At 37.4% G+C, this 144,179-nt stretch overlaps 1 long non-coding RNA gene and 1 other non-coding gene across 2 annotated transcripts; one reads left to right on the top strand and one right to left on the bottom strand.

The window, feature by feature from the left end:
• Positions 1-71,064: 71,064 nt before the first annotated feature.
• On the top strand, positions 71,065-131,947 carry LOC128198260 (uncharacterized). The gene is made up of 5 exons (XR_008250987.1): positions 71,065-71,293; positions 102,144-102,250; positions 114,822-114,907; positions 129,220-129,318; positions 129,564-131,947. It is a non-coding gene; the product is annotated as an uncharacterized LOC128198260 (long non-coding RNA).
• Positions 77,649-77,720, bottom strand: Trnam-cau (transfer RNA methionine (anticodon CAU)). Its single transcript has one exon. It is a non-coding gene; the product is annotated as a tRNA-Met (tRNA).
• Positions 131,948-144,179: the final 12,232 nt, after the last annotated feature.

The following is a 144,179-nucleotide window of genomic DNA, read 5'->3' as shown; positions in this document are numbered from 1 at the left end:
CCTAAAAATTTAAAGGAGCATAAATTTCCGAACAAAATAATAGAAACAAAACGGCGGTTTGTAAGAGAGGAGGGAACAGAAAAAACTCTTCCCCACAGTTCCTGACTCACGTAAAATGTAATGGGAAATTACTCTAAAATAAAAAACCCTCCCTGCGCACCCCACGGTTACGGCAATTTGGCCAACTCTCCCTCGGCACGTATCTACAAAAATTCCACTTAGAAACAAGTCTCAATGTGCATGCATATTCCCTTTCACTACAACGTCATAAAACTTGAACGACTTTAATCGAAGATTACCTCGGCAGCTTACAAACATATACGTATACAATAGGTATGGATAGCCGCTGTATCAGCTGGGCTGCTTTATTTCATTTACAGTTAAACAAGGATTAATTTTAATATTGTTATCACTTCGTAATAACTTTGTAGAAATACCACAAAGACTTACATGATGACAGAGAAGCATAAAAATAATCATCATCATCATTGACAATCCAACCTCACTGTTGAGCACGAGTCTCCTTTCAGAATGAGAGGGGTTAGGCCAATAGTCGCTGGCGCATTGCGGATTGTTAGACTTCACTTACGTAAAGAAATTAGAAAATTCTCAGGTGTACAGGTTTCCTCATGATGTTTTTCCTTCACCGTTTGAGACACATGATAAAATGTACATAACTTAAAGTTGGAGGTGCATGCATTACGGACATAACTTGCCATTAATACTTCAAAGAAATTTTGAATTGGACCCCAATGGCTTACATTTTTCAATGATGAAAAATATCTATTATTCTAATAGTAGTCAATTTTTAATTAAGAACATTGACGTCATAATTATGTATTAAACTTTGTTTTTACTATGACATATAGGATTAACTTAGAACCAGCATCAGAATAGTCATAAGATAAATCTTCGTCTCAAATCCGCTTTACCGTTTCCCGTCGAACAGCAGGCGCGTTTTATGGCGCTCCGTAGCTCTGCTAATCCAGCACCAAAAAATACAATAAGCCATTGCGAACCGGCACGGAATTATATCCAAGTCATTCCGACCCCACGTGATCTGTGCAAAGCGTTTGATAAAGTGGATCACAAAACGCGCGCCAAAATAACGCAACATAAATAAAAACGGGCCCATAAGTGAGTGTCATCCCACGTATATAGTCGGGTTCCGCGTATGATAAAAATATTCTTTATTATATCATCCTTCTACAGTTAGGTACTTAGAGAAGAAAATAATAATGGATCATGTTCTAAGTTTTACTTGTGGATTACTTACAGGGAAATGTGTTAGAATTAGGCCTCACGATACTATAGTTTTTTAAATGAATAACCATGTACGACCTTCTGATCGATATAATGTCTGCTAAGTACTGAACAAATTAATTTAATGTTTACAAACATCCTCGAATTTAACCTAAAAGCCGTAAATGGATACTAAAAACTAATAAATCTCGAATTATAATTAAAACGAGCTTGTAAACTAGTTGGCAATTAATAATCGTGATTGTGTGTCATAAAACTAATACTTATTAAAAATGCGAAAGTATTTCCAATATCCGCTTTAAACTTGTATTGCGTGAAAAAAGTTACACTTGTAGACTTTGGTTCCAGAAATTAAACAGTTTCGATCATCAACAAGTACACTGAAGGTACTATTTAGGATTATTAGTGCAATATTAATGTTTCAAATTCTGTGTGATTCATTAAGTAAACTTTTATTAGTTCCCATTGTTTAATCAATGTCCTTATAAATGTTATACAATGAAGCCAATCGGTCGCTTACATTAAGCACAGATTATTAACTGAAGATCACGGATTCCTTATAATAGAATAATAGATAGTGTTCCGATATCTCAGCACTCTGTACGGAACCCTACAGACGGGCCTATGAGTGGTCCTCGCGGTAAGTTGCCCCACCGCGATTTGCGAGAGTGGTTTCATCTTCCATAAACCGTGCGAAACGCCTTCCCAGTTGTTATTGTAAAACGTGAATTATGAAAATAATAAAAAGCGAGCGGGGGCTAACCCGCGCCACGCGCCCGCACGTGTTCTAACCAAAATATTGAAAACTTTAACCGCACTTTTGTAGAACGCTTTTAACGCGCCACGCGACTATCTTCATTTTAGCGCCTGAATGGTGCGGTCGCGGCGGTGGCGGCGGGAGTCACTCAATTACTTCATTAGGACGGACTGCTGCTGTATAACGCCCTTCATTTTAATTAAATATCTTACAAAAGTAACTTCTAATTGAAATGTAATTGTCTTTGGATGCAAAAAGGTTCATTTTTCTAAAATAAAAATAATGTAAGCTTCAGTGGGTTTATTATATTTCGAGTTCAATAATTTTAAAGGAAAACTATTTCTAACGTAATGATAAATTTTGTTGCACTTTACCGGTCCCAATGACTGACCAAAAAATGTCGGAACAGAGGAAGAAATTTTCAATTTAGTCTAATACTTCTGAAAACAAATGAATCATTTAATTTGGAATAGAGACAATATGTAGTATAAATTTACTTCTAAAGTGATCGAGTGATCCTCTGTGCTAGTATGTATGTGAGCAGTGTTAATAACATATTAAAGTCCTGTGACGTCACACGCTCTCCCGGATTATCTCCGCGCGTCGCATTCATCCAATATTTATTCGCCGGCGAGCGATTGTATTAACTACAAAAATTTAATACTGTTAGCGCGAGGCTGGCGGCGGATTATTGAGGGTAGTTTTTTTTAAATAGGGTTAGGAGGCATTTTTTCCTCCCGCTCTAACGGAGGGTCGTGATAAATGACACATGCACATTTCGAAATACCCAATTTCGGATTTAAGTCACCCCAAAGTGGCCTGGTGGTGGACAATGGAGGAAGCGCGGAGGCGATCTCGCGCGTAATTTACACCGGCTTTGTGCGGGCTCAAAAAGGCTCAAAAAGGGTAAGTTCGCGCACCTCCGTATAACGACATCGGGAAACGGTTATGGGGCTTAATAATGCATTTTTTTTTATATCGGATCAACAATATCTTGTTATAAATCGCGCGTGAAATGAAGCTTGTGTGACGTTTGTTGGACGTTTTATTGCTACTTTATTTAGGTTGAGAAGGTATATATTCGACTTCTTAAGCGATGTAATTATCAAATGAATACTGGTATGTAGTAAATGAATACTGGTTACGGTAGAGCAGTTCAAGTGAATGCGTTGGCTAAAGCTTTGTCGACAGTGTGATGTCCAGATTATAACGTGGCGTGTGCGGAAGCTTTCCCCTACTTTTAACTTCTTTAATATATTACGAAAATATGCGTAAATACGTGATCCAGTGCGAGATCGTGGCGCATATATAATTATTTTCTTTGATAATATTTATAGCATGAACTTACCTATAGCTGAGCGATAGCAACTTTGCTTTTGATGTTTACACAACATGTCGGTAACTGATGTTCTGTGAACACTTAAACATGATTGGGATCATATAGCTACTGCCCTAACCGACCATTGATAAGAAATCGATCAAGTATGTAATAGGTGACGTGTAGAAAACCTACGAAAAGTAAATTCCCATTATATTTTTCTTTGTGCAATTTATCATTAAAATAAACAAACAAACTTCCAGAAACCTTGACATTACACTCAGTAGGTGTTATTTCACAAAACCTACATTTGACAACAGCAGTTTAATATGATAATATTGCTAATTACCAAACAATAACATAATTTACATAAAAATAACGTTATTTGTTAAAAAATCGTAAACACCTATTTATGCAGCGTATTTCAAATTAGCAATACAATAAAATTTAATGTGTAAGCCATCACTAACTGTAGGCTGCGAGACAAATTGCGGCATAATTACAAACTACATGATATTTGATCTTTTACCAAATTAAAACTGTTTTTATTACTATAAAAAAAATTGAACGCGCGCATTGCATAGACAACATGACATGACACAATGTGGATAACATTCATTTTACTTAACCATCGACTAAAGGTCAAAAAAGTAGATGATCATGTTTCGTTTACACCTAGACTTTCTAACGAATAGCTTTTACCTGCAGCTTTTACTGCGGCCTGCCTGGAATTGTTATGATTTTTGTTAAACGCAAGTTTACAGAACAATAATATTAATCAAGCAAGCTATAAAAGTACAAAAAGATTGGGCGATGTTTTTTTCTTGTTTTATCGTGTGAACTTAGTTGTCGTTTCAATTTTGAGTGATTTTTAGTGTTTTTTTTTAGTTTAACATAAAAAATAATAAAACAAAATGTTTTATTTTTTATGTTTAATAAATAAAATGGCGTATTAAAAATAAAAATAATTAAGACGCAGCCACCAAATAAATAATCTCAGATGCCAAGAACATCGTGTGTGCTACAGCCTAACATAATTAAAACAAGTTGACATTTTAATCGTATTATCCGAGAAATATGCAAACAACAATCTAGCGATAAGAGTCGATAGAGTCGGATTACAACCGGCACAAGGAAAGCCAGTTGTCGCAACTTGTCTCACCGGCTGTTCCACTCGTGTTTACGAAGTTTTGATCTGTTTATATCACCATGTAAACAAACAAACCAACCAACCTTAAGTTGAACATTTTTAAATTACTTTAAATTGTGAAACCCACCCTTTACCTAAGGTTTTTTTAAAACTACATGGGTAAGGTGACAGTCGCCTGTATGATCCTCCATCCTACCACCACCTACATGAAACGAAATGTACACTGTAAATTGTTCTGTGCGGTGATAGACGCGGACGAAATTTTCCATCCTACCTTAGTTTCATTTTAAGTTAGCGATTGTACCCACGATTATATTTTCTTATGAGGCATTATGACTAGTCGCCAAGCAGTATTGCCGCGTCTCAGTTTAAAATACCTTTACTTCAGGTTAAGAGTCCTGCAGGTGTAGAGTCTGAGTTTTTAGAGATTGTCAATTTTAGATTACCAATTTCACGCACTGTAGAAATGAAAAAAATCAACAATCCTTTTATTAGAATACATTGATGCTCCGCTACAGGTCTTTTTTCCACAGGAAATGGTGTTTTGCGAGTTGAAAGGTAGAGAGATAATGTTTGTATCTGATAATGACTGCGGCTGACGTACTCTCTGAGGCATAGGGTTGGCACTCCACTCTTCCCAAACCTGACTCGTTGTTTGGATATCATTGGAAGAATTCTTTCACCGCCACTTTTTATAACGTGAGCCAGGAGTCAAACCCGGGACCGCATGATCAAGTTTACCACTTCACCTACGAGGCCGTTAGTACTAGATAAATATAAAATTATTTTTAATTTAAAGAAAAACTTTATCCTCACGACGTATGCTACTCCAACAATAACAGCAATAGTTAGTGCAGTAATAGGTATCAGTGTAGGTAGGTATCATCATAAATCGATCAACGTCAGACGCTTGCTCGCAAACAAAACAGGAATTCGTTTCGTTCTTTCCTTCCTGACCACGGGCGGAAGTTTTAAAAGAACATTCCTTATAAAAGTCTCCTACCCTCTCTGTAATGGACTATTTATTGGGGTGCATTCACACATATTCGGTGACTACAATGTTTTTTATATTACTACCACAGAATACATAATAGTACAAGTATACAGTATTTGTTGTTTTTTTGCGTTGAATTAAACAAAATTAAAGTTCGAGACAAATGGATAACTTCCGCCTTATTTTAGTCAGTTAAATTTAGTTAAATGTGGATGGTTAAACATTTTGGGTTGCTACAGCTTTATATCTATTTTAAAATCTTTTAATATCGTTATATATCAACAATACTGAAACATTAATAAGTCTTATTTCTTATGTATTAAGTACTAGTACTTGAAGACATTTTGAAAGTTCTGTCTACTGTGGGTAGAAGTATTTTACTAATTGCCGTGAAAAGTCAGGGTTCATCTAGATGTAAATGATTTTGAATGATTTTGTTTCATTAAAATTGGACTCTATCAACAGTTGCTAGAGTTCGCTAGTTTCTCTAAAAAGAAGACCAATAAGAGCAATCAGATGTCCCAACAGTTGAAAGACCATCGTTTATAAACGGAGTAACACTTCGCAGCGCATGCAAGGAACACGTCCTCGGAATCTTGCGCTGACATCAATCTGAGGCGTAAGCTTCGTGTGCGTGAATTACACCTGCAACCATGTCATGTACCAATGCTGCATTGTGACATACATAAGCATGGCGATAGGACTTCCCCGGACAAGCTCTGTCACAAAAAATAAATTACGCTGACTATGCTGATTTTGTGTGAAGACACTCCGTTGGAGAACTGGGATATCGGAATAGTGACGTGTCGTGTCAATAACACGGCAAAAACACCCTCGGCGAAGACTCCGCGCAATGCTGCGGACATTCCGGAACCCTTTGGCCGTTAATAAATGTCAGCACAGGCGTTGACATTTGCGGGGTCGAGCTCCGTCGGGCGCGCGGCTAACGGAGGACGACGCGATAAAAACGTTTGACACCGCACCTAACCGCGCGTTGGTCAACTAATTGTTTTTACTGTAATACTGCTAACATTAGTTACATAACTTTTAACCATTTAAACATTAATAAAAAATACACTCATGAAAAAGAAGACGATAAAACGCGACTCTACACCAAACCGCGTATGGCTCGAATAATAATTATTTACTATTGTTACAATTTTCTTAATGTTTACACAGAAAGTAATATGGAAAGGTATAATATACCTCTGCCAGTATTCGACATGTATTTATGTATCAGCTAAATACTAAATGGGCGCACTAATCTTGTACCAATTATCCCGTCGATTACGTCAACTTGTTTGTAGATCGAACCGAACCACTTGCTCGAGACTATTTTACTGCAAATAACGTGTTCATTCGAATATCATAAGGCTTGTCTACAACTTCACCAGTTTCGAAACAAATTTTAAAATAATTAATAGCAATAATTAATAGCAAAAATTATAAATTCACTTTGGAAACATTCAGTTTGGCTATATGTGTGCGACTGAACCTACTACACATTCGGAAGGCAGATAGATAAATTGGTCTAAGATTCGGCATTAAAATATATATCCTCATTTGTTATTTATTAGTGATAAGAAATAAATGACGGATAATATTCACTGCGGCACATTGCATATAGGTTGCCAAGTTAAATTGCGGCCACACACATTTTTCATACAAGATCTAGGAAACCATGAACTAGATCAAAAGCAACTTAAAACAGTTAAATTTTTCATAAAATAAGCTTTCATAAATGCTTTCCCAAAGTGCTGGAATGCCGACCCACCAGGGGGACTGACAACATCAAGCTAGTCGCAGGGATTCGCTGGATGCAGGTGGCTCAGTATCGTGATGTTTGGAAGTCCCTACAAAAGGCCTATGTCCATCGGCTAACATGATGATGATGATGATGAAGCTTTCATTAGACATATTAGACTACTAAGTAAATGAGTTTATCAATAACATTACTCGACCGTTTATATCTGGCAGCGCCACAGTTGCAGTGTGAAAGAAGGCAAACTTTACGTTTAATAAAAAAATAATCATTTAATACTATCCGGCCGCAATTTCTATCATTTATTTCTTAAATAAATAACAGATGAGGGTATATATTTCTTACATTGAAGGTGGAAGATATTGAAGCACTCAATTTTGATAACTACGAGTATTAAGTACTAATGTTGTAAAGAACATTACTACTCGTAATATACTAATCTGACGCAAACACTATCTACCTGAGTAAAATAAAATGAAAGTCCTTAAAGTGATACCTAACTACAACTAGTAACCTTATCCAGTGTGCACATCTTGGTATATGTACTAAAATTCATCAATATCGATGCATAGTTTTAAGCACAACCATGTCTCAAATGGACTTTAGAACATGAATAAGTTATATTAGTGTTTATATTTATGTGTTCTGCTCGTAACGACGTGTTTATCGCAAATGTAACGCGATGTAGCGCACGCACCGATATCGCTACATTTGTACGCGATTTTTGGAGTATTTCGGTAATTAGATTTCATGGGCCGTGCAAATGGCGACGAATCATGCAATTACGAACCACTTCTACAATTGTACGTATTAATTGTAGACAAATAACTGTGGAACGGTTCTAAATTTGATTTATATTTTACACTACAGATTTTTGATTAAATTTTGGTTGTATTTTTTACAATCTCGTGTAAAATATAATTACAAATGTACCTAAGAATGGAAGAAAATTAACATAAATTTTCACTTCATACACGAATTTAGATTTTTATTATAACGGCTTTTTCGTAATAAAGCCAGGTTTGAGCCCGTCGTCGATCGCAATATCTGACTGTCTGTCCGTGCTTTAGCTAGACTGCTAGTGCTAGAAAGCTGTAATTTAGTCTATGTATGAACAATAAGAACGCCATCAAAGTCGTAAAATAAAATTTCTAAAAATGTTTTTTTAGAGTAACTCATTTATCCTATAGTGTGGAATATTGTTTAATAGATTATCAATTACTAGTAGAATTCCCGTAGGAATATAAAATATAGCCTATAGCCTTCCACAATAAATAAGCTATCTAATACTGAAAGATTTTTTTCAATCGGATCACTGCAGTTCCTGACATAAGCGCGTTCAAACAAACAAACAAACTCTTCAGATATAATATTAGAAGAATAATATTAGAAACTCTTTTCGAAGAAATTTTGGATAATTCATTGATCTTTTCCCGGCTTCATATCCGTGAAATAAATGGAATGAAAGCCAGCTTAGGTTTCAAGTTGAACCCTGGCCTAGCGAACAGTAAACCTTATAAATATGCAGTGCGTATAGTGTTTTGCCTACTGTGAAAATAAGGGAATAGAGTGCACCTGTTATCGCGCACACATGTATACTATTTTGCGCGTTTTTTATAATCAATCATATCGGATACCTTTACTGAAATTTATAATATTATTATCAACTAAACGGCTTCGATGAAACGACAATATCAAGCGGCATCCAGGGAGCCGCTAGAAGCAGGCCGGTCAACATCGTGGTGTTTCGAAGTTTTTACAAGATATATATAAGTTGGTTATGATGCCTAACTAAGATCTAAATGTTAAAACAAGCTTTTAATTGAATGCACACACGAGCATAGATATGAGGAGGTCAAACAACATATGCAATTATCACGGGAGAGAGATATATTTTGCCGTTAGAAATGAAACACAATTCTACTTTATCTAACTTATCATAATGTTTAGTTTGGGAATTCCTTGTATTGCTGTCTTTTGTGTTAATCAGAAGATTTTGTTTATATAAATTAAAATGATCTATTTTAACGACAAGTTAGAACTTGAGTGTAATCTCACCTAATGTTAAGTGAAGATGCAGTCTAAGATGCTCAGTAATCGGAAGTACGGTTTGTTTAGTTCACCGGGACGCTAAATCGCTTCGACTGTACTTGTTTGTCTAACCTGCTAGCTTACAATCAGGCCTCAACCAAGGCGCCATTTCCACGGATTAAAACTTATGAATATTATGTTATATTATATAAATATTATGATCTATTATCGGTTTTCCTAAACCTAAACGACCACGATCACAAATTAAATGGTTTGCCATAAAACAAGAAGAGTATTAAGTACTTCAAAAGTTTGTTTACTAATAATTACAGTTAATTACTAATTGATCTCCCATCAGTCGACGCCGATAGAGTCGTTAACACGCTCGACTCTATCACGACAATAGCCATCAGCCGTCAATTATCTCCTCAATAGAAAGCCACCAGCGTGACGAGCACAAAGCCTCGCTCGGACGGACAATCATTATCGCTATTGTATAATTATTATCAAATAAGATCTCAACGGCTCCCGGACGAGCGTCCAAATTGGGCGAAACCGAACCGACTAATTCCGTAAGACAACCGTGTACGCTAATATACTGGAAAAAATAAAATCTACAGGTAGGGTGGTAACATCTTTCCGCTACGATCATATGTACATTCAAAAAGTGACTCTATTTTGAAAGGTGTAAGGTTTTGTTTCGTTTTTGGCGAGGCGGTAACTTAGGGTGTTCGTGGTGGTTATAATTGATATCTTGGTGTATCAGAGCGCACGACGTTACACGCAAGGTGGACGCAAGGTGCGCGCCGACCGTTGCCGCCAGCCGCGACCGGCGTGACAGCGCCGTGTAACAACTGATTAGTGGAACGACATCTTGCGATCATGGAGATAGCGATGATGGACTGTCTCTGCACTTTCACTTTTTACCAATTTTGACATTACATTCTGAATTCCTTTTTTAAGCAAATTGTTTTGTAATTAAAAACTTTTGTAGTTTACTTAAAAACACACAAAATGTATTAAAGCTTCTATCTGATAAAATGTGTTTATTTTCTATTTAATTTATTTTAGTAAGTTAAAGTAATTTCCTAGTGTTTTAATAGTAGGGATGCGATAGTACCTAATGCAGTATGTCCAATATGTCCGTGTGACATGCTCTCTTTAGGGTAAGGTACCTACTGTAACTTTTAAATCTGGATAAATTTTTTTTTTCTTTCTTTCAATATTAACGATGCGGATATGTAGCCTATGTTTGACAGAGCGGCAGTTACATTTCCTTGTTTTTTTTGGCAATATAACTGCCGCTCTGTCTTAGTTTCAAAAAGTCTTAGATGAAAAGTACCAAAAGTAATGCTATGGTTAACAAGATCTCATGATCTTAAGCATGTTAAGTTCTTAAGGTGTGGCGGAATTTATAGAAAATCAATACATCTTGTGTAAAAAATCTGAAAAGATAAGAACTATGCGATTAGAAAGATGTAGCGAACACTATCCATCACGCACTTCGCTCGTGTACGTACTACATGGACGATAACCAGCACAGTTTAACTTGCAAATCGTTATCAAATTAGCCGTGTCATTAGTGTGAGTAACGACGCGCGCGCACGCGGGTATACGCGTTTCAATTATTGCGTAACTGTTGCATATCAGCGCTGTATAGTACAAGAGCTTGTGGACAATGCACTTGTGGACATTTAAACACAAGTAATACAGCGTCTTTGCCAGCTAACGATTATAACGAGCTAACGTTTCATCCGTGTTAGGTCAAATTTCTTCTACCCATACCTCTGACGGTTTTTACAGGGCATCGTACCAGAATGATAAATCGCTCGTCGTTAAGTCGATACTCTTAGGATGGATAGGATATAACTAGCCACCAGACCAGACGTGAGCCAAATTAGAAATTATAAATCCAAAACTGACCCGACCTTGAAGTCGGCCTTCTTTGTTGAACTACAGCACTACCAATTATGCCACAAATGCTCGGTCATCACTGCTCTTCAAAGCTTATCAGATCAGCGATGTTGGCAAACTTGTACGGCAGCATGCATCACCTCGGAGTGCGAAGGTACTCGTACCTACTGCCTTCCTGTCCTCGCCGTTGGCGCGGTCGATGACGAGCGCCGTCCCGATGTACTTGGTGGACAGTTAAACCTAAAATTGAATGATTGTAAATTCCAATTTTAAAAACAATTTACGATTTACCAATTAAACAACATAATATCACCGGGTCAAGGTTATCATAAATATGTTTTATTTGTCTGCTTTAACGTTTGTCTAGGCTCTTGAAGCTTAAAATATTTAATATTGATAATACATGACTCCCAACCACCCACTCCCACTGATTGTTTGCTATGTTTTACATATCCCACTATCTCTTCGACTATTAATATTGTACGATATTTAAGACGTCGGTTTTTTCACATTCTACTACATAATGTACTCGCACTCGTACTATCATTAGCATTGTTAAGTCACTCACGTAAGTACCTAAGTACATGTTTTCTTTTTGTCAGCTTATAATAATACTCGTAATGTCATAAAGTAATTTTAGAGAAATGTGTATGTTGAATACGTGATGAAGATGTCGTTATACTAATAAGGCATCATTTTTATTAAATTATACTTGTGGTGATTAATTAATGATGTGTTTAAGCGAGAGAATTTTTTGAAAAGTTAATTTAATAAAAAATGTGATAAATACCTATTATAAACACTACAACCGCATTTAACTGATCTCAATATCGTCATCAATATAAGCCGATAATACGACCCACGTCTTACCTCCTTATACGGGAGAGAATATAAGGCAGACTGAAGAACAGACACCACGCTGCTCCTATGCGGATTGGCGGGCTTACTCGTAAGGTGATATTTTTTACTACAATTAATATTATTAATAATGACCGGGACTGGCGGCTTGTCCGAGCCATGGAGGTTTAACACCACTGACATTCCAACACCGAATTGAGAAGCTTTACTGAAAATATCTTGGTTAAAAAATAGCCTCTATATTTCATATAAAAAATTCAAAATTTTCACCCGATTCAAAATTTTGACTCGTGAATCGAAGCCACATAAACTTACCACATAGGGTTGTTGATTTATCTACTTCTTGAAAAAATTTAACAATAATAAACTTTTGCTCTATTAATGACCAATTATCACTTTTTCCTTCGTTTGATCGAAGTAAGTATACTACAAAACTAGCATTGAACTGTAGAGCTTTAGGATTTGCGTCCGTCTGTTCTTTCACCATGGCTTTAGTTTAGCTTTTGAGGCTGATCATAGATTTTGCAGAAGAACTAGCATTCTAATTGGCAGTTGGCAGTTTAAATTTCTATTTATTTGAACTTTAAAGTCCATTTCCTGTTTTTCCTATTCTGTATTTGGATATGTTAACTTAATTATTAATCTACCAGCTACATACAAAACTGATAGTTTACTAATTACTTTTTACGCCAGTAAAACAATTAATGTACAAATGGCCATTAGTTGTTAAAAGCTTGTTATGTTTTTGCGCGGGCCGATGTCAAACAGTCATTTTACCCCTTTCACCAGTTCCATATAATCTACTGTAGTTTTTTTTTTGCTCATGGTAAAACAAGTTTAGCAATCATATCGTTTTGTAATAGTTTAAAAACAATCTCATTTTGAGCTTTTGGCTTCCATTTTATTAAATCTGTTAATTTTGAAACATAACACTAAGAAAAATAAGCTATGCGTACAGCATACGTAAAACAAATGCCGTACAGTTAGTTATAGTTAGTAGTTAGTGCAACTTACTGTGCACAGTAGTAGTACAACTTGCCACTTAGAAGCAACACCATGTTTCATAAGAAGCTGCTCTTGTCTACAACATACGTACGTATGTACGTAACGTATTACGCAGTATGGCTATCCAGATTTTTCTCAGTGTTAGGGACAGGGACTATTCAATATATTTTGAATAGTCCCTGTGAATTTAATGACTATAATTATAGTTTCTTGATGAGTACTGTTTACCAACAAATAAATTAGAAATGAAGGTAGAAAACGCATGTCATTTCATGAATTCATCAAGAAAGGTATATTACAGTATATTTTATAACATGTTTATGGGTTTCTGAACTGTCTGCTAGCTAAACAGCGGTGTAAGCCCAAGGTGCGTTCTTTCATGTCAACCGAAATTTATCGACGACTCGCGGACGCACGCGGCGCGCAGACTGCGTGCGTACGTTTCGTTTGGAGCTACGGCGGATTATAGCGAACAAACATTCACTATGTAATGCATATCACATAAGATAAATGTTTTAATTTCAACATTAAATAACAAATAAAAACACCACCAAGTGGTGTTTTCACAAAACCAAACTGAGATTTTTTACTGATATTTTTTTCTTAGAAGAAAGAAACGCTCATGGCCCAATCCAGTTCTTTAAGCCCGTTAATTTAGGATTCTATAATTTCTAAATTGGCTCAGGTCTGGTTTGGTTGTAGGCGTTGACCGTAGCTAGTTACCACCCTACCGGGAAAGCCGTACCGCCAAGAGTTTCGGTACGATGCCGCGCACAAAATGTCAAAGGTAGGTATGGGTAGGTCTAGGATAAACTTGTATATCTTCCAAGTGAGCTGTTTCTATCTTAAACTTCATCATCACTTAATCACATCATCACAATCAAGAGCTACCTTAACATTGTATAAAAATACATTAGAATGTATGTGTTCTCAGCAAATAAATAAATAAATAAATAAAGAAACTCTATCACCTAAGCTCAGTTAATATTGAAGTACGCAAATTAAAGTCAGCATGTAACTCATTATAACACTTCTTACTTCATTTTCTGTGCTCCTAATAATGCGTATGCAAAATCGTATGATAATTAGTTAAGGCGTGAAAGCGTAACAAAAAAATCAATTGCCGAATGTACGTAGGCATGCACGCATCATGAAATTATTTTTTGTGGTTGTATGAGTGGATTTCTGCATGAATAATAATTGTAAGCCCACTTTCCGACAGGACAACGGCTGTCGGAATAATTTAGAATAGGATTACCACGTTACCTAACCGCCTCGTCGGTGCAGTGGCTAGTTATATGGCCTCACATCACGATGTTCAGAGTTCAAATTCTCGGTTTTCGTACTAATAAATTCTCAGTAAATTATTCACGATATTGGGCAGATACGTAGTGTTGTTTACTCCGTGCTGGTTATTGACATTAACTTCTAAATAATAGTATTCGTTACAGAGTCAATTATTAAAACACCAAACCCACCAACTCGACATCCCGCATTGAAGCATGATAATGGCTGTCAGCTTTATACCCCCTCTCGTATAAAGGGCAAATCCTGAGCAGGACCACCAACTTTCCAACTCCATACTGCGACAAACAAAATTCGAACCCAGGGCTATGTGATCCGAAGCCACATAAATAATCACTGGACCAATGACTAGTCTATAGTTTCAGTTATAATTATGACATTATCGTACCGTTGTGAAGTACAGAGCTAGAGTTATGTAGGGTTAGAGACGCGGGTTTAACCCAATTTGGGCCACAAGCCAGCAGCCGGCGCGCGGCGGGTCGCGGCGAGCGAGCCGTCACTTTACATGGTAATTAGTCGCGGGTAATGGCGACAATTACCCGCGGTTATAATGTACTCGTTCTATCAAACGACACCCGCTGTGCGAGTCGAACCTGTATTTATAGAGGGTATTGAATCGGTTGTTTATTCCGGGTCCTTGTTCATGAGTTCGTTGACTTTTTCATTATATGGCCCAATATAAAGTCAGCTTAGAGTACGATAAAGATTTATTAGTGAACAAAGTCATAATTATGTATGGCTTGTAAATTTCGAGCAGGCGTGTAAACAACAAAACAAAAACAAATTTAAGAATGTTATTTTTCAAAAGTTCAAACTTATGAAAATAATCATCACAGTTATAAATAATGTTATTTAAAATTCAAAATTCATTAATTTAAGTAAGCTCAGTTTACAAGCACTTTTGAAAGGGCAGTTGACTATTTGTAAAGGTTCTACCACCGGTTCGGAAGGCAGGTTCTGCTGAAAAGAACCGGCAAGAAACTCAACAGTTGCCTTCACATAGCCACATTACCTCGCACTCGTCAACTTTAAGCATAAGGTCTTAAGCTTCGCTCGTAATTTTACCATATCCTAAAGACACAAAGACAAAACACAGCGACGCTGCTTGTCAGTAAAATAAGCTTGACAGTGTCACTTCCCCGGAAGAACTTTCTAAGAAAATGACACTGTCAAGCTAAGTGTAATCTTGATTTTCATTATTGTAGTAGTTTTCAAAAACAATAATAATTATAATGCTTTATTAGATTTGATCTGATTAGTTACAATGGAAGTACTCGTAGGCCATAGATAATTACGACATTTTTAATAGAGCACCTAAACAATTTGACCGTATTTGAGGAAACCTTCTGCTAGATCACCAAAATAGTAAAGTTGCCGAAAAAATAATGAGTATTCATACAAAACGAGTGGACAAATTTACGGTTGCGTGCCGCCGCCGGCCGCAGGTGGAACGTTGCAGATTAACACGTTTCGTGGAATTAATGGCGTCGTAAAACACTAAACACAAATTCCGCCGAGACATTACCTAATACTAACTGAACCTTTTGATTTTCCGTTCTCCTCTATTTACACACACTGCAGGATATTATGCGGGTTTCTCATCCCTATGTCGATTTTCCTAAGACCTTGTTTGCATCATCTTTTCATTTAAACTGGAATATACTTTCATGGTCTGTTTCGTTTAAATCTTAGAACTTGAGAAATTTAACACAAGACTACGTAAATAGGCATTTCTTAGAGCATCATCTTAAAAAAGTCTTGGTGAGTCTAGTGTTCAAATCATATCGAATAAGGTGAAATGAACTTATGATTTTTGTATCCATATATAATTTACGACAAATAATAATTGAAAGAAAACGCGAGTATTTAGAAACATGCCCAATATTCAAATTATAAAAAAAATATTTATTTTGTAACTTCAATATATTGTTTCAAGCCATCCGGGTAAAAGTTGGTACAGTAAGACGAGACGTCGGCTCAAGCTACAAGCATGCATTTATCTCGGCCATTTAATAAACCAGCTAAGTCACAGATAAGGCATATCTCCGAGCTATTCCATTACGTCCAAACGCCGCGATGGGCTCACGATACGTCACCTATTTACTATAACCCCCAGGTTTACGACGCTATAAACACCGGGGAGTACGTCGCGGCCGTCGCAGTAAATTCCGTGATAACACTCCGAAGGCGCCGGCCATCTGATAGCGTAACCCGTGACCCAACAGCCGAGGTTTGGATGACATGGCGACAATCGAACGTGTTAAATAGTTCGCCTCCGAAGAACAGATTCACAGGTATTACTATAAGATTAGGTATCCTCCTAGGTAGGTTCTGATAGGAAGGAGAATTTATAGCTTAATCACATCAAGCGGCTTCAGTGCAAGTTGGCACGCTTAATCATAGTCACACAGATTAATAGTGGTTTTTTTTTTATTCTTTACAAGTTTAGCCCTTGACTACAATCTCACCTGATCGTAAGTGATGATGCAGTCTAAGATGGAAGCGGGCTAACTTGTTAGGAGGGTGATGAAAATCCACACTCCTTTCGGTTTCTACACGGCATCGTACCGGAACGCTAAATCACTTGGCGGTACGTCTTTGCCGGTAGGGTGGTAACTAGCCACGGCCGAAGCCTCCCACCACCCAGACCTGGACAAATTAGGAAAATCTCAATTTGCCCAGCCGGGGATCGAACCCAGAACCTCCGTTTTGTAAATCCACCGCGCATACCACTGCGCCACGCAGGCCGTCAATGTGGTATATTAATCTGTCTGTGTTTTCTATATTTCCCTATTCATGATTATCTATCGTGAAAGGAATTAGTGGCTTTAGGATTAAAAGCAATTTCAGTAAAGATCTGTTTGTAATATTATCTAATGTAATGATGATGCTTACTATAAATTCAACTGCAATGAAGAAATGTATCGGCGGGTGTTCCCCAGGGAGGGCCACTTTACCCGCGTTTCTATCTGACGCTCTTCGATTTACACTAAACGGACGTTTGCTCGTTTATGTATTTAGGACTAACGGACGCCCGGGACTACGGTATACAAATACACTACAGCCTATTTCTGATGCATAACTATATACTTGTTGATGAAAGTTTGTGAGTACATGCAACTCCAAGGAGTTTGGACGTTAGTGATTTTCAGTAGTATTAGGTAAGTGTATATTATCAATACTTTCTTTGGGATATTATGAAGAAATCATGTCCCCTATAGCAAAATAGCTTCGTAGCAACCCTTTGCCAAAGACCCTTATGAAACTTTAATTTTAAGTTTTTAATACTTTCACCTTTTTAAAATTCACAAAAGTATTTTATTTATTCACAGCCTCGCTCACAGACTCGAACCTTGGACATCTTATCTGAAGCTGAATAATGCTATACCAACAAAGCATTCAATCCACGTGTACACAAGTATAGCCCACATCCTTAGACGTGCCCTACTAATGCCGCGGCGTTGTTAGTAGCGTCTCAACACTAATCCCCGGATTAGCTGGGCGGTCAGCTTACGCAAATACGATCCGATTGTCCCGGACCGTCCCAACTATGTCCGGGCGATGTCCGGCTGTGATTGACGTGTCTCAGTGACCGGACTCAGGGATTCGGAGACGTTTACTACGAATACTTTACAGGCAATAAGAAGGAAGTGGAATTTTAATAAGTTGGAAACCCTTTTTGTGTCATGTTGAATATATCTTAGTTGATAAAAATCTTTTATTGTTAAATCTATTTTTTTATTCTTAAAAATACATTTTTACAATAAAATGTTTTTAGCGCACACAAAGCATAATGAAGGAACGTACTCATACAGATTTAAAAACTATTCTGTTTGAAATAACTTTATATGGATTAATTTATATTACTTTTAAATAATTAAAAATAATAATTAGTTAACGTTAGAAATGGACTTTAATACAATCAAATTATAACTAACAAACTCAGTAAAATTTCGCAGCAAGTAACCTACTTTCAATTTAAAGACAAATAAGAATCGCTGTCATACTTAATATGCCTGATTAGTGATCATTATTTATGCCTATAGCAATTTTAAATTTTAGCACTTCTATATGACCCCGGTAGGAAACCGTACGTGATTAGCACAGAACTAGATCCCGTTCCCGCTTGCGAAATTAATTTCGAGTTGCAGTCTTCGCATTCAGAAGTAGGTCGGTGGAAATAAGACGTAATATGATAATATATTCCATCGCATACATTAGCGAATACTACATATAGTTGGTGCTAACGGCCACAAAACGTACGTCGATGTTTGTTCGGCGTATTTGCGCAGAGGTGCGGGGTGCGGGGGGTGCGGGGGTGCGGGGCGCCGCAATCAGGGGATGGAATTTGTTTTATTTATTGTCCAAGACGCTGATTTGAGAATCGTGTTTGCCTTTCATATTGGTAAAGGGTTCTTTTTATTTGAATACGGTTTTCCTTTGATTTTAAATTTTGCTGGAAAATGTGAACATTTCAAAATGTTCTGTAACGCTTGAACATGGTAATTTCAACACTTTGGTTTATAAATTAAATTGATGCATGCGGCTACGTTAAGAGGCAGTTGTCCTCGGAGTGCCCTGGAAAAAACAGACGAAATAGAATATTTTATTTTATGTCTAATACACCTATTTTATGACATGGTAGACGATTTTTAGTTTCGACTTTTTCAGATGCAATACAAAATATCAATAATTTGCGCATTGTCTATGCCTATAGATAATCTAGCACTGATTCGATACAAAATAACTGACAAATGGGTTATTTCCGATCTCAACAACCAATGTACATGGGGTCTGAAGTTCCGAGAGAGCCGGCGGCCTGTCATAGCTCCGAAACAACACGCCCTAACCCTACACATTCCGATCGAGATGACACGCGGCCCCTCGCGCTCTTAAGATGTTCAGAATTTTTGCAAGACAGATAGCAGCTGACCGACGTGACATATGGTCGATGCGTGTGATAGTCCAGGAGCCTGTGGTATCTGTTAGAGACACTATCATAAGCCTATTTAAATGGCCTCTCTCCTTACAAAAGACATAATTTTAAGCCTAGACCCGTAGATTTAGATGCGGGTCTAAGCTACCGATTATAATCACCAGAATCGACGGCTTTACATGCTCTTTGAGGCAAAGTAACACCATCAATTTCTCAACTGCTACTGAGAATTTCTTGGAAAAAAGAAAAGCTCTACATTACGTAGCCTCCGCAAACCCTCCTAAGCATTGGTGACATACTTGATAGAAATCCCGAGTTAATGAAAAAAAATACCATATTTTCTATTTTCTTTGTCAAGTTCGGAGCTATTATACTCGTATAAGAAAATCTTCTAACTAACCCTTTTAAATTTAGTTTCGTTCTAGATTAAAGAATTTACTAGTTTAGTGGTACATAAAGGTTACTGAGATTAATCGGTAAGTAAATGCGTCGTCAAAAAGCTAGCTAGACAAGTCAGTCAATGTATAAAAACAAAAGCAAAACACACACGTAATTAACTGGCGGCTCAAATTCCCCACTAGCTCTTGTCCGCACGGGGGCAGGTCTCATATAGTGCGCGGAATTCCCAGTTTTCCGGGGACGGTCAATGATTTACGGGGACAAAAGTTTCAGGACTAGTCTCTTTATGACCCCTATTTATGGTCGTGTTTAAAGTTGGCCGCGGTCCGTGATATATTTTATTGTAAGAGAGCTCTCGCGTATTGTTTTCAATAAAGTTTCGGTGTTTTGTCAGTGTGTAGCTAAAGTTAACCAATATATTAAATTTAAATTTTATATAGTTTTTATACAGCTTTTAACTTCGAGTAGGTTTTATACTTTCACGTTTTTGGGGAAAACTGCAGATTACTTATTTTGAAATATATTTATTTCACTTTACTGATTTGCCTGGCCATCCTGCAATCACACATAGTGGTCCTACCAGAGCAATTCTAAAGTAGGTAGAAAAAAAATTATATTTACAGTTAATGAAATAAATATATATAGTTTTCCACTTATTTAATTTATCTTAATAGAGGTTTTTCAGCAAAAAAGTCTGTTATTACTAAACATGCTTAAGACCCCTCTTGAACATTAAGAGGGGTCTTAAGCATGTTTAGTGACTTTGAATGTAATACTTTTAAAACGTATCCTGTAGATAAAGACAGTACTACATGTAGCGCCCTCCTCACTTCAATGATTTGTTTGAATAGAATTAGCATCATTATCCTTTTAACAACCGCAACTTAACCGCAACTTTGCGGTGTTGTTTGCGGTCGGCGCGTTTAGTGTTATCGCCGCTACTTGTCCACTTGAGCGATAACTATTGTTCAAGTCTTTTAACACTTTTAAAACGATTTACAAAAACAACTTACCTGTGGTGTGTGATTATTTAATGTTCCTCAAAGTCAAAATGAAATTTTGCGTATCCTGTACGAACTCGTTTTGAATCGCAAATACATTTTGTTATTATTTTTCAGTTATTCAATAATTAGGAATAATGAATTCGCACATTTAAAATTAAAGCCAAATTCCAGACACCCGTATTTTAAAAAGAGTCAACAACAGAATCTTATTAAAAAAATAGTATTAATTATTTTGTTTTTAATAACAAGCTTTTAAATTATGTGACTATTCCTCAGAATAACTTCACGGTATTTAAGAAAAATCAAGAAAACTCCTACGACTTATAATATTTTTGATTTGGAACAAGATGCAGCTTTGTAGTTTTTAATGTAGTCCACAATATTAACAGCTAAAAACTTTATTGTAGACTTTATCTTAAATTGGTTACGTTTGAAACTTTATAGCTTTTGTTTTAGATTGAGCGACACAATAATTAATAATAATACCTATGTGTAACACACAATAGTTCATTTGCTGCTTGCCGCAAACCACAATCAATGTACGATATACACTTCTATAACATACGAAATTTTAACATACCAACTTTTTGCACCTATTTGCCCCATGTACCGTGTCTAATAAGGCAAGAGCTAAGCAGTGCAGTTGCTATTTTGCACTATTAATATCTCGATTTTGCAAAACTTGATATTTTTAACTAACGAAACGAACTATAACTAGATATATGCTAGAAACTTAATTTCATTATAATCAATACTTGCTTGTCAACCTAATGAAGTATAAACGTTGTTCAAATAAAAATAAAGGAGTAACAAAATGGATTTTTCCAACCCTTAAATACAAATGGGCTCCTTAATGGTCATCTGTCTTATTTTCCATACGAGCGGTATCCGCCGTGGCCGCCCAGCGGATGTCACTGTGTCCGCCCTTCGTTGTGGCCACAGAACTGGAGGAATACATTTTACTGTTACTTGTTTTGTGGTAGGTTTTAGTAAACTGTCAGCTGTAGTTGATTACTGTAGCTATAACTTACTTACATAAGTTTTGCTTAAGTCGACTTATTTTATAACCACTTTTGAAGATTTTTTTTTATTTATAAATTACTACCGGTTCGGAAGGCAAGCTGAAAAGAACTGACAATTGACTCAATAATTGCTCTTGCACAATTATCATTCTTTACAATATTTATTATTACATAGAATAGTTAATTTTATTTAAGTCCTCCGAGCATTTTGTCGTTAATAAACTAATCAATTTGTATAATAAATTCGGTGTAATATATGTGTTTAAACTCATTGGACCCACCACATTTTAATACAAGTTCGCAGGCTAAAGACGTTACTTGTTGAATGGTAAGTATAGTTTACCAAGCTATTCGTAGTTATCGCGAAATCCGCGTTCCCTATGGCCCAGCTGCGGCTATCTGCGGCCGGACAGCGTTTTATTCCTCTCGTGTGATTTATCTGCGCCGCAGCCACAGTGGCCGCACCGGCCGCAGTCCGGGAAACAATTACCCGTTAGAAAGCGTTCCATCATTCGACACCGAATCGTTCAAGTATCATGCTTATGTAGATAGATTGATCAATAGAGATTTCATTATTTTCTTGTACAATGTTAAAACCAATACAATGTTTTGCTATTCCTAAATCCTTCATATAGAATGTATCGCTTAATTTTCCTTTTATTTTATGTGAGGTATCCTCATTATTGAAAAAGAATAGTATGTCATCTACATACACTGCTATGAAAAGCATATCATTTTCACTCAAAATATGGTGGTAAACACATGGATCTATGTTTGATCGAGTCATTCCAATATTTAACAAAATACTATTTAATTTTTTATTCCATTGTCTGCTGGCTTGTTTAAGCCCATATATTGACTTGTTTAATTTACATACTTTATTTTGATCTTCATAGCCAGGTGGTAAGGACATGTAAATTTCTTCATCAATTTCACCTTGTAAGAATGCAGTGACGGCATCCATTTGATGTATTTTAAGCCCATATTTGGCAGCAAGACCAATTAAATATCTTATAGATGTATAACGTACAACTGGGGCGTATACCTCATTGTAATCTATGCCTTTGACTTGTTTGTATCCTTTAATCACCAACCTAGCTTTATAGCGAGTAATAGACCCATTTCCATCCATCTTAGTTTTAAAAACCCATCTGCTGGGAATTACTGATTTTCCTTCTGGTAAGTCAACCTGTGTCCACGTATTATTCTTTATTAATGACTGATATTCTTCATGCATAGCTCTCTTCCATTCATCAGCTTTTTCGCTGTGAAGAGCTTCTTGAAGACTTTGTGGATCATTATTCAATAAATTCATTGTTGACTCAACATTTTGACACATTAGTGATGAGGGACTCTGATTAACATCATCATTGCGGCGTCTTCTTCTCTGCTGCAATGGTCTAAGATTAGGTACCACTGGGGAGTCAAGTGACTCGTCAGGTATGTATGTCTCATCATTAACATTTTCGAATTGATCAGAATCATCTGAAAGAAAAATACTCTGAGAAGCATCCTGTGTTTCATTAATGTTTTTTTCCACAGATTCTTCAGGTTCATCACTTAAGGGTAAGTAAATATTTTCTTTTTTTATTACTTCATTATAACTTTCCTTTTTATTTTCTTCTAATTCTAAGTTATGTCTACTAATTTCATTTTCTTTTTCAGGTAAATTATCTATTTTATTTCTTTTAATTGAAGCTTCAAGGAATACAACATCTCTACTAATAACTGCCTTTTTTGTTTCAGGATCTATGAAACGGTAGCCTTTTGTACAGTCGCTATAACCAACAAATATTAACTTACGTGACTTTACATCAAGCTTAGTTCTGTTTTGTTTAGGGATAAGCACCATTGCAGAACATCCAAATATTCTCATGTGACTGAGATTTGGTTTTTTGCCAGTCCAAACTTCATGAGGCGTCGCATCAGATAAGGTACAGGTGGGAGAGCGGTTCACAATGTATGCAGCTGTAGCAACCGCTTCTGCCCAATATGTGACCTGTATTGAATCGGTGCTGCCATCCTTTGTTTTTACCTTGATACATACATTACCGCAGCATTCAACCTTCAATAATTTGTTGTTAGCTATTCTTATAGTTGGTACAGATGAAGGAGTGACATCAGTGAGCCAGTCTCGGTGCATGGTCATATGCATAGATGCCCCTGAGTCAACATGCCAAAGATTGTAGTCATTTGTCGTACAAGCTGAAAAAGCTGCAACATATCCTGTATTTTTATCTGTTTTTTTAATATTTGTCTTTTTATGCCAGCAATTTTTACTGAGATGGCCGTACTTATTACAAGAAAAGCATCTAGGACCTTTCTTATCACTTTTGGGTTTGTTTGCATAAAGAGCGGTAGTGTCTGAAACTTTCACTTCTTGAAGTAGTTTATTTTTAACTAGATCAGCACTAATCTTCATGCCAGAACTTTCTAAGCCCATGATCATGGGCCTGTACACCTCCGGCAACCCTGCCAGCATCAAAGTGCCCAACCACTCATCATCAACATGGAAATTGATATTTCTCAACTTGTGCGCGGCTGTCATGATCTTGTTTACATAATCTTCAACGGATAAACTATTTTCTAAGTTGGTATTAATGAGTTCTTTTAATAAGCCAACCTTACGAGTTAACCCACTATCTTCAAATGCCTTTGCCAATCTTTCCCACACCTGTTTTGCATTTTGAGCATCTTGAATATGTACATACAAAATAGGGTCAATCAGTAATATTAATTTTGACTTAGCTTTTATGTCCAGTTTCATGGAATCAGGCTCGGAGCTCACCGGTTCTTTTAAAATGCAATTATATAAATCCTCGTGTTGCAAGTACGCCTTCACTGCGAAGCTCCAGCTAGACCAGTTGTCTCGACCCATCAACTTTTCAATAGATAGCATTCCAGTATTTGCAGACATATTAATGTATTTCTATGTAAATTGCTGAAAAAAGAAATCACTCGCGGCGCGGTAACTACGGTTGAGGTTATGCACGCGGTTTTACTTTTACCGAAAAACTTCGTAATTATTACTTTATATGCAAAAATAACTTTATCCGGCGGGTACGGTATTGCCCATAACCTGATAGATTGAAAGTCTTTATAGTTTATAGTTTTAAATAGTTTATTGAGAATAATTATAGTACGTAAACGTCTGACAGAGCACAGTTCAAGAGAAGAAGAGACCGATCACAGAGAACAGTTAACATAGACAATAAACTAGTGATTGTTAAGCGGCCACACTATCAACATGATAGATTGAAAGGCTTTATAGTTTATAGTTTTAAATAGTTTATTGAGAATAATTATAGTACGTAAACGTCTGACAGAGCACAGTTCAAGAGAAGAAGAGACCGATCACAGAGAACAGTTAACATAGACAATAAACTAGTGATTGTTAAGCGGCCACACTATCAACATCCTCTCCTGGACGCGTACACTTCGGAATCAATCCCATAGCTGCTGCAAAAAGCTCATGCTTCGGCCGATGCAGACCCTTGGTTAGACTGTCTGCGACCATGTCTCCAGTGCATCTATATTGTATTGCGACTTGCTTGGCTGCAATCTTCTCCCGTACAAAGTGGTAACGGATGTCTATGTGTTTACTTCGGGCATGGTAGACAGCATTTCCTGAAAGACTAATCGCGCTTTGATTATCACAGTAAAGAGTTATTGGTGTACCTTTGAGGTCAGGCTGAAACTCGTCTGCCAGCTGTTTCAACCAAAGAGCTTCCTGTATAGTTGATGCCAAAGCCATATATTCTGCCTCACTCGTTGAAAGTGCTATAGTTTGTTGTTTTTTGGAGTTCCAACTTATTGCAGCTCCCTGAAATAAAAATATATACCCAGTGCAAGATCTTCTGTCTTCAATATCATTTGCCCAATCTGAGTCACTATAGCCTGAAATATATCCATCAGCATTCTTCTTATAAATTAATTTCATATGTATTGTAGCTTTCAAGTACCTCATTACTCGTTTCAGAGCTGCCCAATGTTCTTTAGTAGGTTGACTATTGTATCTACTCAAAGAATTCACAATGTAAGTAATATCTGGGCGAGTGCCCTGTGATAGGTATAATAAGCAGCCAATTATTTCTTGATATGGAATATTATTTAAAATTTCTTCTTGACTTTCAGCCTTCTTTAACTTAACATTGGCATCAGCTGGTGTCCACATTGGTTTACAGTGAATCATTCCAAATCGTTCAAGTATCATGCTTATGTAGATAGATTGATCAATAGAGATTTCATTATTTTCTTGTACAATGTTAAAACCAATACAATGTTTTGCTATTCCTAAATCCTTCATATAGAATGTATCGCTTAATTTTCCTTTTATTTTATGTGAGGTATCCTCATTATTGAAAAAGAATAGTATGTCATCTACATACACTGCTATGAAAAGCATATCATTTTCACTCAAAATATGGTGGTAAACACATGGATCTATGTTTGATCGAGTCATTCCAATATTTAACAAAATACTATTTAATTTTTTATTCCATTGTCTGCTGGCTTGTTTAAGCCCATATATTGACTTGTTTAATTTACATACTTTATTTTGATCTTCATAGCCAGGTGGTAAGGACATGTAAATTTCTTCATCAATTTCACCTTGTAAGAATGCAGTGACGGCATCCATTTGATGTATTTTAAGCCCATATTTGGCAGCAAGACCAATTAAATATCTTATAGATGTATAACGTACAACTGGGGCGTATACCTCATTGTAATCTATGCCTTTGACTTGTTTGTATCCTTTAATCACCAACCTAGCTTTATAGCGAGTAATAGACCCATTTCCATCCATCTTAGTTTTAAAAACCCATCTGCTGGGAATTACTGATTTTCCTTCTGGTAAGTCAACCTGTGTCCACGTATTATTCTTTATTAATGACTGATATTCTTCATGCATAGCTCTCTTCCATTCATCAGCTTTTTCGCTGTGAAGAGCTTCTTGAAGACTTTGTGGATCATTATTCAATAAATTCATTGTTGACTCAACATTTTGACACATTAGTGATGAGGGACTCTGATTAACATCATCATTGCGGCGTCTTCTTCTCTGCTGCAATGGTCTAAGATTAGGTACCACTGGGGAGTCAAGTGACTCGTCAGGTATGTATGTCTCATCATTAACATTTTCGAATTGATCAGAATCATCTGAAAGAAAAATACTCTGAGAAGCATCCTGTGTTTCATTAATGTTTTTTTCCACAGATTCTTCAGGTTCATCACTTAAGGGTAAGTAAATATTTTCTTTTTTTATTACTTCATTATAACTTTCCTTTTTATTTTCTTCTAATTCTAAGTTATGTCTACTAATTTCATTTTCTTTTTCAGGTAAATTATCTATTTTATTTCTTTTAATTGAAGCTTCAAGGAATACAACATCTCTACTAATAACTGCCTTTTTTGTTTCAGGATCTATGAAACGGTAGCCTTTTGTACAGTCGCTATAACCAACAAATATTAACTTACGTGACTTTACATCAAGCTTAGTTCTGTTTTGTTTAGGGATAAGCACCATTGCAGAACATCCAAATATTCTCATGTGACTGAGATTTGGTTTTTTGCCAGTCCAAACTTCATGAGGCGTCGCATCAGATAAGGTACAGGTGGGAGAGCGGTTCACAATGTATGCAGCTGTAGCAACCGCTTCTGCCCAATATGTGACCTGTATTGAATCGGTGCTGCCATCCTTTGTTTTTACCTTGATACATACATTACCGCAGCATTCAACCTTCAATAATTTGTTGTTAGCTATTCTTATAGTTGGTACAGATGAAGGAGTGACATCAGTGAGCCAGTCTCGGTGCATGGTCATATGCATAGATGCCCCTGAGTCAACATGCCAAAGATTGTAGTCATTTGTCGTACAAGCTGAAAAAGCTGCAACATATCCTGTATTTTTATCTGTTTTTTTAATATTTGTCTTTTTATGCCAGCAATTTTTACTGAGATGGCCGTACTTATTACAAGAAAAGCATCTAGGACCTTTCTTATCACTTTTGGGTTTGTTTGCATAAAGAGCGGTAGTGTCTGAAACTTTCACTTCTTGAAGTAGTTTATTTTTAACTAGATCAGCACTAATCTTCATGCCAGAACTTTCTAAGCCCATGATCATGGGCCTGTACACCTCCGGCAACCCTGCCAGCATCAAAGTGCCCAACCACTCATCATCAACATGGAAATTGATATTTCTCAACTTGTGCGCGGCTGTCATGATCTTGTTTACATAATCTTCAACGGATAAACTATTTTCTAAGTTGGTATTAATGAGTTCTTTTAATAAGCCAACCTTACGAGTTAACCCACTATCTTCAAATGCCTTTGCCAATCTTTCCCACACCTGTTTTGCATTTTGAGCATCTTGAATATGTACATACAAAATAGGGTCAATCAGTAATATTAATTTTGACTTAGCTTTTATGTCCAGTTTCATGGAATCAGGCTCGGAGCTCACCGGTTCTTTTAAAATGCAATTATATAAATCCTCGTGTTGCAAGTACGCCTTCACTGCGAAGCTCCAGCTAGACCAGTTGTCTCGACCCATCAACTTTTCAATAGATAGCATTCCAGTATTTGCAGACATATTAATGTATTTCTATGTAAATTGCTGAAAAAAGAAATCACTCGCGGCGCGGTAACTACGGTTGAGGTTATGCACGCGGTTTTACTTTTACCGAAAAACTTCGTAATTATTACTTTATATGCAAAAATAACTTTATCCGGCGGGTACGGTATTGCCCATAACCTGATAGATTGAAAGGCTTTATAGTTTATAGTTTTAAATAGTTTATTGAGAATAATTATAGTACGTAAACGTCTGACAGAGCACAGTTCAAGAGAAGAAGAGACCGATCACAGAGAACAGTTAACATAGACAATAAACTAGTGATTGTTAAGCGGCCACACTATCAACAGGTAGGTTTTAGTAAACTGTCAGCTGTAGTTGATTACTGTAGCTATAACTTACTTACATAAGTTTTGCTTAAGTCGACTTATTTTATAACCACTTTTGAAGATTTTTTTTTATTTATAAATTACTACCGGTTCGGAAGGCAAGCTGAAAAGAACTGACAATTGACTCAATAATTGCTCTTGCACAATTATCATTCTTTACAATATTTATTATTACATAGAATAGTTAATTTTATTTAAGTCCTCCGAGCATTTTGTCGTTAATAAACTAATCAATTTGTATAATAAATTCGGTGTAATATATGTGTTTAAACTCATTGGACCCACCACATTTTAATACAAGTTCGCAGGCTAAAGACGTTACTTGTTGAATGGTAAGTATAGTTTACCAAGCTATTCGTAGTTATCGCGAAATCCGCGTTCCCTATGGCCCAGCTGCGGCTATCTGCGGCCGGACAGCGTTTTATTCCTCTCGTGTGATTTATCTGCGCCGCAGCCGCAGTGGCCGCACCGGCCGCAGTCCGGGAAACAATTACCCGTTAGAAAGCGTTCCATCATTCGACACCGATTCTTTTATCGGTGGGCGGGAGACCCGGAGAAAACACATTGATTTCCGTTTGACAGTATCTCTTTCGACGGACATCTGTCTTACAGGACTTTTTGCGAGCTAAGTACTCCTGTCCTGTTACTAGAGTGATTATGGTTTGTGCTGGAATAAAATGCTTTGGTTGAAACAAAGTATTATTTTTTCATTTTATTAATTATTTACTAATAAATGTAAGGGTAGTATGCAATTCAGAAGTTATGTTCAAGTATAATAATAATATTATTTTTATGGAAAAAAGGAATTTGAATTAACTGAACACAAATAAGGAGATATTAAATTATATGAAATATTAAACTAACTTCCACTATTGCGATGCGCAGGAGATATCTTGGGCAAAATAGGCCAAAGCAACACTTCCAAAAATGTTTTCATAGTGCGTGTGTATTAAAATATGATGATATTGATGTACATGATTCACTATAAAATATACGAATCATCTGGATGTGAATACCTACTGGAACACGAGGTAAACAGAAGAGCATAAAAACGGCTATTGATTATTTTAATTTTGATCTGATCAGATGTCTGTTTTAATAATTAGGATGCGCCTAGCGAAGTATGCTTTCATACGTTTACCAAGATCTTCAGCTAGTGATATTGTTATGAGACAAGTACCTACCTATAAGAAAGTATTACCCAAGCACGGTGCTGGTTGACAAATCAACAGTCGCATCACGGCGCGTGGGCGGCGTGACTCAAGCGTGCAACACAATGGGCATTGTGGCGCGGCGTATTGTTTCACACTTTCTACCGCCGCGTACGTACGACTGCTGCCGGTTGCGCGGCGCTGGCGTGACGCCCGTGGGCGGCGCTGGAGACGCTCGCTACCTACGTTACAGGGTGAAGCCACTGGCTAAAGGTACTAGACAGTCCAATCTGTAATCTTTACTGTTGTCATTTTATAAAAGCTCAGTTTGTCAGCTCAGAATCCTACCATAAACCAGTAAGCACGGTAGCCAATTTTAGAGTTTGGACCGTGGTGGCTTTGGGAGATAGCAGGTTTTAAGGATCCAGACCCTCAACCGTCAAGCTTTCTGTCACTAATCGAGGCAACGGGCCGAGATAGGTAGGAAAAGTTTGTGTATTTCATACATACGTATGTATTGTGTGTTTGCTTTTGATGTAATGATTTTGAAAGGGGAAGGGGTGGAATGCTGTATGAAAGCCTGTTCCTTAAATTCGAATGGATTTCCACGCGGTCGAAGACGCGGGCGTCTACTGGTTAATATTACAAATGAAAAATCTATGTGTAAGCTAGTAGATAAGCGTTTGCCTCGTTGATTCAGTGATTAGCCGAAGTGGTTTTGATGTTTGGGTTCGGTACCCAGCTCGTATTAATTCAGAACACCATATTTTTCAACTAAAGCAAGTCCATTGCTTTGCTATACCTTAGAGTATAGGAGATTTGAATCTAATACTAAATACCTGCTAGCAAAATACAATGTATGCCAAGCGATTTAGCGGTCTAATATAACGCCAACGTAGATACCATTTTATGCGAAATTTGGGATTAAAGAAATTGTCAAGTAGCAAGCTAACATCAGACTACATCTTCACTGACCATCAAGAAGAAGCCGCAGTTAAGCGTTAACGTCTCAATAGATAAATAAAACAAATCAGAAATTCGTATGTCCGTATAGGAGAAAATTTCAACACGTGTTATGAAAAACTTCTACAACAAATCCTGTCAGTGGAAAATTTGTGAAGTGTTATCATTGTCAATACTGTTGGAAATATCACCGCGTATTTGTTACGAGTATAATTTCTAACGTCAGATTCAGTAAACACGCCGTCATGACTATGCATGAGCTCACGTGGACGGCGAGCGGCCGAGAGCCCACGCAAGCGCGTGTCGCTATAATAATACTATCCCGAATAACGACCGATATCCGACCAAAAACATGACTCCATTATAATCGTGACGCAAATTGTATTTTACTCGCTGTTGCCAACGACTTGATTCGGAATTTCCTTTCTGACCTAATTAATTATTGTATCTTTGAATGCTCCACTAGAGGTCTAGTTTTCCCTCTTCATAGAAAGGAGATTTGAAACTTGGACACTGAGGATAAAATTTTGCTTTGTGACGACATTAATGAAGACAGAGACGATGTATTAACGTGCTCTCCGAGGCACGGGTGTAACACCACCGTTTTCCCGCATCGATTCCAATCCCAATCCCAATATAATTCCCACACTTGGGATTTATATTAATATTAATTATATTTTAGAAAAGAAATACAAAATCAATTCAGCTTATTTGCTTCGAGCATTAATTTACTATCCACGCATAAAAGTTACATGTAAACTTAAACATTTTCGAAAATCAACCTAACCCTTCGACTGCACACAATAAAAAAATGCCAATATCAGATATCAGCTGTCAATTGGTACCGTCAGACAAAATCAAATCGCAATCGAACAAAAACACTCGCAAATCTGAAAACCGTGTAATCATTACCAATTCCGATGAATTCCGAAATGCATCGCGGTAATGGACGCCATTTGCACTTTGCACATAGATCTTATAACAAAACAGATACAAACTTCAATGTGAGGTTGAGCTGAACATCAGCACCGAGTCGGTTTTTAATCTTTCCTTTTCTTACTAATACGCTTAAACGATCTATTTTAATTAAATTCTTAACCTTAAAGTTAGCGTCTTTTATTATTATGGCTATACTTATCGATTTCTAAATATACATTTTCGGCTTTCAACTAAAGAGCTAATGAAAGTGCCGTTATTTAATTAACGACCAACTTAAAACACCATTAAGACGTTAAGGTGTGCTAAACTAACGACGATTATATTATTTACAATTTGCATAATAATAATTAAACGCATAGTTTTTTATGGTAATTGTAAAACATTTAATGCAGTTGTTTTAATTACATTTGTATTGGTATCTTTAGGTACTATATCAATGACAGTGAAGGATATTTCCGCACTAATCAATTAAAATTGAATAACGATGCGACATTTTAGAAGGTTTTATGAGTACCAGTATCAATATGCATGGGCAACTATTGTAGGAGCGCATTTACATAATATCCGCGTGGGTAGCAATTAGACAGGCCGGAGATCAAAATACACGACCTAATCTGGAGGATTCGTTCGGAACATTGCTAAATCATATTCATACTAAATAAATCAATAGCTGATTGATTAATTTTAAGGATGATTAACATCCTTTCAAAGTAAAAAAATGTGGAACCTTATGCTGAAACTGAGCAAGTAACTTCATTAAGCTTTTAAGAATACTTTACTGTTGAAAAATTATTATTTCTTAATTTCATTTAAAAGAGATATGTTATGTCATAAAATAATTTACAAACAGAGCCTGTAAGAATATTTATTTCTAGTTCTAATGTTAACATGATTTTTTACAATATTTCTGAAACTATATTTTTTATTATTGAATGGCGCTAATTGTATATTTTTCTGCTGGTTTGTCAGACGTAATATCATAATTGCAGTCCCGCACGACCGTCTGGAGGAGCTGCCGGAAATAATTCTACAGAACAAGTCTCAGTAAACACAAACATCAATTACCACTCTACCGAAGTAAACAGATGTACAAATAAATTACCAAGATATGTTAATTAGCATACCTATAATTTTACCCCACTTAAGTGTATTGCAATCCCGCAAAAACTCACATAGGGGCCTTAAAGCTTAAGCAAGTCACATGCAATTCATTTGCACGTAACGAATTACACAGATGTTCCTAAGATACGGGTCTTAGAAATTCCAGGCAAATGCTGGTCTTTTATACGCAGGTGATTAGAGGGTGCCACATACCCTATGGGTTTAAAACTACAATTTAAAAGTGAAGTCTCCGTCAGTGTTAATAGGCCTCTATATCTTTATTAAACAGCGAAGGGTTAAGCGGGAATTGTGCGCAATAAACGGAATGGAATAGTTAACCCTGCAGCGGTCTTCACACTCAGTTTAATTTAGTTAACTGTTTCGCTGCGCTCGGGGCGATGCAGGCCGAGGAAGGGTTAAAATGTGATGATCACTTGTCGATCTCAGCACACGATAAAATGTCGGAACTTCGGATTATTGCCAAAGTGCTTTTATGTTATACGTGACTTGGTTCTTCATCTATATCCGAAATAACGCATAGTAGTAAGATAGAGTTGATAACAAGTTAAACAAATTGGTCGATTAAATTATTAATACCTTTTTCTTAGAAAGATTCAATAATGTTTTATAAACAAGTTACTATGTCTTCTGTGGTAATACTATTTTCTGAAGAGAATTTTATTTAGTATCATGTTTGTTTGAATCGTACTTCCGATTTAATGTTCCGAAAAGAATAGTTGGTTTTAAAAGGTCTTGACAAGAAAAAAATATATAAGGCAAAATTACTGTTGTAAAAACGTTGTGCGTAAGTAAAAACGCGCTAAACGCGTAAGTATTAATCTTGATTTACCTACTTATCACCAGTTTTGTTAATTGTATTTTATGGATGATTGTTGCAAGATAAAATAGAATGCAAGATGTTTTTCACTTATGTACCTGCTACACTGTCCATGGTTTAGAGATTGATAACTTAAATCAATCTAACGAGGGACATCTAAACATATTCTTAGAACTCAATAAATATATAATATGATAAATAATTATAATATAATAAACGCCCATCTAGGTGGACCATCGACTAGAATACAGAGATGGATACTACAGGATGCTTGAGTACGTGGTATTTTAACAGGAGGTCTTTGACCAAGAAGTGATATAGACGTCCAACATATGGACGTCTATATCATGATGATACCGATGATGCTGGCAAAAAGGTTCGTCTGTGTCACTCACACAGAAATAAAATATTAAAATGAGTACGCAAATCTATCGACACTTGGCAGCACTAGGGCGGGATGTTTTCATCGCGGGTTAATTTATCTCGCTGCACCCTCCCTGTTTAAAAGCTTATAATCGCGATGAAGTGCCGTTGATTAATAGACGCCGAGTTTCAGTCGAGTCGAGTCGAGTCGAGGCCTCCAGTCGAATTATTGCGGCTCAAAGTATCGTCGAGCAAATTATCACAGGCATTCGTCATTTACAATTTCAACAGTTAAAGGAAGATAAATCGCTATTAAAAGTTAAATAAAGAATTGGAAAATTCTTATTGAAGGCTCATTGTCAGATAAGGTATGTACGTCTGAGACGACCAACAGGTAACACCTTCACGGTATTAAAAGCAAAGGAGTTGATTTTATTATTTATTTTTAGGTGAGCGCATCTCAACTTAGACCTCATCCAGATCTGATTGTATTTAAATACTCAGAAAATAATACTTCAGATCAGAAAAAAAATCATTCCAAGCAACCCGTTGGTTCTTGACCTAATGTTGAGTTTATCTTTCTGCCAATTCTCAGTAGTAACCAAAAGTCGCGAAGCTAGTGGTGTTGCACAGTGTCTTGAAGATCACATTAAGCCGTTGGTCCCGGTCACTAACATAGTAATAATTAAAAGTGATCGTAAAAGAGTCAAATCACCTATAAGGAAGTAGTAAGAATCGAGGATATCCTTTAGAGTAACACAACTACGTCAGAGATTAAATAACAGAGCCAGGATTAAAGTGAAGTTATTAAAAAAAGAAGCAATAAGTAGATTTCGAGTGAATTAAATGGTTTAAGGAACTGACATAAAGTTAACGGTTCGCAATTAAATTACATAATAACAATAATGGCATCGCGCACCTGCACTACTGGTTTTGCCTTATATTGTCCGTTTCCATTACGTCGACACGGTTTTGTGAACCACTCGGCTAATAATCTACAGTAATAACATCATAAAGTCAAGCAAAGTTTGAATGAAGATTCTACAAATGAAGTTTTTGTCAATTCTCAAATGAACAAAAGCTATCAAAAGCGTTCGGCTTCAAAAATAGATCTTTACAGACCGTATCAGCATCTAGTTATAGTAGGTTTATCGAATAAACCTAAAATCTCGATAATTACATTAGGTTAGGTTTCCCCATATTTTCTATGGTAAAGAAAAAACTCCATGAATACCTTTCAGTTCATCCGATTCATATTAAAGTTACTCGTCAGTTCTGTGTCGTAAACGTATTTTTATCTAAAGAATAGTTGCCTGAATTTGCCTGAACTGAAACGAGTACGCAGTAAGAATAAATTTATTACTCAGTTTCTTTATTACGAGTATAATGGGAATGTGCGCTTTTAAAGATAGAGCGTGTATATAATGATCTATCGATATTATTATTATAGTATCGATGTTATCGGAGCTCCGTCACCCGACTGGGTAACTAACGATCACCAATAGTGAATCGATTCCGCAAATTGGTCTTTAAATCATAATCGATAAATCGGTTTATCGAGTTACGGCTTTAAATACGTTTAAATTTCAGTTTCAGTGTAGCTATATTCAAAAAGCTGTTTTATGATATCGTCGTTAAATTATTTTACAAAAATTTCAGAGTATTAAAATCGAACAATGGAATAGATTGACTAAACTGATATACCTACTAAAACCCCTTGTGTACTTGCATGAAATTAACAAATTTTTTTTCTTCTAAATTTACCAAAACTCATAGTATTTATTTAGTACACGAGTGTACTTATGCGGTAATATTCATGTACAAACTCAATATTTTCAGTAGGTACCTACTATACTACTATAATATGTGGCTGCTACTTGTAGAACTATAGATTTACGAGTTTGTATAGATTTACGAGTTTGTATAGCGTAGAACTGTGATACAGCATGAACTTTTTTTTTATATTCTCACTGCATAGACATTTAATAAACAGTGAATTTAGATACGCTCCAATGAAGGATGGTGGGCTTAGAGTATTAATGTTTAACTCTGTAACGATCCCTATTCACAATGTTAATCATGAAGAGCGGAATCGACGCCTTAAGGTGTAAGCAAAAAATTGGTGGTGTTATATTACACCACTCCAGGCTGCTCCAGAATTTCTTATTAGAAAGAAAAAAAACAATACTTCATAGTCCAACCCAAACCTCGAGTCCCGAAGTCACACAGGCTAATAACCGGACCAACAGGTTACATGGCCAACGCGAGAGGCAGCAGGCATGATACCCTGTAGCAAGGCAACAAATGAAGAAGAATAATGTAACGAGAGCGTATATTTAGGTGGTGCGGCGTGCGGAGATAAGGGCGCTTCATAAGTTAAAAAGTCGCAACAACACGCCATTGTGCGGCCAGTCCCGCAAGTCAACAGCGCCGCAATACAAAGCCATTTATTGTACGAATTTCACGCTTCCACGTGGGGCTGCGTGTAGCGCGCTGGATGTCCGTTGATACTTGTACCTTTCACACCGTTGGTAGAGACACTACTGATTACAAATCATAGACGTCTGTGGAAGGATACAAATTACAAATACACTTGCATTTCGATAAAAAATGAAAATGTTACGTTGGTATTTGCAGACTAAGCAGTTTTGTCTGTATAAGATTCAATAGGTTTTAGAGAAAATTAATAGAACAACTTATGCTACAGGGCGACACATTAAACGACGAGGAATGGCATTTATAAACTGCGTCGAGAGCCAATGTTCTAATATAATAGGCGACAGATTTACTAGAACTTAGCTAAGTTATAACTTACAACCATAGGTTACCACAATAAAAAGGTTTTGATTGATTTTGAACACAGTAGACTCCCCGAGCGTAGCGTTACGTAGCACCTCAACATTTACATTCTTTTACTTCGACATTACTTTAATATTTATCGCGGGAAACCAAGCCGATTAATGAACGATTTTCACAGTATTTTAGATTTACTAGAGAACGCCCGCGACTTCGTCCGCGTGGAATTCAGTTTCCATAAATCCTGTGAGAACCATATTTTTCCGGGATAAAAAGTAAATAAAAATCGCTTTAGTAGTAACGGCGTTAAAGAGTAACAAACATACAAATATACATACAAACTTTCACGTTTATAATATTAGCACCTATGATTAGCAGCGGTATATACAGTTTCATGACTTGAATAGTGATATTAATATATTTTGGGCATTGGATATACTGTACAAAAGCTATTTTAACAACAGAACGTAAAAACGCTAAAGCTAACTCTTTAGATGTCAACGATTTATAATGCCACCATTATCCGAAACATTTGCAAGTGTGAACATTTGCAACATGTATTGTTATAATTATTTTATTTATAAATTTAAATTTAATATTCTGTGTAATTCTTAGTTTTAATTTATATATTTTATTCTTCATTCTATTGTAGGAGGATTATTCAATATTTCAGTAAAAGTATCAACACCGTCTGATCCACAGCACAGCATCCCTTCGTCTCGCCGCGATGCAAGTCGGAAGGGTTGCATCACCGTACCCCACATAATTTCGTCACGGCTGTCCCTGCCGCAACTACCACACACACACACACACCAAATATGAGCCACAGCCTAACAAACAATGATACATTACGTACACATGCTGGAAAAGAATTGGGTATTACTATGTGAGATGTTTAGGCTGTGCGGTCAAAATATTAAAATTTGCTAGTGTAAAGTTGAAATTTCTCCCCATTGTAGTCACGCCACAAATGAAATTACTAATTTTTTATTTCAACAATGGCCATTGATAGTACACTTTCTAGTGTAAACAAATCGTTCTATTCTTGCGATTTTGACAGAGTTGCATTGTTTGGTTGGTGTGGTTTGAATTTTGAAGTTTATTTTATTCAGTTTTAGAGGGATAAGGTTTAATGATATAGGTAGATACTTACTTTACCAGCTGGACTAACGACATCAAGCAAGTCAAGACGGAGATTCGCTGGATGCAGGTGGCTCAGGATCGTTATGCTTGAAGGACAAAGGGCCTAAACTGGTTATAAATATTATGACTGCAACTAAGCATAGGATACAATTAAATTGGGATTCGGATAAAGACGTGAATGGCGTCGTACTTTGTTACCTTCGAGTACTTACTAAACCTACTTACTAGTAATAATAAAACGGAAAGGGCAGTGGCGACCCCCCACTAGATGGACTGACGATGTCAAACGAGTCGAAGGGAGCCTAGCACGGTTGCAACTGCGTTGTTTTATGACCAGAACGTCCAGGGTTCGATTCATAATGGAGGTTAAATCATTCAGGAATTTATACGTAGTTAATTTACTACTACGTCGTGGACATACACATAATTTAGCGCTCCTTTATACTAAGTACAGAAAACCAGAGGCAAAGTTACTTATTAATAAACGCTGTACACAAAATAGTACGCGCCGTCACGGAACATCAGATGAGATCTCAGTCAAGCATTAATTTATCGTCAAACAAAAGAAAAATTGCGTCAAATTGAGAACCTACTATTTTTTTTATTTGGTTAAAAAGCTGTCGTAACTGATATAAAAACTACACTGCTTACATACCGCGCCCTATTTTTGCGCACTCGTGTGTAAAAATCTCTTTTTCTTTTAAGATTAGTACAAAATAAGCAACCATCATATCCCTTCATCGCATCGTCAGCAAAACATGGAGTGACGTTTTCGAAAATCGCTCGCCTGGCATACCGTCTCACAAATTTTACGTACGCTTGGGTTATTGGAAAATTAACTGTATTTACTTCATAATAAGATCTGATAAATTTGCAAAGATATAGCTGTAGTGCATTTGAGTTTGATGCTACCGTGCCAATTTATAGTGCGTCTGGTACATAGCAAATTGATCTCTATAGCTGAAGAAATAAAGGATATTCAGGTGGTAGAGTTAGCGGTGTAGTGCAGCGAAGTTTGCACACTTGACGTCGTGTGTCGTGACACTGTAGGAGCACTGATGGGTGGAATCTTGGGTTTTGAAGGGCACTGAAGTGAACTTTCGTTTCTTTAAATAAAAAGATAATAATATCCAAAACAAAAACGAAAAGTCCCCGAGTTCCTTTATTCTACAAACATTTTAATTCTAGAATTAGTGATTTAGCAAATTTGGCAAAAACGTACCTCCAGGCTAGATGTATAGCGTTCCGGTACGACGCCGCGTAGAAACTATAAGAGGTTTGTGTGGAATGAAATCGTACTTCTTCCAAATAAGCCCGCTTCCTAGACTTTGATTGAAATTACTATTAGATAAACTATACAGTTAAAACTGCGCAGTTAAATCTGAAGGTCTGTAGTCCGCATTACTTACATATATACCACATGTACCTATAGACGAAATACCAATCTGTCATTTGTGCGCGAAGCCGCTGCGTGGGGTTCAAAACAATTTCGCTTTATAAGAAAATCGACAGCTTTGATTTATTTGTCACGAATGAAGGTGAATTATTAACACTGCAACTATTTCCAACTTCAATTCAACTGCAAGCTTAACGTTACATGTGCAAATTATAATCTAAACGATAATGCACCTTGTTCAGTCTTGATAAGATTAAGTTTTCTATGGTAGGTGTGCAAATGTGCCATTGTTAGCTAGAGTAGGGTAAGGGGGTTAGCTGAACGCCATATGTGGTCAATTTCCAGTCGCCAAGCTCTCGTCTCGCCGAATTACCTCTAATTCAAAGCCATAATGTCAACACTTTTATATAAATTTAACGAGATTACCACATTCTGTATGAGGGGGAACTGGAACTCAAACTTTAATTAAACTCTGTAGACCTCAGCTTTAAGTTCGATTTCTCCTGAATTACTGTGGCATGTCCTACTAAACTTTACTTTACTCAACGTATCTTCCTAATCCGTGAAGAAAAGTCATTACCAACAGCCGCTAATTGTCATTGAAATAGGTCTTCTGCTGTAAGCCCTTCTCTTCGGATAATTCGAACCGCCTGCAAGCAGTGGTTCCCTCCAACGAGATATCAATTCATTCAATTAAAATTTCAAAAATTTTTAATTAATTGCAAGTATTATATAGCCGTGATAGCCCAGTGGATATGACCTCTGCCTCCGATTCCGGAGGGTGTGGGTTCGAATCCGGTCCGGGGCATGCACCTCCAACTTTTCAGTTGTGTGCATTTTAAAAAATTTAATATCACGTGTCTCAATCGGTGAAGGAAAACATCGTGAGGAAACCTACATACCAGAGAATTTTCTTAATTCTCTGCGTGTGTGAAGTCTGCCAATCCGCATTGGGCCAGCGTGGTGGACTATTGGCCTAACCCCTCTCATTCTGAGAGGAGACTCGAGCTCAGCAGTGAGCCGAATATGGGTTGATGACGACGAAGTATTATATTACAATTCTTTGCGACCCCAACAACCGTTGGATCTTCTAACAATAATGGTAAAATATTTAACTCAATATTTCTATTGTTAGTACTTACAAAGAAAAACTTACGGACTTTTTTATAGTCATACATCTGATTGAGATTGAATAAGAATAAACCAGCAACTCGACAGTAAACAACGTAACGGGCCCAATCTTATTATCTATTTCATTAGGGAATCCGCAATCAAAATAGGTAGGTATAGCTAATCCAATATGGTGCACCCTGTCTAATTGCAGCGGTTGACAGTGCAAGGGTTAAAAGGGACCCTCTGTTTGCGGTTATTGTTTCCCTAATTTAGACCGCCAGTATTTAATTTACCTACGGATGTAATGTATGCCGGTGCCCTACACGACCTTATCGACCTTATACCCAACGAATAGACAATGTTATATAAGTTCAATATATAAATGTATATGGTACGTTTTAATGGAATATATAGACACAAACTACGCTACGCAGATGCGACTTGTTTGTCTTAATTGAAGTTTTTAACTGGTATAGTTTTTGTGACAAGTACTCCGAGGAAGTACCAGACCAGTGGTTAGCCTAAGTGGCGTCGGATTACGAAGTCCTGGGGTCCTTGGTTCCGGCTCGGGCTTTTCTTTTGAATTGAGCTTTTCTTATATTTTTAATATTAGCCCGGAGTTATTTTTGTAACACCACCGTACCTCGGAGAGGAAGTCCGCAGTTCGGTCATTATTAATAACATCTGATAATGATTGATAAAAATTAAAATATTATAACCCTAAGCCTTCCAATCAATCGCGTTGGAACAGCGTGGTGGGCGGCAAGTTCCCTCCTTACTTACAGTCTGGACCTATCGTCGTCCACTACAGGACATAGGCTTTTTGTAGGGACTTCCAAACATCACGATCCTGAGCCGCCTGCATCCAGCGAATCCCTGCGACTCGCTTGATGTGGTCAGGCCATCTGGTGAGGAGCCGACCAACACTGTGCTTTCTAATGCGGGGTCGCCATTCCAGCACCTTCCAGGACCCCAACCAATATCGAACTGTGTGTCTCGGCCATTGCCACTTCAGTTTCGCAACTCGTTAAGCTATGTTAGTGATTTTGGTTCTTCTGCGGATCACGTTATTTGTGATTCGATCACGCAGAGATCCGATAACTAATGAGCTACTATGAAGCTAAGAGGGTGATGGAATGCCATCACCCTCTTTTTATGAGGCCCATAATTAGCGACCAAATCTTGGAAATATAGGTCATCACTGACGAAATGCACTGTTCGAAGACTTACCATATAGAAGACTGGTTCTATGGGATGCCGTTAAAAAGGCTTACTCGTATAATGATGAATATTTTTGTCGCTACACAGCATCGCTGTTTTGGCCCGACGGGTTGACAGGTAACATACTATACCTATAGTCATCTGTCAAGATACCAGGCATAAGAGGTTCTTTATCTATTCCTCAAGTCGACGGGCATAAGACAGCAAACTGTCTGACGGGCGTGTTATTGGTGTACTACAAAGTTGTGCGGTGTATAGCACAGGCACTGGTGCTCTATTTTACCTGAAGCTCGTAAAGCCTGTACGTTTACCCGCTGGGAAGCGCCGCAATCGGCACGCAGCGGGTTTATGGCGTGTGACGGGGCCGAGTGGGCCGAGACTCAAAAACGCGCACTTTAATTTTGGCGGGCGAGCCGCCGTGCGTGACGCCCGCCTTATTTGATTACCTATAAACCGTTCCACGACCATCTATTACTTGTTCTGAATCTCTTTCGTTATTGCTTTGGACCGGTGTAAAAGAAAATGTTTTATTTTAAAACCTATTCCTTCGAATTTAGGTTTCCACAAATGAAACCTTGTGAGACGGTTGTCGAACGTAATATGTATGGACTGTGGTTTTTTAAGATAATGGAATTGTGACTTTGCATCGCAGAAAGTACAGTGTAGGTGGACCTCTCAGTAGGTGGACTGACGACATCTATGTAGGTGCAGTGAACATTCATCGGTTGATGATAATGTTGATAGTGTTCAAGCGTACTGAAAATGACTATTTATCGCCTTGTATAAACACGTAAATCAAAGCAATTATGCTCACTTGTTCACAATTTTGTCTATCGCCATTAAGTACTGAATCATCGCCGCCATTTATCATAACAAAATATTTAAAAGTAACACATCATTCATTCAAGACTGTGAGAATTTGTCTTAAGATAAAAATATTCTTGTTTAAAGTAATTTAACATCAAAACGCGCCACAATACGTGTAATAAGCAACAAACTTCAGCAGTAAACAACACATTAGCGAACGTAGCTCGTACGTCGGCAGTTGTGGTCGAACTCTGCCTCGGTCCCGCGCCTCCTCTGCGGTTACTCTCCGGCTTGTAATTGTTGGCTGACGACTTCATGTTATGAGTGCGGGAAAGGGAACATGAGCTACACCTCCTAATGTTATAAATATGAATGGGAGTTTGTTTGTTTGTAACATTTACACACAAATCATGGCTAAACCACTTAACCGATTTCAAAAATTTTTTCTGCAATGGTTTTAAGATTTTGAACATTATCAGCGAATAACACAAGCTGTATTCCCCGTATTCCCACGGGACAAACTAACTGATTTCCACATTCAGGTTTCGGATTGCATTGTTTTCAAAAAAACCGTGGCCTATTTGACTAATATTTGTCTTTCCTCTAATTTGTGTAGAAGAACACTAAACTGAGCCTTAGGTAGAAGTAAGTTGCTTGTACTCGTAGTTAAGAGGCTTTTCATCCGAGGTTGACAGAGTTTAGCCGAGAAAAATCTGCCGCTAAGATTATTACTACCATTCTATTTATATCCCAATATTTTCACAGTAACACTTTCCAAGTGGGAGAAACCGAGGGACACAAGTACCTACCTATTCGTAATAGATAGCAATTAATGATAATGACTTAGAAAATGAATCCATATCAACGTCAAGGGTGAAATCAAATAACTTTCCACCGTGTTCATTTGTCTCGCATTCACATTAATAATCGGCCACAAATCCAGCGTTTCGTCTCAATCCATCATGTGATCATCAGCACCCCTACCTCCCCCCCCCCGCGCCGCACCCCCACCGCCCCTGTACATAATTTGATTTCAACAAGCTGTCGCGGTTGCGTCGCGCAGAATTCGCGTGTATTAATATCTCCTGCGATTGTTTCTTGTTTTATTGTTGGGACTTTGTTGTTTCTTGCCTCGTACGACGGTGCGACTCAAGTACGAATGACGTCACAAATGACGATTTACTTGGAACTATGTCTCTTAGTAACTAAGTACAAAATTGTTTAATGTTTCTAACGTTAGTAAGATGACCATATTACTTTGGGTTTTATCCACGAGAAAGTTAAGACGAAAATAGCAAAATATTACTGGAATCTGTATAAATATTTATATTCATAATATACTCAATTACTAGCTGACGTTGCGCGGTTTTACCCGCGTCGTTCCCGTTCCCGTAAGAATACAGGGATAACATATAGCCTATAGCCTTCCTCGATAAATGGGCTATCTAACACAGAAAGAATTTTTCAAATCGGACCAGTAGTTCCTGAGATTAGCGTGTTCAATTAAAAAAACAAACAAACTCTTCAGCTTTATAATATTAGTAGGTATAAATTATTTTTTTATATTTAATGATGACTAATTTATATCGATAATTGTACACTTAAGCGTCTCAAGCAACAAACGAGAAGAAAAAGAAAGAAAAACAAAAATAAAGGCGGATTTACATTTATCTGACGTAAAGTGTCGTAACGCATCAGAACAGAATCACTATCATACATTTTGTATGGCAACGTTTACACTTATGTATTGTGACATGTTGTCGTGATGGCTACTGATGTGTCGTACAAAATGTATGAAACCGATTCTGATCAACACGACACGTCAGACAAATATAAATCCGGCATAATTTACAGCTATCAAAGCTCCCCGCGACACACATCTCGCTGTCACCAACAACTGTTGTTAATATTAAAGTACGCATCAGTGGCCGCTCGGTGTGGTTGAAAAATATCGTAAGCATGTGTCTAAACTTGTAAAAATTATCAGCCTCTAAGGTAAGCCTTTTCTTTATAATAGTAGGTAAGTATATTTCAGTCATCATGCAATAGTATAGTAGTAGCTATTTTTGGGTACAAAAGCTTTAGATCCGAATAAAACTAAACGTGGTTTATCACCTGCGCCTCGGATCGACAGGCACAGGCCACAGGTAGTCCATTATAGGAGTGTCTAAGTGTGCAGGGTGATGTCCTTTTATGGGCAATGATTCTCCACTTAACAGCAGGTGAGGCTACTGGTTGTTCTGACAACCATTGAATATAAAAAAATAATGTTTTAGAGTAATTAAAAAAAAACACTACTGAGATTTTGTGAGTTCATTAGTACAAGTTGACGCTCGCGTCTTCGTGTTCGCGTAGAATATTAGAAACAATGTTAAGCATATACGTATATACTTTCCTTATCGCTCACTCTATCTAATGATAACAGTCGAATTAAAATCTGTTTTGTGGCTAAAAAAATCGAACCGTACAGATGGCGGAAGGCGCGTAGTACCAATATAAAGATTAGGTTATTGTTTTATTTAAAAGACACTTGAAACAACTTGAAAAGCTTCGCGTAATATTATAATTCATGGTGTTTATATTGAACCCTACACTTTACAGTCATTCTGTATATTACAGACACACAAAATATTTGTACTGTAGCATAAATGTTTCTTTGTTGCACTAAAGAAAGATAAATGAATTTTCACTCCTCGTTAGTTATGACTCGTCTGGAGTATTTCTTTGTGTTCTAAAGGGATTCCGCGTTAGGTATTTTTTATTTATTTGCAGATGCATTTTATTTAATTAAATGTTTTCGACTGAATTTCGGCAAAGGAGAATAAATAGGAAAACCGGACTCACTCTCTATTTCCTCATTTTCATATTCAATGAAATGGTATAATGATCCAGGCTCTAAGACAGGAAGAAAACCACGGGCTTCCCAAGCTAATTGTCTAATAATACCTTTTTGCCTAGTGGGAGGCTTCGGCCATGGATAGTTTCCACCCTACCGACAAAGACGTACCGCCAAGTAATTTAGCGTTCCGCTATGATGTCGTGTAGAAACCAAAAGGGGTGTGGATTTTGATCCTCCTCTTAAGAAGTTAGCTCGCTTTCATCTTAGATTGCATCATCACTTACCATCAGGTGATATTGTAGTCAAGGGCTAACTTGTGAAGAATAAATACGGTGTATCTACATTCTACATACTAATAAAAGCTTATAAAAAATATATATCTTCAATTTCAAAGAACCCAAATAGATCGCTTCTGATTCCGCCGGCATCTATCCGAGCTAATTAATGGCGATGTTAAACAATGCAATTTTTCTCTACAACAAGCGGGAGCAACATTTTCCCACTGGACCGACAACATCTTCCCAGAACTGAGGGGCCAAACTAATGGGCTAGCAATCGATATTGAAGTTTTTTGCGGCCCTCCGGCGACAGACAAATTGTCTCGCAAGAAGAAATTAATTTGACAAGTCTAGCGGCGCCCCCGGACGCCTGTATTCATTTATTTGGACGAGTAAAAATGTGGTCTCGGTCAGGGGTGTGCGCCTACTTGTTATTGGTCTTTCAACTATACAATTCTGTATGTTTTGATGGAAAACTGAATGTCTTACTATCGCACTGAGATTGTAGGATATCCTGGACGACTTTTAATGCCTATTAAGCCTATGCTAACTATACCCTCTACTGCCTATAGGAACTAAATACTTATTCATGACGTAGCAAACCATGGTGGTGAGGCGTTTTCCATCCAAGTCTGATAATTTACGGATAAAGTCACCACTCGATTTAAAATATTGTTGGAAATTGTTGTGTAATTCTTTATAGGCGGAGAGTGACTTGAGTGGAAAAGGGTGGTTGGTTAAAAGTGCATGACTTCACTCAAGGTCATTCTCTGCCATTTTATGGTCTTATTTTGGTTACACTTTGATTTGTTAATTAAGTTGTCCTGACAAATGTTGTGAAACGTAACCTTTGTTCGACATTGGTTTTCTTACTGTTTGTAAACCACTTATGAGTCTGCTAAAAATATATTTTTTTTATCAGCAAAAATCTACTTTTAAGTAATGTACTACCTGAGCAATTTTATTATTAATTTTCATATGATTGAAATTATTGTTGTTAAATGTTAAATAAACTAAAAATCTTTATAGCACTGTTTCAAAAATATGTCCATTAACATCTAATAAAACAGTTCGCGATAATGTCAGCAAGGAAAACAATTTAACAATGTAACCACACTTACTTTTCCTCTAAGCCTCTGGCACACAAGAAAAGGAAGGAACACCCGGATAATCCGCAACTATTCCTTTAATAAGTCGGAGAGCAAACCAACAGTCGGATTCAGTTATCACCTATACACGAACATAATGGCATCAGGAAAACTCGCCGCGGAAAATATCGCCAACGATACGAGGGGGACCGCCACGGAGCGGGGAAGTCGATTTATGACATTCTGATGATACAATCGAATCAAATAAAGCATCTATAAATCAATGTCCGATTCATGAGTGAGGTGCGAACGATACACGTATGCTGGAGGCTTTATTTATTGACAGGAAACTCGTAGAACATTGCAGAACTTAGTTCGAAATAAAAACAGGTGAGTGAGGTTTTGGCAACTTAAGTTTGTTTGAATTTGACTATCCATATTAGCCTATTTCGATTTCAAACTTTACTCTTTACTAAAGATGAAAGTAAAACACAACGGATTGCCTGATAATCATTTAATGCACATAAGTTTAAAATCAAATGTTTTTCTTTCCAGAAGAAATATGGCCTCAATTTATTACAAGTCGGTGACGAAGGCTCTTTCACGAGCATCAAAATAAAAGGCTTGTTTCAATTAACAATGATTCGATAAGTCCAATAATGAGGGGTTGCGCGGATTTATCGTCGGATAACCGACAATTAAGCGTCTTTGTTCATCGACGACACCGCCCGCCCGCGCCCCGCCCGCCCGCGGCCGCCCGACCTCACAAAATGTGCTCATTACACCGAGCTAGGAAACAAAACTCCAAAAGTCAAGCTTATTTCCTTATCAAATCTCAAAAAGCAACGCCTAAAAATAAAAATAGGCGTTACTTCATGAAAGTTCATTATAGACAAAAACTCATCCATTTGCTATTTTTTTTGTCTACTTACTACAATAGGTACCTACCTAATGAAACACAAAACGCCTAAATAAAATAAAAATATTTTCCAATTGCTTTTTTTGCTACTTAGTACGTTAAAAGTAAACAGAAACTTTATTTTTAAGGGAAATTAACAAAATGAAATGCCACTGGTTGACAATTTTAAAAGTTTATACAAAAAGTATTTTATTCTAGCTGGGCACTGAATAAAATTAAAAGGTACTGGGGAATTAGCAATATGCATTTCGTGCATCGATGTCGCGAAGGGCAGCAGACAGAGTACAGAGTTAAAGACAAAAAGTGGGCCCTCACAAGACGGGCATTGTGTGCACTCTGTGGTTAACGAACAAAGACCATGACCCGCCTAATAAGGATGTTCACGTGTCATAATATTCAACTTCAAACTGTTATTGATTAAACCTTTAAAAATAACAGGCTATTAAACTCTTTTTAGTCAATTGTTTTATGATAATTATGGTTATTAAAAGTTTTATTATTTTCTAATTGTCTTAAATTATTTAATACTATATGTAAACAATAAAATTCAATAGAACGATAAACTCGTTCTATTGAATTTTATTGTTTACATATGGAATTAAATAATTCCAGCATTATATTTTTAATACTAGCGAGAGTCTTTTTAACTGAAACGATTATGATTTTTTAAAGGATAGCTTTATCCAATTTTATTAGTTTGAATTCTTTAGAGAACTGTAAAACGAAATAATTCTTTTATTTCACCGGTTATATAATGTTCTTTCCAGAAAAAATGTTCTTTTTCACCAAAATTCCAATTTCCTATCGAGGACTCAAATACTTATTTCTCATAGTTCTTATGGACATTATCAACTTGCTTATAACCAGGTTTATGTTCATATATCAAACCATTTAAGCAATCTATATCTACATCGCCCAGCGCTCTTTCATCGTCACATCTCAAATCAATTCCCAATAACACCATTGTAGTTGCTGTAAGTTATCGGACGTCATCTTTATCACTCCCTTCGTTTAATGACTTGCAATATTTACATTACCAATATACATTTTACACGCACCGTACATCGTATTTGTACCACTTTAAGTTTCAATATACGTTGAGTGAGTTATATTTTTATGAAATCTCGGATTACGTTCTTGAATCATCTAAGCACGAATTCGTCACACAGATTTAATAGCTCTTTTATGATTCATAAGGTTCATGTTTGCGTGAAATGCTGCAGTAAAGGCAATACTTATCGTTTTACTTGCAGTATACACCATACACTACACAGCGTGTCAATAAGCTTTCATTTCATGTGATCCATTCATGGGCGGCCATTCACGGCTCTGATACTGATTCATAAAATGAGAAAGGGTTCATTCATAACTTTACAAAGTAAAAAAGACTTGTACTAGTTGTCAACAGAAGAACATAAAAACTCTTAAGGCCAATAAAATATTAAATTACATTCCAAATGCTACATCTTTGACATTAAAAACCTACTTTAAAAAATTAAATTAATTAAAATTATGTTGCAAAATACTAAATAACTACCTACTTTGTTTGAGTAGGAACTTTTAAAACCATATTGTAATTGTTTAAATATAATTTTATTTTTAACCAAGTTAAAATGATATTAAGAGTATTTTTATATTGCATGTTTTTCTAAAAGACTTTATCGTCTACTAAACCTACTGGAATCTAGTTTATGTGTTACAAAGTAACATGCTACATAAAAGTCCCATAAGACACTTACGAAGTAATTGCAGCGCTCAACGTGAATTATTATGTCTGTCATTAGACGTTCAGAACAAAACGGTTCATTTTGATTTAACAATATTCGTGATAGAAACACGGCGAATGACTTGCCTTTTGGATCATCTTGTCAAAGATTACTTCTTTGAACAGACACTTTTTCAAATATTTCTATATATCTACCTTCTATTTGTTTTAGTAAGAGACATACGAGTGAATACAGATGCAAAATTAGCAGTATACATAATAAGTAATTAACATGAGTTTCAATTATTAGGAAGGAACGTATGCATTACTCACTCACTAATTGTAAAAAATATGATGGTGAAGTAATAGAAGTTAATTTATGTTAAGAAATAATATTATGTTCATAGGTTAGCGACTAAGTTTTTATGAGAATAACTTTAAACCTAAAACTAAATAACTTGTTTTATTGCTCTTTTTTATAGTTATTTGTCTATGTCTAACATTTTATTTCTAAAAGGATTCATTTTGAGTCTTGCTTTTTATTAGCATTTAATATTTTTATGGATTTTGATACTTCTTTTATCTATTAAAATTGTGAAAATGACTATCATAATAATAAAGGTAGACTCAACAGTGAACCAGATGGCGGTAGTATTTATATTTTGTTATTACATATTAATTTTGTCCTCCCAGAGACAGTAGTCCTTTAGGTAACAACAATCCTATGCGAACTCCCCATACTCTCCATATCCTGCGCAGACGCAAGGCACGGGCCGGGATGTGAGTTGTGATTAATACGGCCACTCCCCACCACACCCCTATGCTAATGCGGCTTTGTCTCCTGCGTGGGCGATTTTGTGGGCTGTGGGCTCTAAACTCACTGTTGTGACATCGACGTCGACGTCGGGATGGGATTTATTAACGTCGACGATTTTAAACATTTCTTTATTCTTTATGATTTATAACCATTACACTATACCTGTAATGGATACATACTACAAACTTGGAGCAAATGAAATTCATCTTGATGATTTTATAATCATTTAATAGGTTTGTTTATGCCAGTACTGCTAACATGTGACCAACGATATTATCTCGTGAAGATATAATATAGGCAAATCAACCAATGGCGACGCAACCGGAAATATCGGCATTTCATGAAAGAGATGGCACTGGCACAACTCTGACGCCATACGCATGTTAGCATCACTGCCCTAGGGCATTGTACATGTAGCACGCCAATTTTTTTTAAAGATTATATACATGGATATTATACGGCAGGATTTCTTTCAGACTTTTTAGTTCATCCAATAAAAGCATTCCTCCTTCCTCGTGAATTGCTTTGGCACTCAGCACAAAATCTGTAAAAAAAGAGTTATGTCATATTAATGATTTAATTGACCCAATAAGCCATCATTATCTTTATCAGCCTATTTTGACGGCCCACTACAGGACCAGGCTTCCCCCCTTGTGGGAGTGGGTTTTAAAGCTCCCACCACGCTACTTTAATGCGAGTTGGTGGGTTGATAATTTGAAATTCTTTAACGATCATTATCAGACGTTGATGGTAATGACCATCTTCCTAACTACTTGCTGAGACTTTTTCGCAAGAGAGTTCCCAATTTTTTTGGAAATATCTCAGAAAAAAGAAAAGCTCAGTATATCAGGGCCCGACTCAAGATCTCGTGGCATAGGCTAACCACCACCACTGGACCGATGAGCCAGTCCGTATAAGCACTAAGCAGTAGTAGTAGTTATTGAAATACATACACAAGTTCGCATAAAGACAGGCTGAAGGGACTAAATCAATATTAACGCTGCCTTCCAACTCCTAAGCCCCGCCTAATCAAAGCTTAAGAAAGGCTAACACAGACATTTAGAGGCAACAATATAGCCGAGACGTAACCGCTCCCATTGTCAACACAAATACGGCACATTTGCTATAATTACACAGAGACCCCCACAATCCAGCGTATTAGCTGCCTCGGTTTCGTACGCCTGACCTAAAACTGAGTCAGTAAAACTACAGACTGACATATCCAAACTGAACGATCCATTGCCTGATTCTTTCCTATGTAACAAAACACACAAAACAAATGCATCAATGGATTAGAACCGCATCAGATTGCTACACCCAATTTCGCTTGGTACGATGTGACGGGGTGTCAAACCTATGATTACAGCATTATTAACAGAGGGGCACATTTCATGGCGAAAAAATGTTACTTTTATATTTTAGAATTATATTTAGTTGCGGTGTTGTAATATAAATTGCAATTTTATCGAATTGTAGATCTTTTGTTACCACAAATGATGATTCATATTTATTTTGCTCTCCTTCCAAACTTTTAAGGTTTTGAACTTTTATTTAGATTTTTTTTATATACAAAAAAAATCATCCACTGTCGTCAAATATTTTTAGCCATGAATATATTATAGAATATGTTAAGAAGGTTCCATGCGATGAGACGATAAGGCCAAGAGACAAATCTGCTGATCTTATGATACTTACTTAAAATTGAACACCGCATTGGGTGTTAGAATCGTCTTAGAAAAATTGATCCCATTTAACATGTTAAAAATTGGATCCAATTCCTAGAAATGCGCAGATCACACGCCGCGATTGCAACACTAGCCATTGTCGAACGTATAAACCATTTCTGATTGATGAAGTCAATTTTTTTGTCAAGCATCGTCCGTTTAATTTTAACAAGAAAAAGTCCGATCTCCAAACTCTTAACAATAGGCGCTTTTTATGCGATGCTCTATTCGATCATCGATTACTTTTTTATCGACCAAAATATCAATAATCTGTTTACGCCCACTGTTAATTTCGACGTTAGTAAAATTGAAACTTGACACGTGTTACGAGGCGAATATAATTTTGTGGGTGCGTGATGGCGCACTTTTATCACTTTTGTTTGTTTCTTTTGGCCGACGCGTGGAGTGCGCGGAGGAGGCATTTAGTGCGTGACTGGCGCTTTTTTATTGCCTTTGTATTGAAAAAGTGGTCGTATCACTGCCCCGAGTGCATCTCTGCCCCACCTGACGTCGCCATTATCGCCCAATCGTTCGTTAAAATCGCTCGAAATGGACTTTTTCTTAACAAAGTCCTTACAAAGTGCGGCCAATTTTCGCTAAATTAAATTGTCCAACCGAATCCACATTTCACTGGGGTTGCATTAGAGAAACGTTTTCGGAGCGTTTGTTAATAATTTCGAGTTTTTATGAACGTTATCAGCTTTCTATCGTGTAATGCGACAGCTCGTTAGAAAGTATTTTTATGTACAAAGAGGGAATTTACTGGACGGCGAGGAAATACAGATAGCGTCGATGTCTACACTGAAGGCCGTGTTCACTGGGTGACGTTAATCTTATGTTATCAGAGACCCTGATTGTATCGATAATATCTTTTCAATAACATTACTTTTTAATATATGTAAAAAGTGAGGATGTTTTTAATTTGATACCTAAGTTTCTTTATTTTAGTTACCACAAACACTATATTTATTTATTATCTCCATCTATAATTACTTACTTTTAAGAAATTAAATATCACATGTCTCAAACGGTGAAGGAAAATATCGCGAGGAAATCTGCATACTTGAGAATTTTCTTAATTCTCCACGTGTGTGAAGTGAACCCGCATTGAGCCGGCATGTCCACAGTCCACCACTAAAATCACACACTTCCTTCATTCTGAACAGTGAGCCGAATATTATGTGTAGTTAATGATGATGATGAAGTGTTGTTTTATCGATCTAGGTGATTTTTTTAAGATTTGATAATCGATATTGATTTTTGGAAATCAAGGTTTCAATTATACTTATGACTACAAAAAAATAATCCCAAACCAAGGCAGCCACAACTAATAGCATACTTCCATTACATAACACATCGGAGTCAGTTTAGTTTGTTTTTAATCCTCTTATCGGAGTTCGTTAGTCCAGCGGGTCATGCGTCCATGCCCCCAAAACATTCAATAACATAACTTATAACTCGAAAACGGGCCTTCAAATTACACAAAACTGACAGCTTTAATATTTGCCCTGAGCCCTGGGCCCTGGGCCCTGGGCCCTGGCCGCGGACGGGCCGAACACCTCATGCTGAGCTTTTAATTTGTTCCATACATCCTTCCACGTGATTCTTTTCTGTGTTTTGTTTGTAAGCGTCGGTGATCGATGGTTTACCCGCTTTTTTAACTTGTTTAATTTTGGAAGGAGCGACGGTTTCGCCAAGTCATTAGTGTGTTGTACTAAACCGTGCTGTCTCTTTGGACTTTCATTTGTATTGTTCCAATTTGACAGGCCTTGTTATATTTTCAACCGACCCTCGATTGTTAAAAGGTTATCAATTCGATGATTTTTTATGTCGATGTTCTATCAACACTTTCTTACCTCGATTTGGGCAATGTTCCGAAATATATTTTAATCTATGGGTGTAATAGGCAATTGTCGATATTTTTTATTTCGACGATAAAAAACGTTCCACTGCATAGGTGTATATATAGCGAGGGGCCCTACAGTGGTCTAGTGCCCACCTTAGAATTCTGGGCTACTGATTTAAAATTATATGATGGACGCCAAATACAAAATATACAAAGAAAAATCAATATAATCTAGAATATACCATATCAGAGGCCAGCGTCCACAAACATTGTGAATGAAATTTCCTTAACTGAGTGTCTACTACTGAGTGAATACTTGAGGCCGTCCTCATACCCAGTTTTTTTTATATTTCAGGCTATAACTCATATCGTGAAACTCTCACTTAAAAGCCAAAAAAGTTACGTTACTCTTGAGTAGGTTGTCAAAAAATTTCTGTATTGTAGTGGAGGAAAAATTGGAAACGATTATCCGGAATAATTCATCGACTTTCTCGTCGATAATAATAATCGCATCGTCAGAATCGCCCCGTCATCAAACTGCGTCGCAATATATCAGTGAATTTCTCCCAGCACAATGATGGCCAAATTAACGCGGATTTAAAAGAAATCGTTCGTCAAATTACACGTGAAAATAACCATAAATAGGTATGAGACCGAGTTTATTACGTGGATATATTTTTATAGTAAGCGATGATCATCTTCTATTAAGAATCGATGTTCAAAATCTGACCGAATTTTTTGGCTCATTTCAAATAGTTCCAGTATATTAGCTTGTGTCTACTACAGAGGCTGACTTTAAGCCAACTTAAATGAATTTTCCTCTTTATAATATTAGTATATCTAGATCGATTGTTAATCACAGTGAATTGCGTGACGATTAAAATTTTCTGCAGCTGATTGCTGCGACCCTCATCAGATTTATATAGGTACTAATAATATAAAGCTGCACTAAAAAAAAAGTCCTGTACTTTAAATTACTACACCAGACACTATCCGTTTGTAGTCGGCACCTTGTTGTGTACAAGCTCCGTACGTAACAATGGTGTAATCAGTAAGCTGCACCATTATTAAGTAAACATCATTTTACGTATCTTCTAGTATCCTGCAGTCGTAGTAAGTAGTACTTTCCGATCTTCAAATTTAAGTAGCTTTTTTCGTAGCTTATTTTTCTCAGAGTGAAGAGTTTTTGTGGTTAGACGCGTGCGCAGGACATACTGAAAAAGGAAAAAATATACTAGTGCTGGATAGATAATAATTAGTTAAGAAATCTTCAGGCTAAATAACATTAGACTATATACTTGATAATTTTATCAGAGACTGAGTGAAACGTCAGGGCACAGATGAGATTAATTATTTTTGAAAATAATAATTAGAAGCAAGAAATTATTATTAAAATATTTATCATTATAATACAGTTATAGTATAATATATTCGTCTAAGAACTATAAATTTCAATTGTTTGGTGAATGTGGTAGGCCTGTCGCCTCGCAGATTTACGGCACAAGTTCGGCTACTTACTTACTACGCAATTACCCGCCGACTGAATCGACTACCACCGAAATACGAGACAACAGGAAAACCGTACATTTCACCAACTCATAAATATCATAAACTTTCTTTTTTTCAAAAAATTAAAGTAAGTTTGACATCACTTACAGTTCGTTTCATGTTTCATTTCATGGGATGGTGGGGGTGACAGTTTGTTTCACTCTTGATGCTGCGATTCACGATAATAGTACGTTTTATGAACGTCATACAGGTCGAGAATGGAGAGATGTCGGTATTCCCAAGGACGGGAAGTTCCATAGACATAGAATAGGCTAGTTGACACTTTTTTTTAAATACTCTTAAATAGTTCATTATCGTTCTACTAGACTGAAAAAAAAATCATATTTTTTTTAAACTCATTTGAAAATGAATCAATCAAGAAATGAAAATTTTAGTTTTTAAATGTTTTTGACAATACGAGCCAAAATATTAAATTAGATTTTAGTCAACTATCCTATTGTTCTATGGCGGTTCCACTCTAGAAAGCATAGCATTGGTAGACCCCCACTAGGTGGACCAATGACAACAAGGAGCCGCTGGATGCCTTACAAGTATCTTAAGTCTAGCAGTAGACAATACATCGCCTGATAATGATGCTTAACGACATTCAGTAAATAATAATTAGTTTCAATTTAATACATGTTTACAAAAATTAAAGAAGATACAGAATTTCTCTAAAACTAAATTATTTATTAAAAAAATATTTAAACAAAAAGTGTAACTTTTTGTTTAAATAAATGGGTTTAAACAAATTTTAGTATAGATATTAAATATTGTGAGCTGATTCCTGTCTACCACATTCCTATTCTCCAAAGAAGTTTCCAAGTTATATTAACAGACAAGATCTTGAAATTTGTTTCCACAAATCAATATGGCTCCCAGAGGCGGCAACAGTATTTCACCGAGGCGGACATAAACACAATAAAATAATGTTAAAAACAACTGGCGACTTAACAAGCTGCAACGACATCTCGCTGAAGAGCGCTGTGGGCTATTGGTAACTTATATTCTTGCTTGTTTATTGCCTTGTCTGGTGACTTTATGGTTTTGAAAATGATGGAACTTGTTTCATGTTATTAAAAATATATTTAAACAGTCTATTTTCGTTTCAAAACTTTCGTTAGTTAGCCGATGTTAACATTTTTTTATAAAGATTATTATTTAACAACATTCGCCTCTCTGACTTATGCTGGGGTAAGACAATAATCTAACGACCGACTCTCGAACCCATCCTTTCAATATTGAGTCCAACCTCCTACTCGTAGAGGCCTAATGATGTTGTAGTCAAATCGCTCACTCTCATTTCAGACACAACAGCTCTTAATTCAAAGTAAATTCCAAACAAAGCGACTCGCGGGAATATAATTTACACGGCAGCAAATTGAGTACTAAATTCTACATAATGCGATGAAATAAACTGTATAATCTTAAACAAATAATATTTGCTGAGTTATATCATTGATAGACACGCGACTATTCGCGCGATACATCCGATAGCGTGGAAAGAGCAACACGAGATATTGTCTGCACTACATCACGTAGTAGTGTTGTGCCTTCACTACTGTCGATATAACGGCTTTAACTAAAAATGACGATGGACAAAAATAAATACCTCGCTGATGTAGAAGGTTTAAATATTATATCTGCAACTATTTATTTTCATGGTAAAAGATGGCGGATGGATTCCTTGGCGGTACGTCATTCCTGATAAATTTTCCCTAAAATATGCGTATCATCCAGTCAAGAATGAATAACGCCTCGTTCGTATTGCACTAATAAAGACGCTGTATTTTTGTAATTGCTATTTAATACTTCTTTAGCCATTACAAATTAAATAGAAATGCTAAAATACAAAACTCAACTCAACTTAATCTCTCTAGCATAAAATATTGCAACAATAGGCATAAAATGCGCTAAGTATTGTAATCTTCCGAGATACCTCCGTTCTTATGTGACCCGCGAGCGTTTATATCTCCGATACTCCAACATTTACTGCAGATAAGGAAAGTAGTTTTGTCCATTCGATTTACTAGCGTTGATATTGCTAACACAACAATAATAAAATGTATCGGTACTAATAAGTATAACAAAATAATATCAGTGCGTAATATTTTCTGGTCATAAGCAAATTCATTAGATAGATGCAACCCTCATCAGATAATTTACAATACAAATAATAATCTGTTGATGTGACATATCATTTTAAATTAATTTAATTAATTTCCACAAATCTGTAAATAATTTGACACAAATATTTTTAGTGTTTTGTTTATCTCTCAGAATTTGGTGAGTATTCTCATATACTCAGTTTCTACTACTGTATCACATTAATCGGAAATACGATTCTTAGGTCGAACATCGACAAACACAACAACAGCAGACAGCTCTACACGGCCTACACGCCCGCCGCGCGCCGAGTGTGGACAGCGCGCAACACTAGGGGGCCTCACGCGTAGTGATACGTCGCTTGCGGGCCGTAATTTAAAATCGCTGATTTATAGTCCAACAGTAGCATTAAATTTGTAATCATATATTGATTTACAGCCGCGATAAGGGCGCGCCCGCTGTCTTCCACGAACGCTGCTCTATTGCTCGCGGTCGGTCGTTTTGCGCGGAATTGCTTTTGCAACACGTGGGCTGGATATATTGCCCGCGCGGTGATATGACGACTATTGCGTCGATTGCCGGCCGACAGTCGACACTGCCATTGCTGTTCAATCGTTTTATATGTATTCAATTGTTTTCATCGCGCACTTCATCTCGCGTTCGATCTTACTTTTATATTCCTGGTACCGGTTTGATATGCTGTAGGATAATCTACCAGGTAACATCAAAATAAATATTTTACCTGATGTAGTTATACAACTTACCTCGTAAATGGTTTTTGAACATATGCACACCAGCTTTTTTATAATAATATTTGTCTATATTATCTTATTTACCTATTTTTCCAATTTCATCGTCATCATATATTTCGAATGACGAGTAGTCTCGCTGGATATCTCAGCAGAACCTGGGCACCTGAACCGGTGGTATCAGTGCAAATAGTTGCACTTTTCAAATTAAACTAAACTAAGACTGCTTGATACAAAATAATTATGAATTTCGAATGCAACAAATGTCTATAGAATCCTTTGTAGGAGAGGAGGCATTATTAGAAATACCACCTCCAATGCAGACGGTCTTAGGGTGAAAATTACACTTTAAAAACAATAACCGAGGTAGGTATATAGCTCCAGGGCTGATAACAATAATTCATGTGCCCAATAGCATAATTTGTCAACTACGAGACTTAAAGTCACATTTCTATATCACCTGAATGTTTATCAATATTAACCGTAAAGAAACAATTGATAATATCAGCCGAAAACAAAAACAAAATAATAACACTGTTGTCAATAAAATAACTACATTTTTTAATGATCAATCAATTTAAAGATTGAACTCTGTTAACAAATAAATCAGTACTAAATTAGATAACTAAAGAACATAAAATTGAATTAGACACCTCATCCATTATGCTCATAAAAGCAGCAAACGTCATCAAAGTCACAAGTCACGGTGAGACAATGGCGGGCATTTGTCGGAGCGGGCGTCGAGTGGTCGCCTGGTCGCATCGCTGTGTAATTCGATTTAGTCGACACTTCCGGTGCATTGTCGACTGTGACGTCGCTGCGAGCGCGGCTTGCGCAGGCGCACCGGCAAAGATTAACTAAGTTGAAGAACCAACATTTCAACAAAGAGCTTCGTTCATATATTTTTTGGATATCTTTACAGCATTTTCCTAAATATATAAAAGCGAAAGATCATCACGAAAACTCAAAACTCGCTTGACGTACAAAGTTGAAATTTAGCAGGGAGGTAGTTTATAGTAGGTAGTCGTCCGATAAGAACAGCGTGATATGTTTGGAACAGTCTTTCTTTATTTTTCTTTAAGTCTTTTTCATAAGCTTTTCCTCCTGCGGTTGGGATACTGAGATTTTTTTTACCTTTAGAAAATCATTAATCATGTTATTACATTGTTTTTAGTTGATGCCTACTTCACCGTCTGCAAGTTGTTCCGTGGCGCGCTGACGCAGCGGGATGCAGGTGTCGGCGCAGGCGCGAGCACTATGATTTGCGCCTCGCTCCGCCTGCGACGTGATTGATAGCCGATCTGACCAAGCACTGTGTAATTACCGATTTCAACTTAATTCCATTCGTTTCACACATTTTATAAAGTGCTTTTGTTGCTTTATGAGGTTTGATTATTAAGTTGGAATTTTAATTGTTAAAACAGAGGTTAAATGGGATTGGAGGTAACGCTGCGGTTGTTTATTTTTTTTAACGAGGGTAGGTACAGTTTATTCTACCATACCTCTGACGGTTTCTACGCGGCATCGTACCGCAACGCTAAAATACTTGGCGATACGTCTTGGCCCGTAGAGTGGTAAACTAGCCATGGCCGTAACCTATCACCAGATCAGACATGAGCCAATTAAGTTAAAAATGGGGATGGGGATCAAACCTAGGGCTTTGAGGTAACTACAGAGTCGTCAAATGTTCTCTTCTCCTTGGCCATCCGTATGTGCACATCGGAAGCCTCCGGGATGTCCGGAACGGTACTTGCAATAGGCCTGTTGAACCTGTTTATAGAAAAGAAAAACATTTATAAGCCATCACGAACTATCTTCTCTGGATCACAATGATATATATTTGTCATTCATTGGTGGAAACGGATTCAACTAAAATATGTTTTTATATGGAAGGATGCGTGCTATGGATGCCTGCTATGGACCGTCGCGAGTTTCCGCTACTGTCGATACATCGCATACCTAGTTGTAGCTCGAGATGCGTATCTTTCTCGCGCAGCTTCTTTGGGGCGGCGCATCTTCCTCGCATACTCGTAGCTTGGTGGAAACGGTCACATATTTTCGAAGAGTAGATTTCACATCTTTGCAGCATAGCACTAGATAGCACATATCTAGTGGAAAAGCACCCCAATAGTAATATATAGTACCGCTAATACTAGCGCCAGTTAAATCATATTTCTAATGTGAATGACAGATTTTAAGTTAGGCTTTAGACAGCGATGTGTTACCTATCGTGGTATATGTGCAAACAACTGCTGCAAAATAGGTCGTCGAAGATAAACAGCATGCACCACGGCTGTGCGAGGCTATAGATAACAACTTCTCGGAACAAATGAAAGTATTATCAGTAGAGAACACCGCTAAAGGCGTGAAGTCGTAACCTCTAATAATAAAACATTATATATTCGACTCCACGTGCCTCGAATAATGACAAAATGTGCGGCGAGCAGAACAAGTGTTGGTTTTTTTGTTCGCCGTTGTTTTATAAGCGTTCGGCACCTCTGTGCCGATTGTTGGGGCTTAATGCGTGCCAGAAAGCCGTGAACGCTAGCTCGGCCGTCGTACGACGACTGCCAGACTGCCAGGTACTGAGAATCAGTTGATAGTTCAACCAAGTTTGACTGATAACCTTAGCTGAAAGAAAATTTTAAAAAGAAACTTTGTTTAAATTATAAGCTTACTGGGTAATGATGAGGTCTTGCAATAACGCTACCTACAGAAACAGAAAGTGCCTTGCTTTTTATTGGCTAATATTGTTACATCTATCGTCTTGTCCGAAACATTTCGGTTCATTGTTTCTAATCTGAGCATTGTGGAATAGAATTCCGGCATCATTTTTTTCTACCACATATTGTGAACTTTTAGGGCAAAACTAAGTAAGAATCTTCAAAGTAAGCCCAACTCCAACGGATTTTTAATTTTACGGTAGAATCATGCGATCCGTACGGTGCGGATCAATGGACACACTTGTATGACTTTCTTTACAAAGATAACTACGATCCGTTTGATGCGATGTGTACAATATATATGCGCGTATGTGGACGCCTACCTTTAGCGTTTATGATTCTTGTCACAATTTGTGCACCAAAACAAATGTGAATTAGCATCTTCTATGTATGCACACCTATACTTTAGAGTTCATACATTACACCTATGTATGAAATATACCTAGCATAAAAATAATTACATACAGTTCGTGCGCTGTAGCATGGTGCGGTGACAGTTCGTTTCACTCTTGAATGTTTATTCACAATAATAGTACGTATCATGAACGTCATATAGGCAACTAACACGCGCACCATGCTACAGCGCACGAACTGTAATAGATAATGATAATAAACTCGTAATAAGTTTTTATATTTGTTATAAAATCATGCAAATTTAATTAATATAAAGAATCGAACCTGCAAAAAATTGTTTAAAAATGAACGCCATCAAAAATTCCACATCGCAATAGCAACAAAAGACATACAAAGAGCGTCGGCGGCGCATCACTTCCTTTGTAAAAATTAATAACATTTTTTCCACAGTAAAACGTAATTACTCCCAAATTGGTGTCCACGGAGCGTGCGCCCGCCGAGTGCAATTACCTCGCTAATGTCACTTATTTGCTTTCAGTCTTTGTTCACACCTACTGATGATGATTGATAAGTGTTTGGCTCTATTTAACTGGATAATTACCACTTATGCGCTTTATGCGACCATTGAAACATTAATACTTATTTCCGTCCTATATGTATATTACTTACTAGCTGACGCCGCGCGGTTGCACTCGCGTGGTTCCCGTTCCCGTAGGAATATGGAGATAAAATATAACCTATAGCCTTTCTCGATAAATGGGCTATCTTACACTGAAAGAATTTTCGTGTTCAATCAAACAAACAAAGGAACTCTTCAGCGTTATAATATTAGTACCTATAGATAAGTTTTAAAAAAAGTTTTATTAATTTGCATTAATTCATGATAAATAATAATAATTATAAGATTTATTTTGGCATTCTTCGCTATTCTCCTGTTGCTTGCAATAAGCCTTCAATTTTTACTTCAACAAAACACCATCATTGCCATATTTTACAATTGAATATTGAAATAATAAAAGTAACGTGTAACAATATTCTATCATCTAATATAATTACTAGCTGATGCCCACGTCTTTGTCCGTCTGAATTTGTAATTGAGGTGAGGTTTTTTTTATTCTTTACAAGTTAGCCCTTGACTACAATCTCACCTGAAGGTAAGTGATGATGCAATCTAAGATGGAAGCGGGCTTGCTTGGATGAAAATCCATACACCTTTCGGTTTCTACCCGGCGTCGTACTGGAAAGCTAAATCACGTCGTCACTTGGCAGTACGTCTTTGCCGATAGGGTGGTGACTAGGCACGGCAGAATTCCATCAGCCAGACCTGGTCCAATTAAGAAAACCTCAATCAACTCAACCGGAAATCGAACCTAGGACCTCCGTCTTGTAAATCCACAGCGCACACCACTGCGCCATGGAGGCCATCAAACACGTAGGTGCCGGTATATTTTTTAATATCAGTCAGTCTAATTCAGATGCAAAACAACTTGGCACAGTAGGCTTATAAACCGACTCTCGACTGTTTTGATACGAGTAAATTGATGTTAAAAGATTGCTCCATACAATATAGCTACAAAATTAAAGACAAACTTTTCTTACCTAATATCCTACGTGTAGTAATTGAGTCCCATTAGATGCCCATAATATGGTGCAAGGGAGCCATGGTGTCACCTAATGTCCTTTAAGGGACTGCCCTCACATAAATTGCTAAGCATGGAAACAACTATTTTCTGCTGAACTTTTTGAACTTTGCAAAATGTGTTATTATGCCAAATATATACAAAATAATAGAGATGCAAGGTGATAATAAAATATGAATTATATTATTTATATCCTGCATATAGATATGCCTAGTAGTTACTTGAGAAAATAACCAGATCAGAAAAGGAGAGATTGAAATAACTAGATTCCCTCAAACCATATTCATATATTTAATTATATAATGACTTTTGTCAATGGTCTGCTGCTAGTAATGTAGAAATAACCAAAACTCATATGTAAATAGCTGTGGTGGATCTTTTACAGAACTGAATATCGTGAAAGAATCTACTTGAAAATCTAGGCTTCTCTAAATGTAAACATTGATTAAAATATACCTTATGACACAAGGATAAATAATATTTACCCAATTCGAATAGATAAACAATCTGCTTCTTGCCTCAACTATTCGATAAAGAACGAAGCAAAAATGCAATTGAAAGGTTAAAAAAAGTTTGATTTAAACATAAAAGTCCATTTCCACTTCAGTTTAGCTCAATAGAACGTTACGGTCGAGAAAATAGTCAGTGCATTTAGCAGTAGATGGCGCTATCGGCTGACACATCACCCTCTTATCCTTCACGCTGTTTAACTGGCCGTCTGATCCCCAAAACTATGGTGTAAGGTATTTTCTATGGAGAGGGAACTACCTACTGAACGATAGGCCGTGTAATTATTGCTATAGAAAGAAAGGGAGAAACTTTTATATAGTACCTTCCTACTAGGTACTTGATTTTCTTCATAATACGTTAAAAATTTTAATGTATTATGAAGAAAATCTTAACCTACTCGTGTTTGATTAAAAATCATACGTCCAGTCTGTATAAAACTGTTTTACGGTCTGAAAATAAGAAGCAGTGTTGAACTTTCAGCGGTCTTTAGCAAATCAAACAATAAGCAATCGATAGCAGAGCTTACGTAAATAGTCTCAGTTACGTCAATAAAAACTAATAGAAGGAAACTCAGCCAATAGTTCCCCGATATCAGTCATAAACGCCTCTTAACTCCACCCTCTCTACAGAGGCCTTACTCAGAAGTTCGAGCGGATAAGGGCCTGTTAAAGGTCCATAAAGGATAAGAAGCCTCGAGGAGCGAAACGGGGTTAAGTGTGATGTGTCAACAGATAGCATCTCAGGCGATATGCGCTTACTTGTCTTGCCCTGGTCACAAGCTATCTCCTGTTGTTGGATACACTTCTGGAATACATTTTAAAATTGGTTTATTTCAAGTGGCCTTCTTTCGAAAAAATTGTTCTGCCAGTCAGTTTTAAATATCTAAGTAATAATTATTGATGAGAGTTTCAAGAAAACTACCCATACAAAAATTATTATTATCATCCTAATCTTGTAAGCAAAGGAGAGCACAGACATTATCTAGCTGGCTGTTATCAATATTTTGACTTTATATGAAAGTCATCAATATCTTTAGTTCAAATAAGCCATAAGTACTTAATTACTCATTGATTGGACAAGTAAATATATACCTATCTACATGAGACACCAGTTTGTTTTGTGGTATCCGCATCATCTAACCCTTACCCTTATACTTTTGCGATCTTTCCTTAGATAGCAAATGTTACACGTTAAATTTCTTTCATACCGTTAGTACAACACGTAGATGCAAATATTTATAAACGTAGGTAGGTAGGAGCTCCGCTGCGCCATAACTTCGTATTTATCGTACACCGACAGAGGGAGAGTAGAATATTCCGGAAGCTGGGAGACTAATCGAGTTTTCGCTTCCAAGTTATTCTATTTGAGGCCGCGCAGACTTGTGACGCTACCTTTACAGTGTACGATTAAAACTAATATTACTTAGTACGTGTATCTAGTTACATTTTGAGGTATACACTAGCACATAAACACTGTGTGACAAGATGCATCTGGGGAACTATTACAGACATTTATTTCTGCCCTCAAACGCAATTTTAGTTTCCAAGTCTTACGGGTGAATACTGTTATAGGGACATGAGTCTTGACACCTTGCTTCAGGATTACAACAGTACTCGCCCATGGCACTAATGTCATACTTAATTACTTATATACCCGCCAAGAAGCTTAGCTGTGTATCGACTAAAAAAGGTTCGTTTTCAGAGAAACAGACCATACGCAACAGAGTATATGCCTGTTGCATATGTTCTGTGTAACACCTATGCTTCAGACTAGGACGACGAATTCTAGGAAGTATTTTTAGCGAGTGTGACTCTGTGAGTTGTTATTATTATAGACGGAAAATAGAGATGTTCTTGTCCTGTCAACTGTATAGAGTACAGCAGTAGATAATCGTGCAGTCTAAAGCGCCTTACCTGCAGATCTAGTGTAAGCGAACACAGCCAAGTTCCGCGGATCCCACTCGAGGCGGGATTTGCGCGGCGATCGCGAACTACTGTCGGGATCGGATTCTGCAAGTCTTCTTAATACACCTAATTATGCGCCACCTTAATTGAATAACAACTCGTTATACTTATTGAGAGATGTAGCTTGTTATTTTTTTTAAAAAAAAGGCCAATGGCAATTTGCAAGCCAATGAGCTTTTAAAAAACCCATTTGGACTATTTTTCTTTTCGTCTAACTCTCGCACCCAAAATAGTCACTCCGGTCCATGACCATTTCTGACCCTCTCCTCTCACAGTACAGTGCTGCCGCTTTTGCTCTTGCTATGTGTACCGCGTCGTCAAGGTCACATCCACCTATCCAAAAACCACGTGCAGCTGTCCCTGTAACAACATTTCCGGTACCGTTTTCGAATGTACAGAGTCTCTATCAGCTAAAACACATTACAATTGGAAAAGGAATAGCAATGCTCTTTGTCCAAGAAATTATGCGTGGACTCTCACATAGAACTTTGCTACCATTTGTTTAAAAAGGCATTTAACTTCATATCAACTAATAAGTAACAAGTCTATAGGTCATATTAATTGCATAGCCCTACAAGGTCTTAGACAATGTGCAATAATATTTACTCAACTATACATTCCAAAAGTGTGTTTGTCAAAAAGAAAACTAAAAGGACATGAAAAACGATCGTCAAAGGGACCTTTTCCTGAACAGTTAGTACAATATCAACAAGTAGAGTTTCACGGCGGGGGCAGCTCAGCTAATACAGATTGATAAGAACTAGCTGGCCATTGGCACGGGCCCCTGTAATCGTCCGCTAAGTAGGGTGTATTTTTCTCGTGTGAGGCTTGACTCCGACCCCGGCCCCGGGCGCAGATAGTGATAACGCGGAAACAATTTGGACGGACGGTCGGAAGGTGACGCCTTCTCAATATATTTTTTTACTCGTAGTTTATTCGTAGATAGAGAAGTTTTGTTTCATTAGGGAATTGTGAGTTACTGCCTAACCGAATATTCAGGGGGGAAAATATACCTTTAAGGTTCTCGCTGAATTAATTTATAATATAATAAGAAAACATAACTGGAGAATCTTTAATGAAAAACACCAAAAAAAATAGTGATGAGTCTACAAACACAAAATGAAATTTTAAAATTATCTTTCTGACTGCTTTTTAAGCAATGTTTTATCAAAATTAAAACTGAAATATTAAAACTGAATTTTCCATGGACGAAGTCGTAGGCGTTTTCTACGAGTAGTTATTAAAACAAACGTTCAACGTACACACCAGTGAAACCAAAATTTAAAAAAAAAACAATTTAATAAAAATGTAGGTTAAAATACAAACATAGCTCTGCTGTTCCTGGGGCTTTATCCTAAGATCATAGTCTAAAATCTAAATGGTACGAAAAGTGATCTTCAAAAGACAAACCATTTCATAGAGATAATCACATAATAAACAGGTTCGTAGACATAATTAGGGGAAAGTGTTTAGTATAATAGATACATAAGAACCAAAGTCACTGATATAGCTCAGCGAATCGCGAAACTACAATGGCAATAGGTAGGCCACATAGTTCAAAGAGCCAATGGACGTTGGGGTCCCAAGGTGCTGGTACGGCGACCCTGCACCCGAAAGCGCAGTGTTGGTCGACCCCCCACTGGGTGGACCGAGGACACCAAGCGGGTTGCAGGGAGCAGCTGGATGCTCGCGGCTCGAGACCGTTTTGTTTGGAAGTGCATGCAAGAGGCCTATGTCCAGCTGTGGACGTACATCGGCCGTTAATGATGATGATAATGATGTTAGTATAATAAATTCTAATTGGAATTCAAAAGGTAGGTAACTTAGGAGTTTGACCTTGGTGACGGGTCTCCTTGTATGCTTTATGGTGGATAGGCTATTAAAAGAAATCCAAAGTTTTTTTTTTTAATTAACCTCTTTGAATATTCAATCATTAAATAATGATTTTACTCGCACGTATCAACATTTATTGCACAAATTCGGCTTTATTGACGCAGAAGATAGGCATGAGAAACGTTCCATCGATACGTGTGGCGGATGTTGTCGATACGAGTTAATACGGGCTGATGAATCTCGCCCGGGGCCATGTTTATCTTTATTTATTTACGTGTTACCGAATACATTGCTATAATGCATCTCTTTGATCCCGCCGCATGCAAACACCCTGTATTCCCACTGTCCCCCGAACATGCAAATTCACCGAACAAAAACAAGGGTGTCCATAATGCCCTTAATGCCTGAAACGCCATTAATATTTTAAATCAACTAGATAGATAAAAATATTCAAATCTGACGCCACTTACGCTAAGCTGTTTGGGAAGTGCAAAGGGCTCACTGCTACTGTACTTAGTCGTACTGCAATTTTAAGATTATTATTATATATACAAAATTACTTAGATACCTAATAACCACCAGGCGAATGCTATAAGTATTTTAAATGAAACAGTAAAATTGCGCATTACGACTTATAAGTAGAAATTGACCTATGTAACTAGTATTTGCAATGTTGATAGTATGATGGCGTTTATTTATTTAAAATTAATCTTATACCTAACACTTTAATATTGTAATTTCAGTTTTCATTACATTTTCTTTAACACAATCTTATTAAATCGTAAAGGTAAGGCATGTATTCTATTAATTATTTATAACGTATTTATGCACTTACGCTTAAGTGATTTACATTAGAAAGACATTTTATCAGAAAATGTTATTTAAAAGAATTGCTAATTGCATTGCAAATTGCAACTCAATAACTGGACACTAATTGATTTAGCACTCTCGTACGAAGTCAACCCAAACACGCTCAGTCGCTCATATACATACCGAAGTCAAATTCCCACTGGCCAGGGCCGATTAAAATCTATTAGTGCCACCACGGAAGGGGAGACCGAATTAATATTCACATCACGTACCATTCGTATACGCAAAGTGTAATCTTTTTATCGACGCGTCTGGCACAGAGCTATCGATGGTCGATTGTACGTCACGCGCATCACTAAGCCAGCGGCACGGTGACCTCTATACTGCGATAAGCATCGTAGGTTATTGTGACGTCCTAAGCTTCCATTTCTGTTTTGGTGCAACACTATTTACTATGCAATTATTATGCTTTCCTGTCCAATCTTGTGGTTCGTCGACATCATCATCAGCCTAATTTAAATACCCTACTACCGGTCAGTCGCCCTCTTTATTTATAGGGTTTTAAGAGTTTAGACCCAACACGCTGCTCCAGGGCAGGTTGACGGGCTAAGGGTGATGTTGTTTAAATTTAATAACGACCAGGACCGACGGCGTAATATGTTTTCCGAGGGATGTATACCTCGTAGTAGTAGTACCTCCAACTTCCCAAATGTGAACTGCGGATGGCTCAAACATAGAATCTCATGGTCTTTCGTCCGTAATATAATGATCTATTGTATACTTTATCAAACAAGCGATTAAGTTATAAACAATAGTTTAGGTATCCCAAGTCACGCCACCAATTCTACCAGTGCGAATAAATCTCTATATCACAGAGGGTGGATATAAACAACGACAACGATAAAAGATGTTTAGTGGGTAGTTGATAATATTTTAAAGAAAGTTATCTTTTACATATCTTTCATTCAAAATCAATGTAATTTTTAAACCTTTATTTTTTTATTTTACAGTAGCATTCAAATTATAATTTGATGGTATAGCAGTTGACAGCAAAAAGCTATGTGCAAAATCGTCATCTACAACAGAGGAATATCTTGCAGACGCAGAGTATGCAAAGAACACGTCATACAATAACAATACAACGCACCGCCCTGCGGCTCTTAACCTGAGATGAAGCAATGGATGTCAATCATGAAACTTCATTTCAACTTGACTCAGAATAAAGAAAGCTTGACTGTGACTCCGGATTATCGTATCAATTAAGTCCATAGAAGTGTGGCGGGCTTAAAATTTAAATTGAGTCGCGAATTACGTGAGACAGGCGTTCGATGAGGCCTGCCGTTTGCGGCTACTATCGATTTTTCACCCCAGAGTTTGTTGACAAAGGCAGGTTCTTAAGCCAAATGAGATGCACCCCAAAGAATATTATGGGCAGACATCGCTCCACTATCGCTGGATATATTGTTGTATATCTGCACAAGTATACGTACAACAGACCTTACGTCGCTTATTGATCTTGAAACCGTCTTTTGGATTTACATTTGATATTGAACGATGTTTTATCAGGACTTGTTGCCCACCGCGTTCCTAGTTTGGTGGCACTATAATTTATTTGTGAATGTTGTTTAGTCATTTTGTGGATTCTATTTTTTTGTTTATAATGGTATTTCAATTGATTGCACAAGTTATGTAACGTTTGCTCATCAGGATAGCATTATTTATAGGAACTGTTTTATCCCAATCGGTACTGAAAGTCTACCTAAGTAGGTACCTATTACCTACACAGTATTAATTTTCAGCCCTCATTCGAAACGGACGTTAAAAAAACGTTCAAATACAACAAATGCATTCTTAAGTGTTTGCGTATGCGTTTTTAAAACAGCTATTTTTCGAGCAGTGTTGCATTTTTAATTTTGGTTTTTGGAAATAGATCGTCAATTTTCTTTCTCTCGGCATTTTCGTTTGTTTCATTGATAATAAATGTAATAATAACGGATAAAACAGTAGTAAAATATGAAGTAACAAAAATTCCATTTAATCAACTAAGTAATCACAAAGTAGTTTCTCTATAATATTTTCAAGCATCGGTACCTAAGTACGTAGTTCACGTGCAATCTTTACTCTGCCGTTTATAAACGTTTAACAATATTAATATCCCAAGATTGCGAGCAATAATCATAAATCAGTCAGCGCAAAGACAAGTTGGCAATTAAGTGCATACATGTTGATCGAGTCATAGCTGGCATGTGTACGGTGGATAATTACTCTGTGACGCACGCACTCTGAGACATCTTTTTAAGCCTTTTGAGCATCGATATACAATTATACAACAAGCTTTTGAGCCTCGAAACCATTCGTAAAAGTAACTTCATTTGTATATAAGAAACTAGTTCCCGTTCCCTTGAGAATACGAGGATAAAATGCCCACACACTTTCTAGTGCTAAAAGAATTTTCAAAATCGATACAGTAGATCCAGAGATTAACCCATACAATACCACAAACTTTACCTCTTTTTAATATTAGCATAGATTTACTGCCCAACAAGGATGTCATGTTTGCCCCGGTATGAAAAAGAGAGATTGTTTTGTTAATTAAGTTTGACGTGTCTGTCTGTCTGTGGCATTGTAGCATAGGTACTCAATGAATGGACCGGTAAAATACCTTTTTTAGTTTGACATGGTCAAGTTGGTTACGAACCATTTATATTGTATAACACATATAATCGTGCCTGCTCATCATCATCATTATCATCAGTCTGTCATGGTCAATGGCAGAGAACTCTCACTCGAAGGCTGTTGAATCAGCCGAATAATAAGTATACTAGCATTGAACCAAAGGAAATATATCCTTACAATCGGTTTCAGATTGTTATCTAGCAGACTTGTACAACTCGCAACTACCACTTATATTAATCTCAAACGAACATTTTTCATTACGGGAAACTTTTCCGCCGCTCAGAGCGCCGTAGTAAAACGTCCGCCGAATTTAAATAGCCCGCCCGAGCTTTATTACGTCGATATGTAAATTTTGTACAGCGTCACTACCCTTATAAAGACCCTGTTTGAATTGAAAATTTAGTCGAACGAGCGAGAGGAGCCTCCTATTCGCCAGTTCGGCCACGTCTTTCAGCCAACTCGGAACGTTACGGAGGAAACTACGTGGAAACCGCGCGCGTTCTGTACTACGTTCTGTGCCGTTCTGCGGATAGTTTTAATCGTCGATGTCGATGTCGATAGGTGAGTGACGTTCCACGCATCTGTCATCGTGCGAAAGAGACGGACGGTGTGCGAGAGGGACGGACGATCGCGTGCTCCGATGTAAACAATGGTGCGTACATGATTAACTTCATAGCATATACTATCGTTACAATGTATCTGTCTGTAAGCGCTTACCTCAAAACTACTAACTACGTCTGTACTCATATATTATCTTGAAGGCCTAGCTTAAATAACAAAAATAAGAAGCATTACCTACCAGTAACGAAGACTGAATTTTTTTCGTAGGTAACCAGTTCATGTGTTTTTTTTTAGTTTGAATGTGTTTTTAGCTGAGTACCTACGTTAAATTATGTACGTCCGTAAAACTGGTGGATTTTTAAAAGATAGGAATCGGGTTGTTAGAAACCATCGCCCCTGTTACCTACTTAGATAAGGTTATCTAAATAGAAACGTATATTTATGTAGATAAAGGTAAAGCTAGCTTTTGATAGTTTGTTGATAAATTAATATATTATATTTCAATTTACTATTAAAAGAAACCAAAGTTTAAACAGTATAGTAGTAATAATAGAAAAAGATTAGATGTATAATAATTACTTACGTTATCTTTATACTTTCGCTTCAGACGAGTAGATAATCGGTGGGTATCAAAAATTTCAAAGTAAAATGGACCTAATGTGTTTTATATTAAGGCTTAAAATTGAAATCGCAATTTTTTAAACCGTGATTGAGTCCTTATCATTTTGATAAGAACTCAATAACGATTGCATGTTATTAATTTTTTTAATGACCTCCCACATTCGTACGCGTTGCACTCGAAGTATGCAGGCTCCTCACGATGGTGTTTTCTTCACCGTTCTAACTTCACGTGATATTTAATTTCTTAGAATGATTAACTTAACTGAAAAGTTGGAGGTGCAAGCTGCGGACCGGATTAGAACCTACGCCCTCCAGAATCGGAGGAAGAGGTCATACCCACAGCTATCATGGCTTTTGTAACATACGAGTATACGTAGTAGCTAGATGGAGATAAAGACGAACTAAAAACTGATACTGTTGAGGTATAAAATAATTATTATTGGATAGAACCAGGCGTTAAGTACTTTGCGGAAGTTTATCATGAACTGATAAAAAATTAATTATTTATTTTGACTACAACGTAATTGCACTTTGTAGAGATAACATCTTCTGAGCTCCGGTTTCGGGGTGAAACGTACGTAGAGAGTATTTTGTCGGACCTGGGTGACGTTGTCGCATGGGTTTGACGACTTTTTGCGGATGATAGCAAAATAAGTAATTTTTTATTCTCTACTATATAAAAATAAGTCGGGTTTTCCTTTCTGACGCTATAACTCCGGAACGCACGAACCGATTTCCACGGTTTTGCATTCGTTGGAAAGGTCTCGGGCTCCGTGAGGTTTATAGCAAAGAAAATTCAGGAATAGGTAGGGGTAGGGTAGGGGTAGGGTGGGGGTAAGGGTTTAGTTGAAAGTTTACATCGAGTTTCACGCGGACGAAGTCGCGGGCGTCCGCTAGTCTATTAATAATAATCATTACAAAACAGCGCTATTGATTGCCTCGAAGTATTTTGTTACAAGTACCACAAAGGTATTTTAGTAAGTAGGTAGGTCACGGACACCATTTATTTGGCTCGACTTTTCTATTGTTTACTTGCCAAAATATTACAAACTGACTTTTGCTACAGACTTGGTTACCTATACTAATAGCATTAACAACTGAGTCTTAGGGCCATAAATCATTTCTCTATATCTATCTCGCTTGCACTTATGGGTCTTATGGAGCCGTCTAGTGAAGGGTGTAACAATGAAAGACATATTATCGATAAGTAAAGTTTATTATCGTATCTTGTTCACAAAATTAAAAAAATTAACAATATTTGATTTAATATAATACATATTTCATATTATATAATTATTAACTAAATAAAATTAATCTTCATCTGAGTCTTCATCATCAGAATCTTCGTCTTCTGCCAAATTTATTATATATTAGTATCCATAGTGCGCAACGAGTAACACATGAATGTATTTATTTAATTGCAGTAAACACATTTATAGCAAAAAAAATACGCAATGCAATTACATTAGAAACCGACCAATCAGAATCGTCCAAATCATTATTGACTCATCATTAGCACGTGCGCAGGTAGCCGTTTATCGATAATTAGGGTGCGCAGGTAGGCGCGCTGCACATTCCTATCTTTTTTGACTTTTATGACCGGACGACTCAGATGATAACGCGCATACTATAATGGTAACTGTAAAGTGCTTGTTTAGTTATTGTTATAACGATATATATTGTTATATTCATCATTGTTATAACGATACCTAACTAAAAAGTATTACGGAAAATAAACCTTTCAGGGGTTTCCAGACCACACCGACACCGTAGTCTAATAAGAAGATATCACATGACATGTACGATAGGAACAAAACCCCTCCCTTAATAGGTGTGGTGATTGCACCATAATAATTGTAGATACTATTTTGCATTCTGTGTCGAATCCTATATATATAAATAGCATGGTAAAATGGAGAAGGAGTTAAACCTGCCTTCCGAACCGGTGGTAGAATCTTTACAAATAGTCAACTGACGTGTCAAAAGTGCTTGTAAACTGACCTACTTGAAATAATTGAATTTTGAATTTTGAATAGGTACCTACCTACCTTAGCACACTTAAGAACCATCACCAGCGTATTTAAGAGGCCCACTAACGGGCTAAGCCGAAGACAGAATTTGGATCTTGGACCCACCGTGCTGCTTCAATGGCAATTGGCGGGCTAAGCGTAAAAATGTTTAACTCTGACGAACACTATCAGATGCGTTTGATGATAACGCCATCGACTTTCCAACTCCGGGGTGTTTACTCTATTTCTTTTAGAAATTTTCTCATATTAAGCTAAAATTGTCACTGCCCCATTCAAGATTCAAACCCAGGAGTTCAAGAAGCCGCTAAACTCTGGAATGCATCCTATAAATGTAAAACTTCCTGATGTATTGTTTTATTTATTTTTCACAGCAAAACAATTAAAATACGGAGGACTGTACAATATCTTCTAAACAGTGAGCGGGTCTGATTGGTTCCGCACATCTTAGCTCGTGGCGCGAGGGTCCAGCGTACCCGACTGTGAAATGCACAGTTTTGTTTAAAAACAAACGGCAAACAAACACGGCCTGTTTTATCGTGGGATATTGATAATTTATAGCACGTGCCGCGAGCCGCTGTTTTTACAAACGTCCGCGCAATTCGCTTTTGTTTTAACAAGGAAAATGGCTGTTGAATTGTGATAAGTATCATTGGTTTGGTTGTAGGCAAAGAGACAGTGACCACGCGGCTCGACCATTCTTCCATTTATTTATTTCATTAGTAAAACCAATAGCTGCTACAATGTCACATGTCATTTGTACATTACGAGAGATATTGTTAATGCTCAGTTAATTTTAATTTTTTAATATAATAGTTCAAGTTAATTAAGGGACTCAATGACAGGGTTTTGGTATACGCACTTCTAACAATCTTTACAAATTACAACCAAATGTACATAATGCAAATATTATTTTTAAAATTAATCAATGTTAATATAAAACCTAGATAAAATAAAGTGTTTCTTTATGTTTACTTATTACAACGTCATATAGAATTCTATAAATACCCATTGATATTATATCGTACAGTTGTCTAGCACATGCAATACATAATGAAAAAATTAAATTAGTCATGACTGACTGGGTTTTTCTCGTATTAAAAACAATGAGTCTGCTACTAATTTCACTGGTTTCACTTACCATTGCAGAATGAATAAAATGAGAACTCAAACTGTCCGCCAGCTCTGAGCCTACTGCGTAGCTGGCGGCGCTGTATGTTTGTTGATGTTGCAAGTATTTTTTTGCGGATTGGTCGGCAGAATGCGGCCGCCTGTGATATTATTGTTTTCTTCCTTTTCAATATACCTATTTTTTTCGCTTGCATAAGTAGGTATATAAACTAAAATCCTGTACGATAAACGATTTCATAGAATATCCGAGTATAGGTCCGTTTTACGAGTAACGAAGGCACCATAGAATGTAACTCTGAAAATATTAATTGTCTGTATGTACCAAGTGATGGTATAAAGTATATTTTTACTACTGTATAAAAATAGTGAGCCTTCTCGCCACGGTTTTAGTAAAGTACTACCACCGTTAATTAAGGCACTGTACAGTTCAGTTTTGGTGGTGCAGATGTAAGAAGAAAGGTCCAGAAGATCCCCGCTCGATGTTCGGACTATAGTGATGGCGGTAACCCAAAAAACAATGCAATCAACCACCAAACCTAGAGTTGCATTGCATTGTACACCACGAGCAGAGACGTGGTTATTACGATGACAGATTGCACTACTAAAAGAAAATTACAGGACTTGAGACTTTACTCCTCAGGATGATAGACAAAGAATGACTCATTGGAGGACTTGTTACTAGAGTGTACCTACTACAGTTTCTATTATTTATTTTTAAGATCGCATAGGCAGATGTCCTACCAGCTATTTACATAAAAAAGTGACGAAAATACAATCACATTCGAGCACAAGTGGTCTTAATAAATTTGGCGACGTTGGAAAGTGCTCGTAATTCGGTACGCGGCAGACCCCGTGTATGGGGCGCCGCTGCACCGCCCCGCATTATTATGTAGATTCCAATTTAAAACCACTTGTTATCTAGTTAGCGACGAAAAATACCTAACTACGGCCCCCAAATTAGCCCGCGGCTGCCTACTCCGACGTACGTAATCGATGGCAATTGACAAACGAAGCGTTCTTCTGTCAAATTCTAGTTTTCAGTGTAACAAAAGAGATGTACAACCCTAAACTGCAACAGGATAGATTTGCCAATCAATTTTGAACTATAAAATTTGGCACCGAGAGTACGTTTTTGAGTGAATGAAGTTTTGCAAGAGGTGCCTTTGCCCTAGGTGCGTAATACGGGTCTTGTTATGATAATCGGCGCCCTGAGGGCAAGGGCTGCCTGCTGCTAGGATCCCATTCGACGGAATGGTCATCGATTGGGAACGTTATGCCGATAGGATTGGGAACAATAAAATACTTTACTTCGCAACATTCGGTTTCGAGAGCATCGTTTACTGTTAGCTTTCTTCTTTTTTAGTTGTAAAAGGGTAACCTTGCACATACATTCAAGGACCCCGATGCTCTGTGATACTGTGATACTCAAATCTTGCTATTATTCGTACCTTAGCCGTGTGAAACCTCTGAATTGAAATAACTTTTCATGCTGTATAGTGATTCTTTAACGATCTGAGCAATTTGTAAATTGACTTTTTATCGAATTAAAGTAAAATTATTATCTAGTGATATTGGGTTCGATTCCTAGCTCGGATTAAGTAGGTACATTTTTAATATTAAACAATCATTAATAAGCGATTAACTCTCATACAATATTTCAATGTTATAACTTACATTACATCTTTTCTAGATGCACGTTCGCTAGCCACAGAATTTTTTTAAAATTTATTTTGGTTAAAAACAGTAAACGATTAAACGATAATCATACGTAAGAGTATGAGTAGGACCTACTTACGTCTGTCTATATGTCTATTTGAATACCTACACTAACAACAACGTGGCGCAGCAAGTATAATATTATACTAAAACCTGCAAATTCCAATTTAAAAAACAAATTTTTAATTTTAATAAAGTAGATCGGTTCCTTTATTTCAAACGGTACTGGATAGAAGTTTAGTGGTCTCGAGACTAGAACTCAGTGCCGAAAAGCCATTTTAAAAAAAACTGCTGGTTTGGACTTATGACACCATCGGTACCAGAGCATTCCAATACTTTGACAAAGGCTGCTCACGTCACGTCCGCGGGCCAGCCATGACGCCGAATGACATTCTCGAGCCTTAATGACGTCATTCAGTATTAGTCGCATGACTCCTTCCTACTCATAACTGTATGCAGGATAGGTTACGTGTACGAAGGAATCGTTGTTAAGTACTAAGTACTATTGTTTATAAGTACCTAATTACGATTTTTTATCTATTGATTCGATTCCCAGCTACGATATACCTACATATATTTTTAATTTTAGTTTAAATTTTAAATACTTACTTACTTGAAAAGACATGCCCTATTTAGCGACCTTTCATTTGAAAGTAACCACATTGAGTTGGCACTTGGAGTTGATTGGATTACGCTGTCTTTTAAGAAGACTTTAATAACATAATATAATTATATACAATCATAATTTTTTACTCTGAAATAAAAGTTATGAAGTATTTGGTAATTCGAATCAGTATTTATTTACCTGTTAGGATAAAAAGTAAAATCTCATCAAAATTCGTTAATTTTTGATGAAACAGAAATTTGAATACATAAAATTTTATTATAAACGAAATAATAAGTTTATTATTTCGTTTATAATAAAAAAATAAAAAAAAAACAAAAAGTTACTAGCAGAGCGTGGTTTCGATCCACGGACCTCTGGGTTATGGGCCCAGCACGCTTCCACTGCGCCACTCTGCTCTTGGCCAATGCGCTCAAATAGTCTAACGGTATCTATTACTCATATACATTACCAATCCATGACGTAGTAAATTTTTTGCATAGCAAACTTACTACTATACGCGGAAAATTCCATACGATCTTTATGATACGGTAAAAACGTTGGTGGTTTTTTCTTATTCTCCCATTTTATTTTACAAAAGAGTCAATGTACGTACGAGTCTGACTTGGTCGTTTTATTCATAAATGGCTAAAGAATTAGCCACTTTACCATACAATACGATATAATAAATTCATAAGAGCGATTTGTCAAACAACTCGACGCACTTGAAGAGCTATTGAGCAATTGTAATAGTTGAGAGTGATTTTATAATGTTGTGTGAACAAGATCATAGCCGAGGGCGACACTTACCATGTAGTGGACTGCTTTGTACGCTTTTACAAGTGTTTACGCTTCGTTTGCACCATTCACCTTACCTCGTTCTAACTCTCTTCGTTTGTCCAATGGTTAGCTGACGCGATTAACCATCACGAGGTCTAGCGTTCGAGGCAAGGTCTGAAAATATTAATTTTAATTTCCCTCTTGTATGATATTGTTATTGATAGCATTCTAGAGTTGGGAATTTAGCTAATAATAATTACCTATTATTCCAATTCTGCAAGCCACTATTTTTTTTTCTATACAAGTTAGCCCTTGATTACAATGTGGATGATGTAATCTAAGATGGAAGCGGGGTAACTTGTTAGAAGGAGGATGAAAATCCACACCCCTTTCGGTTTCTACACGACATCGTACTGGAACGCTAAATCGCTTGACGGTACGGCCAAAGCCTCCCACCAGCTTTCTCCCGCCAGCAGACCTGGACAAATTAAGAAAACCTTAATCGGCCCAGCTGGTGATCAAACCCAGGACCTCCGTCTTGTAAATCCACCGCGCATACCACTGCGCCACACAGGCCGTCACTGGCTTATAATACCTAAACCTAATCGCTCTAAGATGCCTGCCCAAAATCAGCATTGTAGGTAGGTGTATCTATACTGTCGCTTCTTACCAGAAATACAATGCACAAATATTTATATGAAAAAAAATTACAGTTTGCCTCATTCCAAAAATACCTACGGTCGAATTTCACCCAGTCGGGTCTTTAGTTACAGGCAATGCGTTAACTAATGGCGCAATTAATAAATATGGCATAATATCACTTCAATGGCAGTGGGGTAAATGTCCCAGTGCGCGACCTCCTCCGCCAGAGCTCCTCGGGGCGTCGCGGACACCAATAAAGAAGTACAAAGGCGCCCCGCAGTGACCTGCACCCCGACTGTATCGTTCTTTATGGTATTAGGGCAGCTAATCTTGGAGGGTTGTCTTTTATTGCTTTTTACTTAGGCGCGTTTGAAATTGTTCGGAGCTTCAGCTAGTAGATATAATCATTATTTGGATTCATTTAATCGGATTTTAAATTAGTATACTTACCAAATAGAGCAGTGATAGCCCCGTGGATATAATCTCTGTCTCCGATTCCGGAGAGTGTGGGTTCGAATCGGGTCCAAGGCATGCCAACTTCTCAGTTGTGTCCATTTTAAGAAATTAAATATCACGTGTCTCAAACTGTGAAGGAAAACATCGTGAGGAAATCTGCATACCAGAATTTTCTTAATTCTCTGCGTGTGTGAAGTCTGCCAATCCGCAGAGTCTGCCAATTGGCTGCGTGGTGGACTGAGGCCTGACCCCTCTCATTTTTAGAGGAGACTCGAGCTCAGCATTCAACCAAGTATGGGTTGACAACGACTCACCAAAAGGTTATGAAAATTCTGTAGGTATCAGATTTTTATATCATCGTTTACTCGCGGCTTTGCTTGCGTATATCTTTGTTTGTATCTCTCAGGATTTCTTTTTTCTATTCTATTAGACGTTTTTATTTACCTTACTTAAAGTGTCATGACTTAATTAGGTATTGACTTTCTTAAAAGTAAGGTTTATTTACATTCCCCATGTCAACTAAAAGTGCACCTAGTTAAACAAAACTCTTCCGTAACAAAGTATTCATAAAAACTGAAGGGTTGTATCAAAGGGGGGCTCGGTACTCGGCTCATAAACCAAAATTAAAACTTTTCGATACATTTCTCTCTCACAATAAAACCATTCCAGCTCGACTAAATACTCCGCATTAAGGTGTCGTTAGTCAAATGACGTGGACATTGCCTTTATTATCCGTAGTAACAGATAAGCTGCATTATAAATACAACCCTATCTTTTAGTGGTAAAGTGTATTTTAGAATGTACCAGGCAGTAAGTTACGCGGTTATTCGTTTCAAAAGCAACAATAAAAATCTTTTATGAATGGGGATGTCGTGTGACGATGTTGCCCTACTTTAATAAATTATTTCGGCAATTTTGCGAATTGTTTTATGAACATTATTTTGTTCATATTAGTGGCAATAAAGCGATAGGAAAGTTCAAGTTCAAACAAATCTGTTTTCATTAGAACTATTATACATAACTATATATATATTAACCGACTTCAAAATAATATGTGTCTAGCAATATCTTGAAGTTAAGAACTTTGATCTTCGTCAACTTTTCAAAACAATTAGTAAATATTCCTTTATTAATATATATTAAAATCTATTTATAGAAGCTTAAGTAATTCGAAACTTTAAAGTAATTATAACACAAAGTTTTCCTATGTATATAATTTGTCGCCTGTATGAAATCTCTTCTTGCAAAGATTGTCTAGTGTTGTACCGTTATTACAAATCGATACGCTTCAATCATTCAGGTATAGGGATGCTGGTAATGTTACCTCAATGACTTCAATAACCACTATTACTAAATAAACTCAAAATAATAAAAATACCTACATACTCGTCTAGAAAATTCACATCAAAAGCTTCTTAACTACCCCACATAAAGTTTATCTAAATATGCCATAACATAAAAACACAGGGAAAATGTAACTATCAGTGAAGATGAGAATGAAAATTTAGGAATATTAAGGGAGCTTGTAAAATATTTTATCCCCGCGTCCTCCCATCATTCATAAAATAATAGTGGTCGTCATCAAAAGGGACGTTTAACAAATGATACGACGCACTTCTATTGTTGAACCTTTTGTTATTTTGCTTTTACATGTCATAATTCCGACGAATAACAGCGTATGTTTCCAATTTGTTGCAAATGATTTTTATTCTTATCAAGCTTAACGTAGAGCTCAATTTAATTCGTCGATTTCATCATGAATCATAATGTGAACAACTAATAAGTCGCTTGTGTATAATTATTATTTTATTGCGTGCATTACGAATGCAAGTCATGATCGTTTATGTTTGACTCCGATACTTTTATTTGGGTTTGCGGTGTTCCATTGAATTTGACATTTTTTTGTTTTGAGGCATAAAAATGATAACGAACTGAAGTCTATACCCTTCTATATGTTTTTTTTTTTCAGAAATATTTATCTTAAATTACGAGAAAATGGGATACAAGAAACGTACAACAAAAAACTAAATTAATTGAAGTTAAAATGTTATTAAAACCCGCCTAGCACGTAACGTGCAAAAACGCAACTACATGGGAATTGTTGGATGAAAAATAAGAATGAAATTTACAAAAATACTTCCAACCAAAATTTATTTTTGTTCAACGTACCCTATTTCCTAGCAAGTGTTCACCAACGTAAGTGACTACGTTAATTAATATAGATATCAGATATACATATTTCACATTCATTTATTTTATTTTTATGAACTACTAAATGGCATGCAATGGTGCAATTAATAGTAAATAAACAATTCATTATTGATTATTATTTTATTAGATGAACTTTTTAGGTCATTTTATCTACCACTAAACTTTTACAATTAAACTATTATCATGCGGAATTCACAAGACATTAAAACACGGTCACGTACAAAATAGATGATATCCATTCTGATTTGACAGATTAATAGCATAAATTCTACGGCTTTCATTTATCAAGTAATGTCGTAATGTTTTAGTTAGTAGTGCTGCGCGTTTTGTACCGCGGGAACGGTCGATGGTACGATGGTATTGATAGTGATCGCCACGCGACCTATTGTGCCGCTTCTGGTCCGCTCTGGTCCGGGGGTCCCAGGCCAGGGCACGTGCACTTCATTATTTTCGCGCCAAAATGTTCCAACATCGCTTTGTTACCAGATTAGGCGCGATTGGGGCGTATTTAATGGGGCCTGTGTTTTTGTTGGAAATACGCATTATTCTTTACCTATTGAAGGCGTGCTAAACAGATCGCAGAGCTTAAAACTTTACCTTGTTAAGGTTAGATGTACGGTTTACAAATACACGCATGCGCATTGTTATTCTTATTACCTTGTATGGTATACCTTGAAATTTATCAATTTAACCAAGGTGCTCCAACGATGAGTTTGCGTTTAATGTTAGGATGTTAATATTAAAACATTTTACAAACACTATCAGATTGAGGATAATGCCTGGGACGTTAGCATTTCTCTAAGGCACAGGGTTGTGCTTAACAACACCAAGTTTCAAACTCCTGGCTAAAAATGTTTACAGATAACTTGGTAAAATAGCTCAGTATTTGACAGAACCAGTGGAGGTAGTTTATATTTGTTTATTAAAATAGTAAATCTCAAACTCAAGGTAACGTACGGGTACATAACACTCAGTTGAAATATTCAGTTACGTGTTGTCGAGGGATGTTTGGTCACCGGCGTCATGTCGTACGTTGATAATATTTCGTCGGATCTGTATGGCGTACCTACTCTAGAGGATTGTCAGATTGCGTGAAAATATTGTTTTTTTCGCGTTACGCAAAACTTCCACAAACTCCTGTTTCTATTCACTGTTCAAACATCATACCATTCTTATTCTGACCATATCAATAACTATTTTGTTTTATTCTAGTTTTTCTCCCCTAGCGTGCACTAATCACCCCCGGTACAAAAATATTGAAACACAGACGGCCAAGCATTGTGCCGGTGGGCGGCGACGCCATATTTATTATTTTTGTCACCATTGTACGCGGGGATTATAGCGGGTATTTAGATGAAATTGGGGATAAGGCCGATAATCTCCTTCGGTTCTTTTATGTCGATATCGATTTTTTGTGACGCACAACACTATATCCGCGGCGTGGGCGCAATGTTGTAGCACCTTTTGTTGTATTACATCGACAAACCGTTGGAAGTTTATAACAACACTTGCAGGTTTGTGTTTGTGTTTGACGAAAAAAGTGAGTTTGAAAACTAAAACCTGGTAAAAACAAATCACGGTCTAAAAAGTATGAAACAAGGTAGTTAACACACAAGGTATCTAAAACTTATTCTCATCTAATTTTTATGCACAGGGGCCAAAAATATCGTTGACAGGGACGTAGGTAGCAGGTACCAGCAGCGAGGAGCCTATACAATTTGATTCCTATGAGGATAGGTATTTACTAGGTACGTATGCCTTAGTTTGATTCAGAGTGGTCCTGGGTTATATTCCCAGCTTGGGTAAATTTAGATTTTTTTTTCTAAATTAGATCTTCTTTGATGGTGGGCTTCGGCCAATGTTACTTACTCGTACCTGGGGATAAGCCTTTCTAAGCAATTTACGGTTCCAATACGATGTCGCATAGAAACCAATTAGCTATAATATGAGTACATATTATAAGTTAAATAAACATTCATGCATTTCAGAGTTAATCTTTAACTTCTTATTTAAAGATTTACCATTTTAGACTGATTCGTTATTTTTACTTTTTTTGTTTAGAAACACCAAATACAAATAAAACACAATATTTATAGGAAATGTAGGTACCAACGCCGTTCAAGTGCACTATCATAGGTCTAACACTGGCGTCATTACCCTTCTGGATGGTTATTGGTTAGGCTTCAGACTTACTTCTTTATTTTGTGTCGTCAACCTGTTGCTGTTGACCGTTGTATGTAGGACCCTTGATACTTGGTGAACTTAGCAGGCCGTCCAGGTCATCATCACCATGGGTTATCATTAGAGAGCCAATGAAGGTTGCGCGTAGCTCTGTTACTCCGCTGCATAAGCGGTCCCGTGTGTCGGTGTATCGTCTTACTCCATACGTGCTCTATGAGGACTGTCGGTCATATCTAGAATTAAATAGTGTTCATTTAGTGAACATTAGACTATTATGTAACAATATTTTGACAATCCATGAATCGTGATATAGTCAAAATGACCTCTGCCACCGATTCCGGAGGGTGTGGGCTCGAATCCGGGCATGCACCTCCAACTTTTCAGTTGTATGCATTTTAGGAAATTAAATATCACGTGTCTCAAACGGTGAAGGAAAAACACTGTGAAGAAACGTGCATACCAGACAACTTTCTTAATTCTGTGCGTGTGTGAAATCTGCCAATCCGCATTGGGCCAGCGTGGTGGACTATTGGCCTAATCCCTCTCATTCTGAGAGGAGACTCGAGCTCAGCAGTGAGCCGAATGTGGGTTGATAATTATGATGATGATTTTGACAATGGCCTCACAAAACACATCATTTATCTACTGTAAAATAAGACTACTTGAACTTTTTTTTAAATGCCGAATGGACTGAATCCAAATAACTGAAATGTCAGCAGTCCACACAGCCGGGACAAGGATGTCATTAACAATCACAACCTCCCCCGCTGTACACGCGGGGCGGGGGCGGGGGGACGCGACGCGCTCAGTCCCGCTGCTGTCGTGGTAAATAGTGAACCGCATATAATACCGGGACGAACCGGGCTAGTGATGGGACAATGTAATTTTTGAAATTTTTGTAAATTCCCGCCAACCCGGAACGGAACTGCGTCGTGGGTTTAAGTTCCATATCCCCTTACCATTAGGGAGGAAAACCTCGCCTATGGCAAAATAGGTTAATACTGATGACGATGAATTAAAAGGATTTTCAAATAATAAGGATATTGGTCGAATTTTAAATTATATTAAGGCTCTTCTTCACAATTACATTTTTATCTAGCGGTGCGGTCGCTGATTGATTTTAATGCGGTTTTCAATGTTATAGTGATTCAAGAGGAAGATTAATATAAAAAAGAATGTCGTGGGTCAGGGTTTCCACGCGGACGAAAAAAAGTATATAAATGAGTAACTGAGCATACTATTTTGTGAACTACACAAATGTCAATGTAACGCATCAAGTGTACAACCCTCGGTACAGTAGGCATCCGCTAGGTATCTGCAGAGGCCTAGGGCGCGGAGGGGAGCGAATGATTCGTTAGGAGCCAGTGAAGCGTTCACCCGTGAACGGGTACATACCTACCTGCTATGTGCCCCGATAGTAAATATTTGCATACATATCAGGCGCCGAGTGTTTAGGGGCAAATACGTCAGGGATTTTAAATTTCAAGATGCTCGCTGAAGTGTTAACTTTGCGTTTTTGATGAGCTTTTCATATCTGAATAGGGTTAGCGATTCGATTTCTTGAGAACGTTTTGAGGTTTTTATGTTATGCAGTAATGATTCATCTAACAAGCAAATAGCCCACCTGTTGTTAAGTGTAATTGGTAACTAACGAGGTATCTGCTTTGTAAAAAATCATCCACGTCGTTGTTCAAATGGTTAGCGTATGTTAACTTTGGATAATGAGCTCCGAACTTCGAATCTTAAGAAAGGACAGTCAAAAGATCCTTTAACCCTACATACAACGTTCAGTGTGTGACTCCATTTAAGGTCATTCTCTGCCATTCTAGGGTCATTCATTGTTTTGGTTACAGTTTGGTTTGTTAATTAAGTTATCCTGACAAATGTTGTAAATCATAACATTTGTCAGACATTAGTTTTCTTATTGTTTGTAAACCTGAGTCTGCTAAAAATAGCCTATACCTATATACTTCTCAATAATCTATGTAACTTTCTATTGATGACATTTTTTCAAATCGGCCCAGTAGTTGAGTTTATTCGTTACATACAAAAATACAAAACTTTTCTCGATAAAATGTATATTACGCTTTCCAAGAAAAATATGACTTTAAACTGAAATTAATTTGAATTTAATGTTCAACACGTCTTGTGTTCATCATGATAATAAGAAGTTTATTTTAAACATTAAACACATCTTGTGTTCATAATGAAAATAAGAAAACATACTTTATTTTTTTATTTATTTATTCAATCAAAGTAGGCAAATTCAAAACTATGTTTTTTATGGTTTTGTTATAAGCAGGATTAAAATCCACACCCCTTTCGGTTTCTAACGACATTATGCCGGAAAGTTAAAGCGCTTGGCGGTACGTCTTTGCCGGTAGGGTGGTAACTAGCCACGGCTGAAGCCTCCCACCAGCCAAACAATGCGTAAGTACAAAAACTATTCGTATGGTAATCTCATAACTATCTACAAACGAATCCAATGATTTGGCACGCTCACGGCCCGGCCACGTCCCGTGCCTGGAACACTGCAAAGCTCATCGGCCTGCGTATGGGGAATTACAATTCCGCGAGAGACGTCACACCTACCCTAGCCCAGCGGCCGCCCCAAGTAATCTGAGCCGCGAAGTCTCTTGGTAATTAACTACCGATTTCATTTCTTGATGTATTTTTAAAAGCGTCCGGATTTTTAATGGTTATTTTATGGTGACGGATCGCTTATTAAGTTTTTATGGCGGTGCGGGCAGTGACAGATGCGATGTAGTTTGACACCAGCTCTGAGGGACAGAGGCAGCGCTGACGCTGGAGATGGGAGGGGCCGGGAAATGAATTATTGTTGCAGATTATTTTTATTTCAATGAATCTTGTCGTTAAATTTTAACGACAAATAAATTATTATTGTACGGTATTTATTTGTTTTACAATGTTCTGGGTGAAACGAGATACTCCACCACTTTTTGAATAAATCTATACGGTTCCATTTTTATCGTTTCAAACAGTAGAAATCATAAAAATAAGTATAGTAAAAAATAATACAACATAGAAAGGCAAAAACAATTGAATCTCAGATTAAAGGGCCACCCAAACTCAAAACTGAGAAGTCGTACGTTCGATTCTCATCAATTGAAGCATTTTGATTTTTTGTCAGGCAACACTCAACTTAATTAATCAAATTCGTCTTTTTGCAGTTTGAGTAAGTAATTACATTGAATCTATATGCTAATTTTGTTTCATTGAGATGTGATGAAGAGAAAATAATGTAAAAAATATATTACGAGTAGAAATATAATTTATACCTAGGTGGTAGACATAAGCTAAGGAATAGTTATTAACTTATTCATCTTATAAACAACGACAGGTTAGTTTCAAAGGCACTAATATCTAGCTATCAATCTTCAGAATGGCCGTATAAGTTACAAAATTAATCCTAACACTCTCGCAGCATATTCGCTATCAGTCCCGAGGGGCGGGGCGGCGAAAATTAAAACAGATGACGTAGCGGAACCGTCGCCGGCCATAATTAAAAAGATAAGGAATATTTTCCTTTCGCATCGAGATTATGAAGGAAACCCCTTTTGACCCCCGCTCGGCTCGCTCTGGGGCCGGTTAACCGGTTAAGGGGCCCCAGAGACCGCGCGCCGAATCGGTTGCGTTCCAGTGCTGATTAAGTAAACTATAACGTTGCCAATGTTCAGTTGATTGCGCATTACCTCAACAGCCGCAAGATGCGAGACGGGAAATTATTAAAATACTTTGATTTATTAACTATCAGGTTAATTACTTTTTACTTTTCTACAGGCGTCAACGTTTATTCTTGAATTCAACTTTTAAATATTCAAATAATCAGCACAACCTTTTAGTTTGTATCGTCATTTAAGCATTGATATAAATTGATTTCTAATATCACATAAAATAATATTTTAGAGCGTCAAAACTGCAGATTTTTATTAAATCCTGGACGATTGAACTAAAATCAGGTGATAAAGCTCAAATAAACAGACATTAGATATTTTTACTGCTTTTGTTTTGTTTGTAGCAGTTCGTAGCAGTTTATAGCTCGACTGTTCGTGCGGATTATCACAATCCATGCGTACTACGGAACAGTGCGCAGTGAAACCATAGCCGATGTAGTAAGCAGTAACGTCAAAAGTCAACAAGGGCGAATGAAACGGTAAGTTGATTTGGCCGTATTCTCAAGGGTGGATCGAGACTCCGGTATTGTTATCTGGGATAGTTACTGTTTGAGATGATTGGATTGGCTCTGCGATGAGTGGCGCATTGTTTGCGCGATGTCGGAGCGGGTTATCTGTTGACACTGGCGCTGATTACGGCGCTGATAAGGCTTCAATATCCGCTCCGACCTTTACTTTTGGCGCCTATTCCATAGTAGATAATAAAACTGTAGAGCTTGATGTTGCATGGAGATTAAGGTTTGGAGTGCCAAACCTTATTTGTCTTGCATAACGAGTGCGTTATGCAAGACAAATATCGTACGCGTTATGAAGGTTAGGTATACTGGTGATAGTTGTTAGATTTCATGAAACCAAATACTAGGTAGATGTCATCTCCTGGAATAATCGAAACCTTAGCAAATTGACATACTATTGCTCCAAACGAATCAAAAAATCTGGATGTTGCAGTAGATATACTTTAACAAGACAAGCCCCGAAAACTTTCTTTCGAAAACTAGAAAGACGTACGGGAACAACATTTGCTATCGACAAGTCACGTGACCAAGATCTGTCATTCCCATACATCTAGTTTTCGAAGCGTTAGCGATCGTAGAAAGAGAATCGACGTGCCACTTGGCTAGGGGAGCAAGTACAAGATTTAAGGAAGGAAGGAAGGATCCAACCTATACAATTTTAGCAATAGTTTATGGTTGACCTATAAATCTTATTTCGACGCAGAGGCTGCATTAAAGTGAAGATTATTTGAGAGACGAATATCTTGGCATTCCATAGATTAACCGTATGGGTGCCGGTCCAGCTAGACAAGGAAGACAACTCAAAAATGCTGTTATCCATCAGTCTTGTCTAAGGCGTAAATATTATGCTAGCTCCCCACCATCCAATAAGCCCATATGCTTTTTTTTTTTTTTATATTCTTTACAAGTTAGCCCTTGACTACAATCTCACCTGATGGTAAGTGATGATGCAGTCTAAGATGGAATCGGGCTAACTTGTTAGGAGGAGGATGAAAATCCACACCCCTTTCGGTTTCTACACGGCATCGTACCGGAACGCTAAATCGCTTGGCGGTACGTCTTTGCCGGTAGGGTGGTAACTAGCCACGGCCGAAGCCTCCCACCAGCCAGACCTGGACAAATTATGAAAATCTCAATCTGCCCAGCCGGGGATCGAACCCAGGACCTCCGTCTTGTAAAACCACCGCGCATACCACTGCGCCACGGAGGCCGTCAATATTATGCCTGCAGCGCTAAAGGCTTGACATCGATCGCGACCAACACACGATCAGTTTTATCAGACTTATCGGACCGTGGGTTGGCTTTTACCGTGCAAAATAGTCTTCAGGCTTCAGGCTTCAGACCGGAACACATCATGTTTAGTAAAAATAAGCATGGCTGTTTTACTTCCCCGAACAAACTCTGTCAATAAAAAGCTTCATTACAACTCAACAAACATCGCTGCTTAATTATATGAAATCTAAAATAACACTTATAAATACATGTGGATATCGGAGTATTCACAAATCTTTTGTAATTCCATCTCTTCTCATAGTGTGTTACAAGGAAGTAAGTACGAGGATGGGAAAAAAATCATTATTCGGGTAGATTGTTTTGAAAAAGGCCGCCCTTACGCAGGGCGCGGGGAGAGGCAATCAATACGGCCAGCGCTCGGCCGGAATACTAAGCAGGTGCTTCCCCGAGCGGCGAGCGGCGAGCAGCGTGCGGCGAACGGTGAGCGGCGCGTACACCCAACTATTAGGATGTAATTAATATTTTTTTCTATAAGTATTACTAGACACCTACTACTACTACGACTACTAAGTACTCGTAACTCAAATTTTCAAAAAAAATTTAATTATCACCGTTGTCTCAAAACAACCTTGTAAGCTAAGCATTCAAGTCAAGTCATTGTAAACAAGTCATTGTACCCTGGCGGAAATAAAAGAAGATTTTTAACTACATATTTGATTATACAAATCTACGAATTTACTTATTAAGGGTATTAATGGCGGGTTGATGACGTTTTCAATGCATTAATCAATTTGACGTTTGCTGTCAACTGTCATGTCATAGTTGCTCTATGGGCGCCATCTTGATATAACTCAAAAACTTGGGTTTTTATTTTATTTATTTCTTTTTATTTAGTTAGATTTATTCACTTTAATAAATTTTAACAAATTACGGCTACAAGAGTGGACCTGAAATGGACCATCTCACCACATCTTTTGAGTTTGCCGAATTACAAAATCATAATACTAGAAACTGGTATCAATGAATAACGTAAAGTGTTTTTCAGATAGCATGGGTACGTTTCACTCTTGATAGTTTGCCGCGATTCACGATAATAGTACGTATTATGAACGTCTTAAGGCAACTGTCATCATGCTATCTGAATAACACGTTAGTTGTTTTTCTACTTTCCACGAAAACTTGACAAATAAGTGGGAGACGCCACATTGATCATACAAATGGTCACAACGCCCTCGAGATAAGTTGATATAATATTCAGTTACAACGGTATAATTGAATATTAATCTCATTAGATGTTAAGGGATGATGCTGTCTATGAATGTACCTATTGCAGTAACTTGGTAGGAGCACGGTCAATTTGCCGTATCTCAGTACCGGCATCCGGTACCCCAGACATATGCATTATGCCACAAAGCTCAATATTTTAGTAGACGCAAGGACAAGGACCTATCCTGCGATATGTGGTAATCTTGAAAAATGCGCATCTACCTACACGTCTACGTACTATACCTATATTATAACGCGATAAGGAGCAGCTACAGGGATTGTATCATCATCTTGTGGTAGAGGAAATATCTCGAGCAGGCCCCAGGACTTGTGACCTTGGGTGCAAATTTGAAGGATCCTTTTAGAATGCTCGTTCACCATCTATTGCCCACATGTTCTCCACACCCACACTAAACAATTTATGATCAATTACACAACAAAATATTATTGCACAAAATTACTAACACGATAAAACAACGTGACGGTAAGATCGCTGCTCAACAGAGAACTGAACACAAGTTACCCATCACTCTCTTAAGTATTACCTCGAAAGTATTACCTATTGATATAACATCCAACGAGAGGACGTTGAACTTTAAGATTTAACATAAAATATATCACTCCTGAATTATTCCAACCCAACCCATTAGGTACATAAATATAACCACCGTTATGTTTTTGGAGATGGCCTACTGAGGCATCCAAAGGTGGATTTAATTTTGTGGCAACAGATAAGATAAGATAATAGTTTTAGTAAGTACGGAAGTAATTATACACTGGCAATTCTAAACACCAAACTTGAAGTAACAGTACATTAGCACTACACAACGTTTATACACCAACCCTTCGAATACCGCCTCGGGTCAAAACTACCCCTCCCTTGCTTGTGTTTATCTGATCAAGATAAAGTTTGCCAGTAAAGAAAATGTATTACTAACGTTTACTTGGAATAACATTCATAAAAACGTAGACCTATTTCGATCTATTAATATTTGCGTGCAATTTTGTTTACAGATAGAAAGATTTTATGACCATAAATAATAAATTCTTTACTTTTTGTCATATAACAGATAAACCACCTGCCCCTGTAGCCAAGTGGCACATCGATTCTCTTTCTACGAACGCAAACGCTTCGAAAACTAGAAAAATGTGTGGGAAGACATTTGCTATCGACAGGTCACGTGATCAAAATTTGTCATTCCCATACACTTTTCTAGTTTTCGAAGCGTTTGCGATTGTAGAAAGAGAATCGTCGTGCCACTTGGCCAAATAGGCTGCTTTTGCCAATCAAATATAACAAATTATTTTTATGGTCTTTCTTATTTGTACTTCTCATATTAGGGCGCGATTACAATCTTCATACCTTTAGTCTTTAACTGTAATTATGAAGAATTCAATAAATAGTTTATTGATTGGGAGGATTGATTCCAAAATAAACATAGATATTATTCTAATGTAATAGACAGAAAAACAAACCTCTTGTTGTTCCTCTATCTTCAAAGTGAGTCTGTCGGTTAAAAAGCAATACGATCGCTAGTCACGTTCGTTAAAAAAAGTGAAAGCATTTTATAAATTTTGCATTTATAAGTCCTCCGAGAGCGACGCTGCGAGGTAGAGGTTGTCACGGCGAGCGGCGAATGGGGCCCGCGGGACCGCGCGATTAAAAGCTCGTACCATCCCGCCGCGGCCGCGTCACGGGTTCAAACGTATTCTTGTAAACTCATATCGTTTTATTTAAATTTCTCTCTCGTGTAGTAGAAACTTTAACCTAGATACAACTAGAACTTCAATAATTCATGGATAAAATAATTTGTGATATATTTTGTTAATTTATTTTTTATTTATTTCTAAAATATGTATATGTAGATACGCTCATATTATGTTCCGTCACGTTAAAATTAATTCAAACTCCGCCCAATCGATGATCGATGTTTGTTGCAATAGCAACATGACATTAACAACACTAAGAATGAGTTGTTAATGTCATGCACGTTGTATTAGTCAAATTCTAGATTGATAGTACCTATCTTTCAATTTGACCGCGGGACCGCTAGGTCAATCAACATCTGGGAAATAGTGTTTAACACTGATACCGCAAATAAAAACACGTGTGGTAGGTAGTACATTCGTCAAGACGTCTAGAAAAATGTGCAAATATTTACCCACACATAAACAATTTTAAAAGTTACAAACAATTAAAGGTTTTAAAAATAGGGGAAATTTATGAAAATTACTCCAAAACTATTGGTGTTAGAGAATTTTTACAATAAGATTCTTAGAGAAGAGGAAATTGAAACTTGATCTCTAATAATAAATATATTTTATTTATTGTTTAAAGTAGGGTTCCACGTGGCAGCAAATCACGATCGCGAAGATTTTTCTAAACGTCATGACGTATCGAATGAGCTACCACACTTATTTTTATTCACGGTATCAGTAATTAACACTGTTTCCCAGATGTTGATTGATCCACGCGCCGCGTACATAATATTATTACCTATAGATTTAAATAGACAGAAGGTACTGGTAAAGTTTATAATTTACTTTAAAAGTATGGAATAGATACATAAATCGCGAATGATCCATAACGCGATTGAGAAGTTTAAAAGCACATCACATCCTTCATTATTTTAGACAGATTATAACATAGAAACATTGATTTCAAATAATTTTCATGTTAAGTAAGGCCAATATCAATGCAGTTTAAAATTTTCATTTTTTTAATTATACAAAGTTAAAACCTACCATCATCATCATGCTCTACAAGCCAGAAATTCTAAATTTTCAAATTTCAAATTATTTACTTATATTATTGCCGTTCGACTCGCACCCAATATGCCGTCGCCCCCCGGTCCGGGCACTAATGCATAAAATAATCCCAATCAATGCCCCATCCCGCCAGCGCTCGTCAAAGTTATCTTTTTATCTACAATTAGGATTTCGACACCTCCCGGGCCCCGGGGGGAGGCATCAAAGGCCTCTCATTATGCGACGTTATTGAGTTATGAAGCGCCGTGGAGGGAGATTAGTTCATACTTCCATACACAAATCCTATCATACAAGCTGACGCCTTTCACTAAAAACAACCACCATTTTGGTTCACCGCAATATAACCACCCTTACTTTTAGGGTTGACACTTTTATTTTAATCCAATAAAGTTATTTCCATGAAATCGTTTATGAACATAAATTTAATTTAAAAATAAAATTTATAACTCTATTATTAATATATTATGTTACTTGCACACAATCATTTTATTGCTGTTCGTTAGTCGATCTTACATAAAAACTTGACCGATCATTTTTTTAAAACATTATAATTTTATTAAAAAATGTGACTATACATATATGTACGAGTATAATACTTCCCTGGTACTATAAAATAAGGCTGATTTTCTGAATTTATGAAAAAATAGTATACAGCAACTATCTACCTACCCATTCCCATACAAGATCAATATTTCATATTGTGTATGAAAACAATTAGCTTTTGAATGATACTAGAGCAAAATAACAGAAAAACAAATAAAAATGAAGCAAAAACAGCTGCTGAAGACATGACTATGTCTTGATTTCTTTAAACCTTCAGTGTTTAAAAATATCTAGACATAATAATGTAGACTTTGTTACTTTTATAGAATTTAATATGTACCTATGCCAAAAGATTTTTAATAAAAAAATCTTTGGTGTTCTTTCTACGACTAAGGAAATCCAATTTCCAAGCTATGTTCATGTATAAAGCATAATAAAGTACGGAAAAAATGCACAATATTTACTTTGTTAAAAGTAATCTCTGGCAACCCTATTTACTGAAGTACCTTTTATTAATCGGAACATCAGCGTAAACTAAACTTTAGCTTCATTAACATAGAGTCTAATTTACATATTGAAGGTGAGGGTTAATAGAACTGTGTCCAAGTGCAAATCTGTGTCCCTTTACATAAGGAAGTTGTCGTTATTGGATGCAAAGGGACGATTCTGTCCCTTAGTTTAAAACGGGCGATAATGAGATGCATAATTCGATTGTCTTTCTATTTTTTCTGCTGTTGTTGTTTCTGTCGGTTTCTAAAGGTTTCCCAACATCAAATGTGGTGTATATTCAATGTTTTTACTTAACTAGTCCCAGTAGCACATGTAAGCCCATAGGATACGACCTGTGTTTTCGATTCGGAGGATGTAGGTTTGAATACGGTCCGGTGCATGCACCTCCAACTTTTCAGTTATTGCATTTTAAGAAATGAAATACCACATGTTTCAATCGGTGAGGGAAAAACATCGTGAGGAAACCTTCATGTCTGATAATTTTCTCAATTCTCTGCGTGTGTGAAGTCTGCCAACCCGCACTGGGCCAGCGTGATGGGCTAAGGCCTAACCCCTGTCATTCTGAGAGGAGACTCGTGTTCAATAGTAAGCCAAATATGGGTTGTTAATTTACACTGCTTCCTTAGCTTATCTTGTCTCATCTGTAATGTGATTCCACACATGGTACGTTAATACATCGATGCCCTCACATCTCTATTTTGCTAAAAGCCTGACACGCTCGTTATCAAAAAATGAAATCTAAATAAAGTCACACGCATTATACCGTCTACATACACGTAACACCAGCATCTGTCCGTCCGTCCGTCACGCGCCGCGCGAACAAATTGCGAAATTAAAACTCCCATGGCGATGACTTTAAAATCAGCGGCCATTCAACATTTTAATATGTTTGGGGACGTGACGCCGCGGTGGGCGGACCCTTCGGATGCGACGTGATAGACAGACAAATATACATTGTTTTTTGTAGGTAGATTTAATCAAATATATTACCTGTACGATAATAATTGGTCATCGATGTTTAAGCAGGATGTATTTAGTATCTGCAATACTTTTAAATATACATATGCAAGAATAAATAATTGCCTCCTTGTTCTAGTAGTAGAGCTCGAATCCTGGGTCGGAACAGATACTGAACTTGTCTTTCTTTCAATAAATGTTCAGTAAAAAACAAAAATCTCGAATCACGTTGATCTGTAGTTTACCTTATATCACCTTAAATGTGATTAGATCACCATTTGTTTCATCTTTCTCTTAATACCCAGGTCTTTTCCGCACTCAGTCAAGATGTTGGCCGTTGCGCCTCGGTCCGTTGGTTGGGGGACCAGCCCCGCTGGAGGCACTCCTAACACTTAGAAGCTCGCTCAGAAGCTCAGTAGGCCACCTAGGTTACCAAACGCCTCTTGAAATGTTGCTGGGGAATCGCAATAGGCTGCGCGTCGTTCTGATACAACGATACATAAGAAGAATAGCGTCATCTACTAATATTATAAAGCTGAAGAGTTTGCTTGTTTGCTTGTTTGTTTGATTTGAAAGATTCTTTCAGTGTTTAGTTAGCCCATTTATCGAGGAAGGCTATAATCTATATTTCATCCCCCTATTCCTACGAAAACGGGAACCACGCAGGTGGAACCGCGCGGTGTATGCTAGTAGCTAATAAACTTAAACGTATACAGAAGAAGGAATGCTTGTTACAATTACGAGTTCGGTTTTTAGATAGTCCATCATATCCTAGATCCGACACTCTAAGAGCATGAACCATAAAGTGTTACTGAGATACACTCAAAGTGAAATATGTGCTTGATCTGTCACAGTGTATTCACTCAGCCGACGGGATGATAGATAGCACAACCCTTTGCATGCTCCATCACAGGATTATGTGCGGCTGCAGGAGACAGGGTATGTGGCATTTGCCAGGAGACGTGATAATGGCATATTGGTAGAAAGGTTTTGCTTTCAGTCCTTTCAGGTATTTTTTTAAATCTATTTAAATTAATTAGCAACCCATTTTCGACTCACTGTTAAGCATGAGTTTCCTCTCAGAACGAGACATATTTAAATATTACTAATATTTCTCGTTCCCCTCCAACCAGTCGAAATAGACCATGTTAGGAGTGGGTACGATAATAGTCCTTTACCGCTGAACTATTGAGACTTTTTACTACAGTATCCACATCTCCTTTAACTTTAACAAACTAGTGAACGCTTATGCCTATAAATTCAATTAAAAAAATTCACACGTTATTCATATTTAAATAAAAATAATAATAAATAACGCAATACATCAAAGCTACTTGTGTAATAATTTATTACGATATTTTTTTTTCTTACTTGATTTGGTATCTTCAACGAACCAGCAACTGGCACGTCGATTCTCTTTCTACGATCGCTAACGCTTCGAAAACTAGAAAAATGTATGGGAATGACAGATCACGTGACCTGTCGATAGCAAATGTCATTCCCATACATATTTCTAGTTCTCGAAGCGTTAGCGATCGTAGAAAGAGAATCGACGTGCCGCTTGGCTAGGGGGGCAGTATTTGATGGGTTATCTATCAACCAAAAGTATAGCAGGCCATCAGTCGCAGGCCCGAGAGGCTAAACCGACACAAGTAGCAAAATCAGCATTCCGAATGCGTTGGTTCCACATTTTTTGCTCTCTCTGTGTTTTATTGGCGCTTCGAATCGAGAGCTGCGACAGTCGCCGCAAGACTTGTGCTGACGCAAACATTTGCTTATTATTTTATGATATCACAAATGCTGTGATGGATTGGTACTTCAAAGAGCGTGTTGAGACGTAGTTCTTATAAGCTATAGTCTGCCACTTAAAATATATAAAAACGTTTAATTTATTTTGTGTTCATAAATGGGCTTTTTTATATTTCTAACTATTAACCGTTAATTAGAGTTTATTGAAGCTGATTAATTGTTGTAGTGCATTGATTGGCAAATTCTGTTTGCCTAATCAGACACGATATTTGTTATAGCAATTTGTGCATATGTGCTGTGTATAGGTATCGTGTACGATGTATCTACTAACCCTATTATCGCCGTACCGTTTTTGGATTTTAGTTGTCACAAAATCACAGTTTTCTACAAATTAATGTGTAGAACAATCCAGTATTTGCTTCACGCTTCGTTTAATCAGGTCGCAAAAATAACATAAAAATTGGTCCTTTAAAAACGAAGAGAAAATTATACAATAAAACAAAAGTTAAACGTCAGTTAAAAAGCACATAGGGAATTACTCGAAAAAACTAATCTGTATTTTCTTTTGAAAGGAATGGATTTTGGTTTTCTCTGCAGTCCATCCGCAAACCAAAAACCGTTGGTGAATGATTGCCACTAAAATAAATAACTGGCGGTTGGAGATATTTTGTAAAGGAAATATAAAAAATACGCAAAATACTTAGATGATTGAGGATTTTTTAAACCTGGATAAATTCTTAGTTTTTATTAAAGAAAAGAAAGTTGTTTAACTATCACAGATTCTGATACCATTACAACTTTATAGCTGTAGGTCAAATAAGGCATAGTTTTAGGGACTCACAAAGTTGTCGTGTATGGCGGCCGTCTGTAACGCAGTCGCGATAACATCGCGCAGATTACTCGCCTCGTAACTAACGCACGGAGTCATTATTGCTGATATTATAACCTGCACACACTGCAGAATTGTCGAGCGACAAAATGTTGAACGACTTTATAGGAAAACTTACATTGGGTACGCAGAACTAGTCTAAGGATCATGATTCAGGACACACTTATTAACTCGGACATCGTTACCGTGTTTCTTTCGCTACACCGTAAACCAGACTTCGGCTTGCTGTCAACCAGACGTCTATCAACTATAGTTTACCTAACTTGCAACCAAACTACGTAGATATCTGGTGATGAGAAATAGATAAATGTCAACCAATAGTGGTGCAACCGGAAATATCACTAACATTTTCATTGCCACCATTAGTTCACGTTTTGACTGTTTTTCATCACGAGATATGTCGTTGGTCGCATGCTAGGCATGCACGCGTCAATCTATATGTAACTGTTTATTTTTCATACTGAACAATCAGGTAGGCCGCTTTACCTGTAGAAAACCACCATAAGAGAACATATCTGTTACGAGTTATGACAACCGTTATCCTGTTGTCGTTGTTAAATCTCATGGGCCTGTAATTTTACAGGCCTGTAAACTTGTGAGTAAGTTAGTCGACACATATCAGATGGTGGATAAATCTAAAAAGAAAATATTGTGTACTACTAATATGTAGTCTTAGAAACATAGTATTAAGAAAACTTTCAACGTTGTCTTTTTAACTTTAATCTTATGTTCTAGCTAGATTTTTAAAAAGCATAAATATTTTACAGTGTTCTGCCTGAAAAAGTAAAATCCAATTCTAGTTGACAAAATTTTCACTAAACTATTTTAAAACGCGCCAAAACAAAAAGTTGTGAAACAATAAGTCTCCACCGTGACCTTAAGGTTATTACTGAGTCGTATTAGTTGTGCGGTAGCGAAACAAAGGAAATTGTAACCATTGTTAAATTAACTGTCGGAACAAAAATACTTGTTATTTAATTACAATCGGCGTGAATTATAACTATTTGATTTTCCGGCGGATTACGAGCGCGATTTACATACGGCTCGAGTGTTACAGCACTTCACAAACCTCCAGCTCAGCAGAACTAAACTAATCAAGCTGCTTCTAATAATGACAGTGTCTTTAGGCAACCGAATTTGGGCCATTGTGGAGTTATACCTTAAACTAGCCATTTATCCAGGGATATTACAATGATATACCTACCTGTCTGGCGCAGTTGGCAATGCTGACTGAGATTTTCAACAAAAAAATTCGATTTCCAGCTTCAATTTAGAATTTTATATTGTCTATATTGTTCACAGATTTATTCGGGTGGTAGGCATCGACCATTGCTAGTTACTGAAAAAGAGTTAGAGGACAAAAACCTTACACGCAATTCTGTACCATCAACTTGATGGTATTATCATTATTAGGGGCTCAGATGGAGACACAGCAATGCTGTTTACTAGTAGGGAAGAAGGCGGTATTCATTCTCCGGACGAATGAAGGAAAAAAGGAAGGAAAAAAAATGTTTAATAAGTGCAAAGTCGGTTTTGAAAATATGTTAAACGTTTAATTAGTCTATTTGTAAACTTTTTGAAGCTAATTTACAACACACAATAAATAAAGCCACCAGTGGCAGTGGTCAGTAATTAGTGTTACTGCATTAGTAATATTTACAGTAGGTCAGGAGTCAGCAGTCGTTGGCGATCGTATCGCGTACATTACGTGGCATACTTAGCGGGACATTATGAAACGTCATTTGTTACCGTTTGCGGCCCCTGAAGCGGACGCCTTGCCTTGACCGCGATGTACTGCGACTTTGAAAACAGGAAGGTCTTAATTATTATTATACTTAATCTAGATACGATTAAAGGAACATACTCGTATAGCTTGCCTTATTGGTCCATTGGTTAGCCCACATGACTTCACATCATGAATTAGGGTTTGGTTGGTTGGCGGCGCTTTTTCTTTTTTCCGATAAATTCTTAACAACAGTCCGGAGTTATGGAAAATTGGTGGTACACACCCGTGACTTGCAGAACACGTTACGAATCGTGAAAGAGACGTGAGAACCTAGTGGATATGACCTCTGTCTTAGGTTTGAATCTGGACCGGACTTTTCATTATGTACATTTTAAGAAATTAAATATCACGTACCTATCCCAAACGGTGAAGGAAAAACATCGCGGGGAAACCCGCATACCTGGAATTTTCTTAATTACTTACTATCTACGTGTGTGAAATCATGCAAATCCGCATTTGGCTAGCTTGGTGGACTAAGGCCTAACCCATCTCATTCTGAGGGGAGACTCGTGCTCAACAGTAAGCTGAATATGGGTTGTTAATGATGAACATCTGAAAATGATATTTACAAATTCTAAATATTAACACCCCGTGCCCCAACCTGATGGGGAGATGCATTAAATAAACTGTTGTCAACTCGAATAAACAGAACATGGGCTTTTAATTCGAATAAAGCAAAAAATGTCTAAATTCACTAAACTTGCCTTTAAACTACCAAGGTAATACCCAACCTTTTCATATTAAGTAATTAACCTCAAAGATTAAATCGCAAACAAATCATTCCGCATCGGTCCCAGGTTCATATTTCAGGCGGAACATAACCAAATCGTGTAATGTGACGTTTCATAATGGCCACTAAATATGCAAGGTCAGCGATAACATCTCCGCACAATATTATTTACTTCGTTCCACTAATTACTGCTTCGACAACTTCACTTTTAGTGCCGTGTTAATTGACACAGTAACATAATTGGTCTTATTTTTTAAATATTATTATATTGGTTAGCATGAGCCGTGATAGCCCAGTGGTGACTCTGCCTCCAATTCAGTCTGGAGCATGCACCTTCAACTTTTCAGTTGTGTGCATGTCTGCCATACCGCAAGCGTAGTGGACTATTAGCCTAACTCATCTCATTCTGAGAGGAGATTCGTGCTCAACAATGAGCCCCGAATATGTTACAGGACAGAGTTTAACATTTTCTTTGATGCAGGGATGAGTAACAAGAAAGAAAATCTCAATATTTTATAGCCCGTCCCGTTCCAAGACTCGTCATGAACCCAGAACGTCATGATTGGAAGCCGCATAGGCTAATCACTAGATGACTAGACGAACGAGACAATTACAATCACGATATCAGATAAATGGTAATTCCATCTTTTCTTACACTCATCGTCAAAATTCAAGTTCAAATTGTTTTTCACTTTGAATTGACTTTTGATATAGATTGTAGGAAAATAATTTAGTTTCCGTGTTGCCAAGACTTTCCCGGTGTCAGCGTAGACGAGAAATATTACCTATAATAAAAAAGAAATACAAATAAATAGGCAATAACACAAAGTACGACATAAATCAGAGCAGTTATCGACTCTGTTAGATCCACAGCATCATGCAATATGAACTGGAGAGAAAGTATGAGGGTGCATCACATGAATATGTATGAGGGGGGGCGCGGGGTGGAGGGACGACGGCGGGGGGTGGGGGGTTGGCGTGTAAATGGAAATTTCAAATAAAAACGCCTCAAATATTAACATGAGCCGGGATCCGTGTTTTCCCGCGTTTTTTGCTGGACACGTGCGATAACAGAAAATAAAACTGTGCCTTTTGGAGATTTGTTTCCTGAATTATGGCGACTGTGCCCCGTACAGTGGGGTAATTAGTTGTGTGTATATTTTGGTGGCATGTTTTAGGAAATTAATTTGGTTACCTAGATGATCTCTTCGTGGTGTTTTAACCCGCGAGTAACTCATGCTGATAATACCTACTTAACATGTTTCACAATAAAGAGGTCCTGTGTTCTATTCCCTGTTTATGTTTTCATTTTTAGATTTGTCTGGTACATTTCGGCCGTGGTTAGTTACCACCCACCTGCAAAACTTTCTTTTGTTTTTTGTTCACCTGCAAAAATGTACTACCAAGAAATGTAGCGTTCTGGTACGCAAATTAATCGTGCTATCTGTACCAGTTTAAACTGCATCGCAACTTGTACGACTGAGATTTCAGTCAAATCGACACATTGCATAGAGTTTGATTCAGGCTTAGTAATAACTTGATAATATCTTGATTCACAACAGAGAGCCCCTGGGTTCAATTTCTTACTTGGTTATTCCACAGAAAACATATATACCTTTTTTCTTTTGATTTTATATTTAAGATAAGATAATAAATAAATAAATATATTTTCCAAATTTAGTGAGATGTTACTTAGTGCACTAAGTGGAAGGTTTTGTTCATGGCAAATTACGAGACGTACCTACCGCAAATATTGCATAAATAATATATTGAGAATATATTGTTTTTACCACTTGAATGATTAATCATAATAGTCTAATAGAGTAATAGACGATGTAAGTAAATTTGAATATAGGATACCTACCTATATTTTTTGACCTTTAAGTAATTCTAGGTACACTAAATGACTGTAATAAAACCCTTATTACAGCGATTTGCGGCGGAAGTGCGTCATGCGGCCGTGACGTCACGGCGGCCACCGGAAGCACAATGGCGCCGCGCCGGAACCGGAAGTCATTGCCTGACATCTTATCCGAGGTAAATGACCTGTGTTCGAGATTTCAGTTTGACCGATGACGTAGATTGCGTGATTGTACTTGATATATTGTTTTGAGAAACTGTGGTGCTAATTCTGCTGTAGATTCACCAATACTTATTAGTTAATCTAATCTAAGCATAGAACTCTGAAAACTCTGTTCTAGTCACAGGATACATTGTGACAGAGATAGTTCTATTTTCATTACTGTCAACCCATGTTAACTATCGGTTACTTCTTTATTGCGCCAACACTATAATATCGATATAGTTACCTAAACCTCTTTATATGACTATATTCAAAACCAAAAAAAAATCGTTATTATGGCTTACATGTAAATAAAGTTTGATACTCAAACTCGTAGAAGCCGTGATAGCCCAGTGGCCTCTGTCTTCGATTCGGAGGGCGTAAGTTCGAAGCCGGTTGGGGTCATGCACCTCCAATTTTTTAGTTATTGGCATTTAAGAAATTTAATATCATGTTTCTTAAACGGTAAAGGAAAAACATCTTGAGCCTGAAACCTGCATACCTGAGATTTTCTTAATTCTCTACTGTGTGAAGTCTGCCAATCTGCATTGGGCTCTTAGCCTAACTCCTCTCATTCTAAGAGGATACTTGTGCTCAACAGTGAGCCGAATATGGGTTGTTAATGACTCAAACTCAAAATCCTCCTCAAAATACATATTTCAGAACTTAAGGAGAAGTATCTATAATAATATAATATAATGAATATCAATACCTCATAATTCTCAGCCTATTTAGGAGAACTTTTTATTTCGGTAGTTACTCTATGTTAACTTGGATCATGAAGTCTAGCTTTCGACTGCTTTTTGAACCTTTGGTAGAGAATGTTACTGGTATTCTAGTGAGTAAGGACTCACTGAATGACATTTGATTTGATTTGAAAACGGGGGTCATAGAATTCAATACCTGATTTCAAGAACAAGAGCCCGGTCATTAACTATTACTCAGTCTTAATATTAACAGAAATCATCTAAGAATATCATACTTATATTTTAATTTCTTGTACTAGTAAAATCACAATCAAAAAGCGTTTTCAGTTATCAATAAACGGCATAAACGCAGTCGTATCTTTCCCATTTTCCTTACAAAATGAAATATATCCGGATACAAAAGTTACATCTACCCTCTAACGCGATATTAAGAATTATTACAGCTTATCTCAGCCGAGTCGACAACTCACCGGCGATTCGCTGTGCGATATCTACCGAATTATTTCTACAAACTTTACCTAACGAACACCCTCGACCAAACAAAGACCAGTCTTCAACCAACTTTGAACCGTAATACAAGCTAATGTAAAGTTCAAATTTAATTAGGCGAAGTTATCAAGACGCGTGATTAGCGAAAATCTGGATGCCGGGAATCATCCGAATCGAAAGGGACAGGTGACACGATATTATGCAAATGTATCGGATACAAAAGAGACGACACGAAGCCGCCGGTTCAATTTTGTCGGGAAAATTTATACTCGAAACGATTTATTACAAAAGCGTTGAGTACTTGAAATTAATTACGGCAAGTTTCGCTTTAATTTTGCCCCATTGTGGCGAGACGCGGTTTTCAGATGTCGTCAGATAGGTTTTTACTGATGAGGGAGGGGAGGTTTGACGACGTATTTATCGTTTTCAGAGATTTTCCTTGTTATGATGGATTTGTTTATTGTTTTCAGTAGACGGCTCTCCGAATTTGTTACCTTTGTATCGAATACAGTAGAGCCAAAGTACTCTTGTATCGAGAGGTGGTAAAATGTGTAGATATTTATTGGCGCATAATATGAGAGTTTCGAAATCTAAGCAAGAAAAATAATCAACGTACTAACGTAACTTTAATCGTACCTACCCTGTATTTTATTAATAATAATATGCCTACATCGTGAACCGCATTGAAAGTTCAAATAACGCATACCTAAACTTCTATTTAGATACCACATTTCAGGCTTTTCTAGGGTCAGGCCTTCCTTATAAAAGAGTGAATATTTAGACCTGCCACGGGCTGAAAGAAGACCTTCGGTGTCAGATAAAGGCTGATGATGATATTGTCAAACTTTCGAGCCTAAGAGAATAGGCGAATCCTTTAGAGTTTAGGTCAACCAAAAACAATTATAAGAAGATAGATGTAGATTCCTTAAATACTATCCAAATGATTGAAACTCTAAATCAAAAGGGCCATCCATCCTCAACTTCAAAGCTCCATCCACTCGGCACTTTTCAGCACCGCAGTCCGCATCCCACGGGGCCGGCCTCTCATTTACTTATCCTTCGTCCCGAGAGCATTCCTCCAAGAGTTGCGCTTGTGTAATCGATTTCCCTTATATACTCACTCGAAGGCATCTCTTTATCGATTAACTTGATTGGTTCAAGTGGCGGAATCCCTTGGCTCAATTAAAAGAATAAACCTCAATTGCTGTACTGAAAATGGTAATAATAAAACTTTACGTCATTTATTACCTAGTTGTGATCACTTTATTTAGTTTTGTCACCGTTTTCAAGACCGACATTAGGCTAACGTTTGATGTCATTTCACGTTTACCGTTCTAACATAGGTTGCTAGATATCATAGAGATCTGCACCGTTACGAAGTAGATAGCCCTAGGATGTGATCTCAACGGTTTGAATAGTTATTTATAAACAAACTGCAGATCTGGAGCTTTTTCATTACCACCTGTTATCACCTGTATCTTCAAGTAAAAAGTGAAGAGGAACCTTCAAAATAAGCGCATTCTACCACAGGCTGCATCATTACACAATCAGGCATGGCAGCAGTATAGCGGTAGATTATATTATCATAAATAAACAATTAAATTTAAAAAAAAATCCTTGCTCTTGCTCTTGCCCTGAAATGGGCAGATGGTCTTGGTCTTTGGGAAACAAATTATTTATTTTATTATCTTAACCAATCCCGATTTACCTTTTTTTTTACTGTAGAAAGTGGCCTTCACATTTCTGTTTTACTAAAATTATAATTCTTTATTTATTTGAACATAAATCGTTCAATATCAAGAAAGTTGACTTCGACGAACGTTCTTTAACTTAAACGCCTATAAAACTAAGCTTTGAAAATCTAGCAATAACAAATAAACAACCAAAATGTCTTAGAAAATGTCTGTCCTCCGCGATAGGATTAAAGGGATTGCTCGGCGTCTCGGGGTGTAAACAACCCTTTAAAATAGTGCGCCATTAGGGGGAGGGATGCCGGACTAAATATCTTTTAGTATCTGCAAAATGTCTAATTCGGGGAGGCTTTTATGTAATAAGATTACCGAACTGTCGGGCACGTCCGCGCCGTTCCGAACGCCGACCTTTTTATTTAGCTATTTGTACAATCATTATTACAGTAATTAATGTATAATGAAATAAGTATATTACGAGTGCTATATCTGTCTCATTGTTCCGATAAGCGAGGTTCTAGTTTTGAGTTCTGCGTCGGGCAATGAAATACTGATCATTTTTTTTCTTCTAAGAAATTTTCAGTAAAAATTGTCAGTCCGAAGTTAGAGGTGTTTCCATTCCTCGGAAAGCACGTTAAGCATTTGATTCTGGTCATTATCATTAACATCATTAGCAGCATGGGGTCTTTGTTCCATATCCTCTCTCCTATAATAAGGAAGGCCTGGCCTTTTAGTGTGTCGCTCAAGTTAGTTGATAATGATGATATCAAATGAAACCTGCCTCCATAAATTTTCCAGCTTCCGTTTTTATTTCCACCTGTATTGTGGGGATATTGAAATGAAGAGTACAAGGTAAGGTAAGCGAACCTTTTACTTATACTCAGGCTTCCTCATTCTTGCAAAAGGACACAACAAACTTAAAACTATGACAATAAATGTATAAAGAAAGAAAGACAACATATTCAGGTTGATACCTTATAGTAGACGAGAATTTTGCTATAAAATCATACATTATTTTAATTAAAATGACTTGCTAATACATAAAGTATTGAAATTCAGAAGCACATAACAAAACTAGATCGGGCCCCGTTCAATAAACAAACACAGCCATGAAAAACATCCTTAACACCCTCACGGAGTTCAAACGGCCTCCCTAAAATATTCCGTTTGACGCCTTCGCTCTTTGATCTAGTCCGAGTGCTGCAGCCAATCACGGGCGGGCCAAGTTTGATTGCTTGAGGGACTCTTAATTACCCGATGACCTTCTGCCGACGCGCAAAGGACCCTAAACACGCCGCTGAGCCAATTTGCCCGGATGTGGGACCTATTGGGTTATTTGAGCTGTTCATTTGTATATGGATATGACATAGTTCCACATGATGTTGCTATACCACTTTATTGTATGAGTAACATAAAGGCTCACAGATTAACTGAATGTTAGAAAGCCTAATTAGCCTATTATAGTAATAACTACGAAACAAAATCGGTTTGAACACTATAAAAAGTAAGAACATAAGATAAAAAATAAACTATGACTACTTTAAAATCAAAGTCTAAAGACACGAATTAAAAATATATTGTAATTTCATCTGAAGTTGTTATGTACAAACTGTTCAATACTTATCCTCATATAAAAACAACTTACTTACGCATCAAAATCAGCTTAAGCTCATATAGCTTATAGATATAGATTGTCATACCTGTATGATGTTATGTATGTAAAACATAACATCATAAGGGGTAAATACGTAAAAATTGTTTGGGATGTTTTTGATAAATAATATCTGCTTTCAGGAATGATGATGTGATCAGGAAAAGATCATAATAATAGTTCAGTCCTTACATTTGCAACAAAAATGTACAGTAAACTTCTACTAATGTATCGACAAAAACCTTTAATAGACCCCATGAAAATACTTGAAAACTATACGAGTAAGTCGAGTGGTCGTTCTCACAACAAACCGCACAACAATGGCTCACATAAAACCAACAGATGGTTGTGAGAAAAACGATGGAGATATTTGAGGTTTCCCAAGTATGCGTAGGCTTGCGCGCTGGGCTGTAAGGGCTTCTACACGCTACCTAAGTTAAGCCTTTAAAATGAAAAAGCCTTTTATTTCGCACATAAGTAAATAATGCATTAGTGAATTTATAGTAGGTAATATGTATAACTAGGTCAATAAAATTGCACTTTATAATTTTGTTAAAAAAAATCTTTTTTATATTTTCATACGTTCTTAAATTATTTTAATTTAAATAAATATTTAAAAAAAATAGTGCGAGCCCCTCTATTTATTCAATATCATAGAATACTTAAGTGCGTCTATTACTCCTTAGTTAAGCCTTTACTGAAGTATAATTTTTATGCAACCAATCAACATAATATTAGCTGTGGACTCTCCACTGACTCTCTGAGGCTCAAATCAAAATATTATGTTTATTAAGGAACTTATGCAGTTCATTTCTGGATTCCAATAGATAGATATAGTGTCTATTATAGGAATTTATTGTTATAGGGTCGCTATTACTGCTTAAAAACCAAATGGCCGATCTTGTTCCGTCAATCATTGGTACAAAAAAGTATACATCGCAAAATGCAAATCAGCTAATCGTAATAAAAACAGAACAGGTACACAACACGGCCTATTAAACACTCAATTAACCCGAACTGGGAACAGCAATTAAGAATAATATCAGCAGATACGCAAATGAAGGGTGTCGATACGTTATCGGGTAGTGCAGACATTCAGATGGACAGCTGATGTACAAGATCAATGCTGGACAGCTACCGGTGCGACGACATCTGAACTGTTTCATTCAACTACAAACCTAAACTGAAAGCGAATAAGGTCTGAAATCAAGTTACCAGCGTCGCAGTTGAAAAGGATATCGTTTATTTTGTATACGACTCAATAAATTCCTAACTCGGGAGCAATGTTGGTCGCATTAAAAAATCTGCAGACATTGTCCCGTGGTCTTTGCCGGATTGTTTTTTTATCCGCCTGTCATACGAAATGAAGCCTGTTATAACGAGTGGGTGAGTCATTTTCTTTGCCTTTAAAGTAAACCTTAAACGGAATAAAGGTTTCGAAACCTTTTTCTCGTCAAAGTCAAAATCTCTTTCAAATAAGACAATAAATGATGCTTTGAAGCACCTAATTTATGTTTATAAAACATCAGGAAGATTTAAAGAAAATGTGACTCTTATAGCACCAACATATAAAATTAATAATTCATTAAATGTATCGCATACAATACACTGTCGAATGCCGCATAAGCGGACATAAATACATCAATCTCAAGTGGTAATAACAAAAAGTGCATAAGTGCTCCTTAATTTAATTTAAGTTTACTGTTTTACTATTGGCCGCTAAGTACATTGGAATAATGATAAAAATTAAATAACAAATACTTTTTAATACTTTAATTAAATAACAATTTTGTATTTGAAAAACTGTTTCACGGGTCTATTTATTTAACCGCCGGTTTAATTAATTTTAGTTATTAATGACGATGAATCAATTTTATATTTTAACAGAACTTAAGACTGAATACAACCTTGTATTTTCTTACAAACCATTTCACAAATATGTACAAACTTAAATAGGCGCTCAGATTAATTAAAGCATTTCAAGGGAAGACTGTTTAAGTCATCGAAATACTGAATTTTAAATTCCAATACTTAAGTATTACTTAAGCACGTATAAATCAGCGCGCAACACGCACCAGCACGCCCGTAAAACCCCGAAACGATCTAATTAACGGAATATAATTGGAATTCTCCAGATTACGAGACATCTCCCGCTAAAAGCAAGTCGGTGTCCGCATGGGGGGGCTCTCGGGCCGCTGAGTTAGCGCGGCGCGCGCGCATGTCCCCGTTAATTAGCCCAACGACACGCCGCATTCACACTCCAACACGCCCAAAAAGGAGATCTCAGTTAGCCTTAAGTAGACTGTGTTACGCGATTGTTCGTTTTGTACGAGATCTCGGTGAGATTGTCCTATTTGGGCGAGCCGAGCACGAATTTGTAAGATATACCTACTTGCTGGCTATCTGCGCCGATGATTGCCAATGATATCGCTAATACTGTACTCGTGGTAATTATACCTATCATTTCTAGTTAATTATTAACTGATATCAATAATAGTGTTTGCTGAGAGAAGAAATGGAGCGTTTATGTCTTACTTGATTATTACGATGTTTAAAAACTTGAAATGGAAATAAATGAATCAATTCAGAAAACAATCGATCAATATTTAAAAATTTTGTCTGTTAACGCTTTACCTTCGAAACTATGATATCTACCTACCTCCGTGTATTAAAACTTAATCTTCAGCTTTGCTTTGATGTAATTCGTGTTATAAGTGCAGTAAAAACTTTACAAGACTCATATAAATACAAACGAATGGTAAAAAGTGATACAAAAACAAATAAAAATGATGATCCGTTTACGTCAAGCTCGGGTAAAAAAATAACACATTGCAATCTTGTAACACAATTTCATTCCACTAAATGAATTCAAAGTAGGAATATGACTCGTCGTTATACCTACGTTTCTAGGGTGCCTGTCACAAAGTCTGACTGGTGATTGACGATTGACGACAGTTACTAATAAAAACACTTATCTAATTGATAGTACGTCTAGTTTTTGTGAAAAGGATGACGTTACATAACACACATAGCACAGAACGGGTTCCGCACAAAAAGTTGACACAGAGCATTATGAAAAACAAAAAGCCCCGCAAATACACAATACCGGAGAGTTGTGAGCAGTATTACTTCATTCCGCGCACAGCTACGGCGAGTCTGCGACAATGTGAACAAAAACGGAGCCAGCCACTTAGTCGAAGAGCCAGCACTTCTGAATGATCAGTTAAATTTAAATTTCTCTTCATGTCTCTAACCACGAGTACAAGACTCTTATAAGAGAAGTTATCAACATCAGCCTGCTACAGTGTCAAACCTACCTTCTTATAAAAAAGGATAATGAAGCTTACCCACTACTCTGTTCAAATGCGGGTTTGGCTAGCTTAGGATGATGATGCTAAATTGTTTTACGATCACTGATAATGATAATTAATAATAATGATTATAATGATGCAATAATGGGACTGGAAGCGACAACTTAACGGGCTTTCCGAGGCAGGGGGTGTAACACCACCAATTTCCCAACTCTAGGCTTTTTTACTCTTGGATTTTTTTACTGACAATCTCTTAGAAGAAATTTCAGTATTTCTCAGCACAGGACTTGTGTCCAAGTTTTCGTGATCCGAAGTCACTCAAGCTATAGGTTAAGTAACTGTTACTACTGAGGACGGCTATAGGTCTAATAGAGACCTCTATATTTGAGATTTAACAGACAATCCCTTGTGCATGTCTAGAGAAGGACAAGACACACACACGTCATGCTGAGATGCGGTGGATTATCAGAACAACGCGCAGCCTCCACAGTGTCTATGCACACTTCATGAGACGATACGACCTAGCCATGCTTGCTAAGCTTCTACATTTAGATCATGTAGCTAGTAGTCGTTCGTTTATATTTTTAGTTTTTGCCCTGCAGCCGATGGAGGGTTATTTTTTAGTTTTTTATCTTCTCATTTTATTGAATCCTCGTATAGAATATAAAAAACATTATTGAAATATCGTATGTCTCATATACGCTCCATAACATATGACAAGTGTCATCATACGATGTGTCATTAGATTAGTCTCAGTTGTGGAAGTATTAGGGCGATTATCCACCAAAGATGTGCTACGCTACGTTGCTATTGATGCGTTTGATATCCACCGATCATATTCATTGGTGCACATAGCTTAGCACTGGTGGAAACGGATTCAAATAAGATATGTATTTTATATGGAAGGATGCGAGCAATGGATGACTGCTATGGATGCGTGCTATGGATGCCTGCTATGGATGCGCGCTATAGATGCGTGCTATGAACGTGTGCTGTTATGGATGCCCTCACCGCTTCCCTACTATCGATACATCGCATACTCGTAGCTCGAGCTGCGCATTTTCCTCGCACGCTACATAGCTTAGTATTGGTGGAAACAGGCAAATATCTTCGCAGCATAACATATCTCTGGTGGAAAAGCACCCTAAAGGATGTCTCGTTACCCGAGTTAACCATTTTTAGCACTGTCGGGTTTATGTATTATTTTCTACTTGTTTATATCTAAAAATTATCAAAAAGTAAAAATCCATTAAAAACCTCACCCACCAGCTCCCCGACTATGGCAATGCGAACGGTAGCGAAATAATAAGATCGCACAACAAAATAAAGAAGTGCTCGAAACAAAAGCAAGGCAAGGCTAGTGAAATAAGGCGAAAAGGTTTAAGGAGTGACGCGGTGGGCCGCTCATTGTCTTGCAGCGAGCGGAGCCCAGAGCGATGGATGAGATATTTATATTATTGAACTTTTAAAATACTGGAGTATTATAAAAATAATGAAATAATATATTCTGAAATGTTAAGTAGAAGTAGAAATTTTTGTGGTGGAAAAGGTGCTCGTTATTATTATTTTTTTATTTAATTTCAAGTTAGCCTTTGACTGCCATCTCACTTGTTAAGTGACGATGCTGCTAACATAAGAGAGCTTACTTGAAAGAGATACAAGGTTGGTTTATTCTATACCAAGAGGCGTAGCTACCGCGTATCAGCCGTATCAATGATACGGGGCCCTCGAACTACAGGAGCCCCTTATGTGTGAAAGCAAAAATGAGTAAAATGTGGGTTATACTCAATCTTTTCTTTTTCCCGAAGCGTGTCAAAAGTTTGTAACATACTACATAGGTTAGGTCTTGGTTAAGTCACTGACATCTTCTTCTTTCTTTTTAGCAAGCATTTTTGTTTCTTTTGTGTTATCTTTACCTACCCTTCATTTGGGCCCTCCTACTAATTTTGATACATGGCCCCTCCCAGGTACGCTATGCCACTGATTCTACCCATAGGTACTTCTGAGGATTTCTACGCATTGTACCGGATCGTATAGGATAGTAACTAGAGACTGCTGATGCCTACCACCAGACCAGACCTTAGTATATTAAACAATACTTTCGCATTTTTAATATGGATATAAGGATGAGTGAAATCAACGTAAGAACAGTAGGTACTTCCCCAAATGTGCTTTGCTACAAAACGCTTTACTCGTACTAAAAAGGTCTTATTAATTTAATTACTAGAACATTAACTTGGTATCGAAATAATAAATTCACGGAGACGAAGGTAGACGCAGAAGTTAGAAAATCTACAATTTTCCAATTATCTTACGCACATGACCATCATATTAATGCACTAGTGAGTAATACACAGTTTTGCAGTCAAGCGACAGGCGGCGCAGTTGTAATTGATGGCTCCACGACTGTTAAGGCGCCGCCAGCGACCCCTGCGCATGACAATGAACCGACCACTAACAAGGATGTTAGATGACCTAATGCACGAGACTGGTACCACGCTTACATTAGCGATGCCCATATACGAACACACGGAAGCTGAATTCAACAAACAGTGTAGAATTCAGTTCAACAATCTTTTTTTTAATCAAACAAGTCAGCCGCTAACTGTGATTTTACCAGTGACCATACAGTCTAAGAAAAAAAGGCTAAATGGCTTGGTACGTTATTGCCAGTACAGTGGTAACTTCTATAGTCACCTACCTTCTACAGGCAATAACACGACGTTATTGCCTGTAGAAGGTACAGGTAGGTAAGAAACTAAGAATACGTTTACATGATGAGATCACGTGGACGAAACCAAAAACTCACATTAGAACTATTAGCAAAATTGATTAATATATTGTTAGTTGCTGTTGTCGGTCGGTCGGAACCGACGCCTTATCGTGCTCTCCGAGACACGAATGTGTAACTCCAGTTTCCCAAATGATGGGTTGAAAACTTTAACTGAAAATTTCTTAGAAGAAGAAAACTCACTATCTCAAGCTCGACCCAGGATGCGAACCCAGGACCTCGTAATTTAAAACCACATAGGCTAACCAGTGGAGCGACAATTAATTAAATTAAGTTTAATTTTTCTAAGGCGAACTTATAATAAATCCTTACCAGCTAGCAAGTTCCCATACCGCATCCCAACTTTCGTACCTCCGCGCGCTAAGGCTACCGATAAAAAAAATCGCCCGCAATGGACTGGTCGTGGTACATCATTGTAGCTTCCGATACGTGCTACCATCCGCGCCACCCCGCTTCACACCATCGCCCTTACCCCGACGCAATAAGGGCCAAACTCCCGCGACACCCGTTAATTAATGCCAAAGACTCTTATGAGACCTGGTCATTGATAAACTGACAGCCAGAAAAACTTATGGCGTCTCGAAAACTTCAATAAATGTTTATGTCTATTTTTTTAGCCGATCACGTACGGAATGATGAGTGGGATGGGTTTTATTTTGATTGATATTTCGATAATGGTGATTACCTTATTAGACTGCCACCCTTTTTAGCATTAAGTATGTTTATTTTAACTAAACAGGCTCGCGCTTGACAACAAACATGCCTGGTGGATTATCTAGGTTGGAGCGCGCTCACCTAGGAAATGCCTACTCAATTTCGTCTTCAAGGTACACAAATCATATTATATGTCAGGATACACTGACTCCAAAGGGCATTCCACTTCAAATGTCTTCTTTCCTTAACTTACGACAAAAAGTGACTAATGTTTTAACCGATGCCGTGTAGAAACCGAAAGGGGTGTGGATTTTCATCCTCCTCCTAACAAGTTAGCCCGCTTCTATCTTAGACTGCATCATCACTTACCATCAGGTGAGATTGCGAGAAAATAAAAAAAAAACATACGTTTTGCGTATATGCGCTAAGTCAAAACGTATAATCTCATTTATTTGTAAGTCAAAGTCAAAATACATTTGTTTCAATCAGGCTTAGTTTACCAGCACTTCGAAACATCAAGTAATAATTTTCATTATCAGACCATTTTTAATAGCCTGTCTCTTCATTTGTGAGGTTATTTATATAACTTAAAGCTACCAAGCTTCATTACGGTGTAACACAACCAATTCAAGACAAATGGACAAGGACCTCGTGATCATCAAGTCACACAGGCTAACCACAAGACCAACGAGGAAAGAGTTTAGGATTATTTATTGAACACAACGTAAAGGAACGTTTCCCTTGGATACGTACGTATTTGACGAGACGATCCGACTCTACCTTAAAGCCAAATCTCTCAGTATACCAGGCCTACATTCATTTATATATTCATACTTAATATCATAAATACGAAAGTCTTTCTTAGCTATTCACAGCTATATTATACCAAACCACGGAACCAATTTAAGTGAAATTTGATATAGGGATAACTTGGACCTTGTACCACATACTTTTTATTCCTTTTTAATCGTGTAAACAGGTCAGTACTACGAGTATATTATTACTAATATTATAAAGAGGAAAGATTTCATTCTTTTTTTTGTTTGTTTGTTGGCATTGAATAGGCTCTGAAACTACTTAACCACTGTTGATAAGCTACACTTTCCTCGAGTACTATAGTGCTTTATCCCCGTACTCCTACGGGAAACGATATTTAGCTTGAGACGATGATTTAATGTTCAGATTAAACGATGACTTTTTGAAAATCGATACGTAAAAGAGTAAACCCCAGGTCACACCGTTCGTTTTGTTCCAGTCCGTGCGCCTGATAGAGGCTTCGCAGAAGGCGCCTAATGAAGATCTTAATTGGGTGTGCGCGTGTGTCCGCGCCCTTATCGACAGGTATGCACTAGCTCTATATCGATTATACTTTCCTGGTACAACTTTTTGATTTATTTTACAACTTATAATTTTAAAATCGATTAGGTAAATACCTACCCAGCTTTATTTTGACTAATCAGAAAGACAACCTTAAGTGATAATAAAGCGAAGTTGGTGACACAAGTACTTTAGTACTTTGGTAAGTAATGTATAGAATGTTATAGCCGTTGTCTGTATATATCCGATCTTTGTATATACATATCCTATCCGATAATTGTATATTATTTAAAAGTGCAAAAAATGTTTCGTTAACAACGTTCATTCGAGAAAAAAAAGTTACTGTCCCCATCAACAATTCCATTGCTATCATATTTCATATTTCTTTTGTGGTCACTGACCTTACTTAATTGGCTTTATTGACATCCTTGGAATTATTTGACTTTATGAAATTAAATACAACTCCGGTTTAGAATAAACGAATATTTATGAAAAAACAAAGCTATCGGAGAGACACTAACTAATGTATGAAACAATCCTTATTCCGTAGTATTTTTATTAGAATAGTAAACACGACTACCTTTCAACTTTTAACTTTTTTACATTGAAAACTTTATTCTGAATTCGTTAACAATGCAATTCGAAATCTGAAACAGCAATAAAATAAATCATTCCCTATACAATGCCGTAGAGTAACACAAAAATACAACTCAACTTTTGAATAAAGAATATCACGTCACAACATGGCAGCAATACGTTATAAACTGTACGGATTGCTGACACAAGCGTGTGTACTTCGGCCCAAGGGACGGCCGCGATATAGTCTGCGATAACCAAAAAAAAAAAAAAACAAAAAAAGAACTCTTAAAAACGTCACGCGAAACAACCATTACAAAATAACTCCGCCGTGTAGCTAGTGATTCGATTTACTGAACGCAAATAGAAGACGCGACTGACATAAAATCAATCGCCTGGCACGCGAGGCTTAACACCGAAATAATGTAAATTATTGCTCGTAAAAGTGTCATTTTCGACGTACGCGTGACGTCACGGCCAAGACTACCTTTCCACCCCATCAGACGAAACTAAACCGTAAGCGATAACACTAAAACACAAAACACCTTGCGTAGATAACGGTGTTTGAGAATGGAAACCGAGGAAAACCGTTGCGCTCGAAACTGCCCCCGCTTATCTTTGTCATCAGTAGACATATTTGCATGTCTAGCATATCTGTGTGCCGAGTTTACTTTACAGTGTATCGGTATTATTTACTGCGCCGTATCTCCACGGAAGTCCTACCGTGCGCCGACGTACGACGTACTACGTATCTTTAGGTAACCAGTAAGTGGGTTAGATACGTTTTTTAAAAAACACAAATCGTTTACTCTTTAGATTGTGCTATCCAAATACCTACTTTAACGTTTAACGTCAGTTTGTAAAGCAAAGAACTGATACCGTTCTAACCAATACACGAGCATAAATTATGTGGGTAATTGTAAAAATAAACAAATTTTTACTTTTCCACCAACTAAGGGAAATGGACAGTAGTCGAAGAAGGTGGGAATCGAACATCTTGGTCTTGGTTTTAGTCCAGTCTACCAATAATAGATGATGCAGCAGAAACAGAAGAATTATTAGATAATACAAATCATAATCTAAGATTCCATTCAACTCGCCTTGTTTTTATTATGATAACGAAAATGGCATTTTTACCAGCACATTGTCAAATTATTGTAACTCTGTTAGCAGGTAGGTAAAAACCAAAAATCATATAGGTACTTGTCTCATATTCTGAGATAATCTTGTAAAAACTTATAAGCGTGGTCAGAGATTTTCTTGATTTGTATTTGAAACATGGAAACGTAACTCAATCTCACTAGTGAGAAATGGAAAAACTGCGTGTTGACTACTTTAGTTAGTTGTTAGCAGGATTAGGAAGAAACCATGAAATATCTGAGATTATCGCATAAAAACCGATACGAGTCGTCAAATTGTGTTTAAAATAGGACAAAAGCTGTCAGGGCAGTAAACCTCAAACGTCACACGTGTGTGTGCGTGAGGGTGTCCGCACACAGGGATGATGAGACGATCATTTACATACGGCGGGGTGCCGTCGAGAGCGAGAGGGCCACCCGCGGGAGTCGGCCCTCCCGCGGGCGGAACAGAGATCACTATATTATTATCCTGTAGTAAAAAACGAAAAGTGGGCGGAGGATTACATTATAGTAGCGAAAGTAATCGATATTCTGCTTTAGTACGGCCGGTGTGCAGTTGCAGCCTAAATACGCGGGTTAGGTCACGACTCGCCAGGTGACGCCACGAGACACGCTTTACTGCATACTCACGACATGTGGCAGCTCACGGCACATGTCGACTGGGTCGCAGCTTCGATTCTCTGTTGAGTTTATATTCATTGTCACCACTCTCTTGCAGCATGAACGATGTCAATAAGACTTGTCGTCAATATCAGCAGATTCCTATTAGGATTTTATTTTTAATAATGTTTTGTATTTTATACTTATATTGTTAAAAATATAAGAATTAGGATTATTATTAGTAATAATAGCTATCTGTAATAAGCTGTAGGGAAGTATTACCATGCTTGCCAGTGGACTTGCCTAACGTATGTTATCCAGGTTGACGAAAAACACGTTGTAGGATGTTTACCTTCCTTTTGCTCTGTAATAGGCAATTTTTCACTTTCCATCAGGTAGACCATCTGCGTGCTCTGTGAAATAAGTATTACTTTTTTTACAAATTCGTGATATTTCAAAGAATCATTTCCTTTGTATTACCATTACTACAATTATAACATTCGTGTTAACATAAAATACAAGTTAAAGATCTATAACAGAAATACAATTAAAATATCGCATGAATTTTGAAAGTTGAAAGGGTTTCAATTTTCTATACAGCTAATCTGTTTTTGGCATCATACTTGAATAATAAATCGCTTGGCCTACAACCAGAAGAGCCCTGAGCCAATTCCGAACGTAACTAGGACAGCAGAAAAGTAAACTCAAGCCCTTTTATATTATGTCATCTATGTATTTCCTCTGTATCAAAGAGATAGTCAAACACTGCATTATTTAACACGAAAGCGTTTCTACTCCGAGCTATGAAACATTCATTCAGAACCTACAGTAGTATTAATTATTAACACAAGGCGCTTTGGGTCAATCGGGTATTAAAGATGCACCATTTAGCAAACGAGCCGTGAGGCGTTTGCGCATAATTTTACTGTCCCTCGATATGACCCGTCGGGGCTACCGGCCTTCGTCGAAAATCAACCAGTAAGATTTTATATCCGCCTGGTACTTACGATTGATATAAAAAGATTTTTTCATTTCAATTATTTAATTTACGCAAATATAAATAAATAAATAATATAAAAATAATTCATTATCAACCCATATATTCGGCTCACTGCTGAGTTCGAGTCTCCTCTCTGAATGAGAGGGGTTAGGCCAATAGTCCACCACGCTGGCCCAATGCGGATTGGCAGACTTCACACACGCAGAGAATTAAGAAAATTCTCTGGTATGCAAGTTTCCTCACGATGTTTTCCTTCACCGTTTGAGACACGTGATATTTAATTTCTTAAAATGCACACAACTGAAAAGTTGGAGGTGCATGCCCCGGACAGGATTTGAACCCACACCCTCCAGAATCGGAGGCAGAGGTCTATATCTACTGGGCTATCACGGCTCTATCTATAAAAATAATTATTAGTATAAAATCTAAATATGCGAGAACATTTATTTATTCAAATAAAATAAATGAAGCTATAAAATTAGACTTGGCTGAATGTAAGTAGAGTTTTTTTATGTTTCGATAGACAGCTTTGAGAGTAGATACTTATCTGGGGAAGTAATAACGTCGTGCTTATTCCTGCTTCTAAGCAGCATTTCTGTGATCCTAAGGTTGTGATTTCCGTTGTTGTGAATGAGGTCTATCACCTATGCCTGAGGTCAATGTACTCTCTTTATAGGACATGCGTATGTCCTGGGTATGCACCCTGCGTATATAAGTGAAGATTACCACTTACCATCACCTGGGACATCTGGATTGGATTTAAAATTTTCAAACTATTTTTTACACCTTCTGTAACGGACTAACTATCATCATAATCATAATTTTATAGGAATCGCACAAAATGTCACATATTAGGTATGTAGATTGATCACAGTGATAGAATAGGAGAAAAAATTCTGTCCGGAAATTCTCTCCGGAATCTAAGCCAAAGACAAAATTGTGCCCAGAAGCAAATGGGCCGTGTCTCTTTGTCGCATAATTTCACACGTCAACCCTCCCCGGCCACTTGCTAAACGGACACTGCGCTGTAAGATAAACGGGTTGATTTTATGTCTTCCTAGTACCTGATACCTAATCATAAATTTTGTACTATAACCCATCTTTTTAACCACGGCTTTACACGACCCAAATAACGCGTGCTACACGATTTGTTGATTTTGAAATCTACTATAAAATATCTGTGTAGTAAAACATGGATATACTTTTGTCAATGTTTAAAGATTTGTTTTTAGCATATTATAGTTTCAGTGAAAAAACTATAAATTTTTTGTTAAAAATTAACATTAACATGAAAAAATCGCGATATTACGTTGCACTCGTAGATACGTAGCACGTAACACGTAAATCCGCGGCTACGTGACGTAACGCGGCGTGTCGTAATGCAAAAATGGCGGATATTTATATAGTGATAAAATCCATTTACGATCCACGCTACAATGCGGGACGAACAAACTTTATTTCCATAGCTTTCATATCTAGAGGACCGGCGACGATAGGGATTGGACACTATCTTTATGCTGTTATCGATAAATTCCATAAATTACTTCATTATTCTCCATAGTAAAGACAACGACAAGTTTCCTGAAGTATCGTGAGTATCGTAAATAAATAGCATGATAATTTGTTATATTTATATCTATAGAGGACCTATGCCAATAGAGGTGGGACATTATTGCTATGCTTCTGTTGATTTATTATGACTTCATTGTTTTTCACCGTATATGCTAGTATAGTAAAGTAGGTATAGCTAATATTTTTATGCGCTATAAAGTAGTAAATTTTCATCTAAAATGAATAACCAATAGAAAATAAAATGGTTAAATGATAAAATGGTTAAATTTTGTTTTTCATATCCCTATTTATAACTGCCTTGAAATATAAAAAAAAAATAAGGGCGATAGACAGCAGTAATTGTTTTTTTTATCATTTGTCTATCAGCTTACGCTAATCCCTAAAACTGCTAAATAATAAATCGATTTGCTTTATTCCATTTAGAAAAACACATCTAGTTCCACGTGGTCACGGACTAGTGTTTATGATTTTAAAAACATAAATCGTCGATATCTACTACATCCATCACTAAATCCAAAGCCACCCTCAGTTTTTCCTTCAATTTTCCTTTTGCGATCTCCGTTCACTTAATTGACGAAGAATTTTGATTGGTCCCGGGTACCTAGCGGCCATATTTCTATGCATCCACCGCGACGTCGATTTTTTCCCTTTATTCCTTTTATACTCCGTCTCATTTATTATTCCGCTCTTATTTTAATGGTTAGGTTCGTTATTGTTGGACGCAGGTCTCGCAGGCTCGGTATTATTCGCGTCTCTAATTGCTATCTGTTTTCTGTTGGAGGGCCGTCGAGATGAGAGTTAGACGTGAGTATTTCGCTCTGAATTCTGAAGTGTATATTTATTATCTCAAATCCCCGTTATTTTGAAAATACTTCTTTAACTTCTGTAATGATTCAAAATAATTGGATAGTACGAATCTAAACATTTTTAAGTTTTTGCTAAACTTAAATAATTACCAACATATTTAGATAGTAGGAAAAAAGAACTTTCCACTTTGTACAATTTTTCTTTTATCTTTGTAAGTTATGCAAAAGTGTAAGAATGTAAGAAGCTTTAAAGGGTACTTTTTGAAACAAAGTTGTGAAAATTTCCGTTCATTGACCGCTAAACTTCGTTTCGAGTAGGCATACCTATACAGTGTTGATGATTATCTAAGGCTTCTTAGGCTAGCATGATTCAAATCCTTGGATGCCTACGATACCTACTTGCCTACGATAGTGACATGCGTTTTTTTTTATAACATTACGATGGTCTGATTATCACAGCTCTCCTTCTATGGACAGACGACTTTTGTATTAAAAATCACCTCCATCTATTAAAAAAGTGATAATTCCTTAGATCAACTTATCATAACTAAGAAACTTCTTCCCAAAGTTATGTGTAGTGCAGCAAAAAGGCTTCGGCTTCCTATTAAAACAAAACCGCATCCAAATCGATCCATTCGTTTAGGACCAACGATGCCACAGACAGATACACACCCACCTAAAAACAACCCCTTAAAAGGGGGAGCAAAGCCATACGAGTAGTCCTTACAAAAGAAACAAAGGCCGATACATGTAAATAGCCGATCGATCGCGCCAGTCGCAAGTAACATTTCAATCGCAACACCAATTACTCGTCAAAGGCGGTACACTTGAATGGGAGCTGATTAAACAGTAAACTGGCGGACGGGTTGACAAAACGGCTGCGCGCGCGCCGATTCACTTGTACCCGCGGGGATGGCGTAACAAATTTTCAGTATGGCGGTCCATTGAAACGTCACGCATCGCGTATTGTACGGTCGTCCGCGCCGACTCTTGCCCTTTGCGCATATCGATTCAAAGCATTCCTTATCGTTAATTTATTGATCGTATCGCGGTTTTGAATTGGGCTCACAATTAAAACGTGCGTTTCACGGACGACCACTCTTAAGTCTTTCAATATATTTTCATTATTTATAAACCAGTACCTAATCCTACTACTATTAAATAAGTTAATCTCAGTGTAACGAGATCACTTGGTAATGTATGGAAATTCGACTGGTCTCAATGTCTTCTTAAAAGATTTCTTTTACGATCCTGACGATGTCAATGACCGACCACGCTGCAACAGCTACACAGTATCTTCTTCGGCGAAGACGAGCTCCCAGATATATGACGTCACCTGGACGTGGGTTTTTTAATTCACGATTTCCACCAGACATCCTTCCAGAACACTCCTTCCAGAACGGGTTAAGCCGCGGTCCGAGTCTCAGAGTATACGTCCAGAGAGTCGTTTCACCCCTCTATTCTGCTTTTGCCTTCGGGCCCCATCAGGCAATGCTTCTGCGCCCGACCGAACCAGCCGGTGACGCCGTTGAGGTGTCATTATGGAGCCTACGACACTTACACAATCAGAAAAAAATTGGCTAAATCAGCTAATTGCTTAATACCAACTAATCTAATAGGCTTTGTACAGGATCAGACCTCCCTTATAAGAGAGAGGATATAGAGCTTAGAGTCACTATGCTCTTTGGGTTAGCGGGCTATAACTGACTGAAATCCAAAATTAACTCTTAATTTTCCAGTATTCTTGCATATGCTAGCTTTTCATTTAGTCGTACCTACTATATAAAGTAACAAATAGGTTTATTTGTCGCACGATTCCAGAAATTTAAAAAACGAGAATATTTTTTGTTGTTTATTGTTGCAAGCGGACAAAAAAACGAGGAAAGCGATGCGTAAAGCTGACACGACTCTAACGTAAATATACAAACAAATATTTTTTTTTACAATTTTAGGTGTGGGGAAACGGATTTTAGAAAAAAAATAGTTTATAAATATGTAGGCTGGAAAATATTAAACTAGTACTCATGTACTCCTTTCAGAACAGAGAAAAAACTGAATATTTTACAATTCGATCACGGGCTTACGCCTAGGACTTACAGGCTTATTAGTGGATCTACGAAGTAAAGTCACCGATCTCATAAAATCAAGTAGGTGTACATACACGCTATAGCTTAACAGGTTCTAAACTACTGTCAAAAGAATGAGGTCAACAATTCTCAAGAATTCTCAAGAATTGTGAGTCACATATAGTGTCTTGACTCTTACCGCAGTACGGATCGACATTTATAGCCAATAGAGCTTTTATTGACCTGGTTTAATGTTAATTGGATTTTCTTAAGACAAATGTACGCTCAGATGCTCTTTGAGCGCGGTGGAAATTGGTTTTTCCATACAATTGATGCTATTATTCTTATAGTGAATGATAGGTGTTGGAATTTTACATATTTTTTATTTTAAACGATTAACTATTTATGCTAAGTAGGCAAATACTGGTTCAGTGTGATGAGCCTCAGATAATGGTCTTAGATTTGAATCTTGGGTAGGAGTATGCAGTAGGTATTGAGTTTTTTTCTGTTAGTAGGGATAGGGAGCCTTCGATTCGTAGGAGGACTGGATTCGATATAGGTTCGAATCCAGTCCGGGACATGCACCTACGACTTTTCAGTAATGTGCATTTTAAGAAATTAAATATCACATGTCTCAAATGGTGAAGGAAAAACATCGTGATGTTGTCAGTCAGTCAGTCATGACAGTCTGATGCTGAGGGGAGATTCGTGCTTAATAGTGAGCCGAATATGGGTTGATAATGATGATATTATGATATAAAATATTATCACACCACACCAAAAATGGTGGGTATAAATTAAGTAATTTTTATTAAAAGAGAAACGTTTGTAATGAGATATTAGAATCATGAAGTCGTGTCCAATTTCACTGTTGTAACCAACTACTTAAATAAACGTAGACGGATGTTAAAAAAACCTTAAACACAGCCGCGCTACAAAAATAGAGCTGTCTTATTACCCGCAGGTCCTAAAAATACACTTTTCGTAATTAAGCAAAAACAAATCCCATTTCCCAAAATACATAACCAGTAGCAAGAACAATAGTCTTATACCGCGCGGTCTTATACCGGCGGTATCCTAGCCGCCTTCATTTCAGAACTGAACTAATATTATTGCGAAGTACCCGACGTACCCAGGTTCATTAAACCCCCCTCCCTCCCGACACACCCTCCACTCTATCCCCCCCTCCACTACGAGATAAATACCTAGTACGTTATTAAATGTGACTGGCGTTACGCTCTAGTTAGGGAGGAACGTCATGTAGGTATCTAGATGCTGCATACATTAGATACCTGCACTAAATTATATTATATATTATACTACGAGTACATTTGTTATATCTACTACCTTGTTGATCCAGTAGGTATCCTTTGTGGCTATAAGTTTTAGAAATATTGATTGGTTCTTAATAAATACCTAACGTTTATGCCGCTTTGTAATATTATAGTATTTCGGTCTGAAGAGTATGGCGTTTGCTTAAGTTACATGCAAACAAAGCTTTTGTATAGGTATGACAATGATTAACCGGTACAGGTCAGCGCATTGTAAGGCGTGTTCTTTGTATGCCCAGCGAAGACTAAAGTGTTTTTCAGATGGCATGGGTACGGTGACAGTCGCCTGTATGACGTTTATAATACGTTCTATTAACTGTCAAGAGTGACACACACACTTTAGAGGACGCTTGCGATTTCATCAGCGTGAAATTTAGTTTTTTTTTACAAATCCTGCGGAAACAATAGATTTTCTCGAGATAAAATCTTGCCAATACAATCTATAGTATGTTGCTCAACAACTTCATCTGTCGTACAGTTACCAATACCTATCATACACATACCTAGTTACTTTATAGCCTACTTAACGTTATGATAACCTTATTTGTCTACTGCTGAACTTATATGCACAATCATGATGGAGTCTAAGGCTCCAGGTTACACCTAAAGAATTGTTATCGGAAGTCCTCCATTTACATTTATAAATGATTCCAAATTAAATATACAGCTTTGTTAATTACAAAATTACATATTTTTGATATATTTTGTTTATCCCGGTAATGTAGTCACATGAGAGGCTCTAAACAGATAAAATACTCAGTAAATTCCCCGTGTTATTTGTATGCGCCACTCAACGAAGTCAAAATATGCAAAGCGCAAGCCAAGCCCTTGACACCGGCCTACTTCAAGACTTCATTATCCCAAACAATGCCCGTTAAAAGTTGACACGCACACAACCACAACAAGTGTTTACAAACAAGTAATTAGGGTGTGTGGGGAGCTGCCACAGTGTAGATTGAACAGTTAGACAAATGTATTCTATTTGTACTAACACTAAGATTAAGCTAGTTTCTGATTTAAATTAGATAAAAGATCTCACCAAGCTGCGACACATCGTACGTAATTCCTAGCTAGAGACAAAAAGTCAATTTGCTTCCAAATACAATCAGCAGCAATATACTTCAACGATGTTTTATAACCCGACATTGTGAGATGTCAGTTTATTTTTATTTCTCTCTACCTTTAGTCTACACTAATATTATAAAAGGAAAGATTTGTATTTTTCTAAAGTAACGAATAAATTCAAAAAGGATTTAAAAAATAATTACACCAATGGAAAGTTACACTACCAGGAATTGACATAGGCTATAGTAACTATCCCCGTATTTTCACAGAAATGTGAACTACGCGGGAGAAACCAGGGAGTTCTACTAGGTTAGATAGAGTCTCACACTGTGGAGTAGTAAAATCTTGAAGACAGAATAGCTGTACAGAACAGTAGGTATAGATAACATAGAGTCGAGTGGTCTGACTGCTGCGCTGCGCTGTGTCGCGCGCGGGTCGTGAGGCGGCCGACAATGGCCGGGCTCATGTAAAATGCATAAGCTACGCTCTTCCCGTCTCCGCTACGCACAGATGTCGCGGTGAAAGCATTTTTGCGTGGCCGTGAAAACTTCCAGCCTTCTTCCAGCTGAAATATTAATACATATCATACGATTCTGCAGGTGTTCGCGCTTCTGGGGACCACCTTTTAGATACAGGTGTATAATTGTAAAATTATTTGACGTAATTCAGAGAACTTTATAAATGTAAATTGATTAATGAATCAAAAAACAGTGTAGATGTAGGATAGGGCATACGTGTTCAGGAGTGAAGACTACGTACCAGCAAACGCAGTGTAGGACGCCCTCCAGCTAGATGGTCCGACGACATTAATAAAGTGGTGGGAAGTGACTGGATGAGGAAGGCGGAGGTGTGATGGCGCGCTCTCGGAAAGGCCTTTGTCGTGCTGTGGACGGATACTGACGATGAGATAGAAGATAGGATCAAATGTACCCTGTAACCAGTGATTCCCTGCTATATTTTTCCTTACACGTGTTGTTAGTTACACAGGGATGTTTTGGATGTTCTATATAGAAGGTCTGTGACTGAAATACAGAACAGAAAATTCACAAATTAAAATCGCTCCATCCGTTCGGGAGCTATGTTGCCACAGACAGACTGACTGACTGACAGACAGACACCTTAAATTTATAACACCCGTCCTTATGCGTCGGAGGTTAATTAAGAACATAAAGAAAAGCGCCAACGCTGGGTTTTAACGTTTTTTAACTCACATGCGAATGAGGAATTACTCCATCAGGCTGTGAAATAAACTGTGCATTTCTTAGAAGAAAGAAAGCTCAGTATCTCGTACTTCGACAGGACTCGTACCTACCCAGGGCCAGGACCAGCCACTAGACTAACGATGCAGTCCCGTCAACTATTACTGTAAACAAAAAAGACAATGGCCGCCTCGTGTAGAGAAGTAATCCAGTTATCTGGCGCTTGTATCAGTGTACGACCTCATTTGCCGCGACCTTATTCCGGCCGACAAAAGTATCGCGCGCGGAGCGCATCCTAATCGCAAGGTCGATGCCCCACGACCCCTTCAGCCCACCACCCGACCCCTACCCCCCACAAATTACTAAAACTGGGAACACGTGGACAATGATCTGGATCTTATTACCTGTACTCGATTTACCTTGCGTTTTTAGTAATTACACAAATAATCTAATCAATTGATCTCACATTTTTAGGATTCTATAAGGTTAGATTTCTTATTTTTTTACCAAAATCGTCTCCAAAAACTTGGGTCTGACAATGCCTCAATTGGAGAATGTGCTATAGCACTTTTTCTTTAAAATATGACCAATTTCTTATTATCAAGTTCATTGGAGGCAATTATCTTCAAAAGGTTAAGTTTCTTGTCAGCTCTTTTAATTTGAGTCAGTCTTCTGAAACGTTTTGAAAAGTTAGGTACTTTTCAAAATTGCTGGTAAACTACCTACTACAATTTCTAATTTATAATTTTTATCTACATAGCCCAAACAAACCCCAATCTCTGCAGCCAAATATTCTAAGCAATGAAATAGCGAAACGTTAATACCATAACGAAATACATAACTGCGAATAGATAATTGTGTATACACAACCAAAGCGTTATCAAACAGACAGGCTTGATATTAGATAACACCATACTCCTGAGCCGGCCGATATCGAGATATTGCTACATCCAACGCTGACATAAGCATTGCAGCAGCTGGGAAAATTGTTCCACATTTTCAGCTGAATCGAATTTATTTACAAAACTGAATGTCATCAGCCTACCAAGCTGCATTTAGTTATAGTCGTAGTATATAGTCGTGGTATAGATATGTATGTGAAAGAACTCACGAGGGAGTGAACCTTTGACTCCGCTACCTCCTATCACCACTACCAACTCCAACGTTGCCTACTTTACCTATCTAGCATTCATCATCATCATGTCAGCCGATGGACGTCTATTGCAGGACATACGCCTTTTGTAGAGATTTCCAAACATCACGATACTGAGCCGCCTGCATCCAGCGAATCGCTTAAACCTGCGACTCGCTTAATTCGTCAGTCCACCTGGTGGCGGGTCAACCAACACTGCGCTTTCTGGTGCCGAGCCGATATTCCAGCACCTTGGAACCCCAACGACCATCGGCTCTATGTGCCCCGCCCATTGTCAACTTCGCGACACGTTGAGCTATGCGTGACTTTGATTCTTCTGTGGATCTTTTCATTTCTGATTCGATCACGCAGAGATACTCCTAGCATAACTCGTTCCATCGCCTGCTGTGTGACTCTGAGCCTTCGTATGAGTCCCAGAGTTAGCGACCAAGTATCGGAACCATAGGTCATTACTGGCAACACGCACTGTTCTAAGACTGTTATTATACCTACTTAACATGCAGCAGCATTGAGTTCCAAATCGAATAGTAATATTCAAGTGGATCCCTGTAATACTTTTTAAACATGAAATTAGTAGTTAGACTTAATATTTCTCATTCTCCTCCAAGTAAGCGAAAGGTGCAACTTTTGTGAGTAGTGTACTTTTCAACGGAGGTGATTTCTGGTAATTTTCAAATAACTTAAGCTATGAACTTTAAGTCAGCTTTAAGTTTAAGATTGTAGATCGATCCTTTTCTGGATTTGACTTGGTCGTCCAGGTCGACGGATAACAACAGCTTGTTGTTATCCGTCGACCTGGTACGGGGTAGAACAAAATTCCACTGGTGAGGACTTGTCATACCATCACCTTGGGAACCCTTTGTTCTTCAGCTGTTCGAAGTATATGTCATTGCTTTAATTCCTTAGCGGATTTCTTAATTTCAAAATCAGCCTATAACTGATATAATATTAGGTACCCAATACGATAGATAGAAATTTTCACACAAAAGGGTTTCCCGGAATTACCGAATGTAGGGCTGTAACGTTGGGCCGAGTGTACACAGCTGCCGTGTCGCGTGACGCGGAACGAATAGTAATGGCGTCACTTTCCACCGTCACGGCGTCAACGGCGGGCTTTCTTTGTGGCGGATACACTCGGCGATATCTACGTAGGGCATCTGTACTATTTGCCTAATCTATGTTTGTAGCCCAGGATCTGGTACACTCGCTGCAATTTATACACTCAATTAGCCGATTTAAATAGCCCATAATATACCTAACCTGGCTCGGTCATTCAGTAGGTACAGGTGAGAGGAGCTTAGACCCACTACGCTACTCTAATACTACGGTTATTTTTGTTTTACGCCACCTGCAGCTGATGTCTTTAAGTTTTCCTAAACCGAAGGTTGTCTGGAATAAATCGCTACTTAGCAATAAGGCCGCCTTTTGTATACTGATCTCTTCTTATTATGTTTTTATTTCACTTGTATTTATCTTGTGGTGTGCAAATAAAGTATATCTATCTATCTATCTATCTTTATCTATCTAATGCAGATTGACGCGATTATTCTGACACACTATCAGATATTTTTGATCATATTAATCAGGAGTTAGAAGACCATAACAAACAGATAGCACAAAATAGTACTGACCGGCCATTTGGGATATTGTTAGATAATGTTATGTTCACTATTAATAACTGATATTTTTGATAATACCTATATAAAACAGCTTGCCGGATCTACTTAGCAGAATCTGCCCACCGAACCGGTAGAGTCTTGACGTTTCAAAAGTGCTTGTAAACTAAACTAACTTGAACAAAAGTTATAATAATGGTATTTATGTTCCAGATCCATGGGCTATCCTGCATCCAGCATTGGCAGTACCAGAAGCTCTCAATTAAAAGCCTTGGACAAAAGAATGTACCTATCGTCTCAAGGATATACCTAGTTAGTAGCTTTAATCTCGCTTTTTAATCACACAATAATACTGACAACTATGTATAACAGAACCAATTTAATTCTACTAACCATAATTAAACTTATTTTATTACTTAAACATAAACCAAAACTATTTTATGACTTCCTTTCCTCAGACTTAGACTTTCCAATTACCAATACGAAGTATAGTAAATCACATAAACAAAAACACAATGGAAAATAACGACATAGTAATACTTATGCTTTTGTTACAGAATAAGTGCACAACTTCAAGATACAATTCATCATCCTCGGAACAGCAAAAACTCACCAACGAAGAGACAGTTCACCAATGATGGCTTATCAAGCTCTCCGGGTTGTTGCACAAGAGATTCAGAACCTGAGATTCAGAAATCCTCATTTCCATTTAAAATTTAAAATTAAAATTAAGAGTTATTAAAAAAACTCTAGTAGATGCAGAAGAAATCTTAGAGCCAGATTGGAACTCTAAGGTCCATCTTACCATTTCCCCACGACAAAGTAAAGTGATTCAGAATAGCGAAAATCAACTGACTTTTTCTATTGATTACTTTTCTGACTCAGTTATGTAATACATGGTATGAGGTTTTGGACGATTTTCTAATTTTCAAATAGGCTCATTTATAGGTAATCTAACGATTTAAAGTTCCGATAAAACGCCGCGTATCGGCGTCAGAAATATGAGTAGGTATAATAAGGTTGTACCATTAGGTGAAGTAGCCAAATGTCAGCAGAGAGAAGTTGAAAGGCCGAACGGAGACGTTCGAACGCGTCTCCAGGAGACCGCGACAGCGTGTCAACGTCTCAGTCTCCGAACGTCTCAATGAGTGCGCCTAAGCGTATCACACACGGCGCGGATGCAGATCAATTAGCATTTCCTCAAACGTGGCACGTTTACACGCCGGAACAAAATCGCTAAAACTTAAGGGGCGACGACACCGCGCTCCGAACGCTCCAAATGTATTCAAATATATGCGCGATTAATTCAGCCGGCATAGCCAACGGGACGGTGTTAGTAGTGGCAGCCAATCTCACTTTCTACGCGGATCGATGGGGCCGTGACCTTCGCAATGCCTCTTATTTGCTTCTGGATACCTTTTTTTGGGTGTCCCAGACCAGTTTTGGGGTGATTTTGGACAGGAAACTGCGTAACTTCGACCAAAAGTCGCCTCAAGGAGCAGAGTTTCACAATTGTCGGGCGATATGACGTTTTCTTACAACTTCATGGAATAACTGAATCTTGATATTTTTGAAACTTTCTTTTTTTTGATGAATAACAGTAGCTATAACATTCGCAAGTAGAAATTTGAAAACTTAGAAAAATTTGGGAAAAATTGTTTTCTTACAATCGTCTCTGGATTAATAGTTTAGACTTTGATAATATTTCTTATTTGAATATATTTGAACAAAACAAAATACCCATAATTCACTAGGTAGACAGATTTAGGCCATGATCTTCTGTTCTGGGCTATGTTTTTTGACATCGCATGATATTCTATACATTTTACCTAATATTAGAAAATTCAAGTAGGTACCTAGTTTAAAACAAAACTTAAGCTCAATTGAAATTTCTAATAAGTTAATATTATAAGGATTATGACTTTAATTTTTTGACTTTTAACTTTAATTTGGTCTTTATAAGCAAGAAATTTAAGAATGAAAATATGTCCTCTACCTATCTAACCGTCTCTAAATTTACTTTTTATTGGAACCCTTATTTTTAATTAATTTTCTTCATCTGAAATGAACATATACCCTGATAGTTTGCAAGTTGAGGTATCAATTTATCGAAATGACATTTATAAGCTAGAACAGCAAATCAGTTCCACTAACTGGATATAAAAATGAGAAATTCGAGATATTAGGTAAGTACATCAAATGTTCTCCAACAAAAGAGCGATGCACAAAAATCCAAATCGCATCAGTCCGTACCCCGCTTTATTACAGCTAAAAGCGTTACAGGCAAAGGTTCGCGCTCAAAGAGAGCGCCCTTGTAAAATTCCTTTTCAGTCTCGGAGGAATTCAAGACTCGAGTACACGTACAAGTGGTACACATAAAAATAGATAGTCTGTGGGGCGTAGGTGGCGCGCGCGTGTGCGTGCGACGTGACGCGCTTTGCGCCTGTGTGCGTGGAATGCGGTGCACGGGAGTCGCTGTAGCGCGACCGAGGAGTCGAGACATTTTGTGACGTCACCTGATTAATTTAAACAAACAATTTTTGTTTATAAGAATACCAACGGACGCCCGTGACTTGGTCTGCGTGAAACCCTACCCCTACCCTAAGTATTCTTTGTTCTTCTCCTGGGTCTAAGCTACTTAACCAACAATTTTCAGCCAATCTAGTTTAGCCGTTCTTGCCTTATAAATAGTGTAACCACCACGACTTTTTTTATATGTAACTATAAGTTTATACTTATTGAAAGAGTAAAGTCGATTTAGTTAGGTATACTTTTAAATTTTGTGATTGCCTGTATGGATATATTTTCTTACAAACCAAAATTGTTATTGTTAACAATTACCATCTGTAACATGTTTGAGATAGTTTCATTTGTTTCTTTGTAATGGAATATTATCATAATATGTATTTTATTTATTTATAGTAAATAATAAACAAGTGTCTTCTGTTAGTTTTATTTAACAAAGGTCAAAAATTATATTTACACCTACTACAATACATACACGCTTACCTATAGATGAGACTCAATTATCTAATAAGACCTAATGAGAATGTAATATACCTGATATTTCTAAAATTAACTACATATATTTTATCAGAAATAAGCCTACAAGAAAATACCTATAAGAAATAATCTATTATCCTACTATTACTTATCAAATAAAAAGAGAAAACACTTAGAAAATAAAACTAAATAGGAAAATATTAGATATTACCCAGTGTTGAAATTGATATTTTTATAATTCTTTTGTTTAAAATTATTATAAGAAGACCCTATCAGAACATCTTTTATTGAGTTAAGGATTCTATTACTTGACAAAAGGAGAAAATTCGTAAATATTTTATTTAGCTTAGTGCCAATCAAGTATTCTTATCAATTTCCTATGTCAGTATCCTCACAGCTCGGTCGCGGTACACACACCCACACACAAACAATGCTACGTGCCGTCGTCTTGGCAACGGCACGCATGCGTGGCGCCGCCCACCGCCCTCCCGCGGCCCCCCGCGCCCGCCGCCCGCGCGCTCCGTGCCAAGAGCACCGACGACGCGAATCTATCCTGTATGATTGGTCATTGAATCAGCTCTACAATACCGTCGCAGGCTTTTTTCAAGCGCCGTGCGACATCGGCCTTAATTGACGGCCATCATTAAATGATTATTTCGGGCTTTTTTTGTTTTAATCGATCGCTCATTGATTGGTGCAGTGAACAGTCATATCTCATTACAAGTTGATTCTTCACCTACATAATACACCTATACTTATAGGTAAGTTGTTTTTACCTGGCACTTAAGTAAACACATGCTTCTAGTGTAAGGTCTATGAAGCGTAAGACTAGATGTTATAACTCGTGCGCATTAAATTGACACCTGGATACCAAACGCAGCAAAACAAACAGTACAAACTACAAACATCATTCGAGCCACGTGTCAAGTTTATTTGCACGAGCTGTACAGAGAAGTAACACTAAATAACGTCTTACTTATTCATAGACAAAAATTTAGCAAAATGTATTGAGGTCCAGGTAAAAATTATTCATACAAACAAACCTTTATATTTATAAACACTTAAAAGCCGCAAGTACCAAATAGATTTTGCGAACTAGTTACTCTAAATCAGGTAGGTATGTGTGGCCATTCATATTTTGAGTTAAAAGTTCGGATACTCAGTAATACTCACCTATCCAACTTTTGTACTAATTTTTCAAGAAACGAAGTCTTATGTTCTCTTAACGATTCATTGTTGAAGAAGAAAAGCCAATTAATTTTCACAATTACAAAAGAACGAATACTTAATAAAAATTAGGTGTTAATTGTTTAATTATCTACTTATATATTTAAAATAGATACAAATGTAGGTACAAAAAGTCACTAGATAGAGGATACCTACTTTTAAAACAGTAGGTACCTACATAAATATTATCATAAATTGAAAGACTTACAGTCGAGCCTCTTATCTCATAAGAAAACTAAACATGGAGTGTAGACCTACCTCACAGCTTCAGTACGGGTTGGTGAGTCGTAAAAAGCTCTCAAGTTTCCAAATTTAGGCTCAGTGTAAGTTTGGCACTGTACAAAAACCAACAAATCTGATTTAATAAGTTACAGTAATCTCGGAAATACAGTTATTTTACATAATATGCAACAGTTCACCTCGCGTTTCAAGGCTACACATAAATTATAACTTTTCTCGTAAATTTTCTCAACAATTCCACCATAATAAATAAATGCTTTTACAAACTGTATGTGTTTTACTCCACTATATTCCATAACCGCATTTACGAAACACTGCTAAGTACAATAATGGACTTTTGAACAACACGAGATATCTATAACATAGTACCAGGAGAGCATGGCAGCATGCGGGTCGCGCGGGTGCGAGCGGGACGGCGGCGCACGCACACGCGCGCGCCCGGGAAAGCCTCACGCACACAGAGGCGCGGAGGAAATGGAATGTAGGTATCCGCCGTCAGTTGCTAACGATTGAATGTACGGTATGATTTCATCCCTCGACTATTATGTGGAAGGGTTCCAGTGATTTTCCATTTACTTGCTCGATAATGGGAAATATTAATTGTAAAGGGCTGAAGGGCTGATTATTATTTGTGTAAGGTGGATAGGTATTAAGGGGAAATGTTTAGTTTAGAAAATTTGTTTTATCTGAATAGATAAGTTATTACCCAAGCCTGTTAAATTTACGCACTATAAAAATTATACCCAACAATAAAAGTACCTAATTAGATAGTAGGTACCTACCTACTAATAGTATAGCTTTGGTAAAGTTAATTTTATCAAAATCGGCACTGCACACTCTAAAATGAAGTTTATTCTAAATTTGGCGCAAGCCAAGTCGATATAATTTATATTTATGTATTTAAAAGTTCACATTAATTATATGAGTCATTGTGTCATTATTAATCCTTGTTCTATATAAGTACCCACCTATATTTATAGGTATTCTATCTACAAGAGAATATTAATATTTTTGTATTCTTGAATTCTAAATATCTGGCTATATTATTTATACATTTATACTTTAGATCAATTTATTTGATCTAACTGGACTTTAAAAATGTTGGGAAAGGACAGTGTTTCATGTTTTCTTTAGTCATATTTAGTTCAAAATCTCATTGTACAAACTTCACTTTTTTAATGATAATCATTATGCAGGCATTCATAACAAAAAGCAATAAGTAACGCTTCTTCGCAAAGATTAATACAAATTAGGAAACACCTCTCAACGACCGTATGCAAATCAATTGGAACCTTTGTTCAAGACTGTTTAGTCTGGCTTTAAAGAGTTTAAGGTCATCGCCCTGCTACCTAACAAAATAACGTTGTTCCCGTAACATATGAAAAGTTTCTACCACACACGGTCTCGTCTAGTAGGATAATAATTTCACTTCCAAATCGTACCGCAGCCGTACTGCGCCGCGTGATGGCGTATAAAATAAACACCAAACTTTTATTAAAATGTCTACGCGTCTCCGTTACGTGGTCTGCGTGAAAACGACGTGTAAAAACATCCAAATTCGGTACGACTGGCGCCATCTCTCGGCGAGTAGCTGAATTACCAAGCGCGTGGTTCGTTTCGCGGTTTACATAAATTATTAAAAAACCACAAAAATAAATCCCTAAATTAATGAACTTTTATTGAATATTCGCACTCGTAATGACATAACGAGTAACAAAAACCGGGAGCTTTACAGCAGGCGTAGGAAATAAATTCAAATGACCTTGCTTCATTAATGCAACCACATAAATTATACATGAGGCAGGAACATTATCATTGTAGAACGATGAAGTTTCAACTGGTTTTTCACAGCGCTTACTATTGTAATGATTGCGGGATCTGACTTAACACTCAACACTTGGCGTTTACTTTTTTAATTGTTTTTTCAACGTTATGGTGTATGACGTCACTCGGCTAGTTATGTTAAAAGGTTAACAATAATTAAAACGTTTTTGTTCTCGTTGCAGTTCAATTAAAGTAATTTAACTATTATTATACTTAATACAATGGAATTTTATTTTTTTATTAATTAAATATTATATTGTTTTTTTTAGTTCTTATTTGTCGGACTTCGCGTGTAGTTCTTACTCGTGGCTCATGAGTTATTTTTATAATATTCTAAGATTTAATTTTTTGTATTGAATTACCTACACTTATGTAAGTTACCTACCTACAATAAAAAAATATTATTAAATATATTATATTTTTTAATTAGCAGTGTTAATCTAGCTACATATATTGGTAGGTACCTATATATAATATGTCATGTTTATAGGTAATACATATACCTATCCAATAATAAAACAAAGGGAATGCAGGTATAACCCCGTATAAAAGTTTTTGACGACCTCCGTGGCGCAGTGGTATGCGCGGTGGATTGACAAGACGGAGGTCCTGGGTTCGATCCCCGGCTACGGTATCGTGTAAAAAACCGAAAAGGGATGTTGATTTTCATCATCCTCCTAACAAGTTAGCCCGCTTCCATCTTAGACTGCATCATCACTTACCATCAGGTGAGATTGTAGCTTGAAAAGAATAATAAAAAAAAAAGTAAGTATCGTAATCCCTCTCATTATGAGAGGGATTACGATACTTACTTTTAAATACTTATAAATGGTTCTATGTGTTTCGTGTTTTAAGTGATTTTTCTTTAAGTCTGGGTGTCTGATGCTTAGACCCGTTGGTTTTAGCGTCAAAAAATTAATTGAATGATTCTTCAGAATGAACTTCCTCAAAAAGCCGAATTCATCGCGCACGAAGTCACGTATTTCCACTAGTTCACGGTTCACGGTATCCGTACATACAAAGGGTAAATATACACGTGGCTACCGATAACACCACCAACTACGACAAAATACATAAAGCGACATTTTTAATACCACTAATTTGTACACGACGAACTAATTCAGCGTCTATTACCAAAGCAAAAAGTTTTGTATCGCATGCGACACTGTACTAGTTAGCTACCACCATAATTGCCCCATGTTTTACCCCATAATGGTTTTCGGCTAATGACAAACGGAATAAGGTATTATTTTTTCGGTAATTATTTAATTTTACGCTTGTTTTTGTTACATTTGTTGTATTTGTAGTTATGCATGAAGTAGATGTAAGATATTTACTTATTGTTTAATCTAGGGTCGAATCACCATTTTTCAAACCAATTTTCTTGCGTTTTACAACTTACGAATAACAGCCGTGCCTTAGAATGATTGTAAAGCCTGCTCTATATCGGATTATCATCATTATCACCATTGGTATTGAATATCTATAGTGTTATCTATTATAAATTGCACTACAGTTTCTCAGCTGGAGTACCGAGCTGAGGCAGCGCTCCATTCAGCTGAATGTCTTCATATTATATAACTCATAAGAATCAAACATCAAAATCAAAAATCATTTAGGTATTTCAAGTAGGTTCAGTTTACTAGCACTTTTGATACGTCAGTTGACTATTTGTAAAGATTCTACCGCCGGTTCGGAAGGCTGGTTCTGCTAAGAAGGAACCGGCAAGTTGTTTTTTTTTTAAATCATACAGTATTTTAATTTACAATTGATGACAACATTACAATTTCTTATAGTTTTACTTCCAATGTGAAGGTGAAAGCAAATCCAATGGCCTCCAAGCGCCTTTAGTATAGACAGGCTAACTAACATGTAAATCCTCAAGTAATTTAAGTATCATTAAATAGTTTGTAAGCTCTGCAAGTAGTAATTTATAATTTCTTCTTTATACTGGCTGAATAGGATTTTTGATATTTAATTTGTGATCACAAAAGTAAAACAAAATTTTATAGGAATTAAAGTTTTCAGCAAGCAGTTGATCAGTGGTAGAATTACTCGTATGTTAAAAGGTTTTAAGCCTTGCAAAACAGACGTCGTACAGCCAGGTATACCTATGTCGGTAGCTAAAGTACCCAGGTACCATTGTGTCAGAATGAGCCCCACATAAGTATGTTAGTGCCGCGGCGCCGTCTGCCACCGGTTCATTTCACGCATCGCGGTGCCAACAAATCGCTCACACACACATTACCTACCTAGTACATATTGTATGTATGTATACCTATGCGTAAACCTTTCCCTTACCTTAACAATATGTGCATTAAGCTGTAGCGTAACCTGGAAAGCTATTTTAAACTAAAAAGGTTTCTCTGTTTGTTACGAAATAACATTAAACCAATACTTAGAAGTATTAGTTGCATTCGGGAAACTTCACCACATCTTTTCGTCCGAAATTCCTCAGTGCCTGAAGACAAAAGTCTTCGAACAGTGCGTGTTGCCAGATGACCTATGGTTCTGAGACTTGGTCTCTAACTATGGGCCTCTTATCAAGGCTGAGAGTCACACAGCGAGCGATAGAACGAGCTGTGCTAGGAGTATCTCTGCGTGATCGAATCAGAAATGAGGAGATCCGCAGAAGAACCAAAGTCACCGACATAGCTCAACGAGTTGCGAAGCTGAAGTGGCAATGGGCGGGGCACATAGTTCGAAGAGCCGATGGACATTGGGGTCCCAAGGTGCTGGAATGGCGACCCCACACTAGGAAGCGCAGTGTTGGTCGATCAGGTGGACTGACGACATCAGGCGAGTCGCAAGGATTCGCTGGATTCGCAAGCCTGTGTCCTGCAGTGGACGTCCATAGGCTGACATGATGATGATGATAACGATGATGAACCTATATAAATATACGAGGTTAATCAACTTTTTTTACTTTTGAGAGTAATTTGTAATAAAACCAAGCAACGTAAACATATAGTCAAGTTACGTACAGCTACACTGCACCGTCAGAAGTCAGAGCGCTGCGCGCCCCCGTCGCCACACGGCGTCACCGCGCGCGCACCCACCGTGAAATGAACCACAATAACCGCCTCCTGCACACACGCATGTGTGTTGACAATATAGGTTTATATGGGAAATCGTATAGCGAAACAAAAAGTACCTTGGACGATTCAAGGAGTTTTGAAACCTACCTTGTTACCTCTCAAAGCCACCACGGTCTAAACGTGGTTGCCAAGATCATAGGCTAATAGAAACATCTTTTAGATAAATGACCAATATCCCATCACTTCAACTAGTCAGGAAAGACTGTTAGAAGTGGGTATGACAATAGTCCAGCGGACTCGAAACACCTTTCGATGATGCCGGCGCCTTTCCCGTTGAGCAATTGAGGCTTAACTGTCAGAGATATAAATAATAATCAAAGGCATCAAAATCACATACCCACCAAATAAGCCTTCATCATCATCATCATCATCATCATCATCACCATCATATCAGCCGATGAACGTCCACTGCAGGACATAGGCCTTTTGTAGGGACTTCCAAACATCACGATACTGAGCCATCTGCATCCAGCAAATACCTGCGACTCGCTTGATGTCGTCAGTCCATCTGGTGGGTGGTCGACCAACACTGCGCTTTCTAATGCGGGGTCGCCGTTCCAGCACCTTGGGATCCCAACGGCCATCGGCTCTTCGAACTATGTGCCCCGCCAACTGCCGCTTCAGCTTCGCGACACGTTGAGCTATGTCGGTGACTTTGATTCTTCTGCGGATCTCCTCATTTCTGATTCGATCACGCAGAGATACTCCTAGCATAACTCGTTCCATCTCCCGCTGTGTGACTCCGAGTTTTTAGAAAGAAGCCTTAATTACTTACAGTTCGAAACTGATATTCTATAACAGTATTTAATAAAACTTACAGATTCTCGGCGACTTAACTGTTCCTACAGCCGCACCCTGGTTGAAGTTTCAATTAATAAAGTCCAATTATACTGAACACATAAACAATTATACGGGTTTTAATTCCATCAAATAGTCGGCTCCCGAAATATGAGTGATACGTATACGAATATAGGTAAATCCGGGTGTCGGTGAATACAATTAAGCGGGGCCCAATCCGGGAATTATGAATTCCCTGGGAAAGGCGACAGGTGGCGCGGTAAGCGCTCGGCTCGCCGCCACAGAGTATGCTGACGGGAAAGGTTTTACGGGATTTTCTATTGTCTATTATATTAGTTACATTGTTTTTTTATTTATGGGTATTTTTTATTTATGTTTATGTTTGATTTCCTCCCACAACTGGAAAGTATCTATTTGTGTGATGAACAGAGGTGTTTTCTATAGTTGTGGTGGCTTACCTATTTATGTGGTTTAAAATAGTGTATGTTTTGTCGAATTTGGCTAGCGTTAATAATACGAACTTAGCTTTTTATATTTTTTTTTATTCTTGTGTTATAGTCGCTTTTCTTTTTTCTTTTAAATTGCATGGAAATAAACCCATCGTGGTAGTTTCATAAGATTGTGCAGAGCCTTGCATGTATTTTTGAAATGTAATTAGCTATGTAACTAATAACTGTACCTACTGTAAAAACCACTTGTGGGCCTAATAAATAAATAAATAAAATGTCACTTTAATTCGTCGATTGTTCGCAGGGAATAGCAAAATAAAAGTAACCTAATAATAAAAGGTACCTACTCGATCTACTATATCAACTACTGAAATATCTCAAATGAGAAACTTTGCCTGATCCAAACTGATTGCGGTAATCTAAATAGATATAGCTTTTCAATTTTTTTTATATTGATATACAAAATAGTGTTACAGGTTATTATTGAGGTACAAAATTAGCATCCTCATAAACTTGACGTTTTTGTTAGACAACAAGTTTTGTTTTTGTCAAACTTATTCACTGCTATATTCTGCAAATTATTATTAAATTAAATTTTCGACAAACTAAATGTTCGAGATTCATTACTCTATGCGCCAGACAGAATGACCTCCCTGTGTATTATAAACCCGTACATTGTAGGTACCTACCTACCTACAGCTAGTTACGGAGCAGATATCACGGCGCGAGTACCTGCCTCATATCGATTTGTCTACAAAACGTCATAATATCACACTCGTAGGTATCTCGTTCATCTCAGCCTCTGGCATATTCTTAATTTTTTAATTTTTTTTAAAAACTAAAGTGTGTCCGTCCATATTCCTACAAAGGCAGGTAGGAACGTTGAATCATCTGATTATCTCAACTTTCCAAGTAAACATTGCCTTAACAAAATGCTGTTTTCCTTGGGACAATAATAATAGCATGTCCCTAATTGTCCCATTTATTTTAAAATTTAACAGTAGGTAGTGATCAATCTTCCGAACTGCAATAATATTACTAATGAACAGAATTAACTTTTCAAATGCGTTTAAAAAAGATAACATATAGGTACTTCATCATTATCAACCCATATTCGGCTTAATGCTGAGCTCGAGTGCGGATTAGCAGACTTCACACACGCATAGAATTAAAAAAAATATCTGGTATGCAGGTTTCCTCACGATGCACACAACTGAAAAGTTGGAGGTGCATGCTCCAGACCGAATTCGAACCCACACCCTCCGGAATCGGAGGCAAAGGTTTTATCCACTGGGCTATCGCGCCTCACTTAGCACTTTGGACTCTGACATATACCTACTTATTCTTCAAAAAAATCAATGGGTCAGAAGAGAAGTCACGAATTCCAACAATGTACCACATCGCAAAGTAACTGTACCTAAGCATGTACATATTACATATATATAGTCAGATATGATGATACAGCGCGCGCTGTCCAAACCAAAAACAATGGGCGCCTGTACTGTTATCTGGCGGATGTTATTTCACGTCGCGCTGCGCAAATACGACCAATTATGTACGTACGACGCTCCGCCTGTTGCCTGACGTGGGCATGTGTGTCTGTATGTAAGTGACTCGTTCACATCGTGAACTGGCCTATGTAAATAGTAGGAGTTCTAGCAGTATTTTTGTAAACGCTCGTCTGAAGTCGACGTCATGGTTATGATGGCAGTCAAAACTGCGTGTGTTTCTAATTAAATGACCCTGAAGTTCTAAATTAAATAGCGTTTTTCGAAGGGTTGTCATGAAGCCTGAATAATAAAAATATAAAAAAAACTATACTTTATACTAGACGGTTGAGGGCCTGGATCCTTAAAATCTGCAAGATACCAAACCACCACGGTCCAAATTCCATAATTGGCTAACGTACTTACTTGTCGTAGGAGCATGAGCAGATAAACTTTGAGCTTTTATAAAATTTCGAAGGTTTCAGCATACATACGTTTGATTCTATAGGTATGTCAACAAAAACCTCCCTTACGAAGTCGTACTCTGTCAAACGTATGTACCTAATGATATTTTTTTATAAAAAAACCTTTGCCTGTCTATTAAATATGACAAATATTCTCGCTCCCCTCCAGTAGTTAGGTAAAACTATGGCGGAGTCGGTAGCTTGGCTGGGCAGCGTTCAAAATGTTTATGTTGTTTTAAAATTCCTCAGTGCCTGTAGACAAAAACCTTCAGTGCGTGTTGCCAGTGAAGACCTACGGATCCGAGATTTGGTCGCTAACTATTTAGCCTTATTAGATGGCTCAAAGTTTGAGAGTTTCTGCGTGATCTAATCTGTAATAAAGAGATCCGCAGACGAACCAAACTCGAGTCACGAAGCTGAAGTAGCTGCTAGCAGTTCGAAGCATAGTTCGAAGAGCCGATGGATGTTGGGGTCCCAAGGTGCAGGAATGGCAACCCCGCACCGGAAAGCGCAGTGTTGGTCGACCCCCCACTAGGTAGATTGAGGACGTCGGGCGGGTTACTGGATGCTGCCGACTTGGAAATCCATGCAAGAGTCATATGTCCAGCAGTGAACGTCCATCAGCTGATAACGCTGATGATGATGTGTGTGGTCTTGGTGTGAGTCCGACTTCTGTATCGCTGAGCTAAGGTACATATAGCATGAGGTGAGCCATTCGCTTGTCTTGTTCCTTCACGAACTGTAGAAAAATTGTAATAGTACTTACTCCTTCTCCGGACGAGCTATTTCAAAGCAATCTCTCTAATACAAGTAAAAATAGAATATACTGAACATTAGTGTTTGTTTTTATTAATTTAAGCATAATTTACCAAACAATCCAGTTGTAAGAGTAGCCTACTAAACCCATCATCGATAAATAGAACATAAAAACATACATTACAGCTATCAAACGTCTGTAGTCTCCAATCGTCCGGGACTGCTCCCGGGCCGCTAATCGCGCCGTAGCTATAAATACGAGATTATCTCACAGAGGTGTAACAAAGATAAATGGAGGCTGTTTATAGGCGGTAAATCATGTCGCGCCTGATCGAGGAACTGGGCTTAGCGCGGTTGCACACCTAAGACAATAGCTTGCAGTATAATTTATGCCTAAATCATTTATTGAAAACAAGCTTTCAAATTCACTGTCTTAGCATGTACTCGTAGTTGTATGTACCACCAGGACGTATGCAATAACAAAAACCAAACTCAATTGATTTATTCTTGTGTAGCTTGGGAGTTTCTATAGGCACCATCGTCAGACAAACTCCAGGGGTTCCTTGAGGATTGGCCCGGGCATAAAATATGTACCTATTCATAACTATTCCACTTATAGTGTATGATATTATGGCGAGTCGGTCAAAACTATGAATGTGGCGAACCATAGTGACGGGGCGTTTTCCTTCCAAGTCACATTCCAGACTTTGGTGCGTTAAATAACAAAATATGCCCTCAGAAAATTCGTTAAAGTCCGTCCGACGAAGTTACCACTTAATTTTATATACTATCATTTTGAAAAAAAAGAGCTCTGAGGTTGTATATTTTTTATTTGTCGTTGGTTTGTTTATAGAAGTCGTGTGCATGCGCCACGAGAGTAGACATAAATAATAGACAAGTAATAGAGTACAATTTGTAGGTAGCGGCTCGCGGCTCGCGGCTCGACCAGACGTCGCAAGGACACGGCGTGTTTACGTAAAAGTTGTTTTCTTCAATGTTGTAACACATTACAGCTTGGTGCAAATTGCACAACCAACTAATACCTGCATACCTTACACCTGAGGGTTTGGAGCTTTGACGGCCTCCGTGGCGCAGTGGTATGCGCGGTGGATTTACAAGACGGAGGACCTGGGTTCGATCCCCGGCTGGGCAGATTGAGAATTTCTTAATTTGTCCAGGTCTGGCTGGTGGGAGGCTTCGGCCGTGCCTAGTTACCACCCTACCGACAAAGAAGCACCGCCAAGCGATTTAGCGTTCCGGTACGATGCCGTGTAGAAACCGAAAGGGGTGGGGATTTTCATCCATCCATCCATGAACTCTGGGTTGCTGATAAAATTTAGAAGAAAGACAAACAGATGACAGCTTGAGCCAGTTCTCGAACCCAGCATCATATGAAAAGAAGCATCATAATTCTCCACGAGGCAGTTTATTTAATAGTTATTCTATGAGCATGTTTAATTAAATTAACTTAGAAGGTCGGATCTACTCGTGTTGTTTTCTTTTTATAATAATTCCACTTCTATACCTATTGTAAAAAAAAACATTTAAACAATTCCAAGTACACGTTACACGAGTTATAATTTAGCATTTTAATATTGTAATTGTGTACAAAAATACCATTGCATACAAAAGGAGTTTACGCCAGAGAAATACATTTTTCTGGCTATAAACTTTATAGCATAGCGTGTTGCAAGGTTTCTTTATCGTCTGATAACGTTAATGAGTTCCATTACATGGTAAATAAGCAAACAACGCGTCGGCCGAAACTGCGAACAATTACACATGCATGTTCTCGATGATGCCTCGCGTGTGGACTGTCAATTTGCT

This window comes from Bicyclus anynana, chromosome 7 (genome assembly GCF_947172395.1).
Source record: "Bicyclus anynana chromosome 7, ilBicAnyn1.1, whole genome shotgun sequence".
NCBI classification, from domain to species: Eukaryota; Metazoa; Arthropoda; class Insecta; order Lepidoptera; family Nymphalidae; genus Bicyclus; species Bicyclus anynana.
The sequence above is the reverse complement of the archived record's forward strand: the minus strand, read 5'-3'. Positions and strand labels throughout refer to the sequence as shown.